Raw genomic sequence first — 123,285 nt, forward strand, 5'->3', positions numbered from 1 at the left:
TCAAAGGAGATGTCGCCGACGCCGATTGGGGAGAGGCAAGGGTTGTCTCCAGCAGTCGTCAGTGAAGTGGGGGAGAGAAGCGTCAATTGGAAAGAGTAGATGTCACTGACTGGGGACTGGGGAGAGAGAAGGAGATGTCGCCGATGCCGACCGGGGAGAGGGAAGAGTTGTCTCCGACTGGGAAGTAGGAGATGTCGCCACTGGAGAGAGAGAAGGAGATATCGGGAGAGAGAATATTTATCGTCGACTGGGAGAGAAAGGAGACGTCGCCGTGGGGGACAGAGGCTTGACTGGGAAGTGGGACTGTGGGAGATGTCACCGACTTGAGAGAGAGGAGATATCGCTAACTAGGGAGAGAGAAGATTTATCGTCACTTCTCTGGGGAGAGAAAGGAGACGTCGCCGGTGCCGACTGGGCTGCCGGCAGTGAAGTGGAGGAAAAGGCGTCGATTGGGAAATATGGGAAGGGAAGCGGGGGAGAGGCGTTGAGAAGGGAAGTGGGGGACAGAGGGAAGATTTCAGACTGATTTTGATTTTACAACCAAACGATTTAGAGATTTAATTTAGGACTTCAATCCGTTGGTGAAGTCCGTTAGTATCACTAACGGACTAAAAACCGTTGGTGAATCCGTTAGTATCACTTACGAACTTCAATCCGTTGGTAAAGTCCGTTAGTGATACTAATGGACTTCAATCCGTTGGTAAAGTCCGTTAGTATCACTAACAGACTGGAATCCGTTGATGAATCCGTTAGTATCACTAACGGACTGCAATCCGTTGGTGAAGTCCGTTAGTGATCTATTAAATTCTTGTAGTGCGAGCCATCAGACTGCTCCATATTTCATCAAACTCTTCCATATTTGATGCGATGTTGTTGACATTATAGCCAGCATCTGTAGGATTTAGCTCCAATAGTCCAACAATTGAGCAATTTGCATAGCGTGTAAAACAAGGAGGATCGCCAACCGACAAAAGTGCTTCTTTCTGGTTAGGACACTTTTCAATTAATTTTGAAATTGCTGTGTTGACACACTTGGGACACTGTTCTGATGGAGTGTCTCCTCTGCAAAGCACCAGACCATAAACTTTGTCTGTGCCTTGGCCTGCTGTGGCTGCGTAGAAACCACCATTTTCTGTGACGTTTGAAGCTAGATAAGAGAGGAGGAGACCTCGGTTTTCGGCATAGGTACTATTGGCTGTGAAGTTTCCTGTGTTGTAACAGATCTCAAGAGCAGCATTGGTGAGGTAGATGATTAGAAGAAAATGAAAAAGCAGGGATGAGAAATTTATATGGCTGATTGATAGATAATCCATAGCAGCTTCTCTAAGTCGTCACAGAAATAGGATGCTGAGAAGAACTGGCATTTCTAATATAGCATAAAGTGGGAAGCAATTGGCCAAATGCCCAAATTAAATTTCCCTCAAAAGCACAGATTTTCTTCTACAGTTAATAGTTCCTTTCGTCCACAGCGTAGCAACTACGGCAGCAACAACCTTTGGCAAGTAGTCAAGGTCTTTGTTCATCAGCATAACTTGTAGACTGGATGAACCTGAAAATTCATTGTATCTTTTTTTTTTTTTTTTTTTCATAAAGCAAATTAATTTTTATCTTTACATTTAGGAAATTACATGAACTTTTAGAATATAGGGAGGATTGTGGTCAAGAAAAGAAAAGTAGCTTGACTTGCTCCAAGTAGGCATAATCGCTGGGGAACTGTCAGCTCATTAAATTTATTGACATTGCTTAAGTTTTAAATTCAAATCATAGTAAAACTTTTTAATAGTATTTAAACTATGATGGATCATATAAGAATAAAAAAAAACTCATGGATAAAGTTTCGTTCGTTTCACAGAAAATATATTTTTAAAAAATATTTTTTTATATTTTCTAATATTTAAAGCAATTATCCATCCTCCGTTTTAAATAAAAAATCTTATAAGAATTCAATTATATTAATTTCTTTTCTTATAAAATTTTTGTTTGGAATAAAAAATTTTAAAACTTTTTAATTTTAAAATTTTTCATCATATATGAAAATATCCATATTGAAGAAAATTTAGTTGACAGAAAATATTTTATTGATCAAAAGAAAAAGTAAGCTATTTTATTGTTTTTGCATGTTCGATAGGTTAAAAGAGACAAACTAGATGAGAAAGCTGAACAATGAACTTTTGTTGGCTATAGTTCAGTTTCTAAAGCCTACAAGATTTTTCAACCTCACACAGGGAAGGTTGTAACAAGCAGAGATGTTCAGTTTCTTGAACATGAACAATGGGACTGGAATGAGAACTCTCCAACTGAAGAGCAGATTGCACCTCTTGTTCCTGATGAATCAATTGATGATGTACCTGTAAGAGGAACGATAACACTTTCAAATGTTTATCAAAGATGCAACGTTGCTGTTTTTGAACAAGCAAGTTATGAGGAAGCAAAAGCCGACAAAAATTGGGTGAAAGCAATGGAGGAGGAGCTGGCTATGATTGAAAAAAAATTAAACTTGGGTGCTAGTCGAAAGACCTCAAGATAGAAAAGTGATTGGGGTGAAATGGGTATTCAGGACAAAATTAAATCCTGATGGCTCATTGAACAAGCATAAAGCGAGGCTAGTGGTGAAGGGCTATGCACAAATTTGGGGAGTAGACTTCTCTGAAACTTTTGCTCCAGTCGCAAGGCTGGACACAATCAGAATTTTGTTGGCGCTAGCGGCACAACAAGGTTGGAAACTTTTCCAGCTTGATGTGAAATCGGCTTTTTTGAATGGTACATTGCAGGAAGAAATTTTTGTTGAACAGCCATGTAACGACCCGGAAATCCGACCCGTTACCGGCGCTAGGATCCAGATCGGCTTAAGGCCGCCGGGACCCGTAGCAAGCCTACAGACCTCTTGTAAACCTGTGGAATCCCATACATAACAACATATACATGATCTGTAAAAATTTTCTTTTCTCTTATCCAAGCAAAAACCTGTGCATGCACAAAATCATACATAAACCCCACACTGGAGTCCTCGTCAAATACTCCAATGGGGTATCATCATCATACATATCAGCTTGGATAATCATGGTCATTAACATCATTACTCATTAAACACTCTGTACATAATGGGGATTCACACACCTCTAGGTCAAGCACTACTAAAATCCTCAATACATCATCGAATCATTCATTACATTACATGGTCATAAATACTCATTACATCATGTTCATGTCCACTACTATCTATTACAACACACTTGACTTAACTTCCCTCTAGCCGACTTCCTGATCTATCCTGTACCTGCAACTCTGGGGATAAAGGGAGTGGGGTGAGCTACTAGAGCCCAGTGAGCAGAATAATAAAACATCAATTTAAATCATGCTTTCATGTATGCGCCATAACACAAACATTTCACAACAAGGATGAACTTGTCACCATTTAGCCCCTATCTTTCTTACTTAGACATGCCGGGGGCGTGGAGCCGTAGCAGGCACACCCGGACTTCCATAATCTGTCATAGTGCCAGGGGCGTAGAGCCGTAGCAGGCACACCTGGACTTACATAGGCTATCATGACATACAAGGGCTAATGGATCATTCAACATTCATCCACATCAACAACAAGGTATACAATGCAACATATTCGTGAATTCTAATGCAAACAACCTAATATATCTCATGGCATTCATGATGCGTGTATCATGCTAAAAACATTTCATTAATTTGCTTTAAAACTTAAAGTTTATTCCACTCACCTCTGGCTAGCTCTGAAGAGACTCTGAAGCAGCTGGCTCACTGCTGGGGGTCTCGGTTCCTCGGGTCCGAACCTACACAGGTGGACTCAAATGAGGGACCAAACATACATGAACATGACTCTAAAATACTCCCCAAAAACCCCCTAAAACACCCTGAAAACATCACATGAAAACATGCAAGAAATGGCTGAACAGGGCACTTTCGGCGGCAGGTTCGGCGGCCGAAAGTCCCTCCAGAGACGAAAGTCAGGCAGGTTCGGCGGCACCTTCGGCGGCCGAAAGTGCCAGACAGAGACGAAAGTCTCTTTTCGGGGGCACCTTCGGCAGCCGAAAGCTGCCTCCACAAGAGGGGTTCGGCGGCCGAAACTACCTTCGGCTGCCGAACCTGGTTTCTGCCAAACGGGCAGAAACTTGGTTCAAATGAACCTCCTGCCTCCCAAAACCATAAATCATGCATAAACTTGATCTACAACATGCATACTTCACATACATCACACCTAGGGGTCTCAAACTATAATATACCCCAACTACAACACTTCAAACAACACATTTCCAACATACATTGCTCATCAAAACATCAAAACCCATAAACTCAACATATACCCTAACATGCATTTCTACCCATAGATCTTGCATAAAACTTAGTTGAAACACATAAGGAGCTTAAGATCGGCTCTTACCTCTTGAAGATCGAGAGGAAGACGACCCAAACTTGGAGATCCACGAAAATGAGCTCCTGAGTTCCCAAAGCTCCAAAACTTGGTTTAAATGTTCAAAACTTGCAATGTGAGTTTAAAACTCAAGAAAAATGGAAGAGATTTGGAGGAAGACACAAGATTTGCTAAGGGAAGGTCGGAAGCTTGCTGTGGCCGAAAATGGGAGAAAACCTCGCCCATTTCGGCTAAGGGTCCCTTTTATAGTGGCTGGCCAGGCCACGTTCGGGGGCCAAAAGTGCCTCCGCATGCATGCAAGGTTCGGCGGCCGAACTTGACTTTCGGCGGCCGAACTTGGACTTCCCTCACTCATGCTTTCGGGGGCCTAACGTGCCTCCAAAACGCATGCATGTTCGGCGGCCGAACTTGACTTTCGGCGGCCGAACCTGGGTTTCCCTCCAAAGACTTTTCATGTAAAAACTCATTTAATCTCTTACTTAAAAACATGAAATACATGAAAACATTTCATAAAATCATAGTTTTACCCTTCTAGAGGTTTCCGACATCCGAGGTCCCACCGGACGGTAGGGATTCCGATACCGGAGTCTAGCCGGGTATTACAAGCCAGATGGTTTCACTGTGCCGAGACATGAGGAGAAGGTTTGCTTGTTAAAGAAAGCTCTTTACGGGCTAAAACAAGCTCCACGAGCTTAGTACAGCAGAATAGATGATTATTTGCTATATTTGGGCTTTGAAAAAAGTTTGAGTGAATCAACTTTGTATGTTAAAAAAGCTGGTTTTGAAATTGTAATCATCTCTCTCTATGTAGATGATTTACTTGTTACAGGTAACTCTGTTGTGAATATTCAAGAATTCAAGCAGGAGATGATGAAGGTCTTTGATATGACAGATCTTGGAGAGATGAATTACTTTCTCGGAATGGAAGTAAAACAAGCCCAGAATGAAGTTTTTATATGTCAACAGAAATACTTGAAGGAAATTCTGAAGCGTTTCAGAATAGATGAGTGCAAAAGTGTAATACCCGGTTAGAGTCCGGCACCGGAATTCCTGTTGTCTGGTGGAATCCGGGGTGTCGGAATTCTATATTTATGTTTTACTCTAGTGTGATTTGTGTTGATGTGTTAAGGTTAATGAAAGTGAGTTTTGAGTTGAAATGAACCAAGGCAGAGGAGCCAAGTTCGGCCGCCGAAGGTAAGTTCGGCCGCCGAAAGTGCTCAATGTTCGGCTTCCGAGGCTTTAATTCGGCCCCCGCACGTTGCATGATCTTGCATGTGATTGGGCAGCCGAAGATGAGTTGGCCAGTCAGCTGAGTCATGGATTTTGACAGATGTTGGCCTCAGATTCTTGCCATGGAATAAGCCACGTCTCTCATGACTCATCTGCAAAGGCTATTGAGCTGCTCATACAGAAGAGTGAACTTTGTTTGTTTTCAAAGGTTTTGGAAGTTTGAAACAAAAGCTAAGTGTTTGAGAGAGTTTGAGAGTTGGAGAAGAGTTGGTCCGTTTTCCCTTGGTCAGAGTGTTTAGCTTCTTGCTTCAGGAGGTAAGTGATGCTCTTGACCATGTTTCTATGTTTTCTGAAGGTTTTATGGGAGTGATGCATGTTTAGGGTTTAAATGGGAGTTTTGCTGATATATGCAAGTAGACATGAATATGTGTTATGTTTGTTTTGTTGTTTGGGGTTATTAGATAGTTTTGGACCCCTGTGACCATATACTTGTGTATATGTGAGTGTACTGCTCCAGAGGTTCAGAGCCTGCAGAGTCAGTCAGTCCAGATAGCCAGAGGTGAGTGGAACTAAACTTATGACTTTTAAACTGCTTTTAGCATATCTCATGCGTCATGTATATGCCATAGGGTGATTGCATTAGTATTCACGAATATGTTGCATTGCATCGTTATTTGGTGATGTGAGTGAATGCTGAATGATCCAATAGTCTCAGACAGGAAGTCCAGGAGCCTTTGACTACGCCCTGGCAGGTATAGCGAAGTCCAGGAGCCTTTGACTACGCCCTGGCAGGTATAGCAAAGTCCAAGAGCCTTTGACTACGCCCTGGCAATGGTAAGTACAGAGGTGTTATATACACATATACATATATGACAGGACGAGCAGACCCCAAAATGGACCGTCACCGGCGCTAGGATTCAGGTCGGCTTAAGGCCGCCAGAACCCGTAGCAAGCCTGCTATACTCTCTGTGTACCTGTAAACCTCATACATGATCATGCATTTTCTGTGAAAATAAAACTCTTTTCTGAACCAAGGCTTAACCTGTGCATGCACTATCTCTGTACTCTGTACTCTGTATCCCTGACTAGAGCTTGCTCTAGATGGGTTAACTCATACCTGTTAAGCCTGGTTTTCACATACAGGAAAACATATATACATATACAGATCATGTACAAAATATACATCACTAGGTCAAGCAACAACTATTACATCTCTTTAATATTACATGTCCACTCTAAGCTATTACAGATCTCTTTACTTTTCCTGTACTCTGCTGGACTGTCCCTGTACACTGTACACTGAACCTGCAAAACTGGGGTTAAGGGAGTGGGATGAGCTCTATAGCCCAGTGAGTAGAACAGTAAAACATCTCAGTAAAATATGATCTCATGGAATGCACCATAGCACAGACAAGCCACATCAAGAGTAAACCTGTCACCACATAGTCCCAGTAACTCTGTGCCAGGGCGTAGAATCGAGCACCTGGTCTTCCTGTCATATATGTATATGTGTATATAACACCTCTGTACTTACCATTGCCAGGGCGTAGTCAAAGGCTCCTGGACTTTGCTATACCTGCCAGGGCGTAGTCAAAGGCTCCTGGACTTCACTATACCTGCCAGGGCGTAGTCAAAGGCTCCTGGACTTCCTGTCTGAGACTATTGGATCATTCAGCATTCACTCACATCACCAAATAACGATGCAATGCAACATATTCGTGAATACTAATGCAATCACCCTATGGCATATACATGATGCATGAGATATGCTAAAAGCAGTTTAAAAGTCATAAGTTTAGTTCCACTCACCTCTGGCTATCTGGACTGACTGACTCTGCAGGCTCTGAACCTCTGGAGCAGTACACTCACATATACACAAGTATATGGTCACAGGGGTCCAAAACTATCTAATAACCCCAAACAACAAAACAAACATAACACATATTCATGTCTACTTGCATATATCAGCAAAACTCCCATTTAAACCCTAAACATGCATCACTCCCATAAAACCTTCAGAAAACATAGAAACATGGTCAAGAGCATCACTTACCTCCTGAAGCAAGAAGCTAAACACTCTGACCAAGGGAAAACGGACCAACTCTTCTCCAACTCTCAAACTCTCTCAAACACTTAGCTTTTGTTTCAAACTTCCAAAACCTTTGAAAACAAACAAAGTTCACTCTTCTGTATGAGCAGCTCAATAGCCTTTGCAGATGAGTCATGAGAGACGTGGCTTATTCCATGGCAAGAATCTGAGGCCAACATCTGTCAAAATCCATGACTCAGCTGACTGGCCAACTCATCTTCGGCTGCCCAATCACATGCAAGATCATGCAACGTGTGGGGGCCGAATTAAAGCCTCGGAAGCCGAACATTGAGCACTTTCGGCGGCCGAACTTACCTTCGGCGGCCGAACTTGGCTCCTCTGCCTTGGTTCATTTCAACTCAAAACTCACTTTCATTAACCTTAATACATCAACACAAATCACACTAGAGTAAAACATAAATATAGAATTCCGACACCCCGGATTCCACCAGACAACAGGAATTCCGGTGCCGGACTCTAGCCGGGTATTACATTCTCCCCCCCTTAAGAACATTCATCCTCGAAGGTTCCGAAAACACACAAGTAACACATGAAACGGAGGAAACTAACCTCAAAACAAATATGGATACTGTTGGAGCATAGACTCTCGCGTCTCCCAGGTGCACTCTTCTAGATTATGGTGGTTCCATAGAACTTTTACCATCGGAATGTCCTTGTTCCTTAGCTGTCTGATCTGCGTGTCCAGAATCCGCACTGGCTGCTCGATATAGGTGAGATCCGTATGAATCTCCACCTCAGGCTCACTCAGAACCTGATTCGGATCTGACACAAACTGTCGGAGCATAGAAACATGAAATACCGGGTGAATTCTCTCCATAGAAGCAGGTAAATCCAGCTTATACGACACATTTCCGATCCTCTGCAACACCTCAAAGGGTCCAATGTACCGTAGAGCCAATTTACCTTTCTTTCCAAAACGAACCACTCCTTTCATTGGAGACACTTTTAGCAATACCCAAGTACCCTCTTGAAACTCTAACTGCTTTCTGCGAACGTCTGCATAACTTTTCTGTCTGCTCTGCGCTGTTTTGATTCTCTCTCTGATCATGGGCACCATTCTACTGGTAATGTCTACTAACTCTGGCCCTGCAAGAGCCGTCTCTCCTACCTCTTCCCAACAAACAGGGGATCTGCACTTCCTCCCATACAAAGCTTCATAAGGAGCCATCCCGATGCTCGCATGATGGCTGTTATTGTAGGCAAACTCCACCAAAGGTAGATGCTGCCTCCAAGAACCGCCAAAGTCTAACACACATAGTCGAAGCATATCCTCTATGGTCTGGATGGTCCTTTCTGATTGTCCATCAGTCTGTGGGTGGAAAGCAGTACTAAAATCCAATCTCGTGCCCATTGCACTTTGCAGACTCCGCCAAAAGCGAGAAGTAAACTGAGGTCCTCTGTCTGAAACTATAGACACTGGAACTCCATGTAATCTCACTATCTCATCCAGATAGACCTGTGCCAACTTATCCACAGAATAGTTACTCCGTACTGGAAGAAAATGAGCAGATTTCGTGAGTCTATCCACAATCACCCATATCGAGTCTATCCTGTTGGACGCTACTGGTAAACCCACTACAAAATCCATGGCTATGTTCTCCCATTTCCACTCTGGAATCGGTAATGGGTTAAGCATTCCGGCTGGTTTCTGATGCTCTAATTTCACCCTCTGACAAACCTCACAGGCTGTCACGAACTGCGCCACTTCTTTCTTCATGGCTGGCCACCAATAGACCCTTTTCAGATCCTGATACATCTTGGTGGCTCCTGGGTGAACACTATACCTCGCATTATGAGCTTCCCTCATAATGTCTTCCTTCACACTGCCCCTAGCTGGTACACAAAGTCGACTCCCATAGCGAAGGATCCCTTTGCTGTCAAATCTGAACTCTACACTATTGCCTGACTGAACAGTCCTGGCAATTTGCATCAACTTAGGGTCCTCATGCTGTCTCTGAGCTATCTGCTCCAGAAACACAGGTGTCACTCGCATCTGTGCTATCAACGCACCTGTACCAGACAACTCTAGCTGTAATCCCTCATCGAAGAGCTGATAAAGCTCCATCACAACTGGTCTCCGCTCTGCTGCTATATGGGATAAACTGCCTAGTGACTTCCGGCTTAGGGCGTCTGCGACAACATTCGCCTTACCCGGATGATACTGGATTTTACAATCATAATCACTGAGCAATTCTACCCATCTCCTCTGCCTCAAATTTAGCTCTCTCTGACTTAAGATGTACTGTAAACTCTTGTGATCAGTGAAGATCTCGCATTTAACCCCGTAGAGGTAATGCCGCCACATCTTAAGTGCAAAGATAACTGCTGCCATCTCTAGGTCATGGGTAGGGTAATTCAACTCGTGCTTCTTCAACTGTCTAGAAGCATAAGCTAGTACTCTATCACTCTGCATCAATACACAACCCAATCCCACTCGAGATGCATCACAGAACACTGTGAACTCTTTATTACTGACAGGCAGAGCTAACACTGGTGCTGTTGTCAATCTCCTCTTGAGCTCCTCAAAGCTCTCTTCGCACTGGTCTGACCAGACAAACTTCTGGTTCTTCTGAGTCAGTTTGGTCATAGGAGCTGCTATCTTTGAGAAGTTCTGAACGAACCTCCTGTAGTAACCTGCCAGTCCCAGAAAGCTTTTAATCTCAGTCACTGTCGTGGGTCTGGGCCAGTTAGCTACAGCCTCTATCTTCTTGGGGTCTACCTCAATACCCTCTGCTGATACCACATGTCCCAAGAAGGCAATGCTCCTTAACCAAAACTCACACTTCGAGAACTTGGCATATAAACCATGCTCTCTCAGTGTCTGCAGTACTATCCTCAGATGCTGGGCATGCTCCTCTGCATCTCTGGAATACACTAAGATATCATCGATAAAAACAATGACAAAGTGATCCAGAAACTCACTGAATACCCTGTTCATGAGATCCATAAATGCTGCAGGGGCGTTAGTCAACCCGAACGGCATCACTAAGAACTCATAATGCCCATATCTGGTCCGGAAAGCTGTCGTAGGCACATCTGCCTCTCTGACTCTCAACTGATGATACCCAGATCTCAGATCTATTTTCGAGAAACAACCTGCTCCAGCTAGCTGGTCAAATAGATCATCAATCCGAGGTAAGGGATACCTATTCTTGATAGTGACTTTGTTCAACTGTCTGTAGTCGATACAAAGTCTGAGGGATCCATCCTTCTTTCTGACAAAGAGCACTGGAGCACCCCAAGGTGAGGTACTAGGGCGGATGAAACCCTTATCTACCAAGTCCTGCAACTGTTCTTTCAACTCTATTAACTCAGCTGGCGCCATCCTGTAGGGAGGAATAGAGATAGGTCTGGTACCTGGCAGTAATTCAATTTCAAACCCTATCTCCCTATCAGGTGGTAGTCCTGGCAAATCGTCTGGAAACACATCGAGAAACTCTCGGACTACTGGTACTGTGGCTGGTTCCCTCACCTGACTGTCTAGCTCTCTCACATGAGCTAGAAACCCCTGACAACCCCTCCTAAGCAAACGACGAGCCTGAAGGGCTGAAATCATACCTCTGGGTGTACCTCTCCTGTCTCCTCTGAAGACACACTCTGACCCATCCTGGTCTCTGAGACTCACTAGCTTCTCTCGACAGTCCAACGTAGCACTATATGTAGATAACCAATCCATCCCTAGAATGACATCAAAATCCGTCAAATCTAGAACCACAAGGTCAGCTGGAAGGTATCTACCCTCTATAAACACTGGACTAAAACGACAGACTGACACTGCCACTGATGGGTCACATCTAGGTCCACTGACCCAGAGAGGATACTCTAACTCAGAACTGATCAAACCCAATCGCTCTATGGCTCTCGAAGCAATAAAGGAATGAGAAGCACCGGGGTCCATCAAAGCATACACATCTGAACACCCAATGATGAGATTACCTGACACCACTGTGTTCGACGTGTTAGCCTCCTCCTGTGTCACTGTGAAAATCCGTGCTGGGGCTACCGGATTTCCACCTCGGGAACCTGCTGCTGAAGTAGAGGCTACCCCTCTCCCTCTACCTCTGCCACTAGTCTGAGGCATGACTGGAGCTGCTGGCCGTACAACTGGCTGTACCACACTGCCTGAACTCATCTGCTGGGATGGTGCAAAAGTCATCTGCGGACAATCCCGAGCAATATGCCCTTCCTGTCCACATCGAAAACAAGCTGTAGATCCCAACCGACAAACTCCTCCATGTGGTTTTCCGCATCTTCTGCAGACTGGAGCTGTGCCAGAGCTTGAGCCACTACCTATTCCCAGACCTGACTTGACTTTACTCCAGAACTTACTCTTTGTTCCTTTTGCTCTATCCCATCTTTTACTGCTTGGTGTGGGGGCTTTAGAACCCGAAGCCTGTGCCTTTGACTGTTTCTGAATATTGGCACTAGCTTCCATTTTCCTGGCTGCGTCTACTATGGTATGAAAACTCTCCTTTTCTGCAGGAAGAATCAAGGAAGCATACCTGGGATGCAGTCTCATAGTATATCTCCTTGCTTTCTTCTGATCAGTATCATAGGCTTGACCCACGTACTGAAGCAGATCCAGGAACTTATCTGTGAATTCATCAACACTCATCTCATCTGTCTGTCGCAACTGTTCAAATTCAATTACTTTCATCTCCCTCGAACTGTCAGGAAAAGCCCACCCTGCAAACTCATTGGCGAACTCTCCCCATGACATGCTGTCCATTCTAGGCTCCACATAATTCTTAAACCATTCTCTGGCTTTCTTGCATTTTAATGTGAAACCTGCCATCTCAATGGCTCTCCTATCATCTGCTCCCAATTCACTGGTTATCATCCTAACTGCTCTGAGGTAATCAAATGGATCATCTCCCGTGTTATATTTAGGAGCATCCAATTTCAAGTACTCCGTCATTTGGACTTTACCTCCAGATGAGCTAGGTTCATGTCTGTCAACAACAGGGGCTACTGGTTCTGGTGGTAGTATTGGTTCATTTGGCTCTAGGTGTGCTGCACTTGGATGGGTAGGGGAAGAGGGATACATAGGATATGGTGGATAGTAAGGATAAGGCATATAAGGCATATAAGGAGGATATGGCACAAAACTCGAGTACTCCGACATACCTCCCATCGGATACTCTGGATAGCCAAAACCTGAGGTCTGAGCACCTCCCTGCGACTCGCCCATACCTTCCTCAAAACTGCCTATACCTATACTGTCATCTCTAGACTGATCAATCTCCATAGCTTCCCTCCTTTCCTCTGATCTTCCTCCCCTAGCTGTTCCTCTTCTGCTCTCGTCGACAGACCTTCTAGGGTCTATTGACGTACCTTCCCTGCTAGATCTCTGAGACCTTGCCCTTGGCAATGCAGGAGGACGAGCAGCTGGTCTCTCATTCTCTGGTGGGACTCCAGTCAATCGAGCTGATCGACGAGTTCCTCGCATCTTTACTCTGGAAACATAACATATAACATACCACTTTAGCACATAAACATCACATAGCAATCATACACATACATCACTCATTGCATATCATAACAGATAGGACTCAAGACCCTATCCTAGTGGACATGATTTCCTATTGTGCTTGACCACTTCTACCCTGTCTGAGCCCAATACTGTCTCTATAGGTCCGATCATGTGAACCTAGGGCTCTGATACCAATCTGTAACGACCCCAAAATGGACCGTCACCGGCGCTAGGATTCAGGTCGGCTTAAGGCCGCCAGAACCCGTAGCAAGCCTGCTATACTCTCTGTGTACCTGTAAACCTCATACATGATCATGCATTTTCTGTGAAAATAAAACTCTTTTCTGAACCAAGGCTTAACCTGTGCATGCACTATCTCTGTACTCTGTACTCTGTATCCCTGACTAGAGCTTGCTCTAGATGGGTTAACTCATACCTGTTAAGCCTGGTTTTCACATACAGGAAAACATATATACATATACAGATCATGTACAAAATATACATCACTAGGTCAAGCAACAACTATTACATCTTTTTAATATTACATGTCCACTCTAAGCTATTACAGATCTCTTTACTTTTCCTGTACTCTGCTGGACTGTCCCTGTACACTGTACACTGAACCTGCAAAACTGGGGTTAAGGGAGTGGGATGAGCTCTATAGCCCAGTGAGTAGAACAGTAAAACATCTCAGTAAAATATGATCTCATGGAATGCACCATAGCACAGACAAGCCACATCAAGAGTAAACCTGTCACCACATAGTCCCAGTAACTCTGTGCCAGGGCGTAGAATCGAGCACCTGGTCTTCCTGTCATATATGTATATGTGTATATAACACCTCTGTACTTACCATTGTCAGGGCGTAGTCAAAGGCTCCTGGACTTTGCTATACCTGCCAGGGCGTAGTCAAAGGCTCTTGGACTTCGCTATACCTGCCAGGGCGTAGTCAAAGGCTCCTGGACTTCCTGTCTCACCTTTTTATGTAACAGCCCGGCCCGTACGCACGACACTGTTACCACTCACGGCCCAGGGCTATCCCTCGCCTGGCCTCTCGCCACCTCGGGCTTTCCACTGGCGTCGTGAGCAGCTCTTAACATCCCTTCACCCTCACGAGTTCCAGGCAGGATTTGTCCCTCGGGGGAGCCATTACGGCCCGCCCTAGCCCGAGTGGATTTGGCCCAATTCCTTCCTCTGGGAATTAGGTCGCCTCCCCCACTGCTCGAACCCTTGACCTCCCACTTTAAGGGAATAGTCTGGTGAGAGTGAGTACCAGTTGTACCAGTTTTGAATTTACATATTTACCCTGTAACATTTCTTTAAAGGAAAATTGAAAAATGTAAAAGAGAAAAGTATTATGTTCAGAGTTTTGTTAAAACAAGTTAAAGAGAAAATCAAATTTTCTTTCTCCACAGTTTAAACTTTGAACCTTCCTGTTTTCTTTCCTGCATGTTATTCATGCACTGTCTCACAGTTTCAGATTTTAATACTAACCTTAAATCTTGCGATAAATCAATTTGATTTAAACACTTTTAAATTAAATTGATCTTTAAAATTACTCAATATTAAGTAAATATAAATAATTTAATAAGTTAAGATTATATAATTGGACAACAAAATCAACACGTAGTATTCAATTAAAAATTTTATAATAAACATAAGAGATAAGAATTAAACATAAGAAATTTTATTTCAGGAATAAATTAATAATTATACATTATTATCAACACAATTATTACCGTAATTCTCACCTCCATTATAGATAGATGAAACGGTATACAAAGAGTGAATGTACAACTCAAAATTTTTGTAGTTCAGCCCTACCCGGTGGCTATCTAGTCACTCTTCCTAAAAAATTTTGAAAATAAATAGACTTATTTTAGGAAGAAACATCAACATGTCTCATATGATACCTCCAAAATAAATATATAGAAATGAATTATAATAAATTATTTCAACCCTTATTTTTCCACTAATTTATACTAATTTATCCTAATATCGGTTTCTAAAAATTTCAATATTGAAAAATTATACTATTGATCCTGAATACTATGTGACTTTGACACACCCCATAGTTTCACATTTAAATTTGTATGTCTTATATCTTAAGGCTAATCAAAATTTTATTTATGTAACTATTTAAATATATATTCTTAAACCATGTGAATAGAAATAATGCTAATTTTATGAGATGGAGTGATTATTTATTTATTTATTTAGTTTCAGCCCAAAATTTCAGAAAATTTTATAAAGACCAACTGAGAGGTAAATCCTTCCTGTTATCCCTCAAGGAAGAACATCAAAATGCAAACTCTTGCGTCCTTCATAATCCTACTCTCCTTGCTCAGCCTCATCATGAACATTCAAGCACAGGTCACCTACCGTTATCATTTTTGCACAAACTCAACTACGTTCACCAGAAACAGCACCTTCCAGGAAAATCTAGATGTTCTTCTCTCTTCCCTTTCATCCAATTCAACCCACCTCAGTGGATTCTATAACACCTCTGCTGGGCAGGTCTCCGACAACGTTTATGGCCTCTTTCTCTGCCGTGGTGATCTTAGCACCGATGTTTGCAAAGATTGTGTCACCTTGGCCACCCAAGCTATTATCCAACGCTGCCCCACGCAAAGAGGCTATAATCTTTTACGATGAATGCCTACTGCGATATTCAAACCAGTTCATCTTTTCCAGAATGGCCCAAGAACCTGTTTTGTATTTGTTGAACTCACAGAATATAACAGATCAAGAACGTTTTAACGAGATAGTGGACACCACCATGGACGATACAGCTTTGCAGGCTGCAAACGCTTCAGCTGGTAAAAAGTTCGCAATCAAGAAAGTGAATATCACTCAGAGTCAAAGCCTCTATACACTGGCGCAGTGCACGCCTGACATATCTGTGTCTGTGTGTGGACAATGTCTGCAGTTAGCTATATCTCGGTTACCTGGTTGCTGTAGTGGAAAGCAAGGAGGAAGAGTTTTATTCCCAAGCTGTAATATTCGGTATGAGATATATGAGTTCTATAATGCAACCGCTTTACCACCTCCTCCTCCTCCTCCTCCAGCAGTAACAAGACCACAAGGTAAAGTTGATTTTGCACCATCTTTTGTCTCTGTTAATTACGATGAATATTCAGACATGTTTCTGTATTCACGCAGGAAAAAGCGGCGTCTCAAAAGCTACAATTATAGCAATTGTTGCTTCAGTTACTGCGTCTATTTTACTCATCTTCATGGGTTACTATTTACGTTGTAGGCGAGAAAGAAAGAAATATGGCACCATAAGGGAAAACAGCGGTAAAGAATGATAAATTTCTTTGTTTCATTTTCACACACAAAAAAAAAAAAAAAAGAAAAGAAAAAAGCCGCCTCTGTGTTTCGTTAAAGAACTGAATTAATTTACATCTACAGCCGACAGTGATATTACAACGGTTGAGTCCTTGCAATTTGATTTGGGTACAATAGAAGCTGCCACAAATAATTTCTCCAATGATAATAAATTGGGTGAAGGTGGATTTGGTGAGGTTTATAAGGTAAGAGGTTATTAGCAATCATCTAAAGATGGTATATTGATTTTCTTGCATTCAAAAGAGTGAACTAATCAAAAGAAAGGTCAATTTTGGGATGTAAGAAGCTATGAAGAAGAGCCTGTCTAACGTAGATAAGTTCTCAGGGAATAATGTCTAATGGACAAGCAATAGCTGTGAAGAGGCTGTCGAGAAATTCTTTACAAGGTGCAGAAGAATTCAAGAATGAGGTCCTGTTGGTAGCCAAGCTTCAACACAGAAATTTAGTGAGGCTGCTAGGATTTTGCCTGGAAGGAGAAGAAAAGATCCTGGTTTATGAATTTGTTCCCAACAAAAGCCTCGACTACTTTCTATTCGGTCTGAATTTCCTAAATATTTGACTATGAATGCATAATTCCAATATTGATGATGTACATGCACTTGTTTCTTCTTATGCAAATTAATTCTTCTTCCGAATTTAACACCAACTTTGACTCGGATATTTGATTTCATGATTGTTAGATCCTGAGAAGCGAAGGCAATTGAATTGGCCAAGGCGTTATAAGATAATAGAAGAAATTGCTCGAGGAATTCTATATCTTCATGAGGATTCTCGCCTTAGAATCATCCATCGTGATCTTAAAGCTAGCAATATTTTATTAAATGAAGATATGCATCCAAAAGTTTCAGATTTTGGTATGGCTAAGATTTTTGGAGTTGATCAAACTCAAGGGAATACAAGTAGAATTGTCGGAACATAGTAAGTTTGCAATTCTATTTTTTTTTAGCTTAATGTTGCAAGAGTCGTTATATAATTGTGAGCTCTTGAGTTCGATACTGCTTTGCATGATCTCACTTGCATTATAATACATTCAAATATTTAAATTTTAGTGTCACCTCAATAAGAAATCGTGTGGATTTCATCATATATTTATATTATAGCTATGCACAGACTTAGTTTAGGCTAAGTGTTGCCTGGAAAAAAATTGTGTTTTGTCATAACATTTACTCTATCAATTAATGTTGCTTGCCACCAGCGGATACATGTCTCCGGAATATGCAATGCATGGGCAATTCTCAGTCAAATCAGACGTATACAGCTTTGGCGTCTTGCTTCTTGAGATCATTTGTGGAAAAAAGAACAGTTCTTTCTATCAAACTGACGGCGGTGAGGATCTCGTCAGCCATGTGAGTCCAAATTTGTCCCCTTTTGCTATCACTTCATCACATCCAAGCAATAATTAACAGAATCAGAAACTGTGGAAATAAATAATTCAACTTTCATATGCAGATCTGGAAACACTGGAGAAATGAAACACCTTTTGAAGTGGTAGATTCAGTTCTGAGAGATTCATATTCAAGAAATGAAGCCTTAAGGTGCATCCAAATAGGCTTGTTATGCGTTCAGGAAGATCCTTCTGACAGACCAACAATGGCGAAAATTGTTCTCTTGTTCAGTAGTTACTCTGTTACTCTGCCAGTTCCCCAACAGCCAGCTTTTTTTCTTCACAGCAAATCGGAGCAGATCATGCCAGGGAATGGGTTGGATTCGGAACAGTCCACTAATAAGTCAGTGTCATGGTCTGTCGATGAAGGATCAATTACTGAAGTATATCCTCGTTAGTGAATGTAATGAAATTTTCTTTGAGGTAAGTGATAGAAGTTTTCAAGGATTGGAAACTTTGATCTTTTAATTTCAATTCACGTTTCAATCTTCAGTGTTAGTGTTGTTGTTATTACACTTTGTTACAATACAGCAATTTTTTTTTCTCACTCACTTATATTATGATTGTTGATTGTGTATCTGCTTCAACAATTTTAATTAAAGTAGTTAATAAAATATATGTTATTTATTATTAAAATTATTACTTAATAATTTTTAGTTATTTAGAATTTAAAATTATTATTTATAAATAACAATAGAAAATTTTGAATGATTAAATTATTTTACCATAAAAATATTTGAATTATTGTTTCTTACTTTCACATAAATAGTATAGATTAATTTGAACAAAAACTTGAAAAATAAACTTATTTGGGCAAACATTACAAATTAAAGAGCAAAACTCAACTTATTTCCATAATCACAAGTAGATGGTCTCTGCAATTTAACTAAAGAGTTAAATTGTTGAGAGGACCAAAACTAAATGACAACCAATGCAACATTTGGAAGACAAATAATGTGCTAAGGGGCTTACTAGCACGATTTGAGCCAAATAATTTTTTATCCATATTTTTTACTTATTCGGTTAATTCAAATCATTTAAGCTAGCTAATATATATTAGTATACCAATTAGCCTTTCTGGATTCCCTCAATCCCACGTGGGCTGGGTCCCACATTGGTCTGTATATTTAACGTGGTTCCATCTCTGAAATTGAGCACTGATTAGCTGAAGGTTGGGCAGATTGGGTACCAATTGTGATTGGCTCTTTTTGGCCATGCAGAAAATATGCAGGTCTTGACAATTCAGAAAGAATAGCAGAGCAGCTATCAAGCATGAGAATCACCGAAGCCATAGTTGGCCTTTTAGCTGCATCTTCTTGTATGCATAGTAATCCTATTTGGACACATCTCAGGATTTCATTTGTCGAAGCAGCTCCTACCAGAACAGGATCTATGATTTTTGAAGCAGTACCTGCATTCCAATTCTTCCATGCCTGCACAAAATATTTTAACTTTTTTTCATTTGTCCATATCAAGTAGCCAAGGTAAAGGAGAAATATAAAGATAAAAATGTTTTACTTACATATGTTAAAAGGTTTCCTTCTTCTCCTTCATCATTTCGGAATTTATTAATGCTTTGACCACTAATAATTTCCAAAATTAATACACCAAAGCTAAAAACATCCGACTTCGCTGAGACGATCCCATGAAATACATACTCTGGTGCCATGTAGCCACTGAATTCAACAATTACTTGATTAATTAATGTTGCAAGAACTATTTATGTTGCAACTACAAGATTTAACAATGTTCTTATACTTACAAGGTTCCCATAATTTTACTTGTAGCATCCTCGGATTGATTTGTTGGAAATAATCTTGCTGTTCCGAAATCTGAAATTTTAGGATTCATTTGTTCATCTAGCAAAATATTACCGACTTTGAGATCGCGATGAATAACTCGAAGTTGAGAATCTTGATGAAGGTAAAGAATTCCTCGAGCTATGCCCACTATAATTTTGTAGCGTGTGTTCCATTCCATTAGTAAACGCTTCCCTTGATCTGCAAATTGTCTAGGGATGCTTAAAAAAGGAAAATACAGTAGCTAATTATCAAAACATCAGTAAATAAATTAACTTTAGGAATACCATATATGAAATGGTCGAGACTTGAATTTGTAAGAAATTCATAAATGAGAAGCCTTTCATTTCTTTCAAAACAGAATCCCAATAGCCTAACCAAATTCCTGTGTTGAAGTCTGGCCACTAACATGACTTCGTTCTTAAAATCAACTTCTCCTTGCTTAGATTTTCTTGCTAGCCTCTTTATAGCTACCACTTGGCCATCTGGAAGCACACCCTGAGCCATAATCATTTAAAAAAACGAAAGAAAGAGATGAAAATAAAATTGAATCATGGAATTTTGCTTAGTAAACATTATTTTTCATACGTTGTGGCTAAATGATTACCTTGTAAACAGCACCGAATCCACCTTGTCCGAGCTTATTATTATCAGAGAAGTCGTTTGTTGCAAGTCTGATAGTCTCAAAATTGAATTTCAGGCACTCTGTGCTACTAATTTCTTCCAAATCTTCACAAAATCAACAAACTTCTTAGTTTTTCTCCCTTCAAATCAAACAGATACCAAGGTTAATTACATAGAACAACGATGATAACTTACTTTTGGTCTTTTTCTTACAGCTCCTATAATAGAAAAAGCTGCAAGCGAGGCCAACAAGTGCTGCGAAGAAACTTGTAGGAACAGTGATGATTACAACAGTTCGAGCTGCTGTAGCTCCGTTATCTGTCCAGGCCAGATATAAAAATTTCATATGGATATATATATATATATATATATATATATATATATATATATATATATATATGCTTCACTCAAAAATTGAAATATAATGGAAAGAAATGATGAAACAAAAGCTTACCTTTGGTGGTGGTGTTATTGGCTGGTGGAGGAAAAATACTGAGTGGCGGAGGAGGCGGCGGCGAAGGTGAAAGAGTTGGAGCATCAGCAATAGAATTATAAAATGGATACAAATCCCATCGGAAAATACAGCTAGGTTTATTAACATAACCTCCTTGTTTCCCATAGCAACAAGATCGATAATATCCCACAGTCTCTCGTAAGCAATAGCTGCAATTACGCTCGGAAATATCAGGAATGCACTGCATCAATGCGTATATTTTCTGAGTGGGTGTTAAATTTGCTTCTTCAGTAGCAAATTTAACCTTAGAAGATCCCCTGGAAGCTCTTGCTACTATACGAGCCATCAGACTGCTCCATATTTCATCAAACTCTTCCATATTTGATGCGATGTTGTTGACATTATAGCCAGCATCTGTAGGATTTAGCTCCAATAGTCCAACAATTGAGCGATTTGCATAGCGTGTAAAACAAGGAGGATCGCCATCCGACAAAAGTGCTTCTTTCTGGTTAGGACACTTTTCAATTAATTTTGCAATTGCTGTGTTGACACACTTGGGACACTGTTCTGATGGAGTGTCTCCTCTGCAAAGCACCAGACCATAAACTTTGTCTTTGCCTTGGCCTGCTGTGGCTGCGTAGAAACCACCATTTTCTGTGACGTTTGAAGCTAGATAAGAGAGGAGGAGACCTCGGTTTTCGGCATAGGTACTATTGGCTGTGAAGTTTCCTGTGTTGTAACAGATCTCAAGAGCAGCATTGGTGAGGTAGATGATTAGAAGAAAATGAAAAAGCAGGGATGAGAAATTTATATGGCTGATTGATAGATAATCCATAGCAGCTTCTCTAAGTCGTCACAGAAATAGGATGCTGAGAAGAACTGGCATTTCTAATATAGCATAAAGTGGGAAGCAATTGGCCAAATGCCCAAATTAAATTTCCCTCAAAAGCACAGATTTTCTTCTACAGTTAATAGTTCCTTTCGTCCACAGCGTAGCAACTACGGCAGCAACAACCTTTGGCAAGTAGTCAAGGTCTTTGTTCATCAGCATAACTTGTAGACTGGATGAACCTGAAAATTCATTGTATCTTTTTTTTTTTTTTTTTTTTTTCATAAAGCAAATTAATTTTTATCTTTACATTTAGGAAATTACATGAACTTTTAGAATATAGGGAGGATTGTGGTCAAGAAAAGAAAAGTAGCTTGACTTGCTCCAAGTAGGCATAATCGCTGGGGAACTGTCAGCTCATTAAATTTATTGACATTGCTTAAGTTTTAAATTCAAATCATAGTAAAACTTTTTAATAGTATTTAAACTATGATGGATCATATAAGAATAAAAAAAAACTCATGGATAAAGTTTCGTTCGTTTCACAGAAAATATATTTTTAAAAAATATTTTTTTATATTTTCTAATATTTGAAGCAATTATCCATCCTCCGTTTTAAATAAAAAATCTTATAAGAATTCAATTATATTAATTTCTTTTCTTATAAAATTTTTGTTTGGAATAAAAAATTTTAAAACTTTTTAATTTTAAAATTTTTCATCATATATGAAAATATCCATATCGAAAAAAATTTAGTTGATAGAAAATATTTTATTCATCAAAAGAAAAAGTAAGCTATTTTATAAATTTTTTTTTTAAAAAGAGAAAATTTAAATTCTTATTAATATTTCAATGTATAAATTTGTTAATAAATTTTATTTTTAAAATAAAAATTAAGTAATGAAAATTAAATTATTTTATTAAAAAATATTTTTCAAATATTATTTTTTACAAATAAATGAAGATTAAATGTCTTAAATTTATTATGAATGAGTCTAAATAAGAATAATTATAGTGGATTTTGAAAGTTGAAAATCATCCAATTGTTAAGACTAAAATATGCATATGAGATTTAGACATAGTAAAATCGTGTGGTAATATTTATTCCGTCTTATAATTTTTGTTAATAGTAGTTTTTCATACATATTAAGAAATATATTTTTTTATTAATTTTTAATTATATTTATTTTAAATATATTAAATTTTATTAAATATTAAAAATTATTTTAAAAATTTTTTTAAAAATAAAAAAAAAATAAAATATGATTATAATAGACAATTTATATATTACTGTAGTCTATAAAAAAGAAAGTAAATAATAATTTTAAAATAATTAAAAAATGAATAAATAAAAATTATGAAATTAAGAGAAAAGAATCATAATTTTATTATGACTTTTTTATACTGTGCACTCGCATTATTTGTATTGATTTTATATTTTTATATTTTTTTATTTTTTATATGCATCTTTCAATTAGTTATTTTTATATGATATTGTAATATATTAATTTTAAACTCTGTTGTAGTACAGCTACTAAATTGTAATTAGCTCCACCTCGTTATATTAATTATATTGGCTTGATTAAAACTGATGTAAATAATTTTTAAATTTTTTTTTCAAAGTAATTTGTGAGGTATGTACACAAACTCTTAATCAAACACTTCTCCAACCTACGTGGGATTGGCTGCGACAAAAGAGATTATCCATTATTACTTACAACGGTATTGTCTTAAATATTGCCTTTCAAACCACAGATATTTGAGAATTTTTTTTTCTAAATATCAGACATTTGGCAAATTGCTCTCATATCACACGCACCACTTATTAGTTATAAAGCATTGAAACTTCATTGGCAAGTGGGAAGAAACTTGCAGCAGACTCCCTACAGCGATGGGCGAGTTTGATAGTACCATAACTAAATGAAAAGCAATGCAATCTCTCGAAGATAAATGCTACGATCTGCTGAGTTGCTCCTGTATATTTATTTAACGTGGTTCCATCTCTGAAATTGAGCACTCATTAGCTGAAGGTTGGGCAGATCGTCTTTTGGATTGAGTACCAATTGTGATTGGCTCTTGTTGGCTATGCAGAAAATATGCAGGTCTTGACAGTTCAGAAATAACAGCAGAGCAGCTATCAAGCATGAGAATCACCGAAGCCATAGTTGGCCTTTTAGCTGCATCTTCTTGTATGCATAGCAATCCTATTTGGACACATCTCAGGATTTCATTTGTTGAAGCAGCTCCTACCAGAACAGGATCTATGATTTTTGAAGCAGTACCTGCATTCCAATTCTCCCATGCCTGCACAAAATATTTTAATTATTTTTTAGATTTGTCCATATCCAGATTCAGTAGCCAAGGTAAAGGAGAAAATAGAGATTAAAAAAAAATAAAAATTCAACTTACATAAGTTAAAAGGCTTCCTTCTTCATCGATTTGGAATTTATTAATGTTTTGACCACTAATAATTTCCAAAATTAATACACCAAAGCTAAAAACATCTGACTTCACTGAGACGATCCCACGAAATGCATACTCCGGTGCCATGTAGCCGCTGGATTCAACAATTACTGGCTAATTAAAAAAAATATTTATTGCAAGAGGTAAAAAAATATTGAGAAAAATCGATCAATCACTACCACTGATGTGTAAGAGAATTAGTAGCAAGTACATGATCTAACTATATTCTTACACTTACAAGGTTCCCATGATTTTACTTGTAGCATCCTCAGATTGATTTGTTGGAAATAATCTTGCTGTTCCGAAATCCGAAATTTTAGGATTCATTTGTTCATCTAGTAGAATATTACTGACTTTGAGATCACGGTGAATAATCCGAAGCCGAGAATCTTGATGTGCTCCAATCCATTAGCAAACGCTTCTCTCGATCTGCAAAATCACAAACTTAATACTCGTTTTTTTTTTTTTCATGTTATTCGATCAAGGGAAGCTTTCCAATATTAATATTAAAATGAGTACCATATATGAAATGGTCAAGACTTGAATTTTTAACAAATTCATATACGAGAAGCCTCTCATTTCTTTCAAAACAGAACCCCAATAGTCTAACCAAATTCCTGTGTTGAAGTCTGGCCACCAACATAACCTCATTCTTAAAATCGGCTTCTCCTTGCTTAGAGATTCTTGCTATCCTCTTTATAGCGACGACTTGGCCATCTGGAAGCACACCCTGAACCATAATCATATAAAAAAAAAAAGATGGAAGAGATGAAAATCAGATTGAATCATGGGATTTTGCTAAGTAAAAATTAGTTTTCATACGTTGTGGCTAAATAACTACCTTGTAAACAGCACCAAATCCACCTTGTCCGAGCTTATTATTATCAGAGAAGTCTTTTGTTGCGAGTCTAATAGTCTCGAAATTGAATTTCATGCACTCTGTGCTACTACTTTCATCCACCTCTTCATGAGATTAACAAGGAATTAATACATATGCAAATAACATTAAATTAATTTAAGTAATCATCCTAGGTGATTCAAGCTTTATTTGCTGCCTTAAGTGTGTTGAAGCATATGAGAGTTTGCTTCAAATTCCAAAATTTCTACAAGTTTCAAGTTTAGCCATGTATTGCAGAAAGCCCGTATGAAAAAAGAAAAAAGCTAGAAAAGTAATCTCTCTCAAATTTCTTAGTTTTTGTCCCTTCAAATCCAACAGAGAGCAGATCAGGGTTAGTTACATAGAAGAACGATGATCTAATCCAAGCTCTTTCTATATGCAGCAACAAAAATACTAAAATAACTTACTTTTGGTCCTTTTCTTACGGTTCCTCTTACTTTTGGTCCTTTTCTTACGGTTCCTATAATAGAAAAGGCTGCAAGTTAGGACAACAACTGCTGCGAAGCTAATTGTAGGAACAGTGATGATTACAACAGTTCGACCTGATGTAGTTCCATTACCTGTCCAGGCCATATGTAAAATTTCATAAGAAACTGAAACATAATGGATGAAGTTATGAAACAATCGTCAGAACTTTTTGGTGGGATGCAAAAGCTTACCTTTGCTTGTGGTATTATTGGCTGGTGGGGGAGAAATACTGAGTGGTGGAGGAGGCGTTGTTGGAGTTGGAGCATCAGCAATAGAATTGTAGAATCGATACAAATCCCATCGGAAAATACAGTTAGGTTTCTGAACATAACCTCCTTGCTTCCCATGGCAACAAGATTGATAATATTCCACTGACTCTCGTAGGCAATAGCTGCAATTACCTTTGGAAATATCAGGAGTACACAGCATCAATGCGTATATTTTCTGAAAGGGTGTTAAGTTTGCTTCTTCAGTCGCAAATTTAACCTTAGAAGAGCCCATGGAAGCTTTTGTTACTACACGATCCATCAAACTACCCCATATCTGATCAAACTCTTCCATATTGGATGTGATGTTGTTGACATTAGAGCCAGCATCTGTAGGACTTAGCTCCAATAGTCCAACAATCGAGCGATTTGCATAGCGTATAATACAAGGAGGATCCCCACCCCATGAAAGCGCTTCTTTTTGGTTAGGACACTGTTCAACTAATTCTGCAATTGCTGTATTGACACACTTGGAACACTCTTCTGATGGAGTGTCTGCTCTGCAAAGCACCATACCATAAACTTTATCTGGGCCTTGGCCTACTGTGGCCGTGTAGAAACCACCATTTTCTGTGACATTTGAAGCTAGGTAAGAGAGGATGAGTCCCCGGTTTTTGGCATAGGTACTGTTGGCTGTGAAGTTTCCTGTTTTGTAACATTCCAGAGCATCGGTGAGATGGATGATCATAAGAAAATGGAGAAGAAGAGGTAAGATATTTATATGTCTGGCTGATAGATACGCCATGGTAGTTTCACTAAGTCACTGAAGTAGGATGCTAATTAAATTTCTCTCAAAAGTTCTGATCTTTTTCCATAGCTGCATCTGCCCATTATATGCTAGTTCATGGTTGCAATCAACCACAGCGGGACCACGTACGATTGCACTGACTTTGCAACCACCGTAGCGACCACGTCGTATGGTTACGATAACTTTGCATCCTCGAGTCCAAAAAATTTTTAGATGAATCCGTGCATTATGGACTCAAGGGATAATAAACTAGTTCCTATATATTTTCTTGAAGAATCTCTTAGAACATGATAAATGAGTTCAGACAAATTTTTTCTCTGGAGTCAAAGGTATTTATCCATCAACAAGCACAGGTGATGGGTTTACTGTGGAATTTTTCCTACCTTCACAAACACCAAATGGTAGGAATTTGGATAAAATAATTTGCTTGGTTTATAATGTTGTGCCGCTGAGAATTTAAATAATAAATTATCGTTTATTGGTATAAAGCAAAAAAAAAAAAAAACACATAATTACATGATGTCTTTTAATACTCTAAATTATAGATTTTCTCTACAACTATAAATTCAAAGTTTTAAATTTGAAAGTTTTAAGTTTTAAAAATAGAAAAATAAAACGATTAATTATATTTAAATTTTAAAAATTAAAAAGTAATTTTTAAAAAATTTTATTATAATTAATAATTAACCATATGTTAAACTTCATGGGACAGCAGTAATATAGGACCTTTCCATGGTTTATCTTTTCTAGTTTCTGATTTTTCAACTTGCACCATTTCAACTTAGGATTCACTCAACTGCCTCACCCTGACAGCCACGTAAACTATGTTTGCTTGACTAATGACTGCTACTACGTATGAAAGGTGGAAATTTGAAAGTGGGAGACAAGTCAAGGTGTTTTGAATTTACATATTTACCCTGTAAAATTTCTTTAAAAGAAAATTGAAAAATGTAAAAGAGAAAAGTATTATGTTCAGAGTTTTGTTAAAACAAGTTAAAGAGAAAATCAAATTTTCTTTCTCCACAGTTTAAACTTTGAACCTTCCTGTTTTCTTTCCTGCGTGTTATTCATGCACTTAATTTGAACACTTTCAAACTAAATCGGTTTTTAGGATTATTTGATATTCAGTAAATATAACTAATTTGATGAGTTTAAAATTATATAACTGAACAACGAAATCAATAGGCAGCGGTTAATAAAAAATCTTACTGCAAACACAAGAGATAAAAATTAAATATGAGAATTCATGAACAAACTACTTATTTTATTCCAGAAGTAAAATAGTAATTATGTATTATCATCAATATAATCGCTATCATAATTCTCACCTCCATTATAGACGGAAAACGGTCTACAAGGAATGAAGACACAATTAGATCCAACCCCAATCGGTGGCTATTTAGTCACTCTTCCCTAAGGAGTCTTGAAAACAAATAGGCTTGTTTTAGGAGGAGACATCATGTCACACCAATTCTCTAATCTGTAGAGACGGATATGAATCGAAAAACTGACAGAATTTTTCATGATATTTATACATATAAATACATATAATCTGCTATAATTTTAAAATATTAAACATATAAGAGAGGACTGATGGATGGTCTAGTCAATTCATAATATATTTACACTAAACAAAATATATCCAGCACTTGAATATACAATTTATATATTATCTCCCAAAATTATAAAAAAGTTGCAAAGAACTTAAAATTGGTCTGACCTCCTCTAGATTCTGAGTGGACGAAGTGGAAGGAATGATAAAACTAGAAGATGAAGACTGCTAGGAGTGGATCACCAAAAAGAATCGGTAATATTAAAAGTATAAGGGGTGAGTACAATTTACTCACTAAGCGAATAAATAAATAATAAAGGGAAAAGATAAAGTTTAGGTACTTAATAGTACCGAATACTTTGCTAAAATAAGTCAGCTGAATAAATACAGTTTAATTCAATCAATACAAAGTAAGCTGAATATAAATTGCTAAGATTTCACTGCTGAATAATAAATATAAAATTTATAAATGTAAAAAATAAAATCTGCATAATGCTGACATCTCAGGTGTAATGAAATAAAATAATGACAGTCTGAGAGTGATACTGATATCTTAGGCTCTAAGATGACAATTTTGGCGCAAGAACTAATAAAATACTGGTCATACACATGCGCAGAGCTACCCCAAAAGGTGACCATCTGACATATGCCCCAAAGGCTATCTGTATATCAAGATCTGTCCCAAATACAATATAAATATATGTTAAGCTAAAAATAAATCACCTGTCATCAATGTATTATCTATTCGGTGCATATACAGAGTGTATTCGGCTATTTATTCAGCTGTACTTTAAATTCAATTTTCATTCATTCAATAAATATAAATTCATTTTATCATTTTCCATTTTAAATAAATAAAATAGCATATACATATATAAATATATTTAAGAAAAGTATCAATGTTACATATTTATCCGCTCACCAATACTGGGAACAAAATAACCTTAGTTTGCAGGAGCACCCCTATTGTCTATACTGGAAGCTGGGTCGTTCAATAAAATTAAGAAGAAAAATAATATATCAAGTAATAAATAAATATTATATGATGAAAATATAAAACATAAAATGCGAAATTTTAAATATGTTTATATATATATTTTTAAGAAAAATTGAACAATATTTCGGCATAACTAGACCTCCCAAAATTACACAGGCTCAATAAAAATACACAATAAACTATAAATATTATTTAGATTAACCTATGAAAATCATCAATTTAAAAAAATATAGAATCTCATTAATTGGGTCTAACTAAAACATATCCTCTTTTAAAATTCAGATTGCAAAAATCACTATTAAATGGTAGAGAAAATAAATTATATCGTAATAATTTGATTAAAAAGGATAAAACTTACCTATCTAAATATTGAAGTCTCTGTAAGAAATTACTGAATTTTTTATCAGGATATTAGTTTAAATTAAGATCTAACTGAGAATTTTAAAAGTTTATAGATTGATTGGGTTGAGAGGAAGAGATTTGGATTAAAAGGGTGAAATTTTTTGTTTAAATTAACAAAGTAAATGCTCTGTTATTCTTAATCTGAGGAAGATGATGGACACAAATTGCTTTGGTTTTGGAAAGGGTCCCGAAACCAGAGCTTTTAATTATTTATTTATTTATTTATTATTATTATTTTTAATTTTATTTTAATATATATATATGTTTATGGACTTTTTTTTATAAGCGGGCCGGGTATAATAATTCTTTTCTCCTAAAAGAAATTTCGTCCTCAAAACTTTACATACCTGATGAAGGAAATAAATGTGGAAATTGAATTTGTACATTCCCTTCTTTTTCCCAAGTAGCTTCTTTAGTAGAGTGGTTACTCCATCGAACTTTAACTATGTGTATTATCTTGCTCCTTAGAACCTTCTCTTCTTTGGCAATGATCTCTATTGGCTCTTCTTCGTACGTTAAATCTTCTCTCAATTCGATAGGTTGTTTCTGGAAGATGTGGGAATGATCACTTCTGTATTTCCTTAACACAGATACGTGAAAGACATCATAAATCTGTAATAGCTCTGGAGGTAGTGCTAAACAATAAGCAATTGGTCCAATTCTCTCTAAAATCTCATATGGTCTTATGAATCATGGACTCAATTTTCCACGTCTACCAAAACGTACAACCCTTTTCCAAGGAGAGATCTTTAGAAATACCTTGTCACCAACATTATATTCAATATCTTTCTTTTTAGATCTGCATAACTCTTCTGTCTGTCTTGTGCTACTTTTAATCTACTTCTGATCGTCTGAATTTTATCTGTAGTGTGTTGCACTAATTCTCGACCTTCTAATTGTCTTTCTCCTACCTCATTCCAACACAATGGTGTTCTACATCTTCTCCCATACAAAACTTTATAAGGAGCCATGCCGATACTAGCACGATAACTATTATTATAAGAAAACTCCATTAAATGCACATACCTATCCCAACTTCCTCTAAACTCCATCACACAAGCCCTCACCATAACCTCTAAGGTCTGAATAGTTCTTTCTGATTGACCATCTGTTTGAGGGTGAAAGAAAGTGCTAAACTTCAACTTAGTGCATAAAGCATTTTGCAAGTTAGGCCAAAATCGAGAAGTGAATCTTAGATCTCTATCTGAAACAATAGAAACTGGAGCACCATGAAGTCTTACAATCTCATTGACATAGATCTCTGCTAATTTATCCAAAGAATAATCCATCATGACAGGCAAAAAGTTTGCTGACTTGGCTAATATATCAACTATCACCCATACTGCATTATGTCCATGCGAAGTACGAGGCAACCCAGAAATAAAATCCATAGTAATGTGTTTCCATTTCCATTATGGGATAGAGAGCAGTTACAGCTTTTCTGTTGGATGTTGATGTTCTGCTTTAATCTGTTGGCATACTAAGCATGTGGACACAAAGTCAGCTATTTCTTTCTTTATGCATGGCCACCAATAATTTTCTTTAAGATCTCTATACATTTTTGCACTTCCTCGATGCATAAAGTAAGCAGAACAATGGACTTCCTCCATAATTTCTCTCTTCAAGCTTTCCACTTTGGGTACACATAATCTATCACCAAACATTAAAGTCCTATCCTCCCTTAGGGAAAAGTCGGTAGGGTGCCATCTCTTACCTCATTACTGATTTTACTCATCTGCTCATCTTGATTTTGGGCTTCTCCGACTTTTTCTATCAAAACTGGTCGAACTTTGAGAGTTGCCAACAATGCTCCTACATCATCCATTGCTAGTTCTACCCTTAAGGATCTGATCTCTAGTAACAAGGGAAGCCGAACTGTTTCGAGATAAGCTAAATTACTAAAGGACTTGCGACTAAGGGCATCAGCTACCACATTAGCTTTACCTGGATGATATTCAATGGTACAGTCGTAGTCCTTAAGTAACTCAATCCACTGTCTCTGCCTTAAATTCAACTCCTTCTGTGTGAGAAGATACTTCAAACTCTTGTAATCTGTAAAAATCGGACAAGTCTCACCATAAAGATAATGCCTCCATGTCTTTAATGCAAACACAACTACAGCTAATTCTAAATCATGGGTGTGATAATTTAATTCATGTGATCTAAGTTGTCTAGAAGTATAAGCTATCACCTTCCCATGTTGCATGAGTACACAGCCTAAACCCTTGTGAGAAGCATCACTATACACCACGAATCCATCTCCAATGGTACTTAATAGTACCAAATACTTAATAGGTACTTAATAGTACTTAATAAATAACAAATGAGAAAAAATAAAATTTAGATATTTAATAGTACCAAATACTTGGCTAAAATAAGTCAGCTAAATAAATACAGTTTAATTCAATCAATACAAAATAAGCTGAATATAAATTGTTAAGATTTCACTGCTGAATAATAAATCCAGAATTCATAAATATGAAAAATAAAATCCGCATACACTCATAACATGCTCCCTATGGATAATGCTGGCATCTCAGGTATAATAAATTAAAATAATGACAGTCTGAGAGCAATGTTGACATTTTAGACTCTATGATGACAATTTTGGTTCAAGAGCTAATAAAATACTGGTCATACACATGTATAGAGCTACCCCCAAAGGGCGACCACCTGACATACGCCCCAAAGGCTATCTGTATATCAAAAGCTATTCCAAAAATAATTTAAATATATGCTAAGCTGAAAATAAATCACCTGTCATCAAGGTGTTATCTGTTCGGTGTATATACAGAGTGTATTAAGCTATTTATTTAGCTGTGCTTTAAATTCAATTTTCATTCATTTAACAAATATAAATTCATTTTATCATTTTTCATTTTAAATAAATAAAATAGTATATACATATATAAATATATTTAAGAAAAACATCAATATTATGTATTTATCCACTCATCAGTACCGAGGACAAAATAACTTTAGGTTGCAGGAGCACTCCTATTATCTATACCGGAAGCTGAGTCATCCCCTAAAATTAAGAAGAAAAATAATATATCAAGTGATAAATAAATATTTTAGAATAAAAATATAAAATATAAAATGTAAAATTTTAAATATATTTTTATATATATATTTAAGAAAAATTCGGCAAATAAACTATAAATATTATTTAGATTAATGTATGAAAATCATCAATTTAAAAAAATATAAGATCTCATTAATTGGATCTGATTAAAATATATCCTTTTTTAATTCTCAAATTAAAAATTATTATTAAATAGTAAAAAAAATAAATTATATCATAATAATTTGATTAAAAGGGGTAAAACTCACCTATCTAAATATTGAAGTCTTTGAAGAAATTATTAAATTTTTTATCAAAATATTAGTTTAGATTAGAATTTAACTGAGAATTTTAAAATTTTATGGAATGATCAGGTTTAGCGGAAAGAGATTGAGATTAAATTGATGAAATTTTTGTTTAGATCAACGGAGCAAATGCTCTGTTTTTCTTCATCTCAGGAAGACGACGGACACAAATTGCTTTGGTTTCGGGAAGGTCTCGAAACCAGAGCTTTTAATTATTTTTTTTTTAATTTTAATTAATTAATTAATTATTATTATTTTTATTTTATTTTAATAATTTTTATATATATATGTTTACAGATTTTTTGTTTTTTTATGAACGTACCGAATATAATATATCAATATATCTCATATAATATCTTTAAAATAAATATATAAAAAAAATTATAATAAATTATTTCGATCTTTATTTTTTCCGTTAATTTATATTAATTTATTTTAATATCAGTTTCTGAAAATTTAATGTTAAAAAATTATACTTTTGATCCCGAATACGCCGTGACCTTGACACACGGCATGGTTTCACATTTAAATTTGTATGTCTTATATATTAAGGCTAAACAAAATTTTATTTATGTAACTATTTAAATATATATTCTTAAACCATGTGAATACAAAAAATGCTAATTTTATGAGATGGAGTGATTATTTATTTATTTATTTAGTTTCAGCCCAAATTTTCAGAAAATTTTATAAAGACCAACTGAGAGGTAAATCCTTCCTGTTATCCCTAAGGAAGAACATCAAAATGCAAACTCTTGCGTCCTTCATAATCCTACTCTCCTTGCTCAGCCTCATCATGAACATTCAAGCACAGGTCACCTACCGTTATCATTTTTGCACAAACTCAACTACGTTCACCAGAAACAGCACCTTCCAGGAAAATCTAGATGTTCTTCTCTCTTCCCTTTCATCCAATTCAACCCACCTCAGTGGATTCTATAACACCTCTGCTGGGCAGGTCTCCGACAACGTTTATGGCCTCTTTCTCTGCCGTGGTGATCTTAGCACCGATGTTTGCAAAGATTGTGTCACCTTGGCCACCCAAGCTATTATCCAACGCTGCCCCACGCAAAGAGAGGCTATAATCTTTTACGATGAATGCCTACTGCGATATTCAAACCAGTTCATCTTTTCCAGAATGGCCCAAGAACCTGTTTTGTATTTGTTGAACTCACAGAATATAACAGATCAAGAACGTTTTAACGAGATAGTGGACACCACCATGGACGATACAGCTTTGCAGGCTGCAAACGCTTCAGCTGGTAAAAAGTTCGCAATCAAGAAAGTGAATATCACTCAGAGTCAAAGCCTCTATACACTGGCGCAGTGCACGCCTGACATATCTGTGTCTGTGTGTGGACAATGTCTGCAGTTAGCTATATCTCGGTTACCTGGTTGCTGTAGTGGAAAGCAAGGAGGAAGAGTTTTATTCCCAAGCTGTAATATTCGGTATGAGATATATGAGTTCTATAATGCAACCGCTTTACCACCTCCTCCTCCTCCTCCAGCAGTAACAAGACCACAAGGTAAAGTTGATTTTGCACTATCTTTTGTCTCTGTTAATTACGATGAATATTCAGACATGTTTCTGTATTCACACAGGAAAAAGCGGCGTCTCAAAAGCTACAATTATAGCAATTGTTGCTTCAGTTACTGCGTCTATTTTACTCATCTTCATGCGCTACTATTTACGTTGTAGGCGAGAAAGAAAGAAATATGGCACCATAAGGGAAAGCAGCGGTAAAGAATGATAAATTTCTTTGTTTCATTTTCACACAAAAAGAAAAAAAGAAAAGAAAAAAGCCACCTCTGTGTTTCGTTAAAGAACTGAATTAATTTATATCTACAGCCGACAGTGATATTACAACGGTTGAGTTGGATTTGGTGAGGTTTATAAGGTAAGAGGTTATTAGCAATCATCTAAAGATGGTATATTGATTTTCTTGCATTCAAAAGAGTGAACTAATCAAAAGAAAGGTCGATTTTGGGATGTAAGAAGCTATGAAGAAAAGCCTGTCTAACGTAGATAAGTTCTCAGGGAATAATGTCTAATGGACAAGCAATAGCTGTGAAGAGGCTGTCGAAAAATTCTTTCCAAGGTGCAGAAGAATTCAAGAATGAGGTCCTGTTGGTAGCCAAGCTTCAACACAGAAATTTAGTGAGGCTGCTAGGATTTTGCCTGGAAGGAGAAGAAAAGATCCTGGTTTATGAATTTGTTCCCAACAAAAGCCTCGACTACTTTCTATTCGGTCTGAATTTCCTAAATATTTGACTATGAATGCATAATTCCAATATTGATGATGTACATGCACTTGTTTCTTCTTATGCAAATTAATTCTTCTTCTGAATTTAACACCAAATTTGACTCGGATATTTGATTTCATGATTGTTAGATCCTGAGAAGCGAAGGCAATTGAATTGGCCAAGGCGTTACAAGATAATAGAAGAAATTGCTCGAGGAATTCTATATCTTCATGAGGATTCTCGCCTTAGAATCATACATCATGATCTTAAAGCTAGCAATATTTTATTAAATGAAGATATGCATCCAAAAATTTCAGATTTTGGTATGGCTAAGATTTTTGGAGTTGATCAAACTCTAGGGAATACGAGTAGAATTGTTGGACCATAGTAAGTTTGCAATTCTTTTTTTTTTTTTCACACTTTAGATTAATCAAATAAAAATCGATAATACTTAACTCTTTATTTTTCTTGCTCCATGTGCATAATACATTCAAATATTTAAATTTTAGTGTCACCTCAATAAGAAATCGTGTGGATTTTATCATATATTTATAATATAGCTATAAGCAGACTTAGTTTAAGCTAAGTGTTGCCTGGAAAAAAATTGTGTTTTGTCATAACATTGACTTTATCAATTAATGTTGCTTGCCACCAGCGGATACATGTCTCCGGAATATGCAATGCATGGGCAATTCTCAGTCAAATCAGACGTATTCAGCTTTGGCGTCTTGCTTCTTGAGATCATTTGTGGAAAAAAGAACAGTTCTTTCTATCAAACTGACGGCGGTGAGGATCTTGTCAGCCATGTGAGTCCAAATTTGTTCCCTTTTGCTATCACTTCATCACCTCCAAGCAATAATTAACAGAATCAGAAACTGTGGAAATAAATAATTCAACTTTCATATGCAGATCTGGAAACACTGGAGAAATGAAACACCTTTTGAAGTGGTAGATTCAGTTCTGAGAGATTCATATTCAAGAAATGAAGTCTTAAGGTGCATCCAAATAGGCTTGTTATGCGTTCAGGAAGATCCTTCTGACAGACCAACAATGGCGAAAATTGTTCTCTTGTTCAGTAGTTACTCTGTTACTCTGCCAATTCCCCAACAGCCAGCTTTTTTTCTTCACAGCAAATCGGGGCAGATCATGCCAGGGAATGGGTTGGATTCGGAACAGTCCACTAATAAGTCAGTGTCATGGTCTGTCGATGAAGGATCAATTACTGAAGTATATCCTCGTTAGTGAATGTAATGAAATTTTCTTTGAGGCAAGTGATAGAAGTTTTCAAGGATTGGAAACTTTGATCTTTTAATTTCAATTTACGTTTTAATCTTCAGTGTTAGTGTTGTTGTTATTACACTTTATTACAATACAACAATTTTTTTTCTCACTCACTTATATTATGATTGTTGATTGTGTATCTGCTTCAACAATTTTAATTAAAGTAGTTAATAAAATATATGTTATTTATTATTAAAATTATTACTTAATAATTTTTAGTTATTTATAATTTAAAATTATTATTTATAAATAACAATAGAAAATTTTGAATGATTAAATTATTTTACCATAAAAATATTTGAATTATTGTTTCTTACTTTCACATAAATAGTATAGATTAATTTGAACAAAAACTTGAAAAATAAACTTATATGGGCAAACATTACAAATTAAAGAGCAAAACTCAACTTATTTCCATAATCACAAGTAGATGGTCTCTGCAATTTAACTAAAGAGTTAAATTGTTGAGAGGACCAAAACTAAATGACAACCAATGCAACATTTGGAAGACAAATAATGATTTGAATGTGCTAAGGGGCTTACTAGCACGATTCAAATTGAGCCAAATAATTTTTTATTCATATTTTCTACTTATTCGGTTAATTCAAATCATTTAAGCTAGCTAATATATATTAGTATACCAATTAGCCTTTCTGGATTCCCTCAATCCCACGTGGGCTGGGTCCCACATTGGTCTGTATATTTAACGTGGTTCCATCTCTGAAATTGAGCACTGATTAGCTGAAGGTTGGGCAGATTGGGTACCAATTGTGATTGGCTCTTTTTGGCCATGCAGAAAATATGCAGGTCTTGACAATTCAGAAAGAATAGCAGAGCAGCTATCAAGCATGAGAATCACCGAAGCCATAGTTGGCCTTTTAGCTGCATCTTCTTGTATGCATAGTAATCCTATTTGGACACATCTCAGGATTTCATTTGTCGAAGCAGCTCCTACCAGAACAGGATCTATGATTTTTGAAGCAGTACCTGCATTCCAATTCTTCCATGCCTGCACAAAATATTTTAACTTTTTTTCATTTGTCCATATCAAGTAGCCAAGGTAAAGGAGAAATATAAAGATAAAAATGTTTTACTTACATATGTTAAAAGGTTTCCTCCTTCTCCTTCGTCATTTCGGAATTTATTAATGCTTTTACCACTAATAATTTCCAAAATTAATACACCAAAGCTAAAAACATCCGACTTCGCTGAGACGATCCCATGAAATACATACTCTGGTGCCATGTAGCCACTGAATTCAACAATTACTTGATTAATTAATGTTGCAAGAACTATTTATGTTGCAACTACAAGATTTAACAATGTTCTTATACTTACAAGGTTCCCATAATTTTACTTGTAGCATCCTCGGATTGATTTGTTGGAAATAATCTTGCTGTTCCGAAATCTGAAATTTTAGGATTCATTTGTTCATCTAGCAAAATATTACCGACTTTGAGATCGCGATGAATAACTCGAAGTTGAGAATCTTGATGAAGGTAAAGAATTCCTCGAGCTATGCCCACTATGATTTTGTAGCGTGTGTTCCAATCCATTAGTAAACGCTTCTCTTGATCTGCAAATTGTCTAGGGATGCTTAAAAAAGGAAAATACAGTAGCTAATTATCAAAACATCACTAAATAAATTAACTTCAGGAATACCATATATGAAATGGTCGAGACTTGAATTTGTAAGAAATTCATAAATGAGAAGCCTTTCATTTCTTTCAAAACAGAATCCCAATAGCCTAACCAAATTCCTGTGTTGAAGTCTGGCCACTAACATGACTTCGTTCTTAAAATCAACTTCTCCTTGCTTAGATTTTGTTGTTAGCCTCTTTATAGCTACGACTTGGCCATCTGGAAGCACACCCTGAGCCATAATCATTGAAAGAAAACGAAAGAAAGAGATGAAAATAAAATTGAATCATGGAATTTTGCTTAGTAAACATTATTTTTCATAAGTTGTGGCTAAATGATTACCTTGTAAACAGCACCGAATCCACCTTGTCCGAGCTTATTATTATCAGAGAAGTCGTTTGTTGCAAGTCTGATAGTCTCAAAATTGAATTTCAGGCACTCTGTGCTACTAATTTCTTCCAAATCTTCACAAAATCAACAAATTTCTTAGTTTTTCTCCCTTCAAATCAAACAGAGACCAAGGCTAATTACATAGAACAACGATGATAACTTACTTTTGGTCTTTTTCTTACAGCTCCTATAATAGAAAAAGCTGCAAGCGAGGCCAACAAGTGCTGCGAAGAAAATTGTAGGAGCAGTGATGATTACAACAGTTCGAGCTGCTGTAGCTCCGTTACCTGTCCAGGCCAGATATAAAAATTTCATATGGATATATATATATATATATAGATATATATGCTTCACTCAAAAATTGAAATATAATGGAAAGAAATGATGAAACAAAAGCTTACCTTTGGTGGTGGTGTTATTGGCTGGTGGCGGAGGAGGCGGCGGCGAAGGTGAAAGAGTTGGAGCATCAGCAATAGAATTATAAAATGGATACAATTCCCATCGGAAAATACAGCTAGGTTTATTAACATGAACTCCTTGTTTCCCATAGGAAGAAGATCGATAATATCCCAGAGTCTCTCGTAGGCAATAGCTGCAATTATGCTCGGAAATATCAGGAGTGCACTGCATCAATGCGTATATTTTCTGAGTGGGTGTTAAATTTGCTTCTTCAGTAGCAAATTTAACCTTAGAAGATCCCCTGGAAGCTCTTGCTACTATACGAGCCATCAGACTGCTCCATATTTCATCAAACTCTTCCATATTTGATGCGATGTTGTTGACATTATAGCCAGCATCTGTAGGATTTAGCTCCAATAGTCCAACAATTGAGCGATTTGCATAGCGTGCAAAACAAGGAGGCTCGCCAACCGACAAAAGTGCTTCTTTCTGGTTAGGACACTTTTCAATTAATTTTGCAATTGCTGTGTTGACACACTTGGGACACTGTTCTGATGGAGTGTCTCCTCTGCAAAGCACCAGACCAAAAACTTTGTCTGTGCCTTGGCCTGCTGTGGCTGCGTAGAAACCACCATTTTCTGTGACGTTTGAAGCTAGATAAGAGAGGAGGAGACCTCGGTTTTCGGCATAGGTACTATTGGCTGTGAAGTTTCCTGTGTTGTAACAGATCTCAAGAGCAGCATTGGTGAGGTAGATGATTAGAAGAAAATGAAAAAGCAGGGATGAGAAATTTATATGGCTGATTGATAGATAATCCATAGCAGCTTCTCTAAGTCGTCACAGAAATAGGATGCTGAGAAGAACTGGCATTTCTAATATAGCATAAAGTGGGAAGCAATTGGCCAAATGCCCAAATTAAATTTCCCTCAAAAGCACAGATTTTCATCTACAGTTAATAGTTCCTTTCGTCCACAGCGTAGCAACTACGGCAGCAACAACCCTTGGCAAGTAGTCAAGGTGTTTGTTCATCAGCATAACTTGTAGACTGAATGAACCTGAAAATTCATTGTATCCTTTTTTTTTTCTTTTTTCATAAAGCAAATTAATTTTTATCTTTACATTTAGGAAATTACATGAATTTTTAGAATACTGAGAGGATTGTGGTCAAGAAAAGACAAGTAGCTTGACTTGCTGATAGTGGTTGTCGAAACCGTCAAAAATAAAACATATTATCAATCAACAAAATAATTTGCAGATAGTGGCAATAGGGTGGAACCACAGAGACTTGACACTACGGATTTTCCTAATAATGACTTAGACAAGTAAATAACAAATAAATAAAAAGAGGGGGTTTTGTTTTGATGAATTAAATCTAAAAAGCAAGAGAAAACAATAATTTAAATAAGTGAGAATTTCAATAGGGAAAAGATTCTAGTTGAAGTATGGATCTTTTTCAGTTTGTTCAGAATTGATCATTGATTATTTAATACTCCTATTTTAATTCAATAAATTTGTTTTGGTTGTGGAAGACGCTTCTCACAACCAAATTCCTCTTTAGTTCTAGTTTGATTAGGAAACGTTCGCTAATCAAACACTAGTCAACAAGTTGCCAAGGAACGTCCTTGGGGCTTTTAGCATCGAACAACTGTTAACTGCATTAAGACTTAGAGAAACCTAATTCTAACCTTGCCAACCGTGTGGTCAAGTTTAGATGATGCAACTGATTAAACTTGAGTTTAAACAACCTAAGCAATTACGGACTTAAATCATTCAAATAATATATTACTCAAACAATTGAAAGCAATAGGCCTAAATTGATTCCAAAAGCAAAGCAATAATTATAGAAAGATCAAGTTGCATAAATATTGAAAGCAAATAAGAGTTTAATAATGGAGTTTTAAATCTCCCAATTCATCACAAATCTGAATTTCTCTAATTTCAACTAGAAAAGATTGAAATTTAGCCACTCATGGTGGACTAAATCACAAAAGAAAGGAAGAAAAGAAGAAGGAGACAAGCTGCTATGTTTTCTGCAGAATTTCCAAAGGTGAGATGATGCCTTGCTGGTTTGGAGGCTGCTCTTTTATAGTTGGAGAATCCCATCCATCTAGGATTTTGAAATCCCTTTTTGATTTGGCTTTTGATTCCTCTTTTGATATTAAATTTAATTGCAAATGGAATTTCTTAGGTGAGAAACTCTTTCGTGGCTCTTGGGACTGTGTTGGCAGTGATTGAGTTGGATTTGGACTTCTCAAAATTCGAAATTTTGTTTTCTGCACAATTTCCCGCTCTGCTGTCAATTTCTGCTGTCAATGTGATTGGGGCAGGTGATTTGGGCAGATCACTTGGCCGATCTGCCCCAATCGCTTTCTGTGAGTCTGTCCAGTTTTTAGTTTTCTGTCTCTGCGAGTGATTTGGTCAAATCACTTTGACCCATTCACTTTTCCATCTTTTTCTTCACTTTTTCTCCAACTTTCCAATTTCTTCCTTTTCTGTAAAAACTTAACAAAAACACAAATTAAGCTAGAAAAATGTGTAAATAAACAGTAATAAATATAATAAAAATGTGGCTAAATTATGCTTGATCAAATACCCCCACACCTAGCTTTTTGCTTGTCCTCAAGCAACAAATAACTTGGTCAATCAAGCTCCTTTTTCCTTTGAGCCTAGATACCACTTAATCAGCCCCCCTAGACTCCCAAATTGAAGTATCACAGTATAGAATACATGCACCCAAGTTGTTCTCCCTTTTCCTTGTTTCCTTTCATTTACTATGGTCAAGAGAAAGGTTTTTGGTTCCATCATGCTTATTCTCCTTGTATGAGCTCAATGCAACCTCTAAAAGTGATTTGCCCTATTAATCACACTTTTTATTCAGCAGCACTTATTTATTCTTGCATGAAAAAGTCACTAACCTTTTTACGCGAAGGTGCATATTGGTGATACCCACCCCCGGTTACTCGGTTGGTCACTTATTCAAGTGGCTACTAGCTCTGTTCATAGCCTATTTGACCATTGGAACAAGTTTATGATTTGTGCTTTTTGCTGGTTTTTCATTCTCTTTTTCTTTTCTTTTCATAACAGTTTTGGGCAAATCAACTTTTAGGGAGCTACACCACTTTTTGTTTGCATACATTTGTGTTTTTATTTCCCTTGACCACAGCAATTTCAAGGATTCAATTTCAAAAAAAGAACTTCCTAGGTGAAGGTAGCATACTGTAATTAATTCAATTTTGGCTTAAAGAGGTGGTAAATCAATGGGGTCATGAGATAGGAAGCTCTTTTGACCTTATTATCAATGCTAAGTAGAGCAAAAGCTAAGACAAAATTCTGTGTGTGTGTGTAGAAAGCGAAAAAAATGTGTGCAAAGAAAAATGTGTGAAAAGAAAAAAATTTTGGTGTGTGTGTTAGGGCAAAAAGATGCAAAAAGAAACAAAAAGAAAGCAAAGGATAATGTAATCAATACAAAAATAACTTAACAGTACCCCCACACCTACTGCAAACATTGTCCTCAATGTGTAAACATATATATAAAAAATTTAAGAAGAAAAGGGAAAGGGACTTCCTGGCTTGGGGGTGATTTGGGCAGGTGATTTGGGCAAATCACCCGGCCAAATCACTGGCTGTCATGGTCTGTGGGCAGAAAGTGTTGAACCAGCAGCTGCAGCATGCTTTCCATGTGCTGCATCCTGTCTTCGATTCTAGTGATATGAGCCTCCACCAAATGGTCTTGAGGTGCCTTTTATGTCCTCCAAGGTCCACCCAATTGCTTTCTTGTGTTTCCTCAACACCTTTAGGAGTTTTTCCTCTTCTTGCTGGCTAAGTTGATTGGATACTATGACTGGAAGTGTATTTTCAGCCTCCAAGTAGGTATATTTATGGTGTTCGAGTAGAGTCTTCAGATCCGGGGTGGTTGCTGTCTTCTGGTTTGCTGTCTGCTGTCTGCTGGTTGATTTGGGCAGATCATCTGGTGCTGCTTCAGGTGATCGGGGCAGATCATCTGGTGCTGCTTCAGGTGATCGGGGCAGATCACTGTCTGTCTTGTTTGTCTGCTCCAGCGATTTGGGCACGTTAGAATCTGCTTGTGCTGGTGATCTGGGCAAATCACCTGCAACCAGCTGTGAACAGTATTCCATCTGGTCTGTCTTGGTGCTGGACTCTGCCTAGATTATTGATTTGGGCAGATCGTATTCTGCCTTGTCTGGAGATTTAGGAAAATCACCACTGCTGATTTGGGCAGATCGACTGCCCTGATCACTTTCTGGCAGTTTTTCTTCCATGGCCTGCTTTTGCAATTTTTCAGCCTTGCTGTCTTGCAGCTCTTTTCCACTCCTCAATGTGATGGCACTAGCATTTTGTCTTGGATTTATCTCAGTTTGGGAAGGTAGCTTTCCGTGTGATTCAAGCTTACTCAAGGATGAAGCCATTTGTCCCACTTGTTGCTTCTTTGCTGGCTGTTCAGGAGCTGTTTGCCCAATTGGTCTGGGCATCCTATTTTCTGCTTGCTGAAGTGATTTGGGCAGGCTGTCATCTGTCTCAACTGGCTGTTGGACTTGTTTGGGCAAACAGAGGCTTGCCTGTTCTGCCTTTGCTGGCTGTTTGGGCAAACAGCAGTATGCCTGTTCTGCCTTCTGTCTACTTGTTTGCCCAGGCTGTTTGGGCAAACAGCAATCTGTCCTCTGCATGCAGCAGTTCATTGCTGTCCGTTTCAGCTCTACTTGGCTTCTTTCATCTTCTTGGCTGTCTTCGGCTGGTGCTGATTTGCGGGCAGCAGTGATTGTGGCAGTTTGACAGCAGTTGCTGTCTCTGTTTTCAGCAACTTGGAGAACAACAAATTCTGGATTTTGGACAACAGCAGAGGAAGCAAGCTGTGCTGTTTCAGTGGTGTATGTTGCTAGTTCAGCAAGTGCAACAACTTCTGGTTCAGTTGTGTCAATTTTTGAGGTTGCTGGTGTTTGGACAACAACAAGGGATGCAATGGTGGCAGATTCAGCACTTGCTGATTTTTGGACAGCAGGTTCAGCAATTGCTGGTGTAATTGTGGAATTTTCAGCAGGTGGATAGCAACTGCTGTCTCTATTTGCAGTAGTTTGGACAGCAGCAAAGTCTGGATTTTTGACAGTAGTTGCTATCTCTTGGATGGCAGAAGCTTCAACAAGTGCTGTTTGGACAGCAACTGGTTCAATAATTTTGCAGCTTTCTTGTGACAGATTCAGCAGGTATAGCAGCAAGTATTGCAGTGTTTTGTTCACCAAATAAAGTAACAGATGAAGTAAATTCAGCAGCTGGTTCAGTTTCAAGAGCAGTAGTGATTTGTGCAACAGATTCAGCAGCTTGTTCTGTTTCTTGGGAACTTTCATCATCATCCCATACATCTTGAAGATCTTCCTCTCTTCTTAATATGTGTGTAACATCCTCAAACCCATAGCTAGAGTGGTGCCATCATTAGGTATGAGTTAGGCTATTTCACTACTATAGTAAGTGGCATTAGGGGAGGTGCTAACTTAACTCTAATCTGCTAATAACTGAATCATAGAAAACTCAAATAAAGAAACAGACATATCCAGAAATAAAGCAGACAGTGTGATTAGCGAGTCGGGAACGAGTCCCGAAAAGGAGGTGCTTAGGGTTTCCCGACGTGCTTGCTTGAGGTGCTTGTTCACATCCGTCATGCTTGCTTAAGTGAAAAGGACTTTTAAAGGCTAAATGTATAGTTTAGTAGGTCAATCTATGAATATTGAAAGTTTAAAAACTAAATTGAAACATGGTAAAGAGTTTAGTAGGTCAATCTATGAATATTGAAAGTTTGAAAACTAAATTGAAACATGGTAAAGAGTTTAGTAGGTCAATCTATGAATATTGAAAGTTAAAGGATGATGTGTCACCTAATTATGCATGAAAGAATGACAAAGCAAAATAGAAAAAGTGGCTGTCTTCTTTCTTCCTTCCCATTGCCGTAGGTCATCCATTTTGTTAAAAGAAAATGCTTTGCTTGTCTTTCTCCCACCAAAGCTAAGCTAAACCTCACCAAAGCCAAGCCAAACCTCACCAAATCAGCTTCTTTCTTTAACCAAAATTCATCCTAAGATCAAGAGCTAAAGGAACAGCCATATAGTGAAAGAATTGAAGAAGAAAAGTTTAGGGTTCCATATGCACCAAGCTTGACAATCAAAGGTGAGCTTAGAAATGAGTAGGCAATAGCATCATCTCATTTCTTCATGCATAAATTTGAATTATAAAGCTTTAATTTATAGTTTATTCAATCCTTCCCTAAGATATAAATTGACATAGGTGAAGGAACATCAAAGGGAAAGGAGATAGCTAGAGATTAGAAGAGGAAAAGAAAAGAAGAATTCAAGAAAGGTTTGGTGTTTTAATGATTTTCTGTTTTCCTTTGATTCTGCCATGAATAAGTGAAATTAGGGGTTGATTTTACTTGCTGTAAATGTTGCTTTGATTGTATAAATATGTTATATGAATGTTAAAATGATGTTTGAAAGGCTTAGAGTAAAGAAATTTAACATGGGAGCTAAAAGTGTAAATCTGGCAGAATAGGTTGTAACAGGACAGCTTGTAGTACTAACTTCATAACTTATTGTGTCTCTATTGAAATTAGGCCTAAAATATACCAAATGAAAGCTAAGACAAATATCTAAAACTTTCATGAATTAACCAAATTCGGAATCTATAGGTAAGATGATGAAAATGGCAAGTGAACTTAAACTGGATACAGTGGTAGTACATCCAGAACAGAGTTTATTGAGTATATCATAACTAATTATGTACTCAGTGAAATTTGTTAAGACCAGTGCCAAATGAATCTTAAGAAGTATACCTAAAACTTTTTAGAAGAAACTTAAGCTTGAATTTGTATGGAAATGCATGAATCTGATAAGTTTTGTGATACTATAAACAAGTACCAATACTGGACTGATTAAGACCTTATTGAGCAGCTTGTAAAGAAAAATTCATAACTTAAGCTAGGATGATCAGATTTTCATGAACCATACCTTGTTGGAAAGATAAGACATAAATGTACATTTCTTATGAAGAAACTGAAGTCAAATTGTAAATCGAATCTGCTTGAAAAGTTTATGCAATATATGGCAGAATGTAGTTTTCTATATTGAAATGCTAAGTCAATAAAGTTTTGCACTATTTGCCATGAGTTTTCCATATTGTAAACCTTGACATATGATATATGTACTTTGGAAAAAGAAATCAAATAGCTTCAAATGACAGGCATTTACATTGATACATTGAGTTAATGATACTTGGCCCTGGTAAACGTAATAGGAGTCGAGGTTAGCTTAAGGGTATGGCATGCCATATAAACATACAGAGTTCGCAGTACTGCTACCGATACATGATCTATATTTGAGGTTACTTATCAGGTACCTCATAAGCATGGTCACAGAGCCCTGCTATCACAGTTTTGGCCTCTGAGCCTACCGTTCGGCACTCAGTGCCACGTTATAACTCCTTATCTACCTAGTCGATCCTACTATGTGTTTATAAGGGCTAAGATCTTAATAAAGATTGATACTTGATCTTGTGAACTTATTGGTGAATGTTAACATGTTTGCATTTACTAGCTTATAATTGTTTACTTGATTATCTATATATGCGAGCTTGTTTGTTTTATTCTGTTATTTGTTGCTATCACCCACTGAGCATTAGCTCAGCGTGTTGGTTTTTTTTTACCTCACGCAGGTTGTAGATAAAGTAGGCACGCAAAGTTCATCAGAGGTCTACATCAGATACCAAGACCATTATCATAGCTGGTTGTTTTGAGTCTCTTAGTCATAGTATAGTTTTATTTTGGCATGTACATATTAAATAGAGTGAGTTATGAAGGTCATGTAAATAAAAGAATAGTAAGATGTCAACTAACAGTTGATAATGTTGCATGTGTTTTTCATATATGCTACAGGGTAAAATATGGATGAAAAAGAGGAGACTCTGCAAAAATTTTGGTTTAAACATTTACCTTAATCGCTTTATACAATTTACTTGGACTATCTAAAACTTGGTAGTTACAGATAAAGAAAATTGTTTAGTCTTGATATGTATAAAATGTATCGTTTGTGACAGACCTTGCTTTATCTACATTTGATAGGGTAAAGGGTGTTACAATGTGTGCGTTCACTGAGTTGACCGCTTGATCCACTTGCTGTTGGAGATTTTGCCCAGAAATTTCCAACCTCCTCACCATCTCTTCAAGTTGCATATTGGAGTTTTGAGGTGTTGCTTGGGCTTGATAGTGTTGGTAGTAGTTGGCCCTTGCATTGCCATAATTCGGGTGGTCCCTCCAACATGGATTGTAGGTATCTAGGTAGAGATCATGTCTTGGCTGGCTATTGAATCCTCCAAAGGCATGTACTTGCTGGTAATCCTCATAAAGTGTAGAACATCGATCAGTTGGGTGTCCTACATATGTGCAAATTCCACATGGTCTGATTCGCTGAAGTTGTTGAACTTGTTGAGCTTGACCTATACCATAATTTCTCACAATAGAGGTTAGTTCAGAAATTTGAGAAGAGAGAAAAGACATACTTACCGTAGCCATTCTTGTAAGGTCTTGGCAGTGCGTACAATTTCTGGATCGTAAAGAAGAGCTTCTTTACGATCAGCCTTGGTCATAAAAGGAAAATACGTTAGTTAGATCAAGTCCCCGGCAACGGCTCCAATTTTTTATAGCGGTTATCGAAGTCGTCAAAAATAAAACCTATTATCAATCAACAAAATAATTTGCAGATAGTGGCAATAGGGTCGAACCACAGGGACTTGACACTATGGATTTTCCTAATAATGACTTGGACAAGTAAATAACAAATAAAAAAAAAGAGGGGGTTTTGTTTTGATGAATTAAATCTAAAAAGCAAGAGAAAACAATAATTTAAATAAGTGAGAATTTCAATAGGGAAAAGATTCTAGTTGAAGTATGGATCTATTTCAGTTTGTTCAGAATTGATCATTGATTATTTAATACTCCTATTTTAATTCAATAAATTTGTTTTGGTTGTGGAAGACGCTTCTCACAACCAAATTCCTCCTTAGTTCTAGTTTGATTAGGAAACGTTCGCTAATCAAACACTAGTCAACAAGTTGCCAAGGAACGTCCTTGGGGCTTTTAGCATCGAACAACTGTTGACTGCATTAAGACTTAGAGAAACCTAATTCTAACCTTGCCAACCACATGGTCAAGTTTAGATTATGCAACTGATTAAACTTGAGTTTAAACAACCTAAGCAATTACGAACTTAAATCATTCAAATAATATATTACTCAAACAATTGAAAGCAATAGGCCTAAATTGATTCCAAAAGCAAAGCAATAATTATAGAAAGATCAAGTTGCATAAATATTGAAAGCAAATAAGAGTTTAATAATGGAGTTTTAAATCTCTCAATTCATCACAAATATGAATTTCTCCAATTTCAACTAGAAAAGATTGAAATTTAGCCACTCATAGTGGACTAAATCACAAAAGAAAGGAAGAAAAGAAGAAGGAGACAAGCTGCTATGTTTTCTGCAGAATTTCCAAAGGTGAGATGATGCCTTGCTGGTTTGGAGGCTGCTCTTTTATAGTTGGAGAATCCCATCCATCTAGGATTTTGAAATCCCTTTTTGATTTGGCTTTTGATTCCTCTTTTGATGTTAAATTTAATTGCAAATGGAATTCCTTAGGTGAGAAACTCTTTCGTGGCTCTTGGGACTGTGTTGGCAGTGATTGAGTTGGATTTGGACTTCTCAAAATTCGAAATTCTGTTTTCTGCATAATTTCCCGCTCTACTGTCAATTTCTGCTGTCAATGTGATTGGGGCGGGTGATTTGGGCAGATCACTTGGCCGATCTGCCCCAATCGCTTTCTGTGAGTCTGTCCAGTTTTTAGTTTTTTGTCTCTGCGAGTGATTTGGCCAGACTCTGCGAGTGATTTGGCCAAATCACTTTGACCCAGTCACTTTTCCAGCTTTTTCTTCACTTTTTCATCAATTTTTCAATTTTTTCCTTTTATGTAAAAACATAACAAAAACACAAATTAAGCTAGAAAAATGTGTAAATAAACAATAATAAATATAATAAAAATGTGGCTAAATTATACTTGATTACTTGCTCCAAGTAGGCGTAATCGCTAGGGACCTGTCAGCTCATTATATTTATTGACATTGCTTAAGTTTTAAATTCAAATCATAGTAAAACTTTATATGGGTATTTAGACTATGATGGATCATATAAGAATAAGAAAAAAATCATGGACAAAGTTTCGTTGGTTTCACAGAAAATATATTTTTTAAAAAAATATTTTTTATATTTTTTAATATTCGAAACACTTATCCATCCTCCGTTTAAAATAAAAAGTTTTATAAGAATTTAATTATATTAATTTTTTTTTGTAAAATTTTTGTTTAGAATAAAAAAATTTAAAATTTTTAATTTCAAAATTTTTTATCATATATGAAAATAAAATCATAAATAATTTTGTAGAAATTCATTTGAATTTTTTTCTTGCATAATGAGAATTCAGAAAATTTAGTTAACAAAAAAATATTTTCTTGATGAAAGGAAAAAGTAAGCTATTTTATAAAAAAAATTACTTTTTTTAAAAAAGTGAAACTCTAAATTCTTATTAATATCTCTATATATAAAATTGGTAATAAATTTTATTTTTAAAATAAAAATTAAGTAATGAAAATTAAATTATTTATTAAAAAATATTTTTCAAATATTATTTTCTACAAATAAATGAAGATTAATTGTCTTAAATTTATTATGAATGAGTCTAAATAAGAATAATTATAGTGGATTTTGAAAGTTGAAAATCATCCAATTGTTAAGACTAAAATATGCATATGAGATTAGACAAAGTAAAATCGTGTGGTAATATTTATTCGTTTCATAATTTTTGTTAATAGTAGGTTTTTATATATATTAAGAAATATATTTTTTTATTAATTTTTAATTATATTTTTGTTAATAGTAGTTTTGCAGCAGACTCCCTACAGTGATGGGCGAGTTTGATAGTACCATAACTAAATGAAAAGCAATGCAACCTCTCGAAGATAAATGCTACGATCTGCTGAGTTGCTCCTGTATATTTAACGTGGTTCCATCTCTGAAATTGAGCACTCATTAGCTGAAGGTTGGGCAGATCGTCTTTTGGATTGAGTACCAATTGTGATTGGCTCTTGTTGGCTATGCAGAAAATATGCAGGTCTTGACAGTTCAGAAATAACAGCAGAGCAGCTATCAAGCATGAGAATCACCGAAGCCATAGTTGGCCTTTTAGCTGCATCTTCTTGTATGCATAGCAATCCTATTTGGACACATCTCAGGATTTCATTTGTCGAAGCAGCTCCTACCAGAACAGGATCTATGATTTTTGAAGCAGTACCTGCATTCCAATTCTCCCATGCCTGCACAAAATATTTTAATTATTTTTTAGATTTGTCCATATCCAGATTCAGTAGCCAAGGTAAAGGAGAAAATAGAGATTAAAAAAAAATAAAAATTCAACTTACATAAGTTAAAAGGCTTCCTTCTTCATCGATTTGGAATTTATTAATGTTTTGACCACTAATAATTTCCAAAATTAATACACCAAAGCTAAAAACATCTGACTTCACTGAGACGATCCCACGAAATGCATACTCCGGTGCCATGTAGCCGCTGGATTCAACAATTACTGGCTAATTAAAAAAAATATTTATTGCAAGAGGTAAAAAAATATTGAGAAAAATCGATCAATCACTACCACTGATGTGTAAGAGAATTAGTAGCAAGTACATGATCTAACTATATTCTTACACTTACAAGGTTCCCATGATTTTACTTGTAGCATCCTCAGATTGATTTGTTGGAAATAATCTTGCTGTTCCGAAATCCGAAATTTTAGGATTCATTTGTTCATCTAGTAGAATATTACTGACTTTGAGATCACGGTGAATAATCCGAAGCCGAGAATCTTGATGTGCTCCAATCCATTAGCAAACGCTTCTCTCGATCTGCAAAATCACAAACTTAATACTCGTTTTTTTTTTCATGTTATTCGATCAAGGGAAGCTTTCCAATATTAATATTAAAATGAGTACCATATATGAAATGGTCAAGACTTGAATTTTTAACAAATTCATATACGAGAAGCCTCTCATTTCTTTCAAAACAGAACCCCAATAGTCTAACCAAATTCCTGTGTTGAAGTCTGGCCACCAACATAACCTCATTCTTAAAATCGGCTTCTCCTTGCTTAGAGATTCTTGCTATCCTCTTTATAGCGACGACTTGGCCATCTGGAAGCACACCCTGAACCATAATCATATAAAAAAAAAAAAAAAGATGGAAGAGATGAAAATCAGATTGAATCATGGGATTTTGCTAAGTAAAAATTAGTTTTCATACGTTGTGGCTAAATAACTACCTTGTAAACAGCACCAAATCCACCTTGTCCGAGCTTATTATTATCAGAGAAGTCTTTTGTTGCGAGTCTAATAGTCTCGAAATTGAATTTCATGCACTCTGTGCTACTACTTTCATCCACCTCTTCATGAGATTAACAAGGAATTAATACATATGCAAATAACATTAAATTAATTTAAGTAATCATCCTAGGTGATTCAAGCTTTATTTGCTGCCTTAAGTGTGTTGAAGCATATGAGACTTTGCTTCAAATTCCAAAATTTCTACAAGTTTCAAGTTTAGCCAGGTATTGCAGAAAGCATGTATGAAAAAGGAAAAAGCTAGAAAAGTAATCTCTCTCAAATTTCTTAGTTTTTGTCCCTTCAAATCCAACAGAGAGCAGATCAGGGTTAGTTACATAGAAGAACGATGATCTAATCCAAGCTCTTTCTATATGCAGCAACAAAAATACTAAAATAACTTACTTTTGGTCCTTTTCTTACGGTTCCTCTTACTTTTGGTCCTTTTCTTACAGTTCCTATAATAGAAAAGGCTGCAAGTTAGGACAACAACTGCTGCGAAGATAATTGTAGGAACAGTGATGATTACAACAGTTCGACCTGATGTAGTTCCATTACCTGTCCAGGCCAGATGTAAAATTTCATAAGGAACTGAAACATAATGGATGAAATCATGAAACAATCGTATTGCTTTTGCAGAACTTTATGGTGGGATGCAAAAGCTTACCTTTGCTTATGGTATTATTGGCTGGTGGGGGAGAAATACTGAGTGGTGGAGGAGGCGTTGTTGGAGTTGGAGCATCAGCAATAGATTTGTAGAATAGATACAAATCCCATCGGAAAATACAGTTAGGTTTCTGAACATAACCTCCTTGCTTCCCATGACAACAAGATTGATAATTTTCCACCGACTCTCGTAGGCAATAGCTGCAATTACCTTTGGAAATATCAGGAGTACACAGCATCAATGCGTATATTTTCTGGAAGGGTGTTAAGTTTGCTTCTTCAGTCGCAAATTTAACCTTAGAAGAGCCCATGGAAGCTTTTGTTACTACACGATCCATCAAACTACCCCATATCTGATCAAACTCTTCCATATTGGATGTGATGTTGTTGACATTATAGCCAGCATCTGTAGGACTTAGCTCCAATAGTCCAACAATCGAGCGATTTGCATAGCGTATAATACAAGGAGGATCCCCACCCCATGAAAGCGCTTCTTTTTGGTTAGGACACTGTTCAACTAATTCTGCAATTGCTGTATTGACACACTTGGAACACTCTTCTGATGGAGTGTCTGCTCTGCAAAGCACCAGACCATAAACTTTATCTGGGCCTTGGCCTACTGTGGCCGTGTAGAAACCACCATTTTCTGTGACATTTGAAGCTAGGTAAGAGAGGATGAGTCCCCGGTTTTTGGCATAGGTACTGTTGGCTGTGAAGTTTCCTGTGTTGTAACAGACCAGAGCATTGGTGAGATGGATGATCATAAGACAATGGAGAAGAAGAGGTAAGATATTTATATGTCTGGCTGATAGATACGCCATGGTAGTTTCACTAAGTCACTGAAGTAGGATGCTAATTAAATTTCTCTCAAAAGTTCTGATCTTTTTCCATAGCTGCATCTGCCCATTATATGCTAGTTCATGGTTGCAATCAACCACAGCGGGACCACGTACGATTGCACTGACTTTGCAACCACCGTAGCGACCACGTCGTATGGTTACAATAACTTTGCATCCTCGAGTCCAAAAAATTTTTAGATGAATCCGTGCATTATGGACTCAAGGGATAATAAACTAGTTCCTATATATTTTCTTGAAAAATCTCTTATTTATCCATCAACAAGCACAGGTGATGGGTTTACTGTAGAATTTTTCCTATCTTCACAAACACCAGTAGGAATTTGGATAAAAATTAAACAAGTAATAACTAAATTATTTTATTAGAAAATATTTTTCACTCTAAAATGAAAAATATTTTTTAAATATAATTTATTTTTTCAAATAAATGGACCTAATAAATCTCAAAAAATATTTTATTCAGATTACTATCCCAACCCAATAGAAATTACATCCACATTATAGCATAGACAATGTCGAAGGTTGTGATGCACGAAAGACATGAAGGAGCTTGACTTGCTTTATTGACTTGCTCGAGTAGATGCAAAGGACAATAATTAACAGAAACAAATTGTAATCAATACCCTCCAAAGTCTATCTTTTTTTTTCCCTCATAGATAAAGTCTTTGTCTAATTACCCAACGCTGTCGAATTCAATTATTGCTCGGTCCGAAGACTTGGAAAATAAATATTTAATATTGGGGGACGACTTCAAGACGTCTTCAGTATTAGTGAAACTACGTGACTACAGTTCCGATATTCTCTGCATTATAATCTGTATTATAATCTTGTAAATCTTTTTGGTTATTTTCTGTTATAGCTATTTTTTAGGTTTTAGAAATATTATATAAAGCAATGTAATCTCTGTATTACAAATCATAAAATACAATTCATCTAAGCCTCAAATACTTTTCTTCTTCTATTTCTCTTGGTTTTTACATGGTATCAGAGCCATGGCCAATACACCTTCCTCAACTCCTTCTATTCCATCATTACCTACCTCTCTCGTATCTACTACAAATCATTCCTTTTCAGTTAAATTAACCCCCAAGAATTATTTAGCTTGGAAGACACAATTTCGCCCAATTCTAAACTATCAAAATCTTGAAGGAATCATTGATGGTACTGTGCCTGAACCACCATCTGAAACGCCTTCTGCTGCTGATCCTTCAATTATGGAACCCAATCCAGACTATGCTATCTGGTTTCGCAAAGACCAAATGTTACTATCTTGGATTTTTGCGTCGCTTACGGAAGAAATTTTCCCGTATGTGATTGGTCTTAAATCTTCTCAAGAGGTTTGGAAAGCATTAGAACAATCCTTTGGTGCTTTATCTCAAAATCGACAACTGCAATTACATATTGAACTTCAATCTCTCAAGAAAGATGATTTAACTGTCTCTCAATTTCTCAACAAAGCCAAAGCCTTAGCTGATGAGCTTTCTGCTGCCGGGAAACCTCTCTCTCCTGCAGAATTTAATGCTATCATTTATCGCAACATTGGAGCTGATTACCATTCCATTATTACATCATTAAATATCAGACCAGAACCTGTCTCTTTTTATGAATTACATGGTCAGTTGGTTGCACATGAAGTTCTTCTTCAAAGCCTCTCACATCCGCAAGCAAATATGGTTGTTCGAAACTCATCTGCTTCTTCTTTTTCTAATACATCTGATGCAACAAATAGGACTCGTAATAATGGTGGCAATCGTACTAATCAATCTGGAGGTAATAGGCCGAGGGGACCTTGCCAAATCTGTAATGGCAGAAACCATACTGCCAATGTTTGTCGTCGGCGTTTTCAACGGAATTATTCTGGACAATCGGGACAGTTTGTTCAAAGTCAGCCTCGTCCTTATCAGGCTCGACCTTTTAATCCTCAGGCGAATTATGTTGCGGCTCCATCTCCTCTACCACAGCAGCCGCGAACATGGTATCCAGACACTGCTGCCAATTATCATATTACTCCAGATTTGCAATCACTGAGCACATATAGTGATTACAATGGCAATGATAATCTGCAAGTAGGTAATGGTAATGGTTTACAGATTGCTCATACTGGTAACGCAACTCTTCCTTCTGCATCTGGTTCTTTTCGTTTGCATAATGTTCTTCATGTTCCTCAAATTATTAAACCTTTACTATCTGTTCAAAAATTTACCAATGACAATTCATGTTTTTTTGAGTTTTGGCCTACTTTTTTTGCTGTGAAGGACCAACGCACGAGGAAGGTACTGATGCAAGGACCCAGTGAAGATGGAGTGTATGCACTAAGATTTTCAAAACAAGCCATGACTGCTACTGTACCTACCATGGATGATTGGCATGTGCGTTTAGGTCATCCGAATCGTAACAAGTTATCTGCCTTAGTTAAATCGAATTTAATTTCTAGTTCTTCTCATAATTTACAGCCTTGTTCTAGTTGTTTGTTAGGGAAACTTTCTCGTATTCCTTTAGTTTCTGTGGAACATAAAAGTTCTTCTCCATTTCAAATAATCCATTCAGATGTTTGGGGTCCTGCCCCTGTTAAATCTTTTCATGGTCATTCTTACTTTGTTCTATTTGTTGATGATTATACACGTTTTACATGGGTTTATTTCTTAAAACATAAGAGTGATGTTTATAATACTTTTCTCCACTTTGAGCAAATGGTTACACGTCAATTTAATACCACAATTCGTGCTTTTCATTCTGATTGGGGTGGTGAGTACCAAAAGTTAAATAAGTACTTCACCTCTACTGGTATTATTCATCGCATTGCTTGTCCTTACACCCATGAGCAAAACGGTATTGCGGAACGGAAAATTCGGCATTTGGTTGATACTACTCTTACTCTTTTAGCTCATGCCAACTTGCCCAAACGTTTTTGGAATTTTGCTTTAGAGCAAAGTGCTATGTTGATCAATGTTCTTCCTAGTCATGTCATTCACCAAAAGTCACCGTATCAAATGTTATATCTTCAGCATCCAAAATATTCAATTTTTAAACCTTTTGGTTGTGCTATATTTCCTTTGTTGCGTCCGTACAATAAAAATAAATTTTCTTTTCGTTCTGTTCAATGTGTCAATCTCGGCTTAAGTCCTAATCATTGTGCTTTTCGTTGTCTTGATGTTAAAACTAATAGAGTTTATTTAGCTAGGCATGTCAAACTTCATGAAACTATTTTTCCGTATGCTGATTTATCTTCTCTCGTTCCTGTTTCCCGTCCTATTCAAGAACCATGGATTACTATTACTAGTGCTGACCTTCCTTCACAAGTCTTGGCATCCGTATCCTCTTCAGGTAATGTTTCTTCACCTTTATCGTCCACTTCACAAATAATAACTCCAACTTCTCACTCACATGCACCCACCTTGCCATCATCTCCAATTCTTACCCGAACTCCTCCAGCTCAATTACCAGTTGACACTTCTCCCACTAATGCTGCTTCTCACTCACATGCACCCACCTTGCCATCATCTCCAATTCTTACCCGAACTCCTCAAGCCCATTTACCAGTTGACACTTCTCCCACTAATGTTGGCCTCAGTCTTCTACCCCTTGTTACTACTGACCCTGTCACACCAGCAGTAACTCCGCCAATTAGAACACATCCTATGCTCCTACGACCCAACCCAAAACCAAAGAAATTTGCCTATGTCATCAACACCAAACCAAACTATTTAGTGACTGAACCTAAATCAGTTAAACAAGCTATACCATATGCAGAATGGAGGGTAGCGATGCAGGAAGAGCTCTCTGCTCTTACTCAAAATCAGACTTGGTCTTTGGTTCCTCGACCATTGAATAAGAATGTTATTGGCAATCGGTGGATTTTTCGCATTAAACGGCATGCTGATGGCACCATTGATCGTTACAAAGCTCGTTTAGTAGCCAAAGGGTATTCCCAGCAGTGTGGTATTGATTACCAAGAAACTTTTTCTCCGGTAATTAAATTTACAACGGTCCGGACGATACTTTCTCTGGCTGTTTCTTCACATTGGTCCATTAAACAAATTGACATATCCAATGCATTTCTTCATGGCTTTCTTCATGAAGAGGTATATATGGAGCAGCCCACAGGTTTTAAAAATTCGTCATTTCCTGAACATGTTTGTAAGCTTCAACGATCTTTATATGGGTTGAAACAGGCTCCTCGCCAATGGTTTATGCGGTTAACTACTTTTCTTCTCTCATTGGGGTTCAAGCAATCCAAAGCTGATAATTCTCTTTTTTATCTATGTCGTGGTTCCTTGAAGTTTTTTATTTTGATTTATGTGGACGACATAATTCTAACTTGTTCCAATTCCCATGAGTTACAGAACATAATTCAAAAATTGGGTTCTGTGTTTCCTGTGAAGGACTTGGGTGACTTGCATTATTTTTTAGGTATTCAAGTCAGCCGGATTAATGATGGTTTACTATTATCTCAAGAGAAATATCTTGAAGGTATTCTGAGTGATCATAATATGGCTGCTGCAAAACCATTTTCTACTCCTATGCCGACAACTCCAAATCTTAGTAAGTTGATGGGTGAAAAATTGTCTGATGCCACATGTTATCGACAAGTAATCGGTACTTTACAGTATATGACTCTGACGAGACCTGATATAGCCTTCTCCGTCAATAAATTGGCTCAATTCATGCACTCTCCCACAATCTTACATTGGCAGGCTGTTAAGCGATTGCTTCGATACTTGCGGGGAACAAGTACATATGGGTTATTTATCACACCCAGTGCTGATTTTCAACTTCATTGTTTTTCGGATAGTGACTGGGGAGGTTGTCCGGATGATCGCCGTTCTACTGGTGGCTATTTGATTTATTTTGGCAGAAATTTAGTTTCTTGGTCCTCTAAAAAGCAACCAACTGTTGCCCGATCGTCAACTGAAAGTGAATATAAAGCTTTAGCTAATGCTGCAGCTGAGGCTTTATGGCTACGTTCTCTCCTCTGTGAAATTGGTTATGGCCATAAGTTGTCAATCTCGTTATGGTGTGATAATATTGGGGCAGTCTACTTGTCCTCTAATCCTGTTCTTCATTCCCGAACGAAACATGTGGCCCTTGACTATCATTTTGTTAGAGAACAAGTTCAAAATGGAACAATTGCTATTCGTTTTATAAGCTCTGCTGATCAGATAGCAGATATTCTTACAAAGCCATTGGCAAAGGGACCATTTCTTTTTCTTCGTGACAAGCTTCGGCTTCGAACTTCTACACCATCAGCTTGAGGGAGGGTATTAGTGAAACTACGTGACTACAGTTCCGATATTCTCTGCATTATAATCTGTATTATAATCTTGTAAATCTTTTTGGTTATTTTCTGTTATAGCTATTTTTTAGGTTTTAGAAATATTATATAAAGCAATGTAATCTCTGTATTACAAATCATAAAATACAATTCATCTAAGCCTCAAATACTTTTCTTCTTCTATTTCTCTTGGTTTTTACATTCAGCAGTTCGGCTTAAAATATATGAAGGCCATAAGGTAGAGATTTCAAACCAGTAAGCTTCTGGGTCATCTATTTATAGTATACAGGGATTAGAAACAGTATTTTGAGGAGAAATAGAAATGGGTTTTTCAAGATTGCTGCTTTTCTTTTATCCCACTTTCCTTCAACTTCTAGCCATTGCCATGGCACAGGCACCTCCTCTGTTTTATGTTTGTGGAGAAAGTGGCAATTTTACCACTAAAAGCACCTACCAATCAAACCTTGATCGCACCCTCGCCTCCCTCGCCTCCGACACTAAAATACCCTCCGGCTTTTACAACGATTCATCAGGCCAAAATGCAAATAAAGTTAATGCAATTGCACTTTGCAGAGGAGATAAAAAGCCTGAAACTTGCCGTAGCTGCATAAACAACTCCAGCCAAACGCTGAGGAACCTCTGCCCCAACCAGAAGGAGGCTATTGCTTGGCGGGATGATGACTGTATGTTAAGGTACTCAAATCGCTCCATATTTGGGAAGATGGAATTTGATCCTAAACTTATTCTGTACAACATTAACAATGTCTCCGAAGTAGCCCAATTCAATCAGGCGCTGAACCCTCTTTTAGCCAGCCTAACGAGTCGAGCTGCAGCTGGCGATTCTCTTCGCAAGTTCGCAACTGGTCATGCAACTACAGAAAACAACGAAACTATATATGCGCTTGCGCAGTGCACTCCTGATTTGTCGAAAGAAGATTGCAGCAATTGCTTAAACAACGCCACAGGATTGTTTCCACAGTGTTGTGGTGGGAAGCAAGGCGCCAGATGGGATAGTTTTCTCCTGAGAAAACAGGTGGTGGAGGAGCTGAATAGCTACTTGAAGCCATATTTTCACTCACAAGAATTTGATTTTGACCGCAACCTGGATTCAGGTTTCTAATGTAAATAAGTAGGAAGGTTTCCTTGCTAGTTTTCTCTCTTTTACAGGTCACACAAAGACCATAAAAAGCTCTGATACCACTGTTAACAATTGCAGCAATGGAGAGCAAGGGAAGAAAATGAAAAATTGAGGAAGAAGACTTCTCTATTGATCTGGTATTCTCTTACTTGAGAAGTTACAAAAGGAAGCTTTTATAGAAAGCTTTTACAAGTCAAAAGTGTCCATCTTAGCATCTAACCTTTCTAACATTAAAAAGCATAATCCCATCAAATCTGGGATTCTGATTTCAGAAACAGAGTTTCTGATAAAGCAGGTTTAACAGAACCAGAGTGCAATAACCAAAGGATAAAACTTAACAAAAATACAAAATATTTCTAACTAGTTTCCAACTACAATCTCAACTAGACTAACACTCCTCCTTGAGATTGTTTTTGGAAACACCAAGCAAGGATTTCATGAACTCAAGTTTTGCTCTTGGTAATGCTTTTGTAAAAATATCAGCCTGCTGCAAATTTGAAGTGCAATGGACCAGCTTGATTTCTCCATTCTTCTCAGCTTCTCTCAAAGCATGAAACTTCACATTAATGTGCTTGGTCCTACCATGCTGAACTGGATTTTCAGCTATGGAAATAGCTGATTTGTTGTCCACAAAAATAGTTGTAGGTTCCTCTTCAGGTTGTTGCAAATCAAATAAAATTTTTCTTAACCAAATGGCTTGATTGGCAGTAGATGCAGCTGCAACATACTCTGCTTCTGCTGTGGATTGAGCAACAATATCTTGTTTCCTTGAATTCCAAGTGAAGGCTCCAGACCCAAAGGAAAAAACATAACCAGAGGTGCTTTTATAATCATCCAAGCAACCAGCCCAATCACTATCTGAATAGCCAATCAAAGTAGCATCCTCAACATTGGTATAATAAATACCATAGTTTGCAGTACCTTTCAAATACCTGAGGACCCTTTTAGCAACACCAAAATGCTTCTGACTTGGAGATTGCATGAATCTAGATAAAAGACTAGCTGAAAACATCAAATCAGGCCTTGTAGCAGTCAAATACAACAAGCTGCCAATTAGACTTCTGAAAGTAGAACCTTCTACTTTTGGTTCCCCATCATCTTTATGAAGCTTCTCATTCAGTACCAATGGAGTTGCAACTGATTTGCAATTCTCCATATTGAATTTCTTCAACATATCAAGAGCATATTTGTGCTGAGAGATGAATATTCCACTTTTAGATTGGTAGACTTCAATGCCAAGGAAATACTTCATCAAACCAAGATCTGACATTTCAAATTCATGCATAACCCTTTCTTTGAATCTTTGAATTTCCTCTAAGTTGTCTCCTGTTACCAATAAATCATCAACATACAAAGAAACAATAAGCAAACTCTTGCCTTTGGTGTGCTTCACATATAAAGTGGGCTCATTAGGACTTCTTTGAAAGCCTTGATCAAGTAAATGAGAATCCATTCTGCTGTACCAAGCTCTTGGAGCTTGTTTTAACCCATACAAGGCTTTATTAAGCTTGTAGACATGATCTTTACAACCAGCAATTTCAAATCCTTCAGGCTGTTCAACAAAGATTTCTTCCTCCAAGTTGCCATTGAGGAATGCAGACTTGATATCCAAGTGAAAAATCTTCCATTTGTTTTGAGCAGCAAGTGCAATCAGCAATCTCACAGTATCATGCCTTGCAACAGGAGCAAATGTGTCTCCATAGTCAATACCAGGGACTTGAGCATATCCCTTAACAACTAGCCTTGCTTTGTACTTGAACACACTTCCATCAGGATTTAATTTAACTCTGTATACCCATTTAACTCCAATGACCCTCCTATTCTGAGGTCTAGGGGTAAGAATCCAAGTTTCATTCTTGTTAATCATCCCAATCTCCTCCTGCATTGCAGCTATCCATGCATCATTGGTTGAGGCTTCAACATAGTTTGAAGGTTCTGAAATAGCCAGGTTACAACTCTCATAAATCTCAGCAAGAGATTTGGTTCTTAGTGGAGGTGAATCAAAATCAGAATCTGTATCGAAATTAGAATCTGATTCTGGAACTGCAGGAACGGTTCTAGTTTGCTGCTGATCTGAACAACAATACTCAACTTGATTTGTTTTCCAATTCCAATAAGCATCTTCATCAATCTTCACATCCCTACACACAACCACCTTCTTGGCTTCAACTTTGTACACTCTATAACCCTTCGATTGAGCTGCATAACCCAAAAAGATACCAATTTCTGCCTTATCATCAAGCTTGCCTCTCTTTACTGCAGGAACATGGATGTAACAAGCGGAACCAAACACTTTCACGTGTTTTGCTGATGGTTTTGAACCAAACCAAGCCTCCACAGGTGTCATTCCTTGCACTGACCTTGTAGGAAGCCTGTTGAGAAGATATACAGCTGTATGTACAGCTTCTGCCCAGAAATTCTTTGGTAATTTCTTCTCAATCATCATGCATCTAGCCATCTCCATTACTGTTCTATTCTTCCTCTCTGAGACACCATTTTGTTCAGGAGAATAACTAACTGAAAATTGATGCTTGATTCCCAAATCTTCACAGAATTTGTTAAACTCACCAGAAGTATACTCAGTACCGTTATCTGATCTCAAAGTTTTTAATTTGCAGCTACTTTGCCTTTCAACAAGAGCTTTAAATTTTTTAAATACTGAAAAAACTTGAGATTTGTTGGTGAGAAAATAAACCCAAGTCATCCTTGTCAAATCATCAATAAAGAGGATGAAATACAAGTTGTTACTCATGGAAGCTGTCCTCATTGGCCCACAAACATCAGTATGAACCAATTCCAGCTTTTCCTTGGCTCTCCATGTTGCATTATAGGGAAAAGATTGTCTATGAGACTTGCCAAGTTGGCAATTTCCACATACACTACCATCAAGAAAAATTTCAGGCATATCTCTAACCATTTCTTTATTTTGCATGTATTTGAGAGAATTCAAGTTGTAGTGGCCAAATCTTTTATGCCACAAATCAGATTCAGCATTTCTAGCAATATATGAGGTGTGTTGTTGAACTGAATTCCAATTTAAAGGAAAGCTATTACCCACCATATTTACTTTAACAATTTCAGCACCATGAGAGTCAAAAATGGAGCACACATTGTCTTTGAATGACAAGGAATAACCCTTCTTCATCATTTGAGCAACACTAAGCAAGTTTTGATCTAAACTAGGAATGAAAAGAACATCAGGAACTAGTTTGATACCTTGCTTAGTCTGAATATATACTGAACCCTTGCCTTGAGACTCCACAATTTCTCCATTTCCAAGCTTTACTTTGACCCTCACTGATTTATCAATAGAAGAGAACAAGCTTTCATCTCTTGCCATGTGACAAGTGCAACCACTATCCACAAGCCAAGTGTGTCTGCAACCGGTATTTGAGGAGTGTGTAACAGCAAAAATATGATCATCACATTGAGCTTGATCATCATGGTAATTAAGTTGTTGTGCAGGTTGCTGGTTATGATTCTGGTTTTGCCTATATTGCTTGAGTCTGCAATTTTTATCAACATGACCCAGCTTCTTGCAATAACCACATTGTGGTGGCTTAACTCCACTCTTTTGCCAGCAATCTTTCTCAAGATGGTTGGTTTTGTTGCAAGTAGGACAAGGTGGGAAATTTGCTCTTCTACCTCCCTTCCTTCTATTTGCATGTTGCTTGCCCTTGTTAAAAGAATTACTTGCAGCTTTCTTTACTTCTTCAACTAGCTTGCCCTTTTGCTTCACAAGAAAAGCTTCCTCTGAGGACTCCTCCATTCTGAATGTCCTCCTTTGCTCAAGAACTTGTAGAGCATTAACCAACTCTGAAAGAGAAATGGTGCTCAAGTTTTTAGAATCTTCCAAAGAAGAGATCTTTGGCTCAAATCTCTCGGGTAGGCTTACAAGAACTTTCTCCACAACTCTTTTATCACTAAGCTCCTCTCCTAAAAGTCTAATTTTGTTGACAACAGAGAGTAATCTATCAGAATACTCCTTGACAGATTCAGAATCCTTCATTTTAAGGACTTCAAACTCTCTTCTCAAATTTAGAATCTGCATGCTTCTAGTCTTGTCACTTCCTTGGAACTCTTCCTTCAGCTTATCCCAAGCTTCTTTTGCTGATTCACAAGCCATGATTCTTGTGAAAATAACATCAGAAACAGCAGAATGAAGACAAGAGAGTGCCTTGAACTTCTTTGCACACTCTTCACTATGTTGCTTCATTTGAGCAACCATAGCATTGTCTCTCAAAGGAGGTGGGTCTCTACCCGTTTCCACAACTTCCCATAGATCATAGGCCTTCAAATAAGCCTTCATCTTCACTGACCAGATGGGATAGTTTTCTCCTGAGAAAACAGGTGGTGGAGGAGCTGAATAGCTACTTGAAGCCATATTTTCACTCACAAGAATTTGATTTTGACCGCAACCTGGATTCAGGTTTCTAATGTAAATAAGTAGGAAGGTTTCCTTGCTAGTTTTCTCTCTTTTACAGGTCACACAAAGACCATAAAAAGCTCTGATACCACTGTTAACAATTGCAGCAATGGAGAGCAAGGGAAGAAAATGAAAAATTGAGGAAGAAGACTTCTCTATTGATCTGGTATTCTCTTACTTGAGAAGTTACAAAAGGAAGCTTTTATAGAAAGCTTTTACAAGTCAAAAGTGTCCATCTTAGCATCTAACCTTTCTAACATTAAAAAGCATAATCCCATCAAATCTGGGATTCTGATTTCAGAAACAGAGTTTCTGATAAAGCAGGTTTAACAGAACCAGAGTGCAATAACCAAAGGATAAAACTTAACAAAAATACAAAATATTTCTAACTAGTTTCCAACTACAATCTCAACTAGACTAACAAATGTCTCCGAAGTAGCCCAATTCAATCAGGCGCTGAACCCTCTTTTAGCCAGCCTAACGAGTCGAGCTGCAGCTGGCGATTCTCTTCGCAAGTTCGCAACTGGTCATGCAACTACAGAAAACAACGAAACTATATATGCGCTTGCGCAGTGCACTCCTGATTTGTCGAAAGAAGATTGCAGCAATTGCTTAAACAACGCCACAGGATTGTTTCCACAGTGTTGTGGTGGGAAGCAAGGCGCCAGAGTTGTTACACCCAGCTGCCATTTTAGGTATGAGATAGAGCTTTTCTATGACTCGGGGGTGGAGGAGATGCCACCATCACCAACACCTCTTCCGGTGCTGCCACCGCCACAACGAGCACCGCAGCCGGGGGTGGCACTCTCACCACCAGCTGCACTGACGCCTCAAACACCAAGTGGTGAATCTAGTACAACAGGTATTTATAATTTATCTCTCTGTGAAATGAAAATGAAATTCTTGAAACCTACAGTGTCATAATCTTATAATGGTGGTTTCGCAGGAAAAGCAAGAAACAGAGTTGCAGGGGCTTTCATTGCCGGAGTTTTTCTATTGTTGTTTTGGTAGTATCAGTTCTGCTCCCAATAGTGTGGCTCTGCCCTGTATTACTTGCAATGGAGATTATCTTCTTGAATAATAACTCTCATCTTAATTTCATATGATGTTATGAAATTCATTTTCAATTTTCTTAAACAACACAGTACTGTTATGAAATTCAATTTTCAATTTTCTTAATTTCATGTGATCTTATGAAATTCATTTTCGTATGATGTTGTAACTTTCAACTGCCGGTTGGATCAGTGTTTTGTTTTTAGTGGAGAATTGGAAGTACATTAAGACTTGAATTTGAATCTATCTAAATGAGTAATACATCGATAACTATTAAATCAAATCAAATGAAGTTAATTTAAACTAGTTTTGATTCATTGGTTCAAAGAGATCGAAATTACATGGAAATTCCATGGTAAGGTCTCCCTCTAATTTTATATTTTTTAATATTTATATTATTTTTTTTGCTAAATTTATAAGTTCAAATTTGAATATATAAATTCTTCTCGTTATCACTTTTCATATTTTTTATACCATGTTGACTGCTTACTATATTCATAATAATGTTATTAATTGTTTGTAGCATACAAAAAAACATAACTAATTTATTAATTTAAAAATAATTTATATTTAATAAATAACGACTAATAAAATAATTAATAACTATTCAAATGGTTAATAAATCCAACATTGTTTTAAATAGTTAATATTCAATTTTAACTTTATTTCAGCAAAAATCGCTCTCACCTGTGATGGCATATTTGCAAGTTAAGAAAATGAAATTACCTTTTCCATCTCTTTTATTTTATTTCTCTGATAACCTTAATTAAAATATTATATAAATAAATAAATATTAAGAATTTTAATAATTTTATAAACTAATAATAAATTAAATAATATAAAGTTATAACATTTTATATTAATAATAAAAATAATAAAATTAACGATAATTAATTTATTTTCTTTCTTTAAAAAATATGAAGTGATTTTTTAAACCTTAAAAATCTTTTTAACGATATTATATATAAATTATTCTCTTAGGACATATTTTAAAAAATATTTATGTATAAATTATTTTAGCAGTGCCTTACGTTAAATCAAATTTAATTTCACCATTTGAATCCCAACCGAACGTGGTCGCGTCTGTGACCCAGTGATGGGGCGGCTTAAAGCAAATGGAGGCGACTCCTAATTGTGGGCCATGTTATCGTACGGTGAAATTTAGAGAGGTCTTTGCCGACATTATTAATTCATGGAAAGTTCGTAACACAATTGGAGAAAACAAAAATCCATCATTTATTGAAAAAAAATAAATAGGCATTTTAAAATAATTTAATAAATTATTATTATTTTAATTTATATAGAAAATTTCTTTTAAGACATATGCCCCTAAAAATAATAATAACCTACAAGAAGTCATATTCAAATTATTCCCAATTCATTGCTTGTGGAAGCAAGTCTTGGCTCGGACAAGTTTAGAACTTAAACATATGCTAGATTACAAGAAACACTTGACAGTTCATCGTGGTAATACATCTGAAATTGTCATCTCATTGACAGAAGAAAACTCTTCACAATTTGAAAATGATTCCTTATTTACGACAACCCTTTGAACAGAGAATGTATGTTTCTTGGGTTGAGGAAGCGTCATCGTTTCACTTCCTAACATCAAAACGACCAAAGACATAGTTGGTCTGTCTGATGGGTCATCTTGCACACACAGTAACCCAATTTGAATGCATTTCAGCACTTCATCACCCACAAATGAGTTTCCAAGTAATGGATCCATCAGTTATTTTTATATGATATTGTAATATATTAATTTTAAATTCTGTTGTAGAACGGCTACTAAATTTTAATTAGCTCCACCTCGTTATATTAATTATATTGGGCTTGATTAAAATTGGTGTAAATAATTTTTAAATTATTTTTTTTTTCGAAGTAATTTGTACACAAACTCTTTATCACACACTTCTGGATTGACTGCGACAAAAGAGATTATCTACTTGAATAATAACTTTTTAACTTTTAACCAACGGTATTGTCTTAAATATTGCCTTTCAAACCACAAATATTTGAGATTTTTTTTTGTTCCTAAATAACAGACATTTGGCAAATTGCTCTCATATCACACGCACCACTTATTAGTTATGAAGCATTGAAACTTCAGAGGCAAGTGGGGAGAAATTTGCAGCAGACTCCCTACAGTGATGGGCGAGTTTGTTAGTACCATAACTAAATGAAAAGCAATGCCATCTCTCGAAGATAAATGCTACGATCTGCTGAGTTGCTCCTGTATATTTAACGTGGTTCCATCTCTGAAATTGAGCACTCATTAGCTGAAGGTTGGGCAGATCGTCTTTTGGATTGAGTACCAATTGTGATTGGCTCTTGTTGGCTATGCAGAAAATATGCAGGTCTTGACAGTTCAGAAATAACAGCAGAGCAGCTATCAAGCATGAGAATCAACGAAGCCATAGTTGGCCTTTTAGCTGCATCTTCTTGTATGCATAGCAATCCTATTTGGACACATCTCAGGATTTCATTTGTCGAAGCAGCTCCTACCAGAACAGGATCTATGATTTTTGAAGCAGTACCTGCATTCCAATTCTCCCATGCCTGCACAAAATATTTTAATTATTTTTTAAATTTGTCCATATCCAGATTCAGTAGCCAAGCTAAAGGAGAAAATAGAGATAAAAAAAAATAAAAATTCAACTTACATAAGTTAAAAGATTTCCTCCTACTCCTTCTTCATCGATTTGGAATTTATTAATGTTTTGACCACTAATAATTTCCAAAATTAATACACCAAAGCTAAAAACATCTGACTTCACTGAGACGATCCCATGAAATGCATACTCCGGTGCCATGTAGCCACTGGATTCAACAATTACTCAGCTAATTAAAAAAAAAATATATTTTTGTAGCAGGTTATCGCAAGAGGTAAAAGACATTTGAGAAAAATCGGTCAATCACTGCCACAGATGTGTAAGTGAATTAGTAGCAAATACATGATCTAACTATACTCTTCTACTTACAAGGTTCCGACAATTTTACTTGTAGCATCCTCAGATTGATTTGTTGGAAATAATCTAGCTGTTCCGAAATCCGAAATTTTAGGATTCATTTGTTCATCTAGTAGAATATTACTGACTTTGAGATCACGGTGAATAATCCGAAGCCGAGAATCTCGATGAAGGTAAAGAATTCCTCTAGCTATGCCCACTATGATTTTATAGCGTGTGCTCCAATCCATTAGTAAACGCTTCTCTGGATCTGCAAAATCACAAACTTAATACTCGTTTTTTTTCTTCATGTTATTCGATCAAGGGAAGCTTTACAGTATTAATATTAAAATGACTACCATATATGAAATGGTCAAGACTTGAATTTGTAACAAATTCATATACGAGAAGCCTCTCATTTCTTTCAAAACAGAACCCCAATAGTCTAACCAAATTCCTGTGTTGAAGTCTGGCCACCAACGTGACCTCATTCTTAAAATCGACTTCTCCTTGCTTAGAGCGTCTTGCTAGCCTCTTTATAGCGACGACTTGTCCATCTGGAAGCACACCCTGAACCATAATCATTGAAAAAAAAAAAAAATGATTGAAGAGATGAAAATCTGATTGAATCATGGAATTTTGCTAAGTAAAAATTAGTTTTCATACTTTGTGGCTAAATAACTACCTTGTAAACAGCACCAAATCCACCTTGTCCGAGCTTATTATTATCAGAGAAGTCTTTTGTTGCGAGTCTAATAGTCTCGAAGTTGAATTTCGTGCACTCTGTGCTACTACTTTCATCCAACTCTTCATGTGATTAACAAGGAATTAATACATATGCAAATAACATTAAGTAATCATCCTAGGTGATTCAAACTTTATTTGCTGCCTTAAGTGTGTTGAAGCATATGAGACTTTGCTTCAAATTCCAAAATTTCTACAAGTTTCAAATTTAGCCATGTATTGCAGAAAGCCCGTATGAAAAAGAAAAAGGCTAGAAAAGTAATCCAAGCTAGAAAAGAAAAAAGCTAGAAAAGTAATCTCTCAAATTTCTTAGTTTTTGTCCCTTCAAATCCAACAGAGAGCAGATCAGGGTTAGTTACATAGAAGAACGATTATCTAATCCAAGCTCTTTCTATATGCAGCAACAAAAATACTAAAATAACTTACTTTTGGTCCTTTTCTTACGGTTCCTATAATAGAAAAGGCTGCAAGTTAGGACAACAACTGCTGCGAAGATAATTGTAGGAACAATGATGATTACAACAGTTCGACCTGATGTAGTTCCATTACCTGTCCAGGCCAGATGTAAAATTTCATAAGGAACTGAAACATAATGGATGAAATCATGAAACAATCGTATTGCTTTTGCAGAACTTTTTGGTGGGATGCAAAAGCTTACCTTTGCTTATGGTATTATTGGCTGGTGGGGGAGAAATACTGAGTGGTGGAGGAGGCGTTGTTGGAGTTGGAGCATCAGCAATAGAATTGTAGAATGGATACAAATCCCATCGGAAAATACAGTTAGGTTTCTGAACATAACCTCCTTGCTTCCCATGCCAAAAAAATTGATAATATTCCACTGACTGTCGTAGGCAATAGCTGCAATTACCTTTGGAAATATCAGGAGTACACAGCATCAATGCGTATATTTTCTGAAAGGGTGTTAAGTTTGCTTCTTCAGTCGCAAATTTAACCTTAGAAGAGCCCATGGAAGCTTTTGTTACTACACGATCCATCAAACTACCCCATATCTGATCAAACTCTTCCATATTGGATGTGATGTTGTTGACATTAGAGCCAGCATCTGTAGGACTTAGCTCCAATAGTCCAACAATCGAGCGATTTGCATAGCGTATAATACAAAGAGCATCCTTACCCCATGAAAGCGCTTCTTTTTGGTTAGGACACTTTTGAACTAATTCTGCAATTGTTGTGTTGACACACTGGGAACACTCTTCTGATAGAGTGTCTGCTCTGCAAAGCACCAGACCATAAACTTTATCTGGGCCTTGGCCTACTGTGGCCGTGTAGAAACCACCATTTTCTGTGACATTTGAAGCTAGGTAAGAGAGGATGAGTCCCCGGTTTTTGGCATAGGTACTGTTGGCTGTGAAGTTTCCTGTGTTGTAACAGACCAGACCATTGGTGAGGTGGATGATCATAAGAAAATGGAGAAGAAGAGGTAAGATATTTATGTGTCTGGCTGATAGATACGCCATGGTAGTTTCACTAAGTCACTGAAGTAGGATGCTAATTAAATTTCTCTCAAAAGTTCTGATCTTTTTCCATAGCTGCATCTGCCCATTATATGCTAGTTCATGGTTGCAATCGACCACAGCGGGACCACGTACGATTGCAATGACTTCGCAATCGCCCTGTATTACTTGCAATGGAGATTATCTTCTTGAATAATAACTCTCATCTTGATTTCATATGATGCTATGAAATTCATTTTCAATTTTCTTAAACAACACAGTACTGTTATGAAATTCAATTTTCAATTTTCTTAATTTCATGTGATCTTATGAAATTCATTTTCGTATGATGTTGTAACTTTCAACTGCCGGTTGGATCAGTGTTTTGTTTTTAGTGGAGAATTGGAAGTACATTAAGACTTGAATTTGAATCTATCCAAATGAGTAATCCACCGTTAACTATTAAATTAAATCAAACTAAGTTAATTTAAACTAGTATTGATTCATTGGTTCAAAGAGATCGAAATTTCATGGAAATTCCATGGTAAGGTTTCCCTCTAATTTTATATTTTTTAATATTTATATTCTTTTTTTTTCTAAATTTATAAGTTCAAATTTTAATATATAAATTCTTCTCATTATCACTTTTCATATTTTTTATACTATGTTGACTGCTTACTATATTCATAATAATGTTATTAATTGTTTGTAGCATACTAAAAAACATAACTAATTTATTAATTTAAAAATAATTTATATTTTCTATAGTTGATTTATTAGAAAAATATTGATTTATATTAGTTTAGAATTTATATTAATATTTTAGTATATATTTATATCTTCCGGCCGCCGCATTTTGATATTTATTTGGAACCGTGCTGTAGTTGACTTAAACACTTTTTAAGCCCAATCAGCTTTAAGAATCACTCGACACCCTATAAACACGAATGCTTGAACAACAAAACCAACATACAATATTCAATCAGAAATCTCATAGGCATAAAAAATAAGAATTGAATATCAGAATTCATATTTTATTTTAAGGATAAAATAGTAATTATACATGATCATAGGGGTGAGCAGTATTCGGTTCAAACTGAAAAAACCGACCGAACCGAATTAATTTGAAAATTCGGTTCGGTTTTGATAAAAAAAATAGAAAAAAAATTAAACCGAACCAATTAATGATAATAATATATTATTTTTAATAATATGGAGAAATTAAATCATATTAAAATTAAAATATTTTAATTAAATTTTAAAATACTAAAAATAAAGTTTAAAAAATAAAAAAAATTATTAAAATCAAAATTGATCAAACCAAACCGAATTAAACTAAATCAAACTAGTTTGATTTGATTCAGTTCCTGTCCAAAATCGATTCGGTTCAATTTTCATAAATATTAAAATTTTGGTTTTTAGTTTTGCTCACCCCTACATGATCATCAACGCAATCATTATAATAATTCACACTTCCCAATAAACAGAAGGCACGGTCTACAATGAGTGAAAACACAATTCAAAATCTCTATAGGCCTACGGTAGCCATTTGGGTCCAGCTCCTGCTGGTGGCCAACTAGTAACTCTTTTAAAGAGCCTTAGAAACAATTTGAGTTGTGATATGAGGAAACATCGATATGTCTCAGATGATACACTCCCTTAATGAATAATCTAAAGAGAATTAAAATATCTGATATGATTCTTAATTTACCTCTATTTTACATTAATTTATTTTAATATTATTTTTTGAATAAATAATATAAAGAGAATTACAAAAATTTGAGACGAGCTTTAATTTACTTTTATTTTAAACTAACTTATCTTGATATTATTTTTTAAAAATTCTGATATTAAAAAATTATAATTTTGAAGGACTCTAATACCGAGGCATGCCATAACAGCACGTACTGTGATCCACGATCGCTACGACAGCGTCTTGACGAGCGTTTCTAAGACTCAGCCGGCAATACGCTCTAATCGATAATATTTATTTTATATTAAATATTTTTATTTTAAATTATTATATAAATAATTAATAATTAACATTTAATATTTAATAAATAACGACTAATAAAATAATTAATAACTATTCAAATGGTTAATAAATCCAACATTGTTTAAATAGTTAATATTCAATTTTAACTTGATTTCAGCAAAAATCTCTCTCACCTGTGATAGCATATTTGCAAGTTAAAAAAATGAAATTACCTTTTCCATCTCTTTTATTTTATTTCTCTGATAACCTTAATTAAAATATTATATAAATAAATAAATATTAAGAATTTTAATAATTTTATAAACTAATAATAAATTAAATAATATAAAGTTATAACATTTTATATTAATAATAAAAATAATAAAATTAACGATAATTAATTTATTTTCTTTCTTTAAAAAATATGAAGTGATTTTTTAAACCTTAAAAATCTTTTTAACGATATTATATATAAATTATTCTCTTAGGACATATTTTAAAAAATATTTATGTATAAATTATTTTAGCAGTGCCTTACGTTAAATCAAATTTAATTTCACCATTTGAATCCCAACCGAACGTGGTCGCGTCTGTGACCCAGTGATGGGGCGGCTTAAAGCAAATGGAGGCGACTCCTAATTGTGGGCCATGTTATCGTACGGTGAAATTTAGAGAGGTCTTTGCCGACATTATTAATTCATGGAAAGTTCGTAACACAATTGGAGAAAACAAAAATCCATCATTTATTGAAAAAAAATAAATAGGCATTTTAAAATAATTTAATAAATTATTATTATTTTAATTTATATAGAAAATTTCTTTTAAGACATATGCCCCTAAAAATAATAATAACCTACAAGAAGTCATATTCAAATTATTCCCAATTCATTGCTTGTGGAAGCAAGTCTTGGCTCGGACAAGTTTAGAACTTAAACATATGCTAGATTACAAGAAACACTTGACAGTTCATCGTGGTAATACATCTGAAATTGTCATCTCATTGATTGAAGAAAACTCTTCACAATTTGAAGATGATTCCTTATTTACGACAACCCTTTGAACAGAGAATGTATGTTTCTTGGGTTGAGGAAGCGTCATCGTTTCACTTCCTAACATCAAAACCACCAAAGACATAGTTGGTCTGTCTGATGGGTCATCTTGCACACACAGTAACCCAATTTGAATGCATTTCAGCACTTCATCACCCACAAATGAGTTTCCAAGTAATGGATCCATCAACTCTATTCCTTGATTTTTGGACCACAGATTCCATGCCTAGAATACCAAATTAATGTTCTGAGTTTTAATGTTCTTGCATTTTTGAGTAAGTTGAAATTGCCAGAAATAGGAACTTACAAATGTGGGAAGGGTCTCTCCATCTTCCGAAAAATAAAAGCGACTGTTTCTTTTCCCGCTTATTATCTCTAATAAGAGAATACCGAAACTGAAAACGTCGGATTTTATTGATAGCATCCCTTGCATTGCATACTCCGGCGCCATGTATCCACTGTTCAGTTCGCAAATTGTTAGATTAATTTCCCAATTTAGAAGTGTAATCATTTCAAAAATATAAATGAATGGCTTACTAAGTTCCAACGACTCTTTTTGTATTAGCCTCAGTTTGATTTACACCAAAAATTCTTGCCATTCCAAAATCAGATATCTTTGGATTCATCTCATGATCAAGTAAAATATTAGCAGCTTTGAGGTCTCTGTGAATAACTTTGAGACGAGAATCTTCATGCAGATATAAAAGGCCACGAGCAATTCCATTGATAATACTAAGCCGTCTTGGCCAATCAAGTTGCCCACCCTTGCTTGAATCTGGGAAAGACAGATCAAGAAATTATTTTTTTTTCTCCAAAAAAAAAAAAGAGGGCAAACCAACAAGAATGTAATGATTTTTGAGGTTCAAGAATAGTTCGAACCAAAGAGAAAGAAATCAAGGCTTTTATTAGGCATGAACTCGTAGATGAGCAATTTTTCATCTCCCTCTATGCTGCATCCCAAGAGCCTGACAAGGTTCCGATGTTGAAGTTTTGCGATTAGTATGATTTCATTCTTCAACTCCACCAACCCTTGACATGACTTCTTCGACAACCTTTTAACAGCAATTTCCTTCCCTTCTGATAAAACACCCTGAACATGGATTTTGGTTAATCAAGGTTTAATAATTCTAAGTAATACAAAAGCAAACGAAATCGATACATGGTACCTTGTAAACGGTGCCGAAACCCCCACGTCCAAGTTTATTTGAGTCAGAAAAATTGTCTGTTGCTTCTCTTACGGTAGTTAGATCCAATACAGGAAGCTCCACGGAATTCGGAAGATTACCTTCTCCTGTCGTAACAGGGCTTGTCAGGTCCTGTAATAATTCAGGCAGGTCTTTTCCTTTTTCTGCCAATAAAAAAACAATATTAAAGATAAAGAAAGAGATTCTACTTCTTAGTAATACTTAAAACAGATCAACCACTCAGTTGAATACTTGAATTACCCTGTTCTTTTCTTCTTTTCCGCAGCAAATAGACCAGACCAGACCCGACGATAATTGCTATTAGCACTGTTGGTATTCCAACAGCAAGCAGTATTATCCGAATCTTCCGTTTATTTCCTGCTTAATGAACACAAATTCATCGGTTTCCATATCGAGATTATGATCCTTTCTCCAGAAAAAAAGGAAAGAGAAAAAAGAAAGATCAATACCTGTTTTGGGGGTTGGGGATTGAAGATTCTCAACACGATAAAATGGGTACAATTCATATCTAGCATTACAACTAGGAAATATAATTCTGCCACCTCGTCTTCCATAACAGCAGTAGGGTAACGCACCAATAGCCTCTCGAAGGCATTTGCTGCAATCGGCAACCGATAAATCTTGGGTGCACTGGACAAGTGTATACAGTGTTTGAGAACTCGTGAAGTTCACTTGTTCTGTGCCGAATCTTTTACCAGACCGATCATTTGCAGCCCGTGTTGCCACATCGCGCATCGTCGTTGTCGCCAACTCCGTCAAGCGCTCTGATTCATTTACTGGTGGTCCGGGGTTCCATTTTGCATATGAAGGGTCTTCTTCCACTTGAGAGAAGAAAGATTCGTTGGAGTAACGTAGCATGCATTCATCATACCAAATGATGGACGCTTTCTTTTTAGGGCAATCTTGAACAATAGCTTTGGCAGCAGCCGATACACATTCTTGGCAGACACCTTTCAAGGGGACAATATCGCCACGGCAAAGGAATAGACCGTAGGCCGTGTCGGAAGGGTCTTCACCTGCTGTGGTATAGTAGAAATCCTTCCCCTGTGTTGCATTGGAAGAAAGAAAAGCGAGCAAGGAGTTGAGATTCTGCTGATAGATTCCACTTGGTGTGAAGCTAGTGCCATTTTTGCAATACCTATAGAGCCATACGATTCCTGCAACTCCAGGGAGGTTAAGCAAATTAAGCATGAACGATAGTATTAATCCAAGGGTTACAATGAGATTGAAAGGGAACATTTTCCTGTAATTTGGAAATTATGTCTTCGTTCCCCTGTAATTTGTATTCCTTTGATTTAAGATCAAACTTTTGATTGTAACATATAGAAGAAGGAAATGAAAAATTGATGAGCGACTAACTAACGCTGGACAGAGAGGAGACTTCTTTCTTTTTTTTTTTTTTTGGTAAACTCCAATAAGACATTAGAAAGTTGGGAAGAAGCTATTATTCATTTACAAGGACAATTCCTTGATTGAGATAGTGGGGCAAATATCTTATTTGGCTGGTTGGCATGTGTTAAAAAACAGTAATATCCAAAGCATATATATATATAAAATTTTCATTACAACAATTCATTAATAAAAAATCAAGATTACGGTCCGAAACACTATATATATACGCGTATTATATAATCTCATTAAAACTTAAATACTATAAAAACTAAATAAATAAAAGGAAGTCCAGATATTAGAACTCTAATAAAACCTAAATTTCTACAGCGTTCACTCAATTGAAATTTAAAGAAAGCCATAATTTGACTAATTAGAAAAAAAAGAAGGGATTAACCATCAACAGTAAGGGAGAGCATAAATCGGTCTGAACCGAAAAATCGAACTGAACCGATCAATTTTGGTTTAATGGTTCGGTTAATCAAAAGGTTCGGTTCGGTTCGATTAATATTTTTTAATTTATTCGATTTTCGGTTCGGTTCGATTTAAACGTGTTAAATAATCAAAAAATCGATTTTATACATAGAAATACTGATTTTATATATATTTGTAAATTTTATATGGATTTTTATAGATTTTTTAAGTATTATTATTATGTATTCAAACAATATTTATTGATGAATTTATGTGAAATTTATGTGAAATATTTATTAAATTATTCTACTGAAATTAAAAACAGAAAATTAAAAAAATTACAGATTTCGATTTGAATCGAACCAAATCGAACTGAATCGATTTTTATCGGTTCGATTTAATTCGGTTATATTTTTATAATCAATTTTTTCAGTTTTTAATATTTTTATACTTCGATTTTTTCGGTTCGGTTCGGTTCAAAACCAAACCGACCGATTGCACAGCCCATCAACAGAGGTGAATTTCCTATCTACTTAGGGAACTAGCTTTTAACCTTTTATTGATACCCATTGGAGACCAACTATCAATTTTTACAGCCACACTTGACTCTTAGTGGCATTTTACTTTTTCCCATGATCTAAAAAGTACATGTTGCCGTGTGAAAGGAAGAAAATATTCTTAGAAACACACCCAACCACTGACCTTTGGGTCAAGGGCGGCTTCAAGTAGAACAAATTTTGACGATTGTAGAGAAAGAAATGCAACATTGGTTTAGGTTAAAAAATATAGAAAATATTTCTTATAAAGTAAATAGTGGCTAAAATTAAATTTTTTTTAAAAAATAAATTAAAATCCATCAATTTATTTTTTATTTTTTTCAAAGAAATTCTACTCTAATTTATTTTTTTCAAAGAAATTCTACTCTTATAAATTAATTAAAATCAGAGTAGATAAAATTTTTAAAGTAAAATTACTAGTTGTATTAATAAAATTTTATCAAATAAAAAGGATATTATTCCAAATAGAGAGAAAATCATTCGTAATAGATTCTTTAGCCAAAGTATGGGTAGTTAAAATGGTATGACAACCAACCCATCTAATAAAAGTATCGATTCTAAAATCTAACAAAAATATCAATTTTAAAATCTAATAAATATTTACAATTATTTAAAATTAAATCCAATTCAAAAATATCTAAATGTGTAAACCGAATATGAACTATCGATAATCAGTTCATAAGAATGCAATCATTAAAAAATAAAAATTCTATCCTAAAAAATAAATAGTGACAGAAAGTTAAAGTTTCAATAATTATCAACGTATTATTACTTTCGGAAAAATTAAAAATACCACGTTGAATATACACTCTCATAATTTTTCATAATAAATTTATAGTTAATAAAATCTTGAGTTTGAAAGTTTTTTTAATAAAAAAAAAAGAAATTTTCATTTATTTATAATATAGTTCTATATAAATTGAGTCTAAATAAATTTTTTTAACAGTTAAAAGCATTTGAGTCATATAAATACAAGTTGTATTTTTCGTATATTCAATCATTTACTTAAAGAAGAAGACAACTAATTAAAGTTGGCCACCACTAAGAGCCAAGAGAAGGACTTGTCCAAATTTTCTTTACGCGTTAGCGCAGAAACTTAGGTTGACTGACTCGCTTAAGAAGAGAAACTATACCGAAAATGATGTTTTTAAGTGGTAGAATAAATTAATAAAAATAAATAAATAAATAAATTTTAAGATTATAATATTTAATTAATATTTTTTAAGAAAATATTACTATTTTTATATAAAAATAATTTTTTATTTTATTTTAAATTTAATTATTACGGAATGTATTTTCAACCACTATCCATGGTCTTCTTATTTTGCAGCAAATTTAGCTGATCGTTGCTAATTCAACACTCAAGAGAGACAAAACTAATAGGATTTCTCTGAGAAAAGCTACAAAGTCCAATGTCATTAGATCCTTTAAGATTGCCTTTCTTCTTTTCTTGCTTCGTCTTCTACTTCATAGTCGTCTCCGCTGCTCGGCCAGGAGACATCCAAGCTCCCTATTATGACTGCTCCGACGTCGGTAACTTCACTGCCAACAGTAACTACCAAACAAACCTCAAAACCCTCTTCTCCATTCTCCCCTCTCAGCCTAACAAAGATAATTTCAGGTTTTTTAATCTCTCTTTCGGCCAAGTCCCAGACGAAGTTTATGTGATTGCCCTCTGTAGAGGAGATCTTGCAGCAGATGCCTGTCGAAGCTGTGTCCGTGCCTCTGCACACAACATTTCTGAGATTTGTCCACTGAACAAGGAGGCATTTGCATACGTCGATGATTGTCAGCTGCGATATTCTAACAAAACTTTATTCGGTGTAGTGGAAAATCAACCCACTTTATATTATACAAACCCACAATTTGTCTCATCATCAGATGGAGCTCTGTTCAATTCTGAAGTGGAAAGATTACTCAAACGACTGAGGATAAGAGCTGCCTCTGCAGATAGTAAGTTCGCAACAGGAAACGCAACTGTGAACTCAAAAACAATATATGGACTTACTCAGTGTTCTTCTGGCTTGTCCAACCAGCAATGCGATGAGTGTTTGGTTATGGCCATTGGAGAGATTCGAAGTTGTTGCTTAGGGAATGTAGGAGGAAGAGTGGTTAGACCCAGCTGCAATTTCAGGTTTGAATCATATATCTTCTATACACCTACTGCTGACACACTACCACCGGAATCATTAGGGTCTCCACCTCCGGTATCTCCTCCGCTGAGAGAAGGTAGAGTGCTCATGCGTGAGATGCCATTTTAGCCCAATAGAATTTAACTTGCAAGCACCATATTTACCAATATATCAGAAAATACAGGCACAATTGTCAGACCAATTTAATGTAATCTGTATAGATACGTTTTAAGACCTATATAATGATTCTGGTTTTTGCAGGAAGGGATGATAAGAAACCTGTTAATTCTACTGCCATCATTGTGATTTCAGTAGTAATTATTGCAGTATTAATAATTTCCTGTTGCACATTTGCAAGAGCAAGGAAACGAAAGGAAAAACCTAAAAGTAAGTAAGATTTTGCACATTGTAGCAAGTTATTACAAACATTATAGTTTTTCTTGATCTTTTTATTGTTATTTTAATCAGCAAACTTCCTTTTGCATGATTGCTTTTTTGGAAATAAAATTATATATATCATTAGATGGACACGGTCTGTTTCGAACTTAAATCCTTGCTAATTTAACTTGGATCTAAATTAAATTGAGATCGATTTGAATTGAGCTAGGTTTAGGATCAAAACTGAGTTTTTTCCTTTAAAAAATGAAGTTAGAAAAAGAAAATGGCTATTAAATTTGTTTAAAACTTGATTCAACTAGAACCAAGGACCCTGCATCCTAGTCCTTTTCCCCTCTAAACCTCTAAACCAGAATCCCCGATTCCGGCCTAGATTGGACACGGGCACATCCGGTTATAGCACATGGACTATGTTTGCACTGTCAAGGCATTAAAACAAAATGTACATGCAATTATGCATATCAAGCTCATAGATACAATAATTTTGATTTTTTGATATTGTATACATAATACATTAGGAAATGTTCCTTTAAAAGTGTGCTTATTTCACTAGCCCCTGCCCTGATGTGTCGGTTTTTTGAAGCTCTGGATGAAAATAGACTTGCTAAATCCTTGCAATTCGATTTCGGCATCATCAGAATTGCAACAGATGACTTTTCTGACGCCAACAAGCTTGGACAAGGGGGATTTGGAGTTGTTCACAAGGTAGGAAATGAGAAAATTACTAATCCAGAATCTTGAATTCCTTAAACATAAGTTAAATGTATACTATGCTTTCATACAATTTCAGGGTAGACTTCTCAATGGACAAGACATAGCTGTAAAAAGGTTATCTAGAGATTCTGGACAAGGTAATACAGAATTTGAGAATGAGATTCTACTTGTAGCCAAACTTCAACATCGGAATTTAGTAAGGCTACTAGGTTTCTGCTTGGAAGGAAATGAGAGGGTTCTGATTTATGAGTTTGTGCCCAATGGAAGCCTTGATAATTTCATATTTGGTACGTATGCAGATTGCTTCAGTTACGTATATATTTGGTACAATGCAATTCAATTTTCCTTGTAGTTTTATAACACATTGCTTGTACATGTGAATGGCTAGATCCCATTAAGCGTACACAATTGGATTGGGAAACACGTTACAAAATTATAAGAGGCATTGCTCGAGGTATCCTTTATCTCCACGAGGATTCTCAACTCCGAATTATCCATCGTGATCTCAAAGCCAGCAATGTTTTGTTAGATCAAGAGATGAATCCCAAAATATCAGATTTCGGCATGGCAAGGTTATTTGTAATGGATCAAACTCAAGGAGAGACGAGTACAATTGTGGGAACCTAGTATGTGCTTTAAAACAAAAACATCATCAAATAACTAGGTCTAGATATAATTAAGCTTTGTTACAATTCAAAATATAATTTTGCTGCTTCTTGATGATGTGCAGTGGATACATGGCTCCAGAGTATGCAATGCATGGGCACTTCTCAGTTAAATCAGATGTCTTCAGCTTTGGTGTATTGCTCTTAGAGATCATAAGTGGTCGAAAGAATGTTTGTTTTCGCAATGGGAAGCAAATTGAGAATCTTCTGAGCTTCGTAAGTCTAAATATTCATGGTTGCATGTCATTTCATTTTCACCCCAAAAAGGCTAAAAGCTGAAAAGACTATTTTTGCAGGCTTGGAGGAACTGGGAGGAGGGGACAATCGTGAATCTGATAGATCCCTGCTTGAAAGATGGCTCAGCAAGTAAAATTGAGAGATTAATCCAAGTAGGTTTATTATGCATTCAAAAAGATATCACCAAGAGACCAACAATGGCTTCAGTTGTTATCATGCTTAATAGTTCTTCTTATCGTCTCCAAGTGCCCTCACCTCCTGCTTATCCGGCACCGACCACCGCTGACTCAAACATGGCAATGGAGACAAATTGGATGGGGCTAGATCAGTGCGGCTCCTCCCAAATGTCAGTAAATGATGTTTCAATTACCGAGTTATATCCTCGCTAACATTGCAACATGGACAACAATTAACGCTTTGATAAAATAAAAATAAAAATAAAAACTCCCATTAAAATGTTTTAGCTTAGCTGAAATCAAAGTTGAGCTTTAGCCTAAGCTCATCTCTCACAAGCAATTGGGTCCAGACTCCATTATAGAGGGATTTATTTGCTTATATTTTGAATTTATTTTTTTTTTAAATAAAAATTTTATAAGTGAAAAAAGAAATCAATTTTTCTATTTTAAATGAAAATTTAATAAAAAAATTGTAAATTAAATAAAATTGAATTCTTGTAAAATTTTTAATTTTAGATAAGGAGGTTAAGATTACATTCATTTGGGAATAAGCAAAGTGTTTCTTATACTCTCTGGATGTGTGGACTTGTTTTTCTTATTAATCTACATAAAGAACAAATAGGTTTATTTTTATACAAGTGAAGTGTAATTTTGGTATTTCTTTTTTTTTTTTAATGTAGTTAAATCCAATCATTTTACCAATACAATGACAAAGTTTTTTTTTTTTTTAAATAATCAACGAGTATATTAAAAAAGGAATAAGTAGTAACATCCGAATCTAATAGAGGCTCAATAGTAGAAGGAGCCTTCTCAATCCAAACATAAATTTGATTAGAAACATAAAGCAAATGAACTAATGTATGAGCAGGACAATTTTCAGGTCGCTTAACAAAAAACCATTTACAGAGTTGAAGCCGTGAAGCTTGAAGAAGATAATCTTGTAAGACATCTTCTAACACATTATTAAAAGAAGAGCCCGATCATAAGTAATCTATCATGTATTTATAGTCCAATTCAACAATAATCTGAAAGAAACATTACTCTAGAGCAAGTTGCAGCCCAAAAATCATGGCCATAGCGTCACAAACAGCATGTTCCCACCTACCATCAACACAGGTAGAAGCGCATGTTAGAATTTTTCCCTGGAAATCTCAAAACACCACTCCAAAGCCCACCAAACCGTTCCCCATAACTCTTGCATCCACATTCATCTTTACTAACCTTCCGGAGGAAAGAACTATTTGTCAACTGAAAGTGTTGGAGGCCCAACAACTGCTTCTGTATCCGTTGAATGAGTTTGGTGAAACTCAGTATTTATCGACTTAGCACGACAACTTTTGGTAGCCCAATTCCATTCTTTCTAATCAATGAGAAGTTCATTCTGACTGTACCAGAGCTTATAACATACCTGCACTACGAGATACAACTCATTCATCGAAGTCTGATCACGAACACTCATCCACCAACACTTGAAACTGTTGCCAAAGATTATAGTAACCTAGCCCAGTCCACATGAAGACCAGAACCTATCAACCATTAAGCAATCCCGGCATAAATGAATAGAGCTCTCCGGTTGATCGCACCGGAGGCAACAAGTAGAGACAGATGCCAGACGCTGATGAGGAAAGTCTCGGGTGGGTAAGATACCCAGAAGAGCATGCCAAGCAAAGGTCTGAAACTTTAGTGGAACTGACAATTTTCATACTTGCCAATATACTGTTGTCATCGGGGAGGAAGAAGAAGCGCACATATCTTGTTTATTCAACTTTAGTGCAAGAGCAATGCAATACCCACTTTTAACGGTATAAAGCCCCTTTTTCTTCATAGCGCCAAACCCAAGTATCCTCCTGAGAGAATTTGAACACAGGGATGGAAGTAATGCAATCAACATCAATTGACAGAAAAACAGCTCTGAGTAACTCCATATTCCAACATCGGAAAGTGGTGTTAATTAATTCTAATATCATAGCATGGAGAGGCAAAATATGTTGTGGGGATATAATTTTAAACATCAAAGATAATGGAATTCATGGATCCAACCAAATACGGGCTTTGGTATCATCTCCTATTTGCCATGGGAGACCCCGAGTTTGTCTCTTCTAGCCACAATACTTCGCTACGTGAAACTGGAAACTAACCTACTGCAGCATCAAGAAAGGATTGAGGGAAATAATGGGTCTTTAATAATCTAGCAACTATAGATTCAGGGTTCTGTAAGATTCGTCACCCTTGCTCGGCCAATAAAGCCTTATTGAAGGCTTTAAAATCACAAAAGCCCAACCCACGGAACATCTTCCTTTTATTCTCATGTTGATTCACCAGAATTGACTAATCATAACCCGTAGGTCATTACAAAACTCAACCGATAACAAAAAGCATTGCATAAAATAGATATGAATGGCCTAAGCAACTACTTTAATCAACAGCTCTCTTCCTTCTTTAGCCATATAGGGAAGGCTTCTGATTGCTTCTCATTGAAAACTTGGAATTACACCGTTGCGTCATGTGGTACTGCTTTTGTTAGCTATTTTTAATTATAATTTTGTTATGACTTTCTCCAATTAGTATTTTGATCGGGGTCGGGTGTTCTAAAGGTTCTTTGTTTCTATATGTTGGTTTTTTCTTTTGTTTCTTCATCTTAGTTGCTTTGTGTGGACTCTATAGTTCAGTCAATTATGTTTTATTTTCTAAAACGATTCCATTGCAGTGTGTGGACTCTGTTGTTCAGTCAAACAACGATTCCATTGCAGTGGAGTTGATTAGTGTTCTTAATGCCTCATTCGTGTTATGTTTTAATTTATTCTGTTCTTAAATTTAATTTTTGATTTAGTTGTATTTTTTGGTATGATTTATGTTTTTGGTTGATTTGATATTTTTTATATTTTTAGAATTTTTATACCTCCTTTCCCCTACTGAGTTAAATAATAATCTTCAAGCATTGTTAAACAAAAATTAGGAATTATCAAAGTTGTAATAAAATCTTAAATTGTATCATTTAATTATCAATGAAAATTTTAATATTATATTGTTTCAAAGAGGGTGGTCTTCAACCACTTCCATCACAATCAAATTTTTATTAGTTTAAATGAAAGTGAAGTTTGATATTGAATATTATCCTCTAGAAAATAAGTAATGCGAATTCCAAATAGCACAAAAATAAAAATAAAAAATAAAAAAATCCATATTACACAGAAATTAAAAAAAATAATAACAATTAGTTGATTCCTATTTAAAAATTATACTATTAATTTATATTAAATATTTATATTTTTAATTCGTACAATTTTAAACATACACATTATTTAGTACCTATTAAACTATTCTCTAAAATTTTTTAAATTAGATGTGCTTAGATAATTTTTCTTTAAATTTAAATAAATAAATAAATAATTATTATTAAATTCTTAAAATTTTAAAAATAAAATTTAGTTGATCCCTATTTAAAAATTATACCATTAATTTATATTAAATATTTATATTTTTATTTCATATAATTTTAAATATATATATATTATTTAGTATTATAAATTTAAATATCTATACTATTTAATTATTTTTATTAAAATCTAAATAAATTTACTAATAATTTTTTAATAAATTATTAAATAATTTAATTTTATAAAATATAAAAATATTTTTTCTCATATAATTTTAATATAAAAACGAACTAAAATATTTTTAAAAACTCAAAAATTTAATAATTATTTTCTTATAAATAAAATTACAACTCTAAATATTATTTTTACAGTAATAAATTATTTCATATTATTTTAATCCAAAAAATTGACTTTTCAATTTTAATATTTTAACGTCAAGTATACTAATATTTTTTAAAAAAAATATTTATAAATTAAGTTATTCATATTTATTTTTTATAGTCATTTTTTAATAATATTTGTTTTTCTTTACTTTTATTTATACTATTGAAATTATATATTAGATTATTTAAATTTATAAAAAATAAAATTTGAATTTTTAGAAAAAAAGTACTATGAGTAATGATTTAAATTATTTAATATTTTTATAAATTATTTAGATATAAAAAATAAATCTAAAAAATTAAATTTAATAAATTATGAGTTGGATTAATTTTATTTAAAAAATAAATTATAAATATAGATAAAATTAAATAGTATTTATATGGGTAATAGTTAAATTATTCAAACTAAAAAAAATAAATGAGAAAATTCATTCAACTTACAAAATTTTATTTATATAAAGTTTTCTTCAGTTAGTTTGACTCAAAATTTTATTTTTGATATTTATATTAATAAAAAGAATTTTAAAATGAATAAATTTAAAAATTTTGTTGAAAAAAAAAAAAAATTGGATCCTCTTACTCAAATTAATGCTTTGAATTAAATTGCAAAATTTCCAGATATTTGAATTATTTATACCAACAAGTTTTTTTATTTAAAAAAAATCTCAGGTGGTATAAGAATCCATAAAAAAATAATAAAAAATTATATATATCACACCATGCTTACATATACAAACTTTCCTTTGATTTTCAATTTAGATGAAATTTTCAAAATATTTACAAATTTGACCTATCATATCGAAATTTAAAATTTTGGATTAAATTAAAAAATTACAAGCATTTAAATTTTGTATATATTATTAGACTGCTAAAATATTATATTAAAAATTTATATTAATCCAGCATAGGACCAATTAGTATCTTTGGAGTTGACCTTAAAAAAACAAAAAAGAGGAGTCTCCTCTCTCTCTCTCAAGCAAAGGGCCTGAAAATTCCTTGCAGCATCCTCGCACAAAACCGCTAGTCAGGGAAACCAAGACACAATTTCCAAATTAGAAGGAAGATGGTTCCGTTCAATCTCCTTGTAATCATTGGATTAATACTATCGTTCATGCTTAATTTGCTGAACCTCCCTGGAGTTGCAGGAATCGTCTGGCTCTTTAGCTATTGCAAAAATGGCACTAGCTTCACGCCAAATGGAATCTATCAGCAGAACCTCAACTCCTTGCTCTCTTTTCTTGCTTCAAATGCAACCCAGGGGAAGGGATTCTATTATACCGCAGCAGGTGATGATCCTTCCGACATGGTCTACGGCCTTTTCCTTTGCCGGGGGGATATTGTCCCCTTGAAAGGTGTCTGCCAAGGATGTGTCTCGACAGCTACCAAAGACATTGTACAAGATTGTCCTAATGGGAAAGCGTCCATCATATGGTATGATGAATGCATGCTACGTTACTCCAATGAATCTTTCTTTTCTCAAGTTGAAGAATACCCTGCACAGGCGTGGTCGAATGCCAAACCACCTGTAAACGAATCAGAGCGCTTGACGGAGTTGGCGACAACGACGATGCGCAATGTGGCAATACGAGCTGCGAATGATCGGTCTGGTAAAAGATTCGGCGCAGAGCAAGTGAACTTCACCAGTTCTCAAACACTGTATACACTCGTGCAGTGCACCCAAGATTTATCAGTCGCCAATTGCAGCAAGTGCCTTCGAGAAGCTATTGGTGCGTTCCCCTACTGCTGTTATGGAAGGCAAGGGGCTAGAGTTATATTTCCTAGTTGTAATGCTAGATATGAATTGTACCCATTTTATCAGGTTGAGAATATTCAATCTCCACCACCCACAACAGGTAATGATTGTATAATCTTCTTTCTTCGATTTTTTTCCCCTTCTGCAGAAAGGGTCTAAATCTTGATATGGGCACCATAAGGATGATTGAATTTGTGTTCGATAATCAGCAGATAAACGGAAGATTCGGATGATACTGCTTGCTGTCGGAATACCAACAGTGCTAATAGCAATCGTCGTCGGGTCTGGTCTTGTCTTTTTGCGCCGTAAAAGAAGAAAAGAAAAGGGTAATTCAACTGAGTGGTTGCTCTGTTTTAGCGATTCTTCATAGGATTTAAACTTACTAAGAACTAGAATCCATGGCGTTATCTTTAATATTCTTTTTTATTGGCAGAAAAAGGAAAAGTTCCGCCTGAATTATTACAGGACTTGGCAAGCCCAGGTACGACAGGACAAGGTAATTTGCCGAATTCCGTGGAGCTTCCTGTAATGGACCTAACTACCGTAAGAGAAGCGACAGACAATTTTTCTGACTCAAATAAACTTGGACGTGGGGGTTTCGGCACCGTTTACAAGGTACCATGTATCAATCTCGTTTGCTTTTATATATTACTTAGAATTATTAAACCTTGATTAACCAAAATCCATGTTCAGGGTGTCTTACCAGACGGGAAGGAAATTGCTGTTAAAAGGTTGTCGAAGAAGTCATGTCAAGGGTTGGTGGAGTTGAAGAATGAAATCATGCTAATAGCAAAACTTCAACACCGAAACCTTGTCAGGCTCTTGGGATGCAGCATAGAGGGAGATGAAAAATTGCTCATCTACGAGTTCATGCCTAATAAAAGCCTTGATTACTTCCTCTTTGGTTCGACTCTTTAAACCTCAAACTTCATTACATTCTTGTGTTTTTTGAGAGAAATATATGTATTCTTTCAGATTCAAGCAAGGGTGAGCAACTTGATTGGCCAAGACGGCTTAGAATTATCAATGGGATTGCTCGTGGACTCTTGTATCTGCATGAAGATTCTCGTCTTAGAGTTATTCACAGGGACCTCAAGGCTGGTAATATTTTGCTTGATTATGAGATGAATGCAAAGATATCTGATTTTGGAATGGCAAGGATTTTTGGTATAAATCAAACTGAGGTTAATACTAATAGAGTCGTTGGAACTTTGTAAGTTTTATTTTCTTTTTCTTTTTGTCTTGATATTTTTAAAAATGATTGCATCTTCGAAATTAGGAATTGAAATTAATTTCTTTTTCTGATTAATTTGAAACAGTGGCTACATGGCACCAGAGTACGCAATGCAAGGATTATTATCAATAAAATCTGATATTTTCAGTTTCGGTGTTCTCTTATTAGAAATAATAAGTGGAAAAAGAAATAACGGCTTTTATTTGTCAGAAAACGGAGAAAGCCTTCTCACATTAGTAAGTTCCTATTCCAAGCCATCTCAGCTTATTTTAAAACGCAAGAATACTAACATATCATAATTACTAATTTTGTATCTTAGGCATGGAATCTGTGGTCTAAAAATCAAGGATTGGAGTTGATGGATCCATTACTTGCAAACTCATTTGTGGGTGGTGAAGTGCTGAAATGCATTCAAACTGGGTTATTGTGTGTGCAAGATGACCCAACAGACAGACCAACCATGTCCATGGTCGTTTTGATGTTAGAAAGTGATACCATGACACTTCCTCAACCCAAAAAACATACATTCTCTGTTCAAAGAGTTGTCGTAAATAAGGAATCATCTTCAAATTGTGAAGGCATTTCTATCAATGAGATGACAATTTCAGAGATATTACTGCGGTGATATTGTCATGTAGCATGGATTTTGAGTTGAGATCCTTTGGCCGCGTGTTCCGTGAGCTGATTCTTTTGAGATCTCACATCGATTATAAATATGTATATGAATTTATATATTATAAAAAAAAATTTATTCAAATTATTATAATTTTAATTTAAATCCAGTGATTATAATCCACGTGTTTGTTTATCTTTTAATTTATAAAAAAAAATCTGTCATATATTTTTTCTTTAAGATCTCATGTGTAGGGGTGAGCACTATTTGGTTTGAACCGAAATAACCGACCGAATTGATTTAATTTAATAATTTGGTTCGATTTTAAAATAAAATCGATTCGGTTCGGTTTTAATTTTTAAAAATTTCAGGTTGTTCGGTTCGGTTCGATTTTGGAGTCAAAATAGTTCGATCGAACCGAACCGACCGAATTTAGTCTTAAACGCAGCATTTTATTATAGGGTTATTATATCAATTCAGTTCACTTCCTTCCCATCCCACGTCCTTCTTCACGCGGTGCATACCTTCATCTCTCTCAGACCAAATCCCTAATCTTCATCTTTCGCATCTTCAGTCCCGTAGCCACAGCCACCCATCCCAGTCGCCAGTCCCACAGCCACCCACCGGCCACCCACTCGCCAAAGCCAGTCTCTTCTCTCCATCTTTTGCCGCTTCAGTCCCGCAGCCTGGATCTACTCTCCTAGAGGTGATTTCTCTACTTTGGGCCTCAGCTAGTTTTTTGTATGTTGTAGCGGGGCTTAGGTGAGATGTTTTAATAGTTATCTTGGCTTCTAGAGTTTAATGTGGTTTGAGGAAGAAGGGGCGAGTACTGGATTCTGCTGCTCTTTTTCTTATTTTGCCTCTCTCCTGATGTTTTTTAGTGCTTTGTTTTTGTGTTGCTTCGAGAAGAAATTTAATGTTATCTTTCCACATAAGAATCAAAAGGCAATTAGTGTCTTCGTAGCTACAAATCTATTTTCTCTTTCCTTTAGCTCTGGAGTGTGGTTGTTGATCCTTTAGATCTGTTTGCAGTTTAAAACTATTTTTTAGGCTTCAGAACCCTTCGTTTTTAGTGTTGTACAAATTAGATTATATTATATGGGGTAAATGAAATTCATTCTACCTTGAAAGAAAAGGCTCGTAATGTCTTCCATTTTCCAAGTCTTGTGCACAAGTGGCTGCAAACTGCAACTATAACGTAATTAATGGGATGGAGAACCCAATTTTCTACACTCTTCTTGTCCTGCCTCTTGTCCGTTCATGGAATATGACTAAAGTGTTCCACTTGAATGTGATTATTTTAAGAGATTAAGTTTTTTCTTTATTAATTTAAATATTTATATCTATAATTATCATTACTCTAATAAATGCACAAATTTGAATACAAATAATTTATCTATCAGGTATAGCTTATATATCTTTCAGTTGAAAGAGTTTTCTTCACCGGCTAAGCCTACTGTAGCAGTTTTAGTATAGCCTTATAAGTTATATTGTTAAATTATATAATTCTATTTAAAAAATTCAAATCTTAAGTTAATAAATTATTAAATAAGATATAATAAAAAATTATAAATAAAGATATATATATATATATATATATATATATAAAGTAAATTAAATTGTGAATTACTTGAAACTTAACTTATAAAAACTTAGTTTATAGTGTGTATATATATAACTCTCTCTTTGCTTATTTTGCTGTAGAACAAAACTTGAATCGTCATCTCGTACCTATCATGCATCCGATTCACAGAAGATGATTCAGAACACCTACATCCGATTCACAGAAGGAGATACAGACAAACCTAGCACAGATTAACAGAAGGTGATTCACAACACTCTGAATACTCAATAGCATCATTTACTTGACCAAATTTTGGACAAATAAGGATAGCTTATTTATTGGATAAAAATGATCATATATGTTGAAGTAATTGGTTACGTTTTCTCAAGAAAATAATGGAAAATAAATATGCATTTGCTGAGTTGAGAGAGCAGTAAATCCTTATTGATCATTCTGTATTGTGAATAATTGTTTTTATTTGTATGAGGATCCTTTCACTAATTTTAACCTTTTTCCCCCAAAGAATAATTTCTTGACCAAAGTTTATTTATTTATTCAGGTGTATTTCATTTATGATTTCATCTTGTAAATTCTGCTAGAATAAATCATCTATGATTTCATTTATGATTTCATTTATGATTTCATCTTGTCAAGTTTAATCTAGTTTTAGGTGCATTATTTTTTTATTTTTTGTGCATTATAATACTTTAAATTTGTGTTAACTATTTATATTTTCAATTTATACAGATCAATTTTTATTTGAAGATGACAGAGGCACAATAAGGAGTATCAAGTAATCCTCTTTTGATACTGTCTAATCAACCTCCAATTACTTCAAGCCAAACTGAAGTAGAAGAAGCTACTTCCAAAACAAAAAGAAAGAGTATGAAGCCAAGATCAACTGTTTGGGATCACTTCACTAAGGTTGTCGATAATACTGGTACGCAAAAAGGCAAGTGCAATTATTGTGATAAGGAATTTTTTCTGATCCAAAAAAGAATGGTACTACTTCACTTAGAAATCATATGTTTGCATGCATAAAAAACCCTCATAGTATGACTACAAGACAATCCCAACTGTCTTTGCAACCTACTTGTAGTACACAAGAGGGAGGAGGGGGAACACAAATAGGTACATTAAGTTCATGGCATTTTGATCAGAATGTTTTGAGGCAGAAACTAGCTAAGATGATTATTGTTGACGAGCTTCCATTTATGTTTGTAGAAGGGGAAGGGTTTAGAGAATGGGTTGAATATACACAGCCTAGGTTTCGAATACCATCTCGTTGGACAGTGTCTAGGGATTGTTATGACTTGTATTTAGAAGAAAGGAAGAAATTAAAAAAAAAAATTCAAAAGACTAGTCAAAGGGTTTGTATTACTTCAGATACATGGACCTCATTGCAAAGAATCAACTATATGTGTGTCACTGCACATTTTATTAATGACAATTGGACATTGCAGAAGAAAATTATTAATTTTTGTCCTATTACAAGTCATAAAGGTGATGACATAGGGATGGCAATTGAAAGTTGCTTGCTTAATTGGGGAATTAAAAGAGTCTTTACTATAACTGTTGATAATGCCAGTTCAAATGATGTTGCAATTTCCTATTTGAAAAAGAAAATCAATGCTTGGGGGTTTAGCATTTTAAATTGCAAATATCTTCATATGAGATGCATTGCCCACATAATCAACTTAGTTGTTGTTGATGGAATGAAGGATGGTCTTACTCCAATTAAAAAGGTTAGAGATGCAGTTAGGTATATTAGGCAATCTCCTGCGAGGTTGCAAAGGTTTAAGGCATGTTGTGAGATGGAAGGGATTCAAAGTAAGAGTTCTTTATGCTTAGATGTGTCCACTAGGTGGAATTCTACTTATCTGATGTTAAGTTCTGCACTGAAGTTTGAAAATGCATTTGACAGATATGCAACTGTAGATCCATACTTTAAAATTGATCTTCAATCATGTGAGGGTGATAGTGTGCCAGATAGTCTAGAATGGGAATATATTGGAAAAATTGTTGAATTTTTGGGACATTTTTATGAACTTACTTTGAGAATTTCTGGATCTAGATATGTTACTTCTAACATAATTTTTGATGAGATTAGTTCTGTTGACTGTTTGTTGCAAGAGTGGAAATCAAGTAATGACTTGGAATTGTCATGTATGGGAGAGAAGATGAAGCTTAAATTTGATAAATATTGGGGGGATCCTGATAAGATGAATAAAATTATTTACATTGCGGTGGTGGTTGACCCTCGATATAAGTTAGAATTTATGCATTTTGCTCTTTCAACTGTGTATGGAAAAGAAAAAGATACAGAATTGGCAAAGAAGGTTAAATTGTTTGTGTATGAATTATTTGATGACTACAAGAGAATATTTCAATCTGAAAATGCAAATGAACACATTGAAAATGTAAGTGAGAGCATCGAAGAAGGAACAAAAAAGAAACCTAGAATGAGATTGGGACATCAATTCATGCAACATAAAATAGAGATTGGTGAAGCGAAGAACAAGTCTGATTTAGATTCTTATCTGAATGAGGACATTTTAGTTTTTGATGAGAAAGAAGATTTTGACATATTAAAATGGTAGAAAATGAATGCTAATAGGTTTCTTATCTTATCACACATGGTGAAAGATATATTAGCGGTTCATATATCCACAGTTGCTTCAGAATCAGCGTTTAGCACTGGAGGTAGAGTGCTTGATTGTTTTAGGAGTTCTTTAACTCCTAAAATAGTGGAAGCCTTAATATGCACACAAGATTGGTTGCGAAAATCCCAACATCACAAATCGATTGAAGAACAAATTGCAGACCTTGAAAGACTTGAAGAATGTATGTATTAATCATATTTAATTTGCTTTTTTATGTTTTTATTTATTTTTATTTTAAAGTATCAATTTTACTTTTTTTTTTTTTAATTTTTCAACATTTGCAAATGTGGACATAAGCAGTAGTACAAATGAAAATACGATAAATTTGGATAGTTGAAGGTAAATTAGGTAATTATTCATATATATACATATATCAATGGATTTGTTCATTTAGTTTAACAATTCTAATATTTTTTTCATGTTTTTATAGAAATTAATTGGCATTTGAAGAATGGAGGAATTGAAGAATAGAGGGTTGATTGTTGGTGACATAATTGTTGATGGATATTTTGGAATTAACTATTTTATTAAGTTTTATGTTTATTAAATGGAGGATATCTGAATATGGATATATGGTTGGTTGTTAGTGGATTATATGAAGTATATGGATATAATATGGAGTGTGGACTACTTATTATTATATTTTGATGATGTTGTTTTGATATTATTTTGATGATGTTGTTTTGATATTGTTTTGATGTTGTTTGAATTAGAGAAACGTGTGGGGATGCAATTTGAACAGCTCAAAAATCAATTCTTATGATTAAGTCTTAGGTTTATTATTAGTGGATTTTTTTTTATGAAAAAAGAGACCAAATTCATTGAAATCTCTCTGTTGATTTTGTGTTTGTTTGGGGAAATGCACAAGTGTTTTAGGTGATTTTTGGATTATGGGCAATTGGGCTGAAGTAGGGTGTTAGAATTAGAGGCAGCAACTGGCAGGCAGGCAAATTGGAGGGAGAGTGTATATGATGAATTGGGCATTTATTATTGTTGAAGATTTTTATTTACTGTTATAGCAGCTGAATCAAATCCCTCTTACACATGTGGTAGTAACATGTTTTGTGTCTTTTTCTTTTCTTCACTTGTTGCTCTTTGGTTCTTTATTTCTTTTTGACTCTTCACTGCCTTTTTAATGAAAGTAGTGTTGTTATGGGTGATTTTTTAGGGGGAAAAGAAAAAGCTCTAGTCTGAATTTCTGTTTTGATTTTTAATCATTTTTATATTAAAAAATTTGAGTTTTTTTTTATGATTAATTAAATATATTAGATTTAAATCAATTCTTATTAGGTCTAAATTATAATATAATTAAATGAAATTAGAAAAAAAACTGAAAAATCGATTTCAAATCGAACCGAACCGATTATAATATAATTAAATGAAATTTTAAAAAAAGCTGAAAAATCGATTTCGAACCGAATCGAACCGAACTGTTTCGGTTCGATTCGATTCGATTTTCTGTCTTATTTAGTTCAATTAGATTTACATTTTAAAACAATTCGGTTAAATCAATTTTGGTCGGTTCGATTCGATACCAAACCGAACCGACCGATGCACACCCCTACTCATGTGTGTGGATTTATATACTATAAAGTCTAAATTTATTACAATTTTAACTTGAATCCAGTTATTACGATCTGTCTTTTCGGCCATCTTTCAATAAATAAATGCTTTGATGGAACGTTTATCTACTGGATGTTAGGTTTTAAATACTGATAATTTTATTTCTTTTAAAAATTTCTGAATTTTCCACGTATTAATAATGTTGACAAAGACGACTTCTTCGTTCTTCTTTTTAAAGCTTTGGCAAAGACTTGTTTGAATTTTAGACCACGATAACATGGTCCACAGTCAGGACTTGTCTCCACTTGCTTGAATTTATGTAAAATTAATATACATTTTTTAACAAATCGAATTAAGATCATTGAGACCAGAAGGGATCAAAATTAAAATCCAATCTCAAATCTTGGTTTCAGCTTGATGACTGCTGGATTCCTTCACCCCGGGCCAGGGGCTTGACCACAGCCCAAGGCCCATGACGTAGAGGCCCACACACCTGATATACATAACAAGTCTGGCTCATCCAACCCTCAATGACGGGCTCGATCCATCTTCTTCACTCAAGCCGGCCCGGCCCACACGAAGCAGACCCTCTCCACTCAGGCTTAGCGTCCGGCCCAACTCTCGGCCTAGCCCAGGATCTAGAAAAATATTCACCAGACAGCCTGGCAGATCCGCTCGAACGTACGCACGAGAAGAATCAGAGGCCGTTACGCATGGAGCAGGCGGCTGATACCCTAGTACCTCCGAATCCGCATGGCAGAGACGCGTGGCCCAATCCTGGAGAGACCTTTACACGTCACCAGCAAGTAAGACAATGTATAAAAGAGGAGTCCCCTCCTCATAAAGGGAGAGGCCTTATTCAGTAATATAAAACCCTTGTAAAACCCTATTCTATTAGATCTCAGATCATCAATTGGCGCCGTCTGTGGGAAACGAAGGAGATCTTTTCATCACCGGAGTTTTCACTTTCAAAATCCACTGAGATCCACGATGGCAAACCACCAAGAAAGTAACCTTAATATTCCAAATGACCTGAGCTCTGCCCAAGATGGGCAGCAGTTCTCCTTTTCTAGCCCTACAACGTTGAATAACCAAACACCTATTTATGTTAATCCCTCGCCAAGCCTGGCAGGGAATACTCCCACCATGACCCTGTCTAACCAAGACATTCAAACCATGGCTCTCCAGCTACAAACCACTGCTCACTGGTTGGGGCAGATAATGCAACAAAGGGGACTTAGCACCCCAGTAAATGCACTCCCAGTAGTGGAGGAACCCAGAACCGATGAACCCCAACCTACCTCTGCCCGCCTCCAAACTAACAACCACGATGCCGGAGAAGAGGAAGAACCGGAGGCCCGAATTCATGGGAGAAGGGCAAGAGAGTTGATAGAAAATGAAGAGGTGAACGACTATTCTGCTGAAACAACCAGGGAAACGGGAACTGAAACAGAGGAGGAAGAATGTAGTTTGGGCAAAAGATTCAGCCCGGAAGACGAGAAAATGAACCAAAAGCTGAAAAGGTTGAAGGAGCAGCTCCTAGCCGAGCTAGGTAAGAAAGATCAGAGTCAAACCTCCTTGCCTACTTCTTCTCCCTTCTCAAAGTTAATGCAGCAGGAGACCGTTCCCAAAAAGTTTATGATGCCGCCGATGGCGGCCTATAATGGGGCTGGTAACCCGAGAGAGCATGTCATGAACTATAAGACCTTCATGGAGTTGCAAACTCTGTCAGATGCTCTGATGTGCAAGGTGTTCCCAACAACGCTCTCGGGACCAGCGAGGGCATGGTTCAACAGCCTGGAGGCCGGAAGCATTAAAAGTTTCGGAGATCTGGCCACCCGCTTCATTAGCCGGTTCGTAGCCGGGGTGCCAGCAGATAGGAAGACGAGCTATCTGGAAACAGTGAGACAAAAAGCTGGTGAATCCCTCAGAGAGTATGTCGCCCGTTTCAATACGGAGGCCCTGCAGATCCCCGAGCTTGACGAAGGAAGGGCGGTAGAGGCCATGCAAAAGGGAACAACCTCTGCCGAGTTCTTTGGTTCTCTGAGCAGGAAACCTCCGACCTCACTGGCCGAGTTGATGAAGAGGGCGGAAAAGTATATAAGGCAGGATGACGCCTTAGTAACGAGTAGATTTGCCAAAGGGGTGGCAGGAAAAGAGAAAGCCCCGGAGGAGGGGAGGCCGGAGAAACACGAGAAGAAGCGTGGAAAGAGGCCTGAGCCGTACAAGCAGGCCTGGGAAAGAAGGGATCAAAGGCCTCCTCCTCCTCGGGTTCTCGAACCAAGAGTGCTCCCTCCTTGGGTCCCGGAGAAACCGACTCCATTAAATGCGTCCAGAGCCGAGGTGCTCATGGCTGTCCAGGATAAGGAGTTTCTCCAGTGGCCCAAACCTTTGAAGTCGGAAGCAGATCAGAGGAATCCTGACAAGTATTGTCAGTACCACCGGACGCATGGCCACGATACAAATAACTGTTTTCAGTTAATCGCGGAGATTGAAAGATTGATAAAAAGGGGGCATCTCAAAAATTTTGTGAAGAAACCGGAGGGGCAGAGGCCTCAACCCGGTCCGGCAGCCCAGATGCCCAGGAGAACTGGAGCTGGACCAGTGAATGATGGGTCCAGTGGGACTATTAATATGATTGTTGGAGGAACTGGAGGACGGATGAACCGTCGAGGAAAGAAGAGAAACCGGGAAGGGGAGACCAGCAATGGCGAGGTTATGCAGATCGTTGAACACTCTCCCATGACCATCGCTTTCTCTTCGGAGGATGCACAGGGCATTCAGATGCCCCATGATGACGCGCTTGTCATTGAAGCAGTCATTCATAATTTTCGGGTGAAGAAGGTTCTGGTGGATGATGGGAGTAAGGTCAATTTATTGCCATATCGGGTTTTCCAGCAGATGGGAATCCCAGAGGAACAGCTGGTTCGGGACCAGTCACCCATCAAAGGGATCGGAGGAGCACCGGTACTTGTAGAAGGGAAGGTGAAGCTGGCCCTTACCTTGGGAGAAGCACCCAGAGCTCGCACCCATCATGAGGTGTTTTTGGTGGTCAAACTCCCACTGAGCTACAATGCGATTTTGGGGAGGCCGGCGTTGTTCAACTTTGAAGCTGTCACTAGCATCAGGTATCTGGCACTCAAGTTCCCAACGGAAGGAGGAGTGGGAATGGTCTGGGGCAGCCAGGAAGAAGCAAGGGCAGTATACTTGGCCACAGTGACGGAACCGAACTCAACCGGAGAAGCGCTTGATTCGGAAGTTTTGGAGGTCAGGGATGAGACAAAGGAAGCCCGGACAGAGCCCGTTGGAGAGCTGGAGACCTTCTCCCTATCAGAAGAAGAAGCGAGTAAGGTCTTCAGTCTCAATGCCGGCCTCACCAAAGAACAAAAAGGTGAAGCCATGGCCCTGATCCGAAGTCACTCGCCGACCTTCGCATGGAAGCCCTCAGACATGCCGGGAATTGACCCCAAAGTGATGACACACCGATTGAATGTCCTCCCCGAGGCCAGACCAGTAAAGCAAAAGAAGAGAGTAGTGGGAAGAGAGAAGCAGCAGGCTACCCAGGAAGAAGTGCAGAAGCTAGAAGAGGCAGGCTTTATTAGGGAGGTTATGTACCCACAGTGGTTGGCAAATCCTGTGTTAGTCAAAAAAGCCAATGGCAGATACAGGATGTGTATAGATTTTACCGACCTGAATAAGGCCTGCCCTAAAGATTGTTACCCCCTCCCCGATATTAATAAGATGGTCGACTCAACGGCCGGTTTTGATTATATGTCTTCTTTGGATGCTAAGTCTGGTTACCACCAAATCCCAATGGAAAAGACGGATGAGGAGAAGACCTCATTTATAACTGAAGACGGGACTTACTGCTACAGAGCTAAAGTTCTTGGGATACATGGTGAGTGGAAAAGGCATTGAGCCCAATCCGGAGAAGGTGGAAGCCATATTGAATATGCCAGAGCCGACCTGTGTAAGGGACGTCCAGAGATTAACCGGGAGAGTAGTGGCGCTTCACCGATTTATGTCAAGGTCGGCAGAGAAGTGTTTGCCATTCTTCAAAAAATTGAGGAAGGTTCCGAATTTTGAATGGACAGAAGACTGCCAAAAAGCCTTCACAGAGCTTAAGGAATATGTAATACCCGGCTAGACTCCGGTATCGGAATTCCTACCGTTCGGTGGAATCTCGGATGTCGGAAACCTCTAGAAGGGTAAAAGTATGTTGTTATGAAATGTTTTCATGTTTTTAATGATTTTAAGTATGAAATTTAATGAGTTTTTACATGAAAAGTCTTTGGAGGAAAACCCAGGTTCGGCCGCCGAAAGGCAAGTTCGGCCACCGAACATGCATGCGTTTTGGAGGCACGTTAGGCCCCCGAAAGCATGAGTGAGGGAAGTCCAGGTTCGGCCGCTGAAAGTTAAGTTCGGCCGCCGAACATTGCATGGATGCGGAGGCACATTCGGCCCCCGAACGTGGTCTGGCCAGCCACTATAAAAGGGTCCCTTAGCCGAAAACGGGCGAGCTTTTCCCCATTTTCGGCCAAGGTGAGCTTTCCGCCGTCCCTCACCCATTTTTGATGTTCTTCCTCTAAATCTTTCGAGATTTTCACTTGTTTTCACTTGGTTTTGAAGATTTAAGCTTTTGGAAACAAGTTTTGGAGCTTTGGGAACTCAGGAGCTCATTTTCGGGGATCTCCAAGTTTAGGTCGTCTCCCTCTCGATCTTCAAGAGGTAGGAGCCGATCTTAAGCTCCTTATGTGTTTTAACTAAGTTTTATGCAAGATCTATGGGTAGAAATGCATGTTAGGGTATATATTGAGTTTATGAGTTTTGATGCTTTGATGAACAATGTAGCTTGTTTATATGTTGTTTGAAGTGTTGTAGATGGGGTATATGATAGTTTGAGACCCCTAGGTGTAGTGTATGTGAAGTATGCATGTGGTATAGCAAGTTTTTGCATGATTTGAGCTTGGGAGGCGAAATGGGCATAAAAGAGCTGAGTTTCTGCCCTTCGGGAGAAGCTCAGGTTCGGCCGCCGAAGTGACCTTCGGCCGCCGAATCCCCTTTGTGGAGGCAGCATTCGGCTGCCGAAGTTGCCCCCGAAAAGAGACTTTCGTCTCTGTCTGGGACTTTCGGCCGCCGAAGGTGCCGCCGAAAGTGCCCGACTTTCGGATCTGTCCAGGACTTTCGGCCGCCGAAGGTGCCGCCGAAAGTGCCCTGTTCAGTCATTTCATGCATATTTTTATGTGATGTTTTCATGATGTTCTAGGGGGGTTTTGGGGAGTATTTAAGAGTCATGTTTATGTATGTTCGGTCCCTCATTTGAGTCCACCTATGTAGGTTCGGACCCGAGAAATCAGGGACCCCAGCAGTGAGATAGCTGCATCAGAGTCTTTTGAGCTTCAGCTAAGAGGTGAGTGGAATGAACCTTAAGTTTTTAAATAAATGAAATATAACTTTTTGGAGCATGTTCATGCATCATATATGCCATGTGATATCTTAGGTTGTTTGCATTAGTATTCACGAATATGTTGCATTGCATAATATGATGTGGATGCGGATTGGCTATTGGATGATCCTCTAGTCCTCCTATGGTATGATATGATGATGATGATACGGTATGGATTGCCAGTGAGGCCCATTCTACGCCCCTGGACTATGTTAAGAGAAAGACCAGTGAGGCCCATTCTACGCCCCTGGCATATTGGAATGTTATGTTATGTTATGTATGTAAGAGAAAGACCGGTGAGGCCCATTCTACGCCCCTGGCACGATTGGACTATGTTGAGGACTATAGGTGACAATACCATCCTTATGTGATATGTTTGTGATGTGTTGCATTTCATGGAAGCATGAAATATTTTAATATATGTTTTCTCTATTCTGCTCACTGGGCTTTATAGCTCACCCCTCTCCCCTAACCCCAGATGTGCAGGTACAGGGTAGACCAGGAGGTTAGCCAGAGTATGAAGTGATGTCTTGTAATAGTTAGATGGTGGACATGATAATTGTATTATGATGTAATGTAAAAGAGTTTTAAGTTATGTTATGTAATTTGAATGTTGAGGATAGAGTTGTGCTTGACCAATACAGATTGTTAATCCCACTTGTATGTACATGGTCTTTATGATATGAGATATGAGGTTATGTTTCAACCAAGCTTATGTATGATGAGATACCCCATTAGAGCATTTGATGAGGGCTCCAGTGGAGGTTTATGTTATGTTTATGTTTATGTACAGGTTGAGCTTGGTTGTTATATGAAAATGTTTACAGGTTTATGAGTATTGTTGATCATGTATGGGATTAAGCAGGATTACAGGTTATGTTAGGCTTGCTACGGGTCCCGGCGGCCTTACGCCGATCTGGATCCTAGCGCCGGTAGCGGTCCAGATTTTCGGGCTGTTACAGAATGGTATCAGAGCCCTAGGTTCATATGGTCGGACCTAGAGTGTCGGGCTCATAGATGTTATAGAAGGTCAAGCACAATAGGAAAGATCATGTCCACTAGGATAGGATGTGGAGTCCTGTCTTGCATGATGATGTGAAATGCCATGATAATATGCATGTGCATTAATGATGTATTATGATATGTGATGTATGTGATGCGGGTTCATGTGTGCCCACATGAACCATATGATGCTAATGTTGCTTGTGATGTGCACTGTTTTTCAGAAAACAGGATGAGAGGAACTCGTCGATCAGCAAGATTGACTGGAGTGCCACCTGAGGATGAGGGCATGAGCGCCCGTCCTCCAGCATTGCCTAGGGCAATGTCTAGCAGGTCCAACAGGGACAGAGTAGCAAGAGACCCTAGAAGGTCTCTGGATCTGGGTAGGAGCAGATCAGTCAGAGGGACAGTTCAGGGAGGAGCGTCAGAGGATATGGGGGATGATATGGACGTAGAACAGAGGAGGGATGGCAGTTTGGGGATGAGTATGCCAGAGGAAGGTATGGGAGAGTCCCAAGGAGGCACTCAGGCCTCGGGTTTTGTTCAGCCACCTCATTACCCACCTTTCTCACAGAATCCCGGGTATTCGATGGGAGGTACATCGGATTACCCTAGTTTTAGCCCTTATCCCACACAGATGCCATACCCACCATACTACCCACCATACTCTCAGTACCCAATGTATCCACCTCCACCCTACTATCCAAATCCAGAAAACCCTACCACAGAAAATGTTGCACCACCTCCACCACCTGCAGAACCAGAAGCCCCAGTTACTCAACCTCCTAACCCTAGCTCATCCAGAGGGAGCAAGGTCAAGATGACCGACTACATGAAGCTGGGTGCTCCCCAATATGATAGTGGTGATGACCCATTTATGTATCTGGAAAGGGTCAAAATGATAACAGACGAGATAGGGGCGGATGACAGTAGAGCCATTCAGATGGCTGGGTTCACCCTAAAATGCAAGAAGGCCCGTGAGTGGTTCAAGAACTACATCAAACCGAGGGTGGACAGTCTTCCATGGGAGGATTTCGCAAATGAGTTTGCAGGATGGGCTTTCCCTGATAGTTCAAGGGAATTGAAGATAATAGAATTCGAGCAGTTGAGGCAAACTGATGACATGAGTGTAGATGAATATACTGACAGGTTTATGGAGTTGCTGCCATTTGCTGGGCAGGACCTTAGCACAGACCAGAAGAAGTCAAGGAGGTATATCATGAAGCTCCATCCCAGGTATTCCTCCTTGGTACAGTCAGCTGATAGAGAGAGTTTTCACACCATAGTCGATATGGCTAGGAGAATGGAGGCTAGTGCTATCGTCGAGGGAAAAGTAAAACAGTCAGCAGCACAGCCTTCCGGTTCCAGAACCCCAGGTAGGGGGAAAGAGGATCCTTCTTCCTTAAGCTCAGGCAGTAAGAGGTGGAGCAGTACCACCAAGAAGCAGAAGAAGAACAAGTTCTGGAGTAAGATCAAGTCAGGTCTGGGATTAGGAAGTGGCTCGAGCTCAGGTGCAGACAATGTAGCATGTATGAAGTGTGGTAAGCCACACAGGGGAGTGTGCCTCTATGGGTCCAGAGCCTGCTTCAGATGTGGGCAAGAGGGACATATGGCTCGGGATTGTCCTAGAGCAGCTGTTATGGCACAGTCCCAACAAACAGGTTCAGGCAGTGTAGCTCAACCAGTAGCTCCAGCACCAACTCAAGCCAGTGGCAGAGGTAGAGGGAGAGGAGCAGCCTCTTCTTCAGCGGGTTTCAGAGGTGAAGGTCCTTCAGCTCCAGCAAGGATCTTCACAATGACACAGCAAGAGGCTAACACATCCAACACCGTGGTGGCAGGTAATCTCATCATTGGTTGTTCTGATGTGTATGCATTGATGGACCCTGGTGCATCTCATTCTTTCATCGCTCCGAGAGCCGTGCAGAGGTTAGGGTTGATGGTCTCTGAGTTAGAGTGTCCCCTTTGGGTCAGTGGACCCAAGTGTGACCCGTCAGTGGCAGAGTCAGTCTGCCAATGTAGTCCAGTTTTTGTGGAGGGAAGATGCATGTCCGCCGACCTTGTGGTTCTAGAGTTGACTGATTTTGACATCATTCTAGGGATGGACTGGTTATCTACCCATGGTGCTACCTTGGACTGCAGGGACAAGGTAGTTAAGTTCAGATGTCAGGATGGGTCAGAAGTCGTCTTCAGAGGAGACAAAAGGGGTACACCTAGAGGTATGATATCGGCCCTACAGGCTCGTAGGTTGCTTAGGAGGGGATGTCAGGGGTATTTGGCTCATGTGAGAGAGCTAGATAGTCAGATTAGAGAGCCCGCCGCAGTGCCAGTGGTTAATGAGTTTTTAGATGTGTTCCCAGACGAGTTGCCAGGTTTACCACCTGTTAGGGAGATAGAGTTCGAGATTGAATTGATGCCTGGAACTAGACCGATCTCTATCCCTCCCTACAGGATGGCACCAGCTGAGTTGAAAGAATTGAAAGAGCAGTTGCAAGAGCTGGTAGACAAGGGTTTCATCCGACCGAGTACCTCACCTTGGGGTGCTCCAGTGCTGTTTGTAAGAAAGAAGGATGGATCCCTTAGACTTTGTATCGACTATAGGCAGTTGAACAAAGTCACTACCAAGAACAAGTACCCATTGCCAAGGATCGATGATCTATTCGACCAGCTAGCAGGAGCGGGTTGTTTCTCCAAGATAGATCTGAGATTAGGGTACCATCAGCTGAGGATAAGGGAAGAGGACGTACCGAAGACAGCATTTAGGACCAGATATGGGCATTATGAGTTCCTTGTGATGCCGTTCGGGTTGACCAATGCCCCTGCAGCATTCATGGATCTCATGAACAGAGTGTTTAGACAGTACCTGGACCACTTTGTTATTGTCTTCATAGATGATATCTTAGTGTATTCCAGGAATGCAGAGGAGCATGCCCATCATCTGAGGATAGTTCTGCAGACCTTGAGGGAACATGGCTTGTATGCCAAGTTCTCCAAGTGTGAGTTCTGGTTGAGGAGCATCTCATTCTTGGGGCATGTAGTGTCAGAGAATGGAATAGAGGTAGACCCCAAGAAAGTGGGGGCTGTGACTAACTGGCCTAGACCCACCACAGTGACTGAGATCAGAAGTTTCTTGGGTTTGGCTGGTTATTACAGGAGGTTCGTTCAGGACTTCTCAAAGATTGCAGCTCCTCTAACCAGATTGACCAGGAAGAACCAGAGGTTCGTATGGACCGACCAGTGTGAGGAGAGTTTTGAAGAGCTTAAGAAGAGGTTGACTTCAGCACCAGTGTTAGCTCTGCCAACTAGCAATGAGGACTTCACAGTGTTCTGTGATGCATCCAGAGTAGGTTTGGGTTGTGTGTTGATGCAGAATGGCAAGGTGATCGCTTATGCTTCTAGACAGCTGAAGAGGCATGAGTTGAATTACCCCACACACGATCTTGAGATGGCAGCAGTCATCTTTGCACTCAAGATGTGGAGGCATTACCTCTATGGGGTAAAATGTGAGATCTTCACAGATCATAAGAGCCTGCAGCACATCTTGAGTCAGAGAGATTTGAATTTGAGACAGAGGAGATGGGTAGAACTGCTGAGTGACTATGATTTCAAGATTCAGTACCATCCGGGTAAGGCGAATGTTGTGGCAGACGCCCTAAGCCGGAAATCACTTGGCAGTTTATCCCACATCACGGCGGAGAGAAGACCGGTGGTGAAGGAGTTTTACAAGCTCATGAATGAAGGTCTACAGTTAGAGTTGTCTGGTACAGGTGCTTTGATTGCACAGATGAGAGTGACACCCGTGTTTCTGGAGCAGGTGGCTCAGAAACAGCATGAGGACCCAGAGTTAGTGAAGATTGCCAGGACTGTTCAGTCAGGCAAAGATAGTGAGTTCAGATTTGACAGTAAGGGGATCCTCCGCTATGGGAGCAGACTATGTGTACCAGATGACATTGGGCTAAAAGGAGACATTATGAGAGAGGCTCATAATGCAAGATACAGCGTTCACCCCGGAGCCACCAAGATGTATCAGGATTTGAAGAAGGTTTATTGGTGGCCAGCGATGAAGAAAGAAGTGGCACAGTTTGTGTCCGCCTGCGAAGTATGTCAGAGGGTGAAGCTGGAACATCAGAAGCCGGCTGGAATGCTTAACCCGCTACCTATTCCAGAGTGGAAATGGGAGAATATAGCTATGGACTTCGTAGTGGGGTTACCGGCAGCGTCCAACAGATTGGACTCCATATGGGTGATTGTGGACAGACTCACCAAATCTGCTCACTTCATCCCTGTCAGGAGTGGCTACTCTGTGGACAAGTTAGCGCAGGTGTATGTAAACGAGATTGTCAGATTGCATGGGGTTCCCGTTTCTATAGTGTCAGATAGAGGGCCCCAGTTCACCTCCAGGTTTTGGCGGAGTCTGCAGGATGCCATGGGTACCAGGTTGGATTTTAGCACTGCCTTCCATCCACAGACAGACGGACAGTCAGAGAGGACCATCCAGACTATAGAAGATATGCTAAGAATGTGTGTGCTGGACTTTGGCGGTTCTTGGAGGCAGCATCTACCTTTGGTGGAGTTTGCCTACAATAACAGTCATCATGCTAGCATCGGGATGGCTCCATATGAAGCTTTATATGGAAGGAAGTGCAGGTCACCTGTTTGCTGGGAGGAAGTTGGAGAGAAGGCCTTGGCAGGGCCTGAGTTAGTAGAGATCACCAGCAGGGTGGTACCCATCATCAGAGAGAGAATCAAGACAGCTGCGAGCAGACAGAAGAGTTATGCAGACATCCGCAGAAGACTAGTAGAGTTTCAGGAGGGGGATCTAGTATTGCTCAAGGTGTCTCCAATGAAAGGGGTGGTTCGGTTTGGTAAAAAGGGTAAGCTAGCTCCACGGAACATCGGACCCTTCGAAGTCTTGCAAAAGATTGGGAGTGTATCGTACAAGCTGGACTTGCCTACATCTATGGAAAGAATCCATCCGGTTTTCCATGTTTCCATGTTAAGAAAGTACGTGTCAGATCCGAGCAAGGTTCTTAATGAGCCTGATGTAGAGATCCAAGAGGATCTCACCTATGTAGAGCAGCCAGTGCGGATTCTTGACACTCAGATCAGAAAGTTGAGAAACAAGGAAATCCCAATGGTGAAAGTCCTTTGGAACCACCACAACATAGAAGAATGTACTTGGGAGACACGGGAGTCTATGCTCCAACAATATCCCCACCTCTTTTAAGGTTAGTCCTTATGTGTTTTATATGTATGTATGTATGTATGTTATGATGTTTGTTGTGCTATGTACTAGTCGAGGAACATTCGGGGACGAATGTTCTTAAGGGGGGGAGAATGTAATACCCGGCTAGACTCCGGTATCGGAATTCCTACCGTTCGGTGGAATCTCGGATGTCGGAAACCTCTAGAAGGGTAAAAGTATGTTGTTATGAAATGTTTTCATGTTTTTAATGATTTTAAGTATGAAATTTAATGAGTTTTTACATGAAAAGTCTTTGGAGGAAAACCCAGGTTCGGCCGCCGAAAGGCAAGTTCGGCCGCCGAACATGCATGCGTTTTGGAGGCACGTTAGGCCCCCGAAAGCATGAGTGAGGGAAGTCCAGGTTCGGCCGCCGAAAGTCAAGTTCGGCCGCCGAACATTGCATGGATGCGGAGGCACATTCGGCCCCCGAACGTGGTCTGGCCAGCCACTATAAAAGGGTCCCTTAGCCGAAAATGGGCGAGCTTTTCCCCATTTTCGGCCAAGGTGAGCTTTCCGCCGTCCCTCACCCATTTTTGATGTTCTTCCTCTAAATCTTTCGAGATTTTCACTTGTTTTCACTTGGTTTTGAAGATTTAAGCTTTTGGAAACAAGTTTTGGAGCTTTGGGAACTCAGGAGCTCATTTTCGGGGATCTCCAAGTTTAGGTCGTCTCCCTCTCGATCTTCAAGAGGTAGGAGCCGATCTTAAGCTCCTTATGTGTTTTAACTAAGTTTTATGCAAGATCTATGGGTAGAAATGCATGTTAGGGTATATGTTGAGTTTATGAGTTTTGATGCTTTGATGAACAATGTAGCTTGTTTATATGTTGTTTGAAGTGTTGTAGATGGGGTATATGATAGTTTGAGACCCCTAGGTGTAGTGTATGTGAAGTATGCATGTGGTATAGCAAGTTTTTGCATGATTTGAGCTTGGGAGGCGAAATGGGCATAAAAGAGCTGAGTTTCTGCCCTTCGGGAGAAGCTCAGGTTCGGCCGCCGAAGTGACCTTCGGCCGCCGAATCCCCTTTGTGGAGGCAGCATTCGGCTGCCGAAGTTGCCCCCGAAAAGAGACTTTCGTCTCTGTCTGGGACTTTCGGCCGCCGAAGGTGCCGCCGAAAGTGCCCGACTTTCGGATCTGTCCAGGACTTTCGGCCGCCGAAGGTGCCGCCGAAAGTGCCCTGTTCAGTCATTTCATGCATATTTTTATGTGATGTTTTCATGATGTTCTAGGGGGTTTTTGGGGAGTATTTAAGAGTCATGTTTATGTATGTTCGGTCCCTCATTTGAGTCCACCTGTGTAGGTTCGGACTCGAGAAATCAGGGACCCCAGCAGTGAGATAGCTGCATCAGAGTCTTTTGAGCTTCAGCTAAGAGGTGAGTGGAATGAACCTTAAGTTTTTAAATAAATGAAATATAACTTTTTGGAGCATGTTCATGCATCATATATGCCATGTGATATCTTAGGTTGTTTGCATTAGTATTCACGAATATGTTGCATTGCATAATATGATGTGGATGCGGATTGGCTATTGGATGATCCTCTAGTCCTCCTATGGTATGATATGATGATGATGATACGGTATGGATTGCCAGTGAGGCCCATTCTACGCCCCTGGACTATGTTAAGAGAAAGACCAGTGAGGCCCATTCTACGCCCCTGGCATATTGGAATGTTATGTTATGTTATGTATGTAAGAGAAAGACCGGTGAGGCCCATTCTACGCCCCTGGCACGATTGGACTATGTTGAGGACTATAGGTGACAATACCATCCTTATGTGATATGTTTGTGATGTGTTGCATTTCATGGAAGCATGAAATATTTTAATATATGTTTTCTCTATTCTGCTCACTGGGCTTTATAGCTCACCCCTCTCCCCTAACCCCAGATGTGCAGGTACAGGGTAGACCAGGAGGTTAGCCAGAGTATGAAGTGATGTCTTGTAATAGTTAGATGGTGGACATGACAATTGTATTATGATGTAATGTAAAAGAGTTTTAAGTTATGTTATGTAATTTGAATGTTGAGGATAGAGTTGTGCTTGACCAATACAGATTGTTAATCCCACTTGTATGTACATGGTCTTTATGATATGAGATATGAGGTTATGTTTCAACCAAGCTTATGTATGATGAGATACCCCATTGGAGCATTTGATGAGGGCTCCAGTGGAGGTTTATGTTATGTTTATGTTTATGTACAGGTTGAGCTTGGTTGTTATATGAAAATGTTTACAGGTTTATGAGTATTATTGATCATGTATGGGATTAAGCAGGATTACAGGTTATGTTAGGCTTGCTACGGGTCCCGGCGGCCTTACGCCGATCTGGATCCTAGCGCCGGTAGCGGTCCGGATTTTCGAGCTGTTACAGAATACCTCAGCTCGCCTCACGTGCTCAGCAGCCCCATAAAAGGGGAAGAACTCCTGATATACTTGGCAGCCTCAGAGCAAGCAGTCAGCGCAGTACTAGTAAGAGTGGAAGAAGGGGAGCAGAAACCTGTTTTCTACGTCAGCAAGGTACTCAGAGACACTGAGGTCAGATACTCGAACATTGAAAAATTGGCGTATGCCTTGTTGTTAGCAGTCCGGAAATTCAAAGTTTATCTGGAAGGCCACCAAGGAGTTGTGATGACGGACCAACCTTTAAAGAAGATCCTACGTAGGCCGGAAACTTCAAGACGGATGTTAGCATGGTCCGTGGAAATCAGCCCTTACTGTCTGGAGTACCGACCTCGGACAGCTATAAAATCTCAAGCGCTGGCTGACTTCATAGCAGAATGCTCATTCAACGAGGAGAAGGAAGGATCATCCTCGGAGATACCAAGAAAAGAAGGAGAGGGAGAGCTTTCCCAAGAGTCCAGCTGGAAGCTATATGTAGACGGAGCATCAGGCTTTGAGGGCAGTGGCGCTGGGATAATACTTAAGGGGCCGGAGGGCTTTAAAGTATGTTATGCCTTACGGCTAGAATTCAAAGCTTCTAATAATGTGGCCGAATATGAAGCCTTGGTGAACGGAATGTTGGTAGCTTTGGAAATAGGGGTAACCGACCTCGAGGTGAATAGTGACTCTCAGCTGGTGATCAACCAGGTGACGGGAGTATATCAGGCCAGAGATCCCATCATGCAGAGTTATCTCGATAAAGTAAAAACTGTGGAAGCCGACCTCACGAGCCGAGGAGTTATTACCAGATTTCAGAGGATACCTCGAGATGAAAATGAGGAGGCAGACCTGCTTAGTCGACTGACCAAAGAAGAGTTAGAGCAGCTCCCTGATGAAGTATACATACAGCATGTCAGCACACCTGCTTTCAAGAAGACAAACACAGTACTGCAGGTGGAGCAGAGCCCAACTTGGATGACTCCATACCTGAGATACTTGGAAAAGGGCGAACTCCCCAAAGATAAAGTTGAAGCCAAAAAGAAAGCAGCTCGAGCTGCCAATTACCAAGTAATAAGGGGAACTTTATACAGAAAATGGAAGTCCAGCCCATGGCTCCGGTGTGTGAGTCCGGAAGAAGCTGCAAAGGTAATGGAGGAAATACATAGAGGCCTATGTGGGGCTCACGAGGGAGCAGGGACATTAGCTAACAAAATATTCAGGCAAGGATACTACTGGCCCACTGTTAAAAAAGAAGCAGAAGAGTTTGTCCGGAGGTGTGACGTATGTCAGAGATTTGCTAATGCCATCAGGACCCCTGCCATTCCTCAAGCAAGCATATCCAGTCCATGGCCTTTCTCACAATGGGGAATTGACATCCTGGGACCTTTCCCTAAGACTACGGGGCAAAGGAAATTCGTAGTGGTGGCTGTGGAATATTTCTCGAAATGGCCAGAGGCAGAAGCAATAGCCACAATCACAGCTCGCAAGATGATAGATTTCATATGGGGACATATCATCTGCAGATTTGGCATACCAAGAGTACTTATCTCAGACAACGGCAGACAATTTGACTGCAGCACTTTCAGAGCCTTCACGACGAACATGGGCATATGGCATAAGTTCTCCTCCGTGGCTCATCCTCAGACTAATGGCCAAACGGAAGTCACTAATAGAGCTATCCTTCAAGGATTAAAGAAACGGCTGGATGGCGCAAAGGAGAATTGGGCAGAAGAACTCAATAGCACTCTATGGGCACTCCGAACCACTCCCAGAGCGCCCACTCAAGAAACCCCGTTTGCACTTGCTTATGGCACAGAGGCTGTAGTCCCAGTTGAGTTGCAGATCCCCACTCATCGAGTTCAATTCGTTAGTGAGAACGCTAATGGGGACAAATTAAGGAGCAACCTAGATGCTCTTGAAGAAGTTAGGGAAGAAGCTCAAGTCCGAACTGCTGCTTATCAACAACGAGCGGCAAGATATTACAATCAAAAGGTCAGAGAAAGAAGCTTGAAGGTGGGAGACCTGACTTTAAGAAACCTGGAAGCTACAGGAAAAAGAGCAGCCGCAGGCAAGCTAGCACCGACCTGGGAAGGTCCATTCAAGGTGACAAAAGTGGTTAAGCCCGGGGTATACCGAATTGAAGATATGCAAGGAAACCCCGAGCCCCACGCTTGGAACATCCAGCACTTAAAAAGGTATTTCCCTTGAAATATTTGTAAAGAAAAACATTATATTTTGACAAATATGAATAAATGAAAATTGTTTATACAATGTGATTATCTTTATGAATAACGTTCTACATGAAACAAGGCCTCAGTTAGGCACAAAACCAGCTGAGATGACGAAGCGACAGTAAGGCCAATGAGCCTGAATCTTGTACAAACAACCGGCGAGGCCCCGAGGTCGTCCTGGAAATTCAAAGAAAAACAGGATTCCGTAAGATCTCCTGGAGTCAAAAACAACCGGCGAGGCCCCGAGGTCGTCCCGAAAATTCAAAGAAAAACAGGATCCCGTAAGATCTCCTGAAGTCAAAAACAACCGGCGAGGCCCCGAGGTCGTCCCGGAAATTCAAAGAAAAACAGGATCCCGTAAGATCTCCTGGAGTCAAAAACAACCGGCGAGGCCCCGAGGTCGTCCCGGAAATTCAAAGAAAAACAGGATCCCGTAAGATCTCCTGAAGTCAAAAACAACCGGCGAGGCCCCGAGGTCGTCCCGGAAATTCAAAGAAAAACAGGATCCCGTAAGATCTCCTGGAAACAAAAAACAACCGGCGAGGCCCCGAGGTCGTCCCGGAAATTCAAAGAACAACAGGATCCCGTAAGATCTCCTGGAAACAAAAAACAACCGGCGAGGCCCCGAGGTCGTCCCGGAAACTCAAAGAACAACAGGATCCCGTAAGATCTCCTGGAAACAAAAAACAACCGGCGAGGCCCCGAGGTCGTCCCGGAAATTCAAAGAAAAACAGGATCCCGTAAGATCTCCTGAAGTCAAAAACAACCGGCGAGGCCCCGAGGTCGTCCTGGAAATTCAAAGAAAAACAGGATCCCGTAAGATCTCCTGGAGTCAAAAACAACCGGCGAGGCCCCGAGGTCGTCCCAGAAATTCAAAGAAAAACAGGATCCCGTAAGATCTCCTGGAGTCAAAAATAACCGGCGAGGCCCCGAGGTCGTCCCGGAAATCCAAAGAAAAACAGGATCCCGTAAGATCTCCTGAAGTCAAAAACAACCGGCGAGGCCCCGAGGTCGTCCCGGAAATTCAAAGAAAAACAGGATCCCGTAAGATCTCCTGGAAATAAAAAACAACCGGCGAGGCCCCGAGGTCGTCCCGGAAATTCAAAGAAAAACAGGATCCCGTAAGATCTCCTGGAAATAAAAAACAACCGGCGAGGCCCCGAGGTCGTCCCGGAAATTCAAAGAAAACCAGGATCCCGTAAGATCTCCTAGAATCAAAAATAGGTCGAGGAAGGACTTAAGAGCCTCCCGAAATGAAAAATTTCCCCACACCACAGGGACAACTTATAAAATCCAATTCCGACCTCGGAAAGAGAAGAGCCCAGAGCTGTTAAAAAAAAAAAAAAAAAAAAAAAAAAAGAAGGCCGAGCTCCCAGCTTGGATAGCCTTATATTCTTACAAAACTCAAGGTCGAGCTCCCAGCTCGGACCGATATTCACAAAGGCCCAAGACCGAACTCTCAGCTCGGATAGACTCATATCCTTAAAGGATCAAGATACGAAGGCCAAAGAGAAAGGCCGAGCTCCCTCCATAGAAGGACTCATAAATGAAGAAATCCTTAGGAGGATAAAAAGGCTATAATCAAAGCCTAAATCAGTTTATCTGGAACAAATATACGAAGTCACAACCAAGAAAGAAGGACTAAAAGCCAAAAACTGACATGATAGTTGCCATTAAAAAGGTACGAGATTTGATCTCTCAGACTATCAGCCAAGAGCTGAGCTCGCAACTTAAGATTAATTCAGAGCTTATGAATGAAAATATGTAGTTTACATCGCAAATACAAAAGATAAATTTCAAGAAATATGAAAAAAAAAAAGAGGAAACTGATATTTCATTAATGACTGTTACAATTTATCTTTCCGGCGAGGTGGGAGGATAAATAGTCCTTAAAGGACTTACATCAGTAAGAACACCCTCGCCTGCATTATCTCTATTTACAGTCACCTCCGAAGGAAGCCCGGTGTCCCTTGGGCCAGAGCTCTCAACATTAATAGTAGGGGCAACTTCTGACCCAGGGTGGAGGCCTTCTTTCTCAGAATCAGGATCATCTTCCTCCGACCCTAGCTCGGATTCCCCTGAAGAAGACTCAGCTGGCCGGTCTATGTTCCTCCAGGAATCTCCTCGGGGCAAAGGGAAATCATCCTCCCCGTATAGCACTGACTCGCCATCTAAGTCCACTTTGCGCCTACGAAGCTTGGCCAAAGGAATATCAGGAGCCTGCCTAGCTTCTCTTAAACCGCGATTATAGCCAGTTACATACATACGGAAGGCCTTATCAATGATAGCCTGTTTCATTTCACCAGAAGCTTTATACTCATCAAGATGTTCTTCACACGCCTCAGCTACAAATTCCTTAAATTCAGAAGAGTCTTTGTAGTCCTGAAGATGAGCTTCACAGGCCTGTTCAATTTTAACCTTCAGCTCATCAGACTCCTGATACTCCGCTATATACTGTTCACGCTTTAGCTGAGCCTTCCCTTCGGCACACTTTACCACCTCGAGCAGGGCTAAACATTTACGTTCCAAAGCACTGACTTCATTTTTTAGCTGTTGTTGGCGAAGGTTGAACTCTTCAGCCGATGAAGACAGATCTTTGATACGTTCAGAACTTGTGCCCAATTCCTGCTCAAGGACCTCCACCCGGGCTAGGGCACTTTCCCTCTGAGCCCTCACCTCATTCAGGTGAGCTTGAAGCCCTTCAAAATCGGCCTTTAAGGCCTCATATTGGCGCTGGACCTCAGCTTTTTGGCTTACAGCCTCATCCCTCTCCTGAAGGGCCGCTGTCATAGAGGACAGCTGCTTTACAACCTCTACACAACGAGCTTCCACCTCGGCTGCCCTCCCATCGGACTCCTGGAGAACCCTGCGAGTACGAGACAGCTCTGATTCCAGGGATTTGCTATGTTCTGCCGCCTTAGCCGCTCTGTCCTCAGCTCTTTTAGAGGCCTCCAGCGCAGAATGCAACTCCACTCGGAGAGACTGGATCTGCTCCCGGGCGGCTGCCAGGTGGCCCCTCGTGTTGCTGGTGGCAGTCAGGTTTTCATCGCGACGCGCTTCCTCGATCCGGCGGTCCACGGACTCCCGGAGAGAGAGGTCACGGGCATCTACCTCCATAACCAGGCCTAACACCTAGTACGGAAGAACAATTGTCAAGAAAAGAAACAAAGCAAACTCAAAGAGAAGTGAAAAAAATAACTTACCATCAGAAGCATTTCTCCAATCGTGGATCCGAGCTCCTCACGAGAGCGAGATTGGAAGGACACCTGCTCCTTGGTAGAACTGGCCAAGTGACCAGTCAGGGCCAGAAGACGAGGATCCGAAGCCTCTGTTATCCCGCCGAACATCCGCTCCTGGAGAAGTGCGGCAACAGCAGAGGCCGGAGACTCAGAGGAAATGCTTGACAGGTCCAGAATGTTGTCAGTAGGGGACGACGAAGGAACAGCAGAAACACCCTTCCCCTTCCCAATGGGAGAAAGAGGTGGGGAAGGACCCGCAGCAGTCCTGGATTTCTTCCGAGCAGGAGATGGGACAGGCGTTCCAGAAGGGGTCGGACGCTTGCCCCCGGTCTTTGAGGGGACACCCTCAGATCCCTCAGGCTCAGTCCTCACAGGGGCAGGGGCACCTTCACCAGAAACCTCTGGGCTTTGATCCTCTAGGAGGATGATCTCCATCCCTGTCCCAGAGGTCTCCTTGTCTTCAACAGGGGACTTAAATTTCCCCCCTAACACCCCCTCAGTAGAATGGGCGGCACCCTGCCCCACTTGTTCAGTAGCTTGGGTCTGCTCCACAATAGCTAGGGAAGTTTCCCTCACGACCTCTGAGGAGGCTGGAACGGATCTAGACCCTTCAGCAGGCGTCGAGGTTGAGCTCGACCCACCATGGCTAGATGGCCGAGCTGATTTGATGCTGCGAGAGCTCGGCTTGGAAGTTCGAGAAGAAGCTTTGACGGGAGGTCGGCTGACCTTCTTGGAGGAAGCGGCCTGAGCCAGTGATCAAGCATAATTTAGCCACATTTTTATTATAATTATTATTGCTTATTTACACATTTTTTAGTTTAATTTATGGTTTTTATCTTGTTTTTACAGAAAAGGAAGAAATTGGAAAATTGGAGAAAAAGTGCAGAAAATTTACAAAAAGGTGATCTGCCCAGTGATTTGCCCAAAAATCTGCTCCAATCACTGATCTGATCAAGCTAAGGCAGAAACCCGGAGGCAACAGATAGCAGTGATATGGGCAGTGATTTGCCCAAGAAACTCGAAGATCACTGGCCAAATCACTCGCAGAAGACATAGAGTACTGACTCACAGAAAAGCGATCTGCCCAGTGATTTGCCCAATCACTTGAGGAAACTGGTCAAAGCACCGGGCAAATCACTCTGACAGCAGAAAATTACAGCAGAGCGGGAAAATGGGCAGCAAACAGAAATCCGAATTTTCAGAAGTCCAAATCCAATCCAATCACTTCCAACACAAATCCAAGAGCCACGAAAGAGCTTCTCATCCAAGGAAATCCAATTGCAATTAAATTCAACATCAAAAGAGGAGTCCAACACCAAATCAAAAAGGGATTTCAAAACCCTAGAGAATTCTTCAGCTATAAAAGGGGAGTCTCAAAACCAGCAAAGGCATCTTCTGATCAGGAACTCAGCACCTTCTCCCTCGCCAGAAACTCTTCAGCTGTTCTTTCTTTTCGTTCTTTTCATCTCTTTTGTGTATTTTAGTCACCATGAGTGGCTAAATTCATTATTTTCTAGTTGAAGTTGAGAATATTCAGATTTGTTATGAATTGGGAGGTTTAATACTCCATTGTTGAACTCTTATTTGTTTCAATATTTATGCAATCTGATCTTTTCTACAAGTATTACTTTGCTTTTAGAATCAATAAGGGCCCATTGCTTTTAAATTGCTTGAGTAATATTGTTTGAATGGTTTAGGTCCGTAATTGCTTGGATTGTTCAAATACACATTCAATCAGGTTGCATAATCTAAACTTGACCACGCGGTTGGCAAGGATAGAATTGGGTTTCTCTAAGTCTTAATGCAGTCAATAGTTGTTCGATGCTATAATGCCCCAAGGACGTTCCTTGGCAACTTGTTGATTAGTGTTTGATTAGCGAACGTTTCCTAATCAAACTAGAACTAAGGAGGAATTTGGATTGTGAGAAGCGTCTTCCACATCCTAAACTAATTTATTGAGATAAATAGGAGTATTAAAGAATCAATGATCAATTCTAAACAATCTGAAAAAGATCCATACTTCAACTAGAAGCTTTTCTCTTATTGATTTACTCATCTTTAAATTATTGCTTTCTTCTATTTAGTATTAATTCATCAAATCAAACCCCCCTCTTTTAATTATTTGTCATTTATTTATCTTGGTCATTATTAGGAAAGCCTTTAGTGTCAATTCCCTGTGGTTCGACCCTATTGCCACTATCTACAAGTTTATTGTTGATTGTTTAATAGGTTTATTTTTTACGGCTTCGACAACCGCCTATCAAAAATTGGCGCCGTTGCCGGGGAATTGATCTAACTAACGTATTTTTCTTTTATGACCAGGGCTGATTTACAAGCATGGCTACGGTAAGTATGTCTTTTCTCTCTTCTCAAATTTCTGAACTAACCTCTATGGTGAGAAATTATGGTCAAGCTCGACAAGTTCAACAACTTCAACAAGCACATGCATTTGAAGGATTCTATGGACAGCCAAGACATAATCCCTACCTTGACACATACAATACAGGTTGGGGAGACAATCTGAGCTATGGCTATGCTAGGACAGACCACTACCATGACTACCAAAGAGATCTGCAATACAATCCATGTTGGGGGGACAATCCGAACTATGGCTATGCAAGGGCTGACTACTACCAAAACTATCAAGCCCAAGCAACACCTCAAAACTCCCATATGGAACTTGAAGAGATGGTGAGAAAATTGGAAATTTCTGGGAAAATTCTCCAACAGCAAGTGGATCAAGCGGTCAACTCAATGAACGCGCACATATTAAGAAGGGAGGAAGAGCTTCAAGATCTATGGGACGATGACGAAGAAACAGACCAAGCTGCTGAATCTGCGGCACAAATCACCACTGTAGAACTTGCTGCTGTCCAAAAATCAGCACCAACCGAAGCTCCTGCTGCAAAAACAGCACCTGCTGTCCAAAAATCAGCAACCTCAGAAATTGCCCCAACTGAACCAGAAGTTGCTGCACTTGCTGAAACTGCCAAAATTACACCAGAAATTACAGAATTTGCTGCTGTCCAAGTTGCTGAAAATAGAGACAGCAACTGCTGTCAAACTGCCACAACCACTGCTGCCCATAAATCAGCACCAGCCGAAGTACCTGTTACATCCCCTGCTGCTGTCCATAAACCAGCAACTGCCGGAAGTGCCCCAACTGAACCAAAATCTGCTGAAATTTCTGAAACAAACCAGCCCCCTGGAGAATCCAGCACAACTAGATTGCTAGCACAGGTAAGTTGTTGTCTACCCTCCCAAACTGAGATAAATCCAAGGCAAAATGCTAGTGCCATCACATTGAGGAGTGGAAAGGAGTTGCAAGACAATAGGGCTGAAAAATTGCAAAAACAGACCATGGAAGAAATTCTGCCAGAAAGTGATCAGGGCAGTGATTTGCCCAGTTTACTCGTAGGAACTGACCCGATCACTGGGCAAACTAAGCTGTCCAACAGTGGTTTGCCCAATTCTCCAGAGAAGGCAGAAAGTGATTTGCCCAAATCAACAGACCAGGCAGAATCAAGTCAAAGGCAGAAACAGCAACCTATGGAGAAATTCAAGGTACCTCCTCCCTTCCCAAAGAGATTTGCAAGGTCCCAAAAGGAGAAAGAGGAAAAAGAGATATTGGAGACACTTCGCAAGGTAGAAATCAACATACCTCTACTTGATGCTATCAAACAAATACCAAGGTATGCTAAATTTCTCAAAGAGCTATGCACCAATAGGAGGAAACTTGCTGAACATAAAAATGTAAGTGTGGGGGAGTGTGTCTCAGCTGTCATTCAAAGGAAACTTCCCACCAAATGCAAGGATAGAGGAATGTTTGTCATTTCATGCAAGATAGGCAATGTGGGGATAAAGAAAGCCATGTGTGACCTTGGAGCTTCAATTAATGTTATGCCCCTTTCTATTTTTAACTTGTTAAATGCAGGTACACTCAAGGGCACCAACATTGTGATCCAATTGGCTGACCGATCCATTGTCTACCCCAAGGGAGTGCTTGAAGATGTGTTGGTGCAAGTGGACCAACTAGTCTTCCCAGCTGATTTTTATGTGATTGACATGGAGGAGGACAAGGGCAACATCACCTCTGATATCTTACTTGGGAGACCATTCTTGAGCACAGCAAGAACAAAAATTGATGTGCATGATGGCACATTGACCATGGAGTTTGAAGGGGAAATTATAAAATTTAATGTTTATGATGCCATGAAATTCCCCAATGATGTTTCTCCTGTTTATGGCCTTGATATAATTGATGATTTAAGTCAAGAAATTTTTTATTTTGATCAAGAAAACTTACTCTATGAAGGTCTTTGCAGGAGAGAAGAAGTGGACAGCAACATCACTGAAACAAAGAAAACAGCAGACTGCTGTAACTTGCTGGAAGTGAGTGATTTGCCCAGTGATTTGCCCAGAATACCAGAAAATCTGCTCAAATCACAGCTCAAATCAGACAGTAAGCAGACAAAAAACCAGCAGACAGAGAATGCACCAGATCTGAAACCCTTGCCTAGCCACCTCAAATATGCCTACTTGGGAGCTGGAAATACACTTCCAGTAATTATTTCCAACCAGCTCAGCCAAGAAGAAGAGGAAAAGCTCCTTGATGTGTTGAGGAAGCACAAGAAAGCAATTGGGTGGACCTTGGAGGACATAAAAGGCACCTCAAGACCATTCGGTGGAGGCTCAAGATAGGATGCAGCACATGGAAAGCATGTTGCAGCTGCTGGTTCACCATTTTCTGCCCCAGCACCGTGACAGATAGCTATTTGCCCAGTGATTTGCCCAGTACTTGCCCAAGTCACTGGTCAAATCACCCCCAGGCCAGGAAATATCTTTCCCTTTTCTCCTTCATTTTTCTATATGTTTATTCACACATTGAGGACAATATGTGGGATAGGTGTGGGGGTACTAGAGAGTCTTTATTCACTGATCACACCATCTTTCCATTTTTTTTTTTATTTCTTTTTGTTTCTTTTTGCATTATTTTTACCCCTTATTGCACACACCAAATTTTTTTTTTTTCTTTCTTCACACTTTTTGCACACACACACAGAATTTTGTAGCTAATTGCTCTACTCAACATAGATAACAAGGTTGAAAGAGTACCCTTATCTCATGACCCCATTGATTTGCCACCCCTTTAAGCCTAAATTGAATCATTCACAGTATGTTACCTTCACTTAGGGAGTTTTTCTCTTGAATTGAATCCTTAAATGTGCTAAGGTCAAGGGAAATAAAAATACAAATACATGCAAACACAAAGCTAGTGTAACTCCCTATGAGCTGATTTGCCCAAATTATCATGAAAAACCAGCACAAAGCACAAATCACAAACTTGTTCCAATGGTCTAAGACTATGAACTGAGCCTAATAGCCACTTGGAGAAGTAACTGACTGAGTAACCGGAGGTGTATCACCCATGTACACAATCGCGTAAAAAGGTCAGTAACTTTTTCAAGAAAATAAGTTTCGATGGTCTAGACTATGAACAGAGCTAGTAGCCACTTGAACAAGTGACTAACTGAGTAACCGGGGGTGTATCACCCATGTGCACAATCGCGTAAAAAGGTTAGTGACTTTTTCAGGCAAGGATAAGAATAAGTGCTGCTGAAAACAAAAATAAAAAGAAATAGAGAAGAAAAGGGGCAAGTCACTCCTAGGGGTTGCATTAAAACTAACATAAAGGAATAAGCATGATTGAGCCAAAAACCTTTCTCTTGACCATGGTAGGTGAAAGGAAACAAGGAAAGGAGAGGATGACCTTAATGCATGTACTCTATACTGTGATAATTCAAATTAGGAGTCTAGGGGGGGTTGATTAAGTGGTACTTAGGCTCTAAGGAAAAAGGGGGCTTGATTGGCTAAGTTATTTGTTGCTTGAGGACAAGCAAAAAGCTAGGTGTGGGGGTATTTGATCAAGCATAATTTAGCCACATTTTTATTATAATTATTATTGCTTATTTACACATTTTTTAGTTTAATTTATGGTTTTTATCTTGTTTTTACAGAAAAGAAAGAAATTGGAAAATTGGAGAAAAAGTGCAGAAAATTTACAAAAAGGTGATCTGCCCAGTGATTTGCCCAAAAATCTGCTCCAATCACTGATCTGATCAAGCTAAGGCAGAAACCCGGAGGCAACAGATAGCAGTGATATGGGCAGTGATTTGCCCAAGAAACTCGAAGATCACTGGCCAAATCACTCGCAGAAGACATAGAGTACTGACTCACAGAAAAGCGATCTGCCCAGTGATTTGCCCAATCACTTGAGGAAACTGGTCAAAGCACCGGGCAAATCACTCTGACAGCAGAAAATTACAGCAGAGCGGGAAAATGGGCAGCAAACAGAAATCCGAATTTTCAGAAGTCCAAATCCAATCCAATCACTTCCAACACAAATCCAAGAGCCACGAAAGAGCTTCTCATCCAAGGAAATCCAATTGCAATTAAATTCAACATCAAAAGAGGAGTCCAACACCAAATCAAAAAGGGATTTCAAAACCCTAGAGAATTCTTCAGCTATAAAAGGGGAGTCTCAAAACCAGCAAAGGCATCTTCTGATCAGGAACTCAGCACCTTCTCCCTCGCCAGAAACTCTTCAGCTGTTCTTTCTTTTCGTTCTTTTCATCTCTTTTGTGTATTTTAGTCACCATGAGTGGCTAAATTCATTATTTTCTAGTTGAAGTTGAGAATATTCAGATTTGTTATGAATTGGGAGGTTTAATACTCCATTGTTGAACTCTTATTTGTTTCAATATTTATGCAATCTGATCTTTTCTACAAGTATTACTTTGCTTTTAGAATCAATAAGGGCCCATTGCTTTTAAATTGCTTGAGTAATATTGTTTGAATGGTTTAGGTCCGTAATTGCTTGGATTGTTCAAATACACATTCAATCAGGTTGCATAATCTAAACTTGACCACGCGGTTGGCAAGGATAGAATTGGGTTTCTCTAAGTCTTAATGCAGTCAACAGTTGTTCGATGCTATAATGCCCCAAGGACGTTCCTTGGCAACTTGTTGATTAGTGTTTGATTAGCGAACGTTTCCTAATCAAACTAGAACTAAGGAGGAATTTGGATTGTGAGAAGCGTCTTCCACATCCTAAACTAATTTATTGAGATAAATAGGAGTATTAAAGAATCAATGATCAATTCTAAACAATCTGAAAAAGATCCATACTTCAACTAGAAGCTTTTCTCTTATTGATTTACTCATCTTTAAATTATTGCTTTCTTCTATTTAGTATTAATTCATCAAATCAAACCCCCCTCTTTTAATTATTTGTCATTTATTTATCTTGGTCATTATTAGGAAAGCCTTTAGTGTCAATTCCCTGTGGTTCGACCCTATTGCCACTATCTACAAGTTTATTGTTGATTGTTTAATAGGTTTATTTTTGACGGCTTCGACAACCGCCTATCAGCCAGCTCTGCAGCAATCTCAGTTACAGAACGCCCATCCCCAAAGGCGTCAAAAATTGCATGCATGTTCTCCCGAGACAGGTCAAAATTCTTGGGGAATTTGATGCCATCCATTCTAACCTCAGAAGCTGCAAGAAACAAGAAGTTATAAAGAGTCAGCATACTTCCTGATATTATGAGCAAAGAAGAAACAGAATAGCCGGACAAAGCACTATACCCGTGTCCCGGATATCCCTAAGGTTGGACGCAAACATACACTTCTCGACATCATACTTCCTCTCAACGGAAGTCAGTCGAAGCAGCCCGACCTGCTCAATAAGACTCAATTCGGGCAGATCGTTGCAGCCCGGAAAGATCTCCCCCCACCTTAGGTCCACATCCCACGATCGGCAGGACCCTAGTTTTAACTCCGCCACAAGGAAATTCTCTACCCATCCCTTTATAGAATCCTTGTAGCCCGTAAGAAGAGACAGCCCATTACGGGGGGAAAAGTAATAGAAGTTTTGCTTCGCCCTAACCAGGCAGAAAAAAGTGACAAACAGACAGGCCGTAGGTGCGAAACCCCAACCCAGACAGATAGACTCGAAACAGGACATGAATAAAATGGAATTTGGGGATAACATTCGAGGAGTTACCCCAAAGTATTCAAAGACCTCAACAAAGAAAGGGGTAAAAGGAAGCGATAGACCAAATTCTCTCTGCTTCAGGAAAAACACTATGCTACGAACCTCTTGGGGATCCACCAAACCAGGAGGGCGAGGGTAAGGAAGAACTATCCTCTCATTTGGAAGAGGTGCTCGAATAAGATACAACGGAGTATCTAAAAGCCTCCGGGAAATGTGATTAGTTATGTTGGAAGGTGTAATATGCGACTCAAGGTCAAAAACATCAGGAAGCTTTGAACTTGCCATGGAAGAACAAGGAAGCGTACCTGAGAACACGATGGGATGAAAAACCGTACAAGGAGTTGCAGGAAGACAGAGAGCAGACAAGAGCTAGTTCTTCAAAAGACAGAAGGAATTCGAAAAGAAAGGCAATTATGAGGCAGGGCGTTGATCTGAACAGTTTTGTCTTGGAGCGGCGCGATCATTAATTATTCTCGAAGTTTACCCTCTCAACGGTTAGGTAATAACCGGCGAGACGGTAAAGGGGCAAAAGGATGATCGCTGGGCTTATCTACATCTATCAAGGGCCAAGTACACGATGACAGCCCATCATTTAAAAGCCCATTCGCCATCCACATAATATAGGCCCAACTCATCAGTCAGAGCAACTTAGCCTACTACTTTACCATCCCTATGGTAAATGCCGAGGAAACAGAGGGGCAAGTCATGAAAAGACTCAAAAGTACAAGCAAATGGGAGCATGATAAAGGTCAGACTTGCTCATCACTTAAAAAGTTATAAGATTTGATTTATCGTTATTAAACAAAGGATGTGAGATCGGAAAGAGGCGCCAAGAGCACCTCAGAATCATACAGAGCTGAGAGCTTAGAGTTCAACTCATCAGAAGCCGAGCTCAGAGGTCGGATTAGTCCAGCTCGGACAGCATGACTTGAGAGCTCGGCCAGCTAAAGGAAACTCAGAGCTCATTTCACTAAGCAAAGACAGAACTCTCGGGTCGGTCAGTCCAGCTCGGACAACATGGCCTGAGAGCCCGGTCGGATGAAGGAGACTCAAAGCTCAATTCATCGAAGTAAAGACCGAGCTCACAGGTCGGTCAGACAGTCCAGTTCGGAAACTTGAAAGCCCAGTTGGCTAAGTGGATCCGGAGTTCAACTCATCATAGCTCGCAGATATGGTTAGATCAGCTCGGGAAAAAGCAGGACAGAGCTCAGTTGGTTAAAATTATAAGGCGAGCAATCTAAAGTATTTCACACAGGATAAAGGAAGAACAACTTAAGCATGAGAGCAGAACAAGAACTTCATTAAAAGAAAAGTACATTACAGCACGTTACAAAGGCCTACACTACGGGATGAAAGACTATCCTTAAAGGATTTACATATCCAGATACTTCATCATCTACGATTATCACCTACCCTACTATTCTAGTCTTCAGCTCGGAGGACTTCTCGTAGCTCGAAATGTGAGTTTTTCAGAAAAGGCCAAGATCTGTCCCGCTATTATAGGGGAACTGAACAAGTTGATTCCCATAAGCATTTCTCACTGTCCCCCTGGGCAGACGTTCGGTTACCCGAATGTGATGCACGGTACATTCGAACAAGCTCAGATATTGTATGCCGGCCGTGCACCAAACATGAAAAACATAAGTCTTCGGGCTATGGCCCCGAAGAGATCGCGAAGTACACATTCGAAGAAATCGCTGGAGACCTGACTGAGTGCAGCAGATCCCAGTCTCACGTAATACTGGTACTTCACACCAAAGGGAATAATAATACTGGTACTTCACATCAAAAAGAACGACAAGCTGAGCGCCGGCGCCACTCCCA

The 123,285-nt window shown here is 38.0% G+C and overlaps 7 protein-coding genes and 2 pseudogenes across 8 annotated transcripts; 5 read left to right on the forward strand and 4 right to left on the reverse strand.

Moving 5' to 3' along the window:
• The first annotated feature begins 15,435 nt into the window (after positions 1-15,435).
• LOC110603012 (cysteine-rich receptor-like protein kinase 10) lies at positions 15,436-18,497 on the forward strand. Its single transcript, XM_043951932.1, is given in 8 exon segments — positions 15,436-15,839; positions 15,841-16,301; positions 16,378-16,515; positions 16,630-16,751; positions 16,892-17,102; positions 17,247-17,484; positions 17,762-17,912; positions 18,016-18,497. Coding segments are annotated over 8 exon segments (1,974 nt in total). The 5' UTR covers positions 15,436-15,519; the 3' UTR covers positions 18,349-18,497.
• Positions 18,498-18,744: 247 nt separating this feature from the next.
• LOC110603010 lies at positions 18,745-26,632 on the reverse strand (annotated as a pseudogene).
• Positions 23,371-52,883, reverse strand: LOC110603011 (annotated as a pseudogene).
• LOC110603015 (cysteine-rich receptor-like protein kinase 25) lies at positions 33,526-36,450 on the forward strand. Its single transcript, XM_043952019.1, has 6 exons — positions 33,526-34,432; positions 34,695-34,717; positions 34,858-35,068; positions 35,213-35,450; positions 35,719-35,869; positions 35,973-36,450. Exons 1-6 carry the CDS (start codon positions 33,565-33,567, stop codon positions 36,303-36,305), a joined length of 1,824 nt encoding a protein of 607 aa, XP_043807954.1. The 5' UTR covers positions 33,526-33,564; the 3' UTR covers positions 36,306-36,450.
• LOC110603009 (putative receptor-like protein kinase At4g00960) lies at positions 37,048-39,693 on the reverse strand. Its single transcript, XM_021740648.2, has 7 exons — positions 38,777-39,693; positions 38,540-38,662; positions 38,328-38,449; positions 38,007-38,217; positions 37,683-37,920; positions 37,443-37,596; positions 37,048-37,353 (listed from the first exon to the last, which is right to left on the reverse strand). The coding sequence occupies exons 1-7, from the start codon at positions 39,591-39,593 to the stop codon at positions 37,048-37,050; spliced, it is 1,971 nt and encodes a 656-aa protein (XP_021596340.1). The 5' UTR covers positions 39,594-39,693.
• Positions 52,884-58,252: 5,369 nt separating the features above from the next.
• LOC110603956 (cysteine-rich repeat secretory protein 38-like) lies at positions 58,253-64,710 on the forward strand. 2 transcript variants are annotated; one of them, XM_043952017.1, is made up of 3 exons: positions 58,253-59,043; positions 64,271-64,471; positions 64,556-64,710. In XM_043952017.1, the coding sequence occupies exons 1-3, from the start codon at positions 58,368-58,370 to the stop codon at positions 64,618-64,620; spliced, it is 942 nt and encodes a 313-aa protein (XP_043807952.1). In that variant the 5' UTR covers positions 58,253-58,367; the 3' UTR covers positions 64,621-64,710. The 2 variants fall into 2 exon arrangements, with proteins under 2 accessions (XP_043807952.1, XP_043807953.1); XM_043952018.1 differs by having other exon boundaries at positions 58,253-58,806; positions 64,034-64,471.
• Positions 64,711-66,600: 1,890 nt separating this feature from the next.
• Positions 66,601-75,526, reverse strand: LOC110603006. Its single transcript, XM_043952060.1, is given in 14 exon segments — positions 66,601-67,221; positions 67,326-67,482; positions 67,644-67,881; positions 67,970-68,180; positions 68,296-68,417; positions 68,781-68,903; positions 69,013-69,848; positions 72,733-73,058; positions 73,140-73,290; positions 73,370-73,607; positions 73,712-73,922; positions 73,999-74,180; positions 74,278-74,394; positions 74,487-75,526. Coding segments are annotated over 14 exon segments (4,020 nt in total). The 5' UTR covers positions 75,277-75,526; the 3' UTR covers positions 66,601-66,903.
• A 2,200-nt stretch (positions 75,527-77,726) lies between these two features.
• On the forward strand, positions 77,727-80,985 carry LOC122722126 (putative receptor-like protein kinase At4g00960). The gene is made up of 7 exons (XM_043952016.1): positions 77,727-78,626; positions 78,791-78,916; positions 79,509-79,630; positions 79,716-79,926; positions 80,028-80,265; positions 80,370-80,520; positions 80,601-80,985. Exons 1-7 carry the CDS (start codon positions 77,810-77,812, stop codon positions 80,928-80,930), a joined length of 1,995 nt encoding a protein of 664 aa, XP_043807951.1. The 5' UTR covers positions 77,727-77,809; the 3' UTR covers positions 80,931-80,985.
• A 4,442-nt stretch (positions 80,986-85,427) lies between these two features.
• On the forward strand, positions 85,428-88,174 carry LOC110603957 (cysteine-rich receptor-like protein kinase 15). Its single transcript, XM_021741964.2, has 7 exons — positions 85,428-86,330; positions 86,440-86,556; positions 86,664-86,845; positions 86,924-87,134; positions 87,206-87,443; positions 87,550-87,700; positions 87,784-88,174. Exons 1-7 carry the CDS (start codon positions 85,541-85,543, stop codon positions 88,087-88,089), a joined length of 1,995 nt encoding a protein of 664 aa, XP_021597656.2. The 5' UTR covers positions 85,428-85,540; the 3' UTR covers positions 88,090-88,174.
• The last annotated feature ends 35,111 nt before the right edge of the window (positions 88,175-123,285 follow it).

The sequence above is a fragment of the Manihot esculenta genome, chromosome 16, assembly GCF_001659605.2.
Source record: "Manihot esculenta cultivar AM560-2 chromosome 16, M.esculenta_v8, whole genome shotgun sequence".
Lineage (NCBI taxonomy): Eukaryota > Viridiplantae > Streptophyta > Magnoliopsida > Malpighiales > Euphorbiaceae > Manihot > Manihot esculenta.

Bases quoted from the DNA above. Each gene is read 5' to 3' on its own strand.
- LOC110603015 (XM_043952019.1), top strand. From the start codon at position 33,565: ATGCAAACTCTTGCGTCCTTCATAATCCTACTCTCCTTGCTCAGCCTC. The intron at 35,451-35,718 runs GTAAGTTTGCAA...GCTTGCCACCAG, and splicing joins AGTAGAATTGTTGGACCATA to CGGATACATGTCTCCGGAAT. The intron at 35,870-35,972 runs GTGAGTCCAAAT...TTTCATATGCAG, and splicing joins GTGAGGATCTTGTCAGCCAT to ATCTGGAAACACTGGAGAAA.
- LOC110603956 (XM_043952017.1), top strand. From the start codon at position 58,368: ATGGGTTTTTCAAGATTGCTGCTTTTCTTTTATCCCACTTTCCTTCAA. The intron at 59,044-64,270 runs GCGCCAGATGGG...GTGGGAAGCAAG, and splicing joins GTGTTGTGGTGGGAAGCAAG to GCGCCAGAGTTGTTACACCC. The intron at 64,472-64,555 runs GTATTTATAATT...GTGGTTTCGCAG, and splicing joins TGGTGAATCTAGTACAACAG to GAAAAGCAAGAAACAGAGTT.
- LOC110603009 (XM_021740648.2), bottom strand. From the start codon at position 39,593: ATGGATTATCTATCAATCAGCCATATAAATTTCTCATCCCTGCTTTTT. The intron at 38,218-38,327 runs GTAATCATTTAG...ATTATGGCTCAG, and splicing joins GATTCGGTGCTGTTTACAAG to GGTGTGCTTCCAGATGGCCA. The intron at 37,597-37,682 runs GTAAGTATAAGA...TGTTGAATTCAG, and splicing joins AGTAAAATTATGGGAACCTT to TGGCTACATGGCACCAGAGT.
- LOC122722126 (XM_043952016.1), top strand. From the start codon at position 77,810: ATGTCATTAGATCCTTTAAGATTGCCTTTCTTCTTTTCTTGCTTCGTC. The intron at 78,917-79,508 runs GTAAGTAAGATT...GGTTTTTTGAAG, and splicing joins ACGAAAGGAAAAACCTAAAA to CTCTGGATGAAAATAGACTT. The intron at 80,521-80,600 runs GTAAGTCTAAAT...CTATTTTTGCAG, and splicing joins TTGAGAATCTTCTGAGCTTC to GCTTGGAGGAACTGGGAGGA.
- LOC110603957 (XM_021741964.2), top strand. From the start codon at position 85,541: ATGGTTCCGTTCAATCTCCTTGTAATCATTGGATTAATACTATCGTTC. The intron at 87,135-87,205 runs GTTCGACTCTTT...GTATTCTTTCAG, and splicing joins CCTTGATTACTTCCTCTTTG to ATTCAAGCAAGGGTGAGCAA. The intron at 87,701-87,783 runs GTAAGTTCCTAT...TTTGTATCTTAG, and splicing joins GAGAAAGCCTTCTCACATTA to GCATGGAATCTGTGGTCTAA.